The following is a 129,340-nucleotide window of genomic DNA, read 5'->3' on the forward strand; positions in this document are numbered from 1 at the left end:
GTTTCTTTAGCTCATATCCATAGGCTAAGTCTTGGAAGTATTTTTGTTGGATTATTAGTGGCATAGCAGTGTATTTTTTTCAATTGATTACAAACACACCCAGTTGTAAATCTGCACCAGGTCCCTTTTACAGTAAAGCTCCCAGCACAGCTCATGGAGCTGTACTGTGGGCTCCTCTCTCTCTCTCTCTCTCTCTCTCTGTTTTCTGCTTTTCTTCTTTTCTTCTTTCCACCTCCCTCTCTTCTCTTTACTACCAGACAGGATAAATGTAGGAATAAAAGGAGAGAGAGGTGGTAAGGGAATAAATGTGGAAAATGGAGAGCGAGTGAGAAAATTTGGTAAAAATCTAAGAAAGGCAGCGAGTGGGAAAGAGATAGTGGTAGAAGAGGGTGAGGCAAAAGAGAGAGAAAGGGGGTGAGTGAAACCGCTCTTTAATCAGTGAGGGGATATATGGAGGCGGGCAGAGGTGCCTACTGTAATCCGATACACGTGCGCGCGCGGCGTGCATGCGCGCCGAGACAGGGGACTGAGTGAGCAGTCCAACACGCTGCCACTAACCCGGCGGAGATCGGAGAGGAAGGAGCGGAGCGCACTGCCGGAGCGGCTGGAAGAGAGAGGGGGACAGAGGGAGAGAGACATTTGTTTAGCACAGAGAGAGAAAGAGAGAGAGGGAGACAGAGACGCGTGTTTGAGCAGAGAAAAGCTCAGTTTGGATGAGGAGCAGAGCGGAGAGGCTGCACGTTTATTTTCTCCCGATCAGCTTTTACGCACGCACACCGGTGCTGCCTCTTCCGAGAGATCTCCGCCTGCGTCCCTGGCGCAGGAAACGGAACCGTTCATTATCCGGACTTTATCATCACAGAACAACCGATGGGACAACATTTGCGTTTCTTTAATCGCAGGTGTTTTCACCAAGTAGACTCGCCACTTGGAGAGTGAGCCACGGGAGAAGATCTGGGAATATTTGATCGAAACGAACAGGGAAAGACGCGTGGGACTTTTGTCTTTATTTACCAAACTTATTTTAGTAGATTATTTTCATGGTTCCTGGTGTCTTCAAACAAGTGATTTTTTACTTTGTTTGAATTTTATAATATCAGTCTCAGCTGTGTCAGGTCTGTATTCCCACGCGCGTTTTGCCTGACACATGGACCCGGTGCTGTCGACATGGATTTCGCGACTTTAAAGATGTGTTTACCGGACGAACTGCGCTGACTCCAGGCCAGTTTCCCCGACAGAAGAAGTAGTGCCATACAAACTGACACAACCTACAAGAACATTGCAGTTTTAACCACTTTGATATTGTTGGAGAGCACAGCCCGGCATTTGGAGAGGAGTTTGGGCACCGGTCGTGTTGCGCGATAAATAGAAAACTGTGGGAAAGGAGACTGTAGGATCACAAACTTCTCCCACATTAAAACCACAGAAGAAGATAAGAAGTGACTTTTTTCCGCATTAGAGGAGAGAAGATGGATGTACTCATATGGCTCTGTGGATGTTTACTGGCTTTTCTTTCGCCTCCAGTCAGAGCAGAAGAAGGAGGTAGGTTTGACACTTTCCCTGCATGCCCGCTTTAATCCTTGTCACTTGTAGGTGCTAAATGGAAGTTAAACCGCTTCTTTTTCGAAAGAGGCACCTCTCACACCCAAGAAAATCTATTTCCCCTTCAAACCAAAATGCGTAATCAGCGTAAAAATTACATCCTGGAGAAATAACCATTACACATTTTCTTATTACATGCGCTTCCCTAACATATATTTCCCTTTTAAATAAAACAATAATAAATAAAGTGCGGAGGGACACTATTATTCAAGCTTTAAGACAATCAGGAGAAAGACCCCGGCTATAAGGGCCATTCTCAGAATTCCCCTATCTCGCTCGATTGGCTTTCACACTAGAGGTGACGGAGTAAAATAGAAAAAGTAATCAACCTCTAATGATTAAACTAAATATGCTAATTTTCTCACAACAACGAGTTTTAAAGTAATTTCTCTGATTGGCTCGAGGCCCGGTGCCACATGTTTCTTTACGCAGCAAACTTTCTAACAGTGCGATCTTTTCAAATAAAGTATCAGTGTCCCACCCTGCTGCCGGTGGTGGTGTCAGGACTCGTTCTCTGGAACATCTTTATCATATTCTTTGGATTTTAATCTGCAGCTTGATCAACTACTGGTCTCCGGAGAGCTATTCAATAATGATAAAATCACTATAATGTTCCTGTTATGTTCCTACCGGGACTAACTACCGGTGTTAGCTGGTGCGTAAGGTTCAGACTCGGGAGGTCATATGTCACCTTATCGCGCTTGTTTTATCTCAATATGTCTCACTATATGATTTACTCTTATAACAGAGTTTTTATTGAAAGCCTGGCAGTTACATGTATTTGGTCGGTTATCGGCAGACCTGGTGGCGGGGACTCTGACAGAGTCCCCGGCTACCGGGGGCTGCAGCAGCGGCGCTGCAGTCTCACGGAGGTCCGATTCCAGCGACTGCATGCGGAGCTCTGTCACTCCGCGAGTCCGCGAGAGCGATGTGGGGCAGGCCATCAGATGCATTAACACCTATCAGCGGTTTACCTCTGCGCACATGATGTGAGAGACGATCTGCTTTTTACACTCTATTAACAGTGGCACGACAAAAACGGCAAACCGTAATCCCTCACCGGTCTAATGCGTCTGTGTGCGTATCCAAACAATCTTTACGCACAGGGACTGAACTGATCGAGCTTCTCCGTGCAGCACAGAAGCGTTCTTAGTTTGTTCGGTTAAACACACACGTCTGTGGTGGCCGTGGCATCACTACTTTAATCCACTGTTATGTTACAGGTGGGCATGTATATACTTGTCTCAACCAATTTGATCTGAGAACTTGGAATAGCCTTAACCAAATAGTTTTTTATTAAATACAAATTACAACTAATTTTACTGAGGAACTCCCTTTAATGCGTTTTCAAAGAGGCTGACTGACACCCTGGTTCACTACAAGTAGTAATAATCTACATAATCTCACTGCTGCTGTTGGTTCGTCATCAAAAACAGACTTGGCAAAACCCTTTTTTATTTCCCCCCAAGGGCCACATTCTGCTTTGAGATACATCTGTGTGTGTTAAGGTGCAAAAAGAGGGGACTGAGAAAGTGCATGTCTGTGGAGAAGTTTGTTTTTGTATTGATTTAAGGCTTATTCTGGAGGCTAGCCGGGGGCTTTTGCAGATCTCATGACTTGGATTGAGTGGCCCGTCTGCCAAATGTTGTTTTGGAGAAACACAGCGTGCAGAGAGCACAGTGGAGGCATATACTCTGCATCACATTTCACCTTGAATGTGAGAAGATATGTACCATGGAACAGATTGGTCTGTGTGGATATTTCCATGTCAACTGAGACTTGGAAGTCAGAGCAGGCCTGTGTGAATAACCCACTGGAGCCATACCACCTCTGTGAATGTGAAGGTTTTCTCTAATAACTGATAGCTGCTGGCACTGTATGTACAATTTACAGTACTTCTGAGCCTGGTACTTTGTCATATGATCAACAGACAAAGCTGAGAGTCTTGTAACAGTGAAATTCATATGGAAACTGGTGTTCAGGGGGAAATGACAAAGTGTATAAATTCGGTTTCTGTTCCGTCTCCATTAGTCACCATTGTTTTTTTGAGCACAATCTTAATTTAACCTGAACAAAGTAGTTCTTCTTCTCATCATGATGTCACCAGTTCCATGACAATCTAGTAAAACCTTCAATAATGTGTTCAAGTATGACAACCTGTTGCTATGTTTTTTTCCTTGCCAAAAAAAAAGGATTAACCATAGATTAACCTTAATTCTACCAGGGGGGACTCGATCAACTCTCCTCGACATCTCCCCCTGGTACACTGAGATCTACTGGAACACACACACATACAGACACACACATGCTCAGCAGCAGGCTATACACAGGATTGAAGCTTCCTCAGCAGTAAACTTTTAGCAGATGCCTCTGCTCTGGTTGTCTCTGGAGAGATGAGCAAGGAAAGCATCGTCAGACTTAAAAAAAAAGTGTGTATATATATATATATATATATATATATATAGCAAGAGACAGGAGGGAGGGATGGAAGTACAGTGGGGAGGAAGTGGAGGGGACAGGCGGAGGGAAAGCTGCGAAGAAGAAGAAGAAGAAGTGAAGCAAACGGAAGACTGGTTTTTTAGCCTCGCTGTTTGATCCTGTTTCTTCATTCTGTTTGATCACAGCTGTGCCTGGAAGGGAGATAAACGGACGTAATTGGCCACTCAAGACCAGCTGTCTGCCTCCATAGTGTCTCCTCTGAAATATGCAGCTTGATGAAACAGGCTCACTGTGATGCTCGCTGAAGTAGGAAGCCAGCAGTAGGATAAATTGCCCCACAGGTATTCACCAAGGGCTGCTTTATGGGACTGTTTTTATTCATGGCTCCCACCAGCCTGGTTTAAAAAGTCCGAGACAGAAGGAAGGAAATTTCTCCTCCATGTTTTGGGGTGAAAAAGTCCCCGACCACTTATCGTACAGGTTCATCAATTCTGCACGTGATTGCATTTCAGTTATATGTGCTTCAGGCTACAGCATTTTTGCACAAAAATGGTCATTGTTGTGCAGAATTTAAAGACTTTTACGAACATACCAGTGTGAGCGTGATTGGGTTTTTAATGAATTTGAGATTTTCTAGCCTGCAGCCCCCACAGAACCAGGGGCTGTGCTGCCCCGTGGGGGTCAGCGCCTTGTAATAATTAAATATTACATTGGACCGGTTCATGGTGGCATTAATAAAGCAAACCATCCATGTCCTTATTTCACACAAAGAAGACTATACACACACCCAGCTTCAGCTCACTACATAATCAACTGACACAATTGCACAACATAATCACTTTGTGTCAGGAAAAGAAAATCAATTGTGAGCGTCATTAAATCCTAGAAACATGCTTTGAGCTGCATTTCTTTCTGTCACTGTAATTTTGTGTTTCCATGTATAATTTCTCAGTGCATATGGAGAAAGAAAAAGGGTAAACATACAGCAGTATATATTGGCAAGTCAAATAACAGTAAAAAAGAGTGAGTGAGTAAATGTTCAATATTAGCAGCAAAGTATATGAGCTGCCTATAAAAAGAAAGGACAATTAGTGAGTCTGGAATCAGCTTAGTCTTGTATGTTATCCTGTGCATTTCCCCATAATTTCATTCTAATTGTTTTAATTCCCATTTTCCCTTCTCTCTTCCTTCTGCGTTCGGATAATGACGACAGGAAATTATAATGTAAAGTCTGTTTGTGATGCTTCAACACGACCTGTAAACTCCCCTCCCGGCAGCAAAAGCACCTCGAGAAACAACAAAGCAATAAAGAGAGAAAAATGGAGCCGAGACCAAGGATGGAGGGCGAGAAAAAAAAAAGATGGAGGGAGTAAAGAATCTTAAATGAGTTTTGGAGCACAAAAGAAAGAAAGGAAAGAAACAGAGAGAGCTTGAGAGGGCAATAGTGAAATAAGAGGAACGCAGCAGAGTGTGAAGCAGTTGAGTGGAGCCACCTGCAGTAAAGTAACCCAGATGTATTCCTCTGCTCTGTCAAGCACAGAAGGTCTTCTGGCTAATATATAGTATATTATCAATATGGACACTGATCATATACACAAAAATGGTTTTATATGTCACCATATTGGAATCATGGATGGCGAGGACAAACAGTTCTTCACAAAGAAAAAGATACTCTCCATCTCACATTAAAACTCTTTTGCTGTCACAATTAGACTGAAATCTCCGTGCATTAGACAGCTGAGTGTGTGAGTCTGACAGGTGACACGCTGCCGCAGACTTTCTACTAAACTGATTTCTTTTTAATCATCTCACAGGCAGCAGGTGCTTTCCAGCAGGTTTCAGAATTAAGGCTCATTCTTTCTCATCTCATGACTCAGATGGCTGCCATCTTTTTCTTTTGACCTTTTCTTATTCTTAAAACCCACCTGAGTAGAAATAAAGTCCCAGAAAATACAGTTAAAATAGCAATGTAACTTAAAAAAACCCCAAAAAATAAATTTGTGCATCAAATGGGAGGACATTGTTTGTTTTTTTTCAATTATACCAGTAATGGTGGCCTAACAGCGGGGCCGCTCCACTGATATCAACAACCTACATTAGACAATTAACCCTCTGCGCACTCTCTCTCTCTCTCTCCCCTTCCTTCTCTTTATGTCTCTTTCTCATCTGTAAAAGGGAAAGGACAATTACTGGGTCCAGCAGGATGTTCTAATTACAGTTATCATGTCATTAGTAAACTGCTAGTATTCTAGTGTCTTCACTGGCCATTGGTAATGACTGGAGTAATTAGGGAGGATGGGGAGATGTGAGGTGTGTGTGTGTGTGTGTGTGTTTGTGTGTGTTAGTGTGTGTGTGTGTGTGTGCGTACAGAACAAACGTCCTCAGAGGAAAGGGGAGATCATGAAAATCCTTCGAATTAGAGTATTTGCCTGTCCACACTTCTCTTAAAACCTGTGTGTGTGTACGTACCAGCTAAGCCTTCTGTGTCCTCTGTAGTCCCTCCAGAGCAGTGCCGTGCGAGGCCACAGTTTGTTTTCCCTTTTCTCTCTCCCTTCACGCTGAATCACCCTGTTGTTTCTCTCTTTTCATGGCGCCTCACCTCTCCTTTATTGGCGCACTCTGTCTCTTTCTCCACACCTCCCCGTGTCAGTGTTTTCCCTCGCTCCGATTAAGAAACCTTGCTCACCTTCTTTTTCGTCTCACTTCGCAGTGGTGGGAAATCTCTTCTACTGTTTCACTCCCTTGTTGTTGTTTTTTTCACTCCGACTCTGTCAGTCTATGTTTCCCCCATCCTTGCTTTTTCTGCCTGCTAGAGAATAAAGCTCAATTGTGGAAGTCTAGACAAAAGATGAATAACCTACTTTGTGTTTATTGAACCTTTATCTCTATAGAATTGATTGGCCGAAGGAACAGACAGTTGTAAACTACACTCAACAAGAATGCCTGGGTGTGTCATCTGAATTATCTCCAGGTTTAAATAAAACTTTAGCTTGGATAGAAATGCATTAATAACACAGTATTTACAGAAGTTAATTGTGCCAGATAGTATCATGCAGCCCTTCTGATGTAGACAATCAAAAACAGGCAGTAATAGAGGGTTCTTTATAGGCTGGTTTATACCAGCCATTCCCATCCTTGTGCATGACAATCCGTTCTTTCGGCTGGCCGTGCAACTTTTTTAACTAGTCGTCCGGCTAACCCATACAGAAACATGGATACTCTGCTGAGTATGCCTCGAAAAAATAGTTTTTGTCAGGGCAAAGAAGTGCGCACAATCCTGAAGCAGTGCTCCGAGAGGAACCAGCTGCTGCCAAAACTGTTTTGTTTTTCTTTGGTCATCATATTGATGTATTTTTACTCAACGGTGACACCTGGTAAAGACGCCACCAAGTCTTTGGCACCTCAAGTGCAAGCATAAGGGAAAGTTGTTTACGGTTGATGATCCCCATGACCAGTCCGTCAAGAATAAATGCAACTTGAGTGGTTCAACAAAAGAGGTCAGGCAGCATTGTTAGAGATTGATTGTCTGTGTGGAGAGGCTGAGTTCACCTGTTGGCACATTATCAAACTGTTTTTTCAATGGTGATTTGTAACAGATTCAGAAGATGCAGACAAATGATGTCAGGGGCGTTGCGTCAGAAAACCCTGATATGTGTTGTTCCAGACGGAATGGACTCGAAATTCTATTAAATATTTTATGTTTAAGACTTGTTGAATATGATAGAGAAACAAACTGGACATCTAGGCTGCTGGTTGAGAGGAAATTGTTTTAATGCTTTTTAACATAGTTAGAAAATCAGACGTGTTTATGGGACTGGTATTAATGAGTGTGTTAGTTTGGTGCAGATCTAGAATAATAATTTGGATCTAGTCATTTTAAATGTAGTTTCCTAAGGGGACTTTTGACGGAGGTATGGAAGGTGTCTTTTTAGTTTTACCTGAAACTCTCACCAGTCATTTCCGAACATCATTTCTACCTCCTTCCTGTACGCTCTGTTGCTCGTCCTCTCACACACACCGTTCTGCTTCAGTTATCTTTTCAGTTTATCCACTGCTGCTCGCTCTGTCAAAGATCTTAAGTTTTTCTCTCTACCTTCCTGTACTCCGTCCTATTATCTCTCTCTCCTTTCTAAATCTCTGTAGGTCACCTAAGGTCTCTGCTCTCGAGCGGAGCAGCTTGTTCTCCTGTCAGTTCTTTTTCTGTATCACATACTCATCCTTTATTTTCTTTTTTTTTCCTAGTCCTCATCTCTCTTCTCTCCAGTTTCCCATCATTCTTTGTGTTTCTCAGAGCCTTTGTAGTCCTCCGCCATCCCTTTCTGTTTTAACACACACTCCAACACACACACACCATTTGTTCTGTTATTTTCCACTGTGGCTTAATGCAGGTCACCTGGAGAAAAGCACAACCCCACCTGTTTGTGTGTGTGTGTGTGTGTAAGTGTGTGTGTGTGAGTGTGTGTTGTATTTTTTGTCCAGTGAGCTGTTCTGAGCTGCTGACTTTCTCTTTTCAGATGATGAGAGACAGATGTTCTGGCATTGCTCTCTCCCCTTTCGCCCTGCTCTGTCTCCTTCTCCCTTTCTTTCTCTCCCTCTTTCTGTCCATTCCTGAGGTTTGTCAATTCTCAGTGACCAAAAGCTCCTTGGTTTTGATCCAAAGAAGACATTACGGGTCGTTATTTTCAGTGTTTCTCGGAGTCATACAAAAGCTTTTTAACTCCAAATGTGTGTGTATTTCCTCCGATTAAGGTAACGGTGCCTGAAGCATTTTGTGAGTGCTTCGTGATGCCAGAGCCAAAAACCTTCCTCCTGAAAATGCACCGTAAATAGTAAAAATCAATGGAAAAATTAGCATTTTTTCCCCCTCAGGCTTTAATGCAGATGTTCAGAGTCTATTGATTGGATTGTTGGATTCAGGAACCTGTTTCCAACGAGGTCAAAATGATGAGACTCACTGTTCTGTTTTGAGTATTGGGACCAGTGTTGATGGAAAATGAGCTCTCTGGTTAGCTGGGCAGCTTCCTCACTTTCATACACAAACACTAAAAACACTAATACTTTTATTACTGGCCCACACCAATTGAAATGAACAAGGGTTATGCGAAGTTCCCCCAGCTGAGGGAATCGATTTCGAAAGTGTCTCTTTAGAGTCAAATTAGACTCGGAGGGAACATGAATATGAAAGAGAGCTTAGAAACAAGGTCAGAGAACTTGCATTGAGGAATTATAGTTGAATTTTGCAAAGCAACTCTATGCGTAAACATGTAATACGTGTGACTTAGCCCGATTGTTTTGTGTGCCCCCTCTGCTGGGCATGCATTTCTGTAAAGGTTTGATTACCACTGTATGGGTGGATCTGTGCATGTCTGTGTTGAGGGATGTGCATGTGGGGGAAAAAGTTGCTGAATAGGTGTTATCAGGAGGCAACACTGAACATGCCGGAGAGCCATAAATAATGCAGCGACCTGTCTCATATCCCTGCTTGACTGCTTAGCATCGTTTACTGTTGCTTATCCTGGGTGTGTGTCTCTACGTGTGTATGTGTGTGAGGTCTGAACTCATTGATGCGTCAGCCAGAGGCGGATAAGCGATGTTCAGCGGTTTGTGTTTGTGCATTTTGTTGTGAAAATGTGGTCTAAATACAACCTCTCCCTGAAGATCACACACGCTGATGTGGTTGAGAGAGAAGCTGCGTTGTGTGAAGTCTGGGGTCAAGAGGAGGGAAGGGTTGTCGTCAGTGAGCGACAGACAAACAGAGAAGGAGTAAAGAAAATTGTGGTGTTTTGGATGTGGTGCTTTTTGTTTCAGCTCATAATAAATGATAAAGGCACCAACTCACCACAGATTTTAACGCAGTCTGTGGTGGACTGTACCAAGAACCTCAGCTGAGCTTGGCTATTGTGCTTCAGTGCAGATTTACTTGTTCTTAACTTGAGTCATTCCATGTTGTGTTGTTCATACCTATTCATTTGTCAGAATTACTGTATAGTGTCTCATGCTTTTAAGATACGTTTGGGCAGAGATGCAACCAAGGGTCAGAACAGAGCCTGCAGCCATATGAAGATACAAGCTTCCATCCATGAACCCTATATTATATCTGTAATCACTTTTACATAATAATAATAACAATGTGTATGTATACTACATTTTTGATTATAATAATGTGTATGTGTAATAACTCAAACAACTTGCCATCATATAACATTTTTACAAATAAAACCACCCAAAATTTCATAAAGTAGGTAATAGTTGACATAACATGAATACAAATATAATATGAGACATTTACACTCACGTCTAAGTATTTTTGCTGATACTACTATAGAACTTATAGTCATCAGTGTATTTTCACATTGTAGTGCTTCTGCTTTTACTTGAGTAAATGGTTTGAATAATTTATTCACTATGAAGTGGGCAGCCACCTACGTATGAAGCTGCTTGAAGCAGGGTATAGCACAACTCAACTAAATCATATTTTATTAGCTTTTGTCATAATTCTAGTACATTGTTAGGACATTTTACTCACAGGGGATTTATTCAGGCCTGGGTTCAATGCAACATTGCTAAAAAGAAAAAAAAATGAAGTGGGGTAAACTATCCTTAAAGGCTTGAGGCAACTGCAATACCTTTATTCTCTCCTTCTTTCTCTTATCTCGACCCTGCCATTGTCTTTTTTTAAGGCTTCTTCAGTTCCTCTTCTTTCACTCTCTGTCTCTCTTAGGTTTACCTGTTTGATAATTCTTGACATGAATTCAGGCATTTTCCCAACTCAGCATCTCCACTGTCCTCCCACTCGCCCACTGCACCTTCTCCGCAGCATACAGGTCAGGGTGCCGGAGAGTGGAATACAAATTAGCAGCTATAGATTCACTTTTGGATGGATGTTGCATTCAGACAGTTTCTTTGTTTTAGATATAAAGGTAGCAGTTAGCTGTTCTACCCAAAAGGAAAATGTTTGGTTTATTTTTGCAGGAACTCAGTGTCAGCATCATATTATTGTATGTGTACATTTATACGTGTGTGTGTATGCACCAATTGTACAAACAATATCACATTTACTTAAAATTATCGTCCCTGGAACAGGAAGTGATAAATTAATTGTTTTGTGTGTGTGTGAAGAGTGAAGAGAATGTCAAACCAACATATTAATTTTAAGCTTGGAGGTGCTGTCTTCATTGGCTGTATGCCAGAGGTGAGAGAAGAGGAGGAGGAGGAGAAGATGAGGGGAGTCTGAAAAAATAAGAAAAGTGGAAGAAAAGATGAGAATGATCCCCACACAAACTTGCCCATATAAAAAGTTGAAGAGTGACGATAGATAAATGGACAAACATCTCGGACATAGTCTGAAAAACTAAAATAAAACAGAAAGTGCTAGAAAGTGAATTGGATTGTGCTGTATCTTGTTATTTTATCCAGCCACTGTATAGCCGCCAGTGGGTTGTTGGCTGGAGTCAGGTATAGGCAGAAGTGAAGTAGAAAAAAAAGATCAAACCTCCTATACCAGAGTCTTGTGCAGGGACTGAATCTTATAAAATCATGTTTTAACTCTTATAGCTCTCAACCCACTCGGATAACAACCAAGCATGCACTAGAACTGCAAAGCATTAGGGTATGAGTCAGGTAGATTTATCGAACAATCTTTAGTTTTTCCCTCTTGCGCTGCCTCTCTGCATATCCCAGATTTTTCGTTGGATACAGTTTGCAAAGCGCTGTGCTAAAAGTGGTGTTTGGCTGATGCTGCTGTGAGATTCCAGAGTGGTTAAGCACTAATCCAGGTGGTGCTGAGATGAAATGCGTCTGGCCGGGTTACATAGGCCCTGTAACTCTATTCCTGTATTACTGAATGTCACCAAGGAGATTGGAAACAGATAGGGGGAGACAGACAGGACTAGTTGGCTCACAGCATGAGGGGGGAGACAGTTGGAGATAGAGAGATAGAGATAGATAGAGATATAGAGGGGTGATCACTAATTGTTTGCAGATAGGGTCAGGTAGGTAACAGATAAAGCTGCCCCAGTGTCAGACTGACCCACACTTTCATCATCTCCAGCTGACTCTGGAGTGCATGAGTAAATATCAATCAGTCTATGTGCATTCATACAGTAGCTGCAGACATGACACAGCACAATGTGATCGTCAGCGTTTCCTTGTGTATTTGTTTGTCTCACTATTTGAATTTATTGTGAAGACTGCGTCTGATAAAGTGTTTATGCTGTGCATGTGTGTGTGTGTTAATGTTGAATGTGTACAGTTACTCCTCTCGGAGGATAGGTTTACAGTAGCCACTCTATTAATAGCATTCAAACATGTTGTATTCTGCTGAGTAGTTTGACTTGGCTATGTCACCCCACTCAGCACAGTGGCAATAAATAATAAACACAGTGTTTTTTTATCAGGTTGGTGTTCCTAGACACCCACTGAGTCTGAACTGACAGAGGAATGATTGTTCAAATGCAGAAGGGGGACAAATAGAACAAAAAGCTGCAGATTGAGTGAGGGAAACAGGATGACAACAGGAAGGAGAGATCATTGAACAGTTTGATAAAACGAATCATGGCCTTCGCACTCACCACATCTCAAACCATTAACGCAAACAGGGAGGTTTCGGTCAAGACGAGTTGGGCAGCTCTTTCCTCCACCACCATCGTTTGTTTTTATCTCGGCAGTAGATTTCAGAGAATTGTAGAATCAATATCAAGGTGTGGTGAAACTGTTTTGGCGGCTCACTGGGGCCCAACACCTTACAAAGATATTTTGTTGTTTCTCATATGTTTTATCCTCGGTCTGTACTTCCCAGTGAGCAGCAGACAAACACAGATGCTGCTTTTATTAGAGTGATCATCATGTCTGCCTCCGAGACTCCATATAAAGATGGACAACATTACTGCTCCTTAAAAGTGAAGCCAAAGTGTCTCGATTTCCCCCCGATGGTTGTAGTATAAGTCATTAACCTCTTGTTAGTGGATGGAAGTACTCATCATATACTGTATATTTTTGTATATATATTCTGTCATTTTGGGTGGTTCTTATCAGACGGCTGTGCATTCAAGTGGAAAGTTTGGTTCTAATAAGTGATTTGATGTAATTAAAACTGAGTGAAATGTCATGATTTACAGCCGAGAGTGACCCGTGATTGGTCGGAGTGTTATTTTGAGCATGTTAAATGAGCAAAGTTAAAACAGTTCTTCAGTGTCCTCTAGCAGATAGAAGCTCAGATGGTGTCATTATGTTAGAAGTGCTTGACCTTAACAAAGATGGGTGTCATCATATATCCACCAGTATGGTTTAGGTTAAGGTTTTCCGGATCTTAAACAAAGACAGAAGTCCAGCTCATGAAATTGGCTGTATAGTCAATCAAACAGGCCAGCCAGCCTGGTGCACAATAGATGCCATAGATGTAATACAGTGGGGTTGTGTGTGTTATGTTGGTGGGTGTCAAAGTAATATATGAGTTACCCATCTATGTCAGGCTGCATCTGCACCACTGAATGAGTGGCATTGTTGATGACATGACACAGACGTATGACCGCTGACAAGTGGATCCGCTCACAGACAGTAACGGTGGCATCTGGTCAGCTATGTGTGTGTGTGTATGTGTGTGTGTGTGTGTGTGTGTGTGTGTGTGTGTGTGTCTGTATGCGTATGCGTCAGTCTTGGGTCAGAATGGAGTCATTGTACCTCATGATGCTGCATTGACCTTGCCTCCAAATGCACAGAGACATCTACACACACACGCGCCTTTGTTCCTCACATCCTGTCTCTGCAAACACAACTCTTATCTGCATTTTATCTGTTTTGCCTCTTTTCCCATGTGTCACATCATGAATAATGAACAAATATGTATTAGATTTGATTTGAATGACTTCATAGAGCATGTTGACGTCCACCTGGTTAGTCTTGATAAGAAAACAACATTGACCCTGATGATACTCTCGACTTTTATCTGCTGTTGTGAGGGAAGTTATTACTGGTGGCTTATCTGATTGGTCCTCCTCCGCTTCTGAATTTATATTTGTCAGAAAGTTTTCTCTTTGAATGGTCACTTCTTGCCCTTTGACCTCCGCCCTTCGATGTTCCCAACCTCTCCTGTCTTAGTTGTTTTCCATCACATTTTTAAACACTAATCAATGAGTTCACTCAGTGTGTAAACCTATGTATTAAAATGGAATTTTATCAATTTTACCCAAGGTGATGTAGTGGAAAAAAGTCAAGGAAAAACAAACATGTTTGTGCATCCACTTGACTTTTTCAAACTTCTAATGCCTTCCTCCTCCTCTTTCCCCTTGTGCAGCGTCTGAGCCATGTGGCGGCTACTTAGACGCCAGCGATGCCGGATACATCACCACACCTGGCTACCCGCTCGAGTACCCGCCCCACCAGAATTGCCGCTGGGTCATCACAGCCCCTGAGCCTTCGCAACGCATTGTCCTCAACTTCAACCCGCACTTTGAGATAGAGAAGCTGGACTGCAGGTAAGGAGACATGCGCATGAATGGATGGATCGATTTTAGATGAAGATATGAAGATATGAATGGAAAACAAAGAAAAATGAAGTATGGATTAAAAGATGTGAAGTTGCTTGGGTCGAGGAAGTGTTCTTTTCCTTCATTCTCTGTGGCATTTTCTGTCTCCACCAGCTTGTCTCTGCATGTGTGAGAGTTGTTGGGTGCATTAAGTGAACTTCAGCCCACTCTCCTCCTGTTTTTCTGGCTTTTGCTATCCCATAATAATCACTCTGGGACCTCCCTCGGTCCCTTGCCTCTAATTATCAAAGTCTAATTACAACACATTTACTGTTCCGGGATGGTTTTCACACTTCGAAAAGAATTAAACACAGATAAGAGGATTTGTTGTCCAGCATTGTTTTTTGGCTGTTTGGCTTTTGTTGCATGGTGAGACTGAAAGAGAGGCAGGAGATGAGGCAGCATGAAGCGGAGATAGAGGCAGACAGAAACACAAACAGCCACACTTAGAGAAGGTTACACAGGAAACATGCAGTCAGAAAACAACATACATCTTAATAATAGTACAGCACCATTGAAAACTTTACTATATGATGGTTTTTGGAGTATCCAATTTTAACGTCATATCCCGATTTCAGTATCCTGTCCCAGCACAACACTGGCTAAAGTGCAGGGCATGTTGAATATTTACTGTTGCTCTTTTCTCCCAATGATGGCAATAAGCTGGAGAAGCCAAATGTGCAATGCACTGTTGGCATTTAATAAAGTCTGCTATGAGCCAAAGTGGCCTCATTTTCAATAGCCGTCATATAGGAATCAAAATTGCCAGTTATAAGTAACCAAGATGCTTGTATTTGTCCTGAATACAGAGATGTGAATAACCATATCCTGAATATGATCAATACCAGGTTAAGTCTCATAACTGGGATACTAGTGCCCCAATCACTAACCCACTCTGAGGGACTGTCAATCCATCCTTCACATCAGAGACACCACTATATCTCTGGAATCTAACGGGCACCATGAATGTATGAGGCTACAGACGCAAACCCCCAGTCACAGACAGGAGGGTAAACACTCAAAGCTCACACACACGCACATTTTTAACTCATCTCCTGAAAGGTCTCTGTTCCAGTGCCTCCCCATCAAGTTATTAACATTTCAGCCGTATCAATTATAGATCAGCAGATTCCCCCACTCAGATGTACCGAAATCATTCGGACATTGCTTTGTTGGAATCTAAGCATCAATATTTCACCGTCTGGCTGTTTGTTGAAAGGCTGTTGAAAAGACCCACTGTGCTTTGCTCTGTTTTCCTTTACATCTGCGCAGCGCTGCATGGGGGGGAAACACACCGCTCCTTCTGTCTCCATGTCCTTGTCATGTACGTTTTACAGCTCTAATGCATGAATCAGTTTGATGCATGAGATCCTCTCTCTCTCTCTTTCTCTCTTCCTGGCTACATCTTTCTCCCTCACTTGTCCATGTTTTGTTGTTACATCTATTTAAAGTCCAGTGGGTTCCCAGGGGGAGAGAATCTGGTTGAACCTCGAGAAACAACTGGCTCTGATTTATTAATTATGCACATACAGCATTTGTGCCTTCATACTTGTTTCTATATTGTAAGAATTTTGGTTTGTGTCTCAGTGGTCTCTTACTTTTTCTTAGTTTTTATTCCAGTAATGACGATTTAAATTCTTTTAAGAAGCGATTCTCCAAACTTGTGTCTGTGAGATATTCTCAGTGTTGTTGGCAACATCTCCAGCCTAATAGACTGTTATTTACAAGCGACCCACAGCACAGAGCTATTTAGGTCTACAGGCGCCCAACGTGTGTTAGTGTGTGTGTGTGCTAGGGGTATGCTGAAATTGAGCTGTTAGGTTCGGAGGGCAGAGAGTCCGGTGAGAAGACGCCGACTGAGTGTGTGTGTGTGTGTGGGGGGGGGGGGGGCAGCAGACATACATACAGTATGTGCTCACCCAGTGATTGTCAGCAACAACCCTGACACATGCGTGGGAAAGGCACACACATATACACCAGCGTCTACGTCTCCTGCTGTCAAATATCATTTTTCTCTGACACACTCTCTGTCTATCTGTCTCTAATTGTTAATCCCTGCATATCTGGCCTTTTCTCAGGCCTCTACTCAAAAATGACACGCCCAAAATGAATAGTGTATACCTCTTCAACTACAAGGTCTATATGAATAATCATATCGACAGTATAAAAATTTAACACCTGTGAGATTTCTGCAGAGGTGTAAGCATCAATGTAGATGTTACAACATCAGAGTAAATGAAGATGGAACACAAAATGACGTGTCCGCCGAAGAAATTCAACATTTTAAAGTGAATATCTGCTATGAAATTATGCAGTTGTAGCTCATGTGAGCATTTATACTAATAAAGTGAAGCAGAGCAGAGTTACAGAGGTTTCAATCAACATCATTTTGAATCATCAAATCTATTTAATGTGGTCATTTGTTCACATGCTCATTTTTAAAGCTACACACGGACACACACTCATTTTATTGGGATGAATGAGTCATACAGTGACTATATTGTGAACTTCTGCTTCTGCTCTGTCTCTCATCACATAAAAAACTCATGAAACATTTTAACACAAACATCATATCACCACATCAGCTCACGCACTCGCACTTGCACAAACACCACTGCCCATCAGACAAGATTTGTTTTATTACTGCAGGTCTCTATAGTTGAGGCCATCTAATCTATTATGGTCCTGATTGGAATTTAAGATGGTAATCTGTAATCTATAACGCATCACATTTTGTCAAGCACTCCTCTGGCTCTGCGGGCGAAATCGATGGAGAGGTGGTCACAGCAAGAGAGATGTTTTCATTAAGATTCATATACAGTTGCCATTAAAGAGCAGGGAGACAGCTGGAGGGACGGAGGGCATGTTGGTGCCCCTGCTGAAATGAATATCTCCATGGCTAATCATTAGTCACCATGACTTCCCTTTTCCCATCACATGTCACAGCTCCACATCCATCCATCACTGGAGACAGGGCTCACTTATCAGCTGCATCCGCAGTTTTTGTGTGTCTTAGAAAAGACTGTATTCATCAAAACCACATGATGGACAGTTAAAGAGGAAGAATAACATTTCTGTGGATATGCTCAACTTTGTATGTGTGTGTTTGGTCTTATGGGATAGATGCAAGTGCATGATTGCACAGAACAAGGCCTGTGCACTTGTCTCAATTTCGTACAGCGTTCCGGGTGAAAAGATTCAGGGCTGGTGTTTAAAGACAGAAATGGACTGACTTGAAAAATCCCAAACTTGTCCTTCAAAGGAATAGTTTGGCATATTTGGGCAATAAACACTAGATGGCAGGATCCATAGCACTTACAAGCTTTTGGTTTTTGCAGTGTTTCTACTTAATTGTAGTCTTCATGCTAAACGTAGCTAACGTCCTGCATGCATCCATTTTTGCAAACCCGCCAGCAAAGCCCGTTACTGGACCTGACTCACTATTAAAAAGTCATATCTGGACTGGCTCAGTTAACATGCTAAATACACAGTCACTCACAATTAATGGGTTCTGGCCTCATCATCCTCTTGTTTTGGTGGTCGTGTTGAGTTCTTGGAAATGTATCTGTTAATTGTCACAGCACCTCTGCTCCTGCAGAATTCAATGTATCTCCTGACGACGTGCCGAGATTGCGGAGATCAAATGCTCATACCTTTTGGTGCTTTGTACCAAAACATATTCACCACTGGCCACATTTGTCTTGTGATCTATTCTGATCTTATGGACAGAGTGAGAACAACTTTTGGAGATCCTTTCTGATGGATGGCGATGTGATCCTACCAGGAGGAAGAGATCCATCGAATATTCCCTGTGGTGCTAGTCACCAGGACTACTACACTCACTCATAAAGGGTGCATGCTATTTTAAGGAACTGTCACAGGAGCAGTCACTGATATTAACAAACAAAAGACAGCGGATTGACAAACACACACACGAGACTGATCACAGGAAACAGACTTTAGAGACGACTGACAAGTAAAACGTTTATTCATTCAAGTTCATTTATTTTAAAGGACCCAATTTTTATTTTCATACAATTGATTTTTCAAATGCTTGTGAAGTATCACCTGTCAATTTTGCCATTTAACTTGTTGTGTAACTTGTGTACTTTCATTTATGGTTATTACAGTCTATGTCACTTAGCTCCTCACAGAAGTGGGTTACTATATTTTTTACCCATTGGCCTACACATCTGTTTTGCAGATTACCTCACCTGGTGCAGGACTGTGACATACAGTACATGACAGTTTCTCTAACTTTAGACAAGAAAATGAATAAGCCTTTTCCCCATAGCCTTTTGGTATCTCAGTTCAGTTAAGTTCATTTCACTAGGGACTCCTCTTATGCACAGAGTCACTCATTCGTAACCAGTGTGACAAAAGCACGAGTACTCCAGTGCAGGGTAAACATGATCAGTGGTCTTCATGTCTTGGTGTTTAGAAGCCCAGGTATTCAGCCAGAAACACAGCCATGATCTTGGTCAGGTTCTCGATGGTGGGCCGGTGCATGTTCTGCTCATTGTCGTCCAACGTGTCTTTTTGTGTATTCATACTCACAGAAAAGAAGTAAGGCAATGCTCTTCGTTGATTTGAATCTTTTTTATGCAGAGTCATCAAATAGAAAGTGATGTCAAATGCTCCATGTGGTAAATTCTAACATGGTCAGGATCAAAGAACTATGACAGAATAGCATTTTAAGTGTGTGAAGCCTTTTAAGGCTGTGGTTGGTTGTCTACTTCACATTTTCCTCTTAGCTCACTGCCCTGCTCTGTCTCTGAGAGCAAGATCTCTATTTGGAGTGTCTGGAAAGAACGTGTGTGTGTGAGAGTGTATACACACACACACACACACACACACACACACACGGCGGCTCAGGGAAAACTGCAGCGTCAGGGTCCGTTGAGGGCAGGCTCAAATCATCCTGACAGCTACCTCCCCTCTCTCCTCTCCTCTTTCCTTCTGGCTCTCTCCCACTCCTCACCCTCTCTCGCCTTTATTCCTCTCCTCCAATCCTCACCCATCTTCTCCAATCCTCACCCCTCTCCTCCAATCCTCACCCCTCCCGTCTCCCTCACTACTGCCCAACGGAGCCCATCTATCATCTTTCATCTGCTCTTGCAGCCCCCCCCCGTCCCACCCTCTGTTCCCTCCTCCTCCCTTCTTCATCACCTCAACTCTCTTTCCGTCTTTCCTCCTCTCTCTGCTTCTCTCCTTTCCTCCCCTCCTAGCCCTCTTTGCTCCGCAGTGTGCCAGTCTCTGACAACCTAGGCCAAATCATTATTCAGCATTGCATATGAGAATTCACCGGCAGTGAGCCAAATGCCACACTCCCCTCCCTGTTTGCCCTCTCCCTCTTTAAAATGCACCTATTCTTCTCTCTTCACCATTTATAGACATTTCCTCCACCTCCATCCATCTTCATCTTCTTTTATCCCCCAGTCTGTGTGCATCCATCACTTAAATTCCTTTTTCTATATGTCTATCACTTTTTCTCATCCCCTCTTCATTCCCCACCCTCTCCAGTTCAAAGTCAAGTCAGATGCTTTCTGTAATAGCGATATGAGGAACAGGTGTAGAAATGCATACACAGGTGCCAGTGTTTTTCTGAGCTCTAAAATAAACTCATATGCAGCAGCTACGTGACTGTGTAGGCAGACAGGCACGCAGGCAGTTTCACGGTGATGTGGCTCACACAATAAGTGGAGTAAAGCAGTGAGTTAAGAAGTGATTTATATGACAGAGAAACTGCAGTCAACGATAATGGTTTCACTAATGATTTAGACCTTGTCTTTGTATTCTGCCTCAATCAATCACTTGACTTCACGCTATAATCTTCTCTCCTCTTCTCTTCTCTCTTCTTTCCTCCTCTCTCTTCTCTCCTCTTCTCCTCTCCTCCTTGCACACCTGACCAGCAGGTGAGTGTCCTGTGAGGACACGACCAACAGAAGAGCTGCGGGGAAAAGTGATGTGATGTGACACTGGCCTGAGGGCAGGAGGGAGAAAATAAAAAGATGGAGGTAGAGATGAGGAGACTATATGACAGAGTGACGAGCAGCATGTGGAGTGGCAGTGGATGTTCAGTTACCGCTGTGGGCATTTAGCAGCTGCCTGCATGTTTGAATTAGCATCGTAGTGACTCTACCAGCAGGGGAGTCATACGTCCAGACAAGCTTTTTCTGATGCTGTTGCCATTAGAAAGCTACACAGAGAGAGAGAGTGCAGTTTGAGTTGTATTTACCTACTTTTGATTTATTAGATGTGTTTCATTGCCTACACTTCACAGTGGTTACACTAGAATGCAAACGTTGCCATTGTTAGGAAATAATTAGTTGTGTGTCAGCAAAAAACAAAACAGCACAGGAGCCACATTCAAGCCATCAGCTGAATAAATGTATCTCGTAAAAACATATACCTTAGATGACTAACTTATGTTCCCCCAATTTTTAATTTCTAAGTAATACCTCTTTTACCAAAATTAGAAGGTATACACAGTTTTAACACATAACCTGTTAACCTGCTGAAAATGTGGTCGACTCCTTTCCCATCATGGTGCGTCATGTTCGACACCACAAGCCGACCAACAACTTAGGCCCCCACTGTTACTCTCAGCCAAATGGACCCACTGACCCAGGTGACACGTTTCACTGCTGATCAGAGCCGGAGCCGATAAAAACCAGTGTCTACTGCAGAGTCAGACATAAGCCAGGTGTTGGTGGGTGTCAGAGGGTTTTTGACCTGTGGAAAAGGGGGGTTAGGTCAAAAGCTGTTGGCTGGATTAAAAAAATTTAAAAAGTATTTCAGAGTTGCTTGCTTTTTTTAACTCGGGCTGTAGATTGTTCTTCAAATGTTAGAAAAGGTCTGGATAACATCAAGACATTAACAATATATTGGAAGATTCATTATCCTCAGCTTATTAAGAGATCTGTGTTCACAAGAAATGTGAAATTTAGAAAAGTGTTCAATGCCAAGATAGTTTAAGCCCCCCCCCCCGTCCCGTCCTGCCCTCATTTTAAACACAGACACACTCATGTCATAATGATAATATCAGTGTTCTGATTTACAGACACTTCCTGAGGGCCTGAACGTCTGTCTGATCAATGTTTGTAACTGTAATGACAGTTAGTGTGTGTGTGTGCGTGTGTATGTGTGTGTGTGGTGGCTGGGGTGGGGGGTGGATGGCTGGCTGGCTGTGTTTGTCTGTGAAGGACTGACCCTGATCAATGTGTGTTAAAGCCATAATGAGGAATCGATTGGTTGTCCTGGAGACTGCTGCCTCACACACACACACACACACACACACACACACACACACACTGTCCGGCAGTAATAGGCCTATTACTTGATAACGGTGAAGTCAGTCATCCTCCTCTCTGCACTCTTTATTAACTACTTCAGTGACAGACTGACCGTCGCTGCTCAGTGTGAATGTTGGTATTTTGTAATGTCAGGTACTATTGAGAGTGAGCACATATTTTCAATCCAAGGAAACCAATTTCAAGACTGAAGCTATAACTATAATACATATAGTGACTCCTGCTTCAACTGCTTTTACATCATTAGACAAATCACACTGAGGTGCTGTAAAGTCACCTTCAGTTGTATCTGATATAAATGGTCTCCTGTATTAATTTAATAAAAATGTGACAGAGGCTTTTTAAGTCATTGATTAGGTGTTGATGTAAACATAAAGAATACTGTTTAAGACATTAGCTTTCTTATATTGTGCAATAGCTACTCATGAGGGAAGCCAGCCAAGAAGGTTCTTTTTTATGTCTCCAATTGTTTGTTACATAGGCTTCATAAAAAACTACTCAACCGACTCCCATGATATTTTGTGGAGCGATTACCCAAGGAGGACATGACTTTTTTTTCTCTTTCTTCAACATTGCAAGATGGGTTGTTACACATTTTCACTGATCAACCATGTTTAGGGGATTGATTTCTATGAGTGTGTGCAGATCCACATCAAAATTTAAATGTTGTTTCACAAGGGGACCGGCACCATTCTACTTCTAAACTCCTGTATCTCCAGGGACATGTACAGGATATGAGAATAAGAAGTAGGAGTAAGTGAGAAAGACAAGAAACAATCCCTGATCTGCAGCCTGTCGTGCCTTATGGGAATTATCAGTTCTGCTAGAAGCATCTTAGTCAGAGGGCTTGGCTCAATCCACCACCTCTATAATTGTTCTTGTCCTGAGAGACCAACTGTACTTCTTTGGAAACCACCATAAATACCTTTTATAGGAATTTAGCTTGATAGCATTGTGTCATTAGTTGACTGGAGCAGGAGAGGGTGTGCATGTGTAATTTTGAATAAACGGTTTCAGTTCCTATAAAAATGTTTGTGTGGGGCCACCCATGAGTTCACTTCCCTTGCAGCGAAATGTACACGAGATGATGGCATGGTGGGAGGAAAGAAAAGCAATTAAATACAGGGAATGTTTTCCCTATAAATAAATTAAAAAAACACTGATTGAGAGTGGTATAGTTTAAATTCAGTTCAGCTCAAATTATTAGACTTTACCTGCTTTTGCCACACAAACTTGCTTATTGATAGAGACACATCTAAGAAATTCAAATTTAGATGAATGAACAACTTTTGTCCTTTATGTTTACAGAGACCATAATTCTCTTTATCTATTTTTCACATTGTGCAAAACACTTACACATTACTGTGAGTCTGGCCTGCTGTCAGCTTTTTTTAGTGTGTGTTTGTGTTTCCACGTGTGTGTCTACAGTGCAGACGCTCTGTCTGCGGCTCAGGGCACCCCCGATGTTTGAAAGAAATGTGCAGGTGTAAGAAGACAACTCCTCTCTGACCTAAAGAGAGAGAGAACGTGTGAAAGGCAATTAAGAACCAGGCAGAGAGGAGGAGGAGGAGGAGTGTGTGTATCTCAACCTTCTCCGTGGTTCACATCAGAAAAGACTTTGGAGAGCCGTCTCGCTCCTGAAACCTACCTACCCCCAAAAGACACAACCATAAATCTCATGTCAGATCTTTGACTTCCACATGTCTGCTTGGCTACTGGTCCACTTCCACTACTCAACACAAACCCATGACTGCAATCCACCATGAACGCTTGTCCTTCTGTATGTCCTTAACCTTCTATGTTGCAGGCTTTGGAACAACCATTTTATTTGATCATCATTTCCCTTAATGCAAGCAAGGAAAAATAAAATCCTGTACACAGCTTGTTAACAGGCGTATTTTGGGGGAAAGTGTGGGAGAAACAAGTTCAGGGTTTTTGTACCTCCCCGTGGCAAGCCAGGGCAGATCACTGATTGGCTGCAGTGAAATATATTGGGGGAGAGGAGAGAGAGACAGATGATGGGATTAAACAGTTTGTTAGAAGCTGTGTTCTTCCTACACAGCGACAGATTGGGAGCCTCAAACCCTCCTATACATCCATCTGAGTCCATGGCCGCAGGCCCCGAGTGTGCATCAGTGTAGTTTACGTGAGAGACAGATAGTGTGTGTGTGTTTGTGCAGGTGTCTTGTGTGTGTGAGTGTGTGAGATGACTTAGAGCAAGCTGCAGGGCTGTGGGGAGAGATGGAGGGACACCTGTCTCTGTCTGTCTGAGGGGAGGTGTTGGCAGAGCGAGTGCAGTGTCATGTTCTCTCTGTGACGGCGTCAACGCTGCGACCGATTTTGGCTTCGTTTTGTCTTCACCTGACGAAAGAGCGCTTTTCTCAAACGCTCTCCAAAGTGGATAAAAGCTGCCAGGTCTGGGTTTTTTACAGTGACCGTGTCAGGCTGCACTGACACAGTCAAGAGGTGTGTAACTGTGTAAAGTACAGCAGCCAAATTTCTCTTGGCTCTAACCCGCTCTATGATCAGTCACTTTTAATGCTAACAAGGCCAGTCACACTGCACAGCTGCTGCTGTTAGCCTGTCTTTATATTTATTGTGTTTGTTTATTTGGGATCATAAAATGATGATATGATTGATACTGTCGAGCAGCACCCTGAGAATAAGGCTACAGCCGTACTGCTTTGTTTTAGTGTGAAAATAGTGTTCAGTCCACTCAAGCGTTTTGGCTTTTTATCAGTTTCATTCCTCGTCCATACTAACAAGCCTGAAAATGCATATCACGTGACTTTTTGAATACACTGGGCAGGAGTGTGCTGTGTAAAATCATGTACGTCCTGCTGGACACAATTGTGTGTCAGCCGCTCCTAATAAAACCACACCGCTGGCCAGAAACCAAAAGTAAACAAGTTTTCCTCCTCTCCCTGTGAACACCCTCATGAAGTTCTTTGTCCAGTGTTGGTGGAAATAAGGCTATTGAGTCAGTTCTCTCTTCTCAACTAACGTTTCAGTGGCTCGCGCACTCAAAACGTGACTCGTGAGAGATTTCACCGCGCTGCACACACACAAATGACTTGACTCGCGAGAGGCAGGACACCATAGTTAGATATCGTTGTTTTTACAATTCTTACAGTTATGATATCGTGACGTTATCAAACTGCGGTTAACGTAAAACCGGTTAATCCCGACATTCCCTAGTATGGATGTAGCCTAACTACCTGCCTGCTTAACAGGTAGCAGTGTGAGCTCTGATCAAATCACAAAAGGAAATACAGCAAACACTATGATTAGAGCTGGAAGTGTTTTCAAATGTATTAAGAATGGATCTATCATCTGTCTGTCTTTCTCACTCTCTCCTTCTCAGTTTTAAACTCAAATGTTCAAAAACTCTCTCTCCCCCAACCTCCTCCTCTGTGTCTCCCACACACTGGCTCCTGGCCACTGGTTATGTGCCCGACAGCACATTAGAGAGAGCTACAGATGGAAAGCGGGCAGAGGGAGAGAGAGAGAGAGAGAGAGAGAAAGGGAGGAAGACAAAGAATGATAGAAAAAAAGGGAAAGTGATGAGAAGTGAAACACAGAAATAATTATAGGAGGAGTGAGCCAGGAGGAGAAAGATCTTGTCCGGATACCAAAAGCCGTTAAACAAAGTTGTCATTTCGGAAAGGAGGAGGAATCTGTTGCTGGGACGAGGTGTTCTCTTGGGAAAATATGACAAGAACTGTGGCACGTACACGCGCACACACACACACACACACACACACACACACACACACATGCTTGCAGCGCTGTGACAGCTTGGGTCATAATTGTGGTGATAGTTTCCACGCAAAGCAGACAGAAAACATGATGGGAGAGTTGGTGTCGTACAACCCTCATTATGTTGGGAGCATTCTCACCTGTCAGAGTAAAACACACTCGCTGATATGAAGACACTAACAGGCTCATCTGTGTACTTGGCAGCAGTTTGTAAAGCTACTACTGGGCTCAGTAGTCAGCGAATACACTCCTGTTGTCTGTGTTTTATGTCACACAAGACAAGAGGTGTAAGATCTGGGCCAAACGTTATTTAACCCCCAACAATCTGATCGCAGCTGACATGATTGTCGCATTTGTGGCCAACATTTCCATGGTAACACCAACACCGCAAATCAGATATATAACTATCACACAGGTTTCGGGCCGGTGTAGAACCTCTCCTTGACATTGCAACTAAACACATTTCCTTAAAATACAGTTGATATCATTTGGATTTTTGGCAAATAGCTGGTCCCCACTTGTCAAACCACTAACTATAGGGTTCAGACTTGTTTGTTTGTGTCAAGATTAACGGCTGGGGTTGAGATCCTCTCCATGACATGATTATAAGTCAATGTGATTTCCTCGTAAGTGAAAAAAAAAACAGTGCATCGCGCACGCGTGTGTGTGCGTGTGTGTGTATTTTGGCTTCTGGGTTCGGCATAACTCTGGATGCATGCTTACAAATAGTGAAAAGATTAACACCCCTTTTATATGTTCATGTATCTTTAATGTGTGCAATAGCAGCAAAATACCATGTGCTTCACTTTTATCACCTCGCGGTACATGATACCTTCATCTGTTGAAGCACAGGGTGGTCCTCTTTCACTGGCTTATGTATGATACATTTTTAAAAAGTAAATTAATGTTGCACCCAAAGCACACTTCTGTATGGAAGAGACAAATAGTTATTTTAAAGAAATGTAGAAAGCTCAGTATCAGAGCAATTCACAGTTCTGTGACAAGAAGGGATTGATTCAGAGTCCGTCCGTGGTTTTCGCCTTGCCCCCTAGTTGAAATTGAACTAATTTAACTTGGAATCAAACGTCACGTCCTCCTTGCTGCTCAAGGAATTTATTTCTAGGAAGCTATTTTAGAGGCAGGCAGGTGGGTCTTTGGTATCCAGACACAGAGGCAACACTCCTGCTGTGGCTCTGGAGATAGGTCCAAACATTTGGGGTCAGAAAACATGAAAGAAACAGGAATAAAAATAGACTGAAGACTTTACCTTCCTTTTAAAGAAAGAACAGTCACTGGTTCACTTTTTTTTTTACTGAGGTTTGATGTTCAGCAAGTGTAATATATGTGCGATGACATATATATATAGGCAAGCAAATGTATTTGTATAATGCATTATCATACACAGAGGTCATTCAATGTGCTTTATAGAAAAGTTAAAACATTAAAAACTTTAAAAAAATGTTTCAAAACAAGATTAAAGATACTGTTTTATTAAAGTGCAGTGATATATTTATATATATGGACAAGCGACGTATATGATCATTTAGATTGGACCTGCTGAGGTCTATTCCATCATTTAATGATCATTTTCATCATGAATTATGGATTATGGATGAACATAGTTTCTTTCTAAGAAACATGGAACCAGGAAAAGGCTGAACCATCCTAAATCCATTTTAAAATGTGTGAAGATGTGAATCCCAGGCTGAGTTCCAACCATTGTTGATATAGACCAGAGCAGACATGTAAACTAAAATAATTTGTTCCACATCACAAGTTTTAGGGTTCATAACTAGTTCAAACAGCTCCACCACTAGATACACTCTTGACTTTGACCTTGTAGTAAAGGATATACAACATTTTTTGTTTCTACATTTACATTTATAAGACTTGTTACGCTAATCTTTTTTAAGCACTGCATTCTGTTGCCTTACAGATATGACCCAACTTGTGATTTTCTTTTAGAACAGCAGGTAGATAATGAGGAAGCGAAGTTGTGTGAGATTAGTAATCGGTTTTCTTTGGCTCTTTTACACTGCTGCACATGTGACACCACTTTTTTCTCATGCAAGCTGAAAGGGAGCGTGCCATTTTACATTTGCAGCAGTGTAATCCATAAAATAGTGTTCTGTATGCCATGAAAGCTTATTGCAGCTCGAGTATATAATCTCTCAATTACAGTGCATTTACAGAACTTTACAAAAGAGGGTTTCACTTTCTATGCTGCCTTCTGCAGGTGGTTCTTGTCCTCCTACGCCATCTGTACACTGTCGATGTCTGCTGCGGCAACTCATTTGAATTGTAATGACACCCATGCCTCTGCTGATAAGAACTCTGCTTTCAGAAGTCCCTCGAGACACTGATAGATGCAAACAATTTGCTCATTGCTTCCCTTTTTGTAGCCAAATCCAGTGCAATGCCTGCCAGATGAAAAAGAAAACGAATAAAGAAAAAGACAAATAACATCAGAATCAAAGCAGCTGGAGAGGATTTAACAATTTCAAAAACTCAAATTAGAATTTCCTCTCGTTCATTCATTTAATGTTGGTTCATGAAGACTGTATAAAGTGTAGGTGTTGAATTTCAGTCAGATTTATATAATCGTTCTAGATATGTAGCTAAGAAAGACATTATTCTTAAATATTTGTTTTTCTTCTGCAGGTATGACTACGTAGAGATCCACGATGGAAACTCAGAGTCAGCAGACCTACTGGGGAAGCACTGCAGCAACATCGCCCCCGCACCAATCATATCCTCAGGCCCCTCGCTCCACATCAAGTTCGTATCGGACTATGCCCACCAGGGGGCAGGCTTCTCGCTGCGCTACGAAATCTTCAAAACTGGTAAATGGATTTTAATCAATGTTGCTGCTAAAGATGTGCATTTCGGCTTTGAATTTGAATATTTCACCTGACAACAAGAGAGGCACTGAAACACTGGGTGTCTTTGGTGATTTTGCCTTCATGCGATAGTTAGCAGTTAAGACTCAGACAGGAAACTTGGAGAGAGTAAATGCAACAAAGGTGCACAATCAGAGTCAAACCGTGCACGTTGCAGTTATGTAGCACACACTATTCAGCCACCAGTGGGCTCTGTGCCATTGTTTTCACTCAGTGTGATACTCCACTACAGAGTCTATATTTTCCATGACTCTCAAGAGGCACATTATCTCTGTAAATGACCCTTACACATGGACAGATTTAAAAATGAACAGGACAAGATTTTAGCAGGGTTTCACCTTTACAAATGGGTTATTAGTAACTGTATTACAAGCTACTCATAGACAAGTCAGCATGCTTCATTAGGTGACCAAGCCCCATTTATTTCCCTGGTGTCATGGGAGACGCAGAGAGAGCGACACGAGACGCAGCTGAGGACCCTTGAGAGCCCCTTAGACTGTCCAGGCGAGACATCTCTCCCCTTCATGGCACTTTGTGTGTGTGTAGATGTGTGTGTGGCTGACATGGCTCCCCTTCACGCCGCCATGGGTCAGCCAAAGCGAGACCAATTGAGATCAAGGGCGAGTGAGACAGAGGGGCGCACAGTGTTGGCCCCACAGCCATCTTGTCCCGTTCCCCCTGAAAGCATTCCACACATGCCTGCTTAATTGAGTCCTGAGCCCTGTTCCCCTGTGAGAGACACACACTCTTACTAACACACACACATAGGGCTGAGGTTACTAACACAACACGTGCGGTTGTCAGTGTTTCTCACTTGCTGGCACAGGCCTTTTGGGATTTCGTGTGTATGTGTGTGTGAGTGTCCTTCCTTTGCGCTTAACACCCGCTGGACCCTAAAACAACAACAGTGTCAGTGTTCACACCCTGGTAGTCTAGGAAAGAGGGAGACATTTGTAAATTGATGAATTGATTTTGTATTTGTGACACTTGAAAACCCACCAAACATAAAACATGAAACTCTGTGAGTCATTTAATATGTCATAGTTCCATGTGCTTCCAGTTGTCATTATAGGAGCAGAACCTTTCCCATTTCATTGTAAACATTCGGTACATTGATGCTAAATGAAATTTTTTTTCACAATTTAGAATTTGTAGCCTCCATCAAGTTACCAGCAACCTTCTGCAGAGGGGTGTGTGAGGTAATGATGATGGAGCCATTTAGAACATTTAAGTTGTAGCTACATCGCTAACAAAATATTGTCATCCTATCAAGTGCAACTCAACGTCTAGTTTCATGGCTGACTACATTTGTGCGTGTGTGGGGGTGTGTATGTTTTTGCTTGACATACAGTATAGACTGATGGCAGACTAACTAAAAATGTCTCTCTCTGTGCTAATCCTCCACATTCTGTTCTGTTCAACCCTAAACGGAGATAAAAAAAGAAATGCAATCAGATATTGGCTTTATTTTGTGTCATGTAGCTCTTTTATTTTTCATTTTCAGCTTCCTTTGGTCTCTTGATAGGTTCGATATAATTTAAAGTTATTATTAATCATTATTATCTATCAGAAGATTTTAATTGTTTTCCCTTTTGAGGGAAAATTTAGATACATTTTTTTTAAAAGTCACTTGTCTTTTCCTTTTCTCTTCACTAACTGTGATAGGGAGCTGCTTCAGGAAAACCTTGGTAAATGGAGTAAGAGCAATGTTGTGGGACAGGAAACATCTATGTGTGTAGACGAAATCTTAATCCGTCTTTATTTTTTCTTCTTTTTATTATATTATTCTTAAAAAATATAAATACGGACTCTATTTGATAGTGATGTATATAAGTCAGTTTCGGTGTCCAGTGTTGCTGGTGTTTTCATATTGATGATGCTTTTTCTTTTCTTGTCTCGGCTCTTTTTTCCCCTTGACTGAATATTTTGGGGGCGGTCCCTGACCCATTCCCGCCTGTTACTTGGGTCTGTGTTTTCGAGAAGAGAGAAGGTTTGTGTGTGTGTGTGTGTGTGTGTGTGTGTGTGTGTGTGTGTGTGTGTGTGTGTGTGTGCATGTCGGAGGAGACTGCCCCCCACTCACTTGGTGTCCTAATTACTGGACCCCTCAAAGATTAACAGTCTAATCAGTCTGGAAGCAAGCGCACATAAAGATACAGAAACACATATTTATCATGGAATACAAACCTAAAACACAGAACTATGTACATATCTTCTTTATATTTTACACAAAAACATGTACAACTATATGAAGAATATCAAATACTGAATATAGTAAAAGTAGAATTTATCTGCACGCATGAACAAAAACTCATGTGTATGTATTACACCCACCAAAATTTGTGGGCTTGGCCACACAAACAAACAAACCCTAATTCAAAAAAAAAACAAAAACACATGCAAAGCTTGTTTCTGTTTCCAGCTCTATTACTATGGATACTGTAGTAATATCTCAGCCAATATGAACACAGCCGCTAGAAAAAAACGGCCAATCACATTTGACTGTCTGGGCAGTGAGCCCCCAGCTGTTATTGTGACCCAGAACTCACCACACATACACACACACACAAACGCACTGATGCAGGCTGATTGTTAACTCATAAATGCAGGGGAGCTGGCATGTCTGCTCAGAAACATTAACTCACACGCACACACGCACACTCACTTGCATTGACTTGAATTAATTCCCTGGAGACCTTTCTGACTTCTCCTTAGCCAAACCTAAAATAAAATGGTATCCCCAAATTTGACGTTTTTTGTGCCTTGTGAGGACCAGTTTTTAAATTAAATGGGAAGTGAGTCCCATAGTGAAGGTGTGTGAACAAATTTTATTAAGTAGCATACACACACACACACATTACTCAGGCAGAGTAATGTGGAAGTTATTGTGACAATTTCTCTAATAACTGCTGTTGTTTACATTCTACCCAGCGCCTGCAGGCACTTCCTCTCTGCCTCTGTTCGACTGCACATCAAGTCAGTTTATTAAACAGTCTAACCAATCACAGCGCTCACTCCTCCCTCTTCTGGCTTTCATTGAGCTAAGAGGATCCAGATCTGGCCCAGTGATGAGTGAAAGGTTCACTGTGGGATGATGTAATGTCACAAATACTGGTGGAATGATGAACTTGAAAATGCACAATAAACCTAAGCATGAAGCGGAATTTTAATGGATTCCTTCTTCTGCAGTGCAGCATGTTGAGCCCTTTTGAAACATCTTCACTCAAATAGTGCTTTGTTTACATTGTGGTTTATAGGACTGAAAGTTATTTTCACTCTGCCACCTACTGAAAGGCAGAAGTGATTAGTGTAGTTCTTTTACTCCTTGCATTGAGTTTTCTATATATGTGACTTGATGTGCTTGTGATATAACCTTGATGACTTGGATCAGAATGAGACTGGAGGAAATCGTTTCATTATTTATTTAATTTATTGAAAAGTTAATTTACAAAAGGTATCAAAGGAGCACAGCTGAGATGATTCTCACTCCCTGGAGAGTTCAAATCGCTAACTTTTCAGCCGTGCTCAGGCACTTCCTGCGTATCCTCCTCCTTTTTTTGCCCTGTACACAAAGAAAATCATGTCAGACTGCCCATATGATATCAGCTGCAGTGAACGTGTTGCATCACTGAGTGTAAAATGATATGAACATGTATGAGCTGTATGTGAGCATAGTGCACAGTACATACGTAATTGTCACTGTTTGACCACTCAGGGAAGAGCTGATTGTGAAGCTGCCTCTCAAAATCTGCACGTTCATAATATTTTGTCTGCTCCTCTTTGGACAGCGACTTCCACTGTGGACACACAACAACACAAACATAAGCATAAGTGCACACAGATCCACATCAACAGGTGTAGGCTCTGCAATGAAACCACCCACAAAATGCTGAAAATGCTCTTTTCAAATTTAGATTTGTTTACTGGTCATGTCACAGTAAATAAAAATCATTCACAAACACAAACGTTACTGTTAAGATGTCAAGAATTATAGTTAGAGGAACAATTGAAAATGTGCGAAGTGTTGTCTTCGACAGTGCCTGGTGGCAGAAAGATTTTTAATCTTTTCTCAAACTGGTGGAGTTTCAAACATACAGAGCAAAGACACTTACTCTCTGTCCAATGACTTTGTTGACAGTCGCACATTCAGAGGTCTGGAGCTCTGCCACAACATTTGGCCTCAGTTCCATGCGGAATAACATGAAAGCGTTTGGGGGCTTCTTGATGTACGGCTTGCTTTCGTCGTGTGACTTTGTGTAACACCGTTTCTTTCTGTTGGAAATCAGCAAAGCAGAGGGAGAGCATGAATTTTCACTGGGTAAAAAAGAAGGATAAACGTACATAGATAATAAATAGACATATTAGGTGACTGTGATTTTATTTTGGGTCACAACCAAAGATAATGAAGCAGTGGTCTTACTTTGAAGCTTGGGCCTTTACTACAGGTACATCAGAAGCAACAGGAGGAGCTGTAAAGGTTGGTGCCCCATAAACCATCACTCCATTTCTATATAGAAACAATCAGGCAGACACATTAGATGACAGAAGAAGTGGGTTTGAAGATACAAACAGAGGCTCACAGTTGTGTGTTTGTTTGCATTTATGTTTGAAATACACACTTGAATCCAACAGGAGCCGGGTTCATTCCCAGGCCCTGGGGGTGACTCACAACTGGCCCGTTGTTGACCTGGAGACACAAACACAAAGTTCCAGTAACTGCTTGAAGGAGCTGCTGTGAATTAAAAACCGCCCTGTACATACTTAGAGCTAGCCCAGACTTAGTAATCCCTGTCCTGATGCTAATATTGTCATCCCAACAATGACAAACCAATGATTGATAATATGTCATAGTAGCTCTGTGGTATATCCCAGAACTCAGTCAGGATCACTACTCTCCATGAATTATTAGTAAATAAGTGAATAAGAAGTATCTTTTTTGCCATACAGGTATCAATAAAGTTCTTTTGAATCAATATCTAACCTGTTAATACCTTACCTGGCTGTGGATGAAAGGAGCTGCCTGGGGGAACATGTAGTTAGGCAAGATAGTTGGTGGCTGGTACATTGGAGGAGCCAGTCCAGGTGCAGGCATGACTGGCTGCTGCAGACTGAATGGTGCTGCTCCCAGAGGCATGTAGCATTCTCCATTAGCAGGCGCATCATGAGGAGGAGGATGAAGCAAGCCCGTCTGTGCAGCATGAAATCCAGGTGTAGGCAGGACTTGCTGCTGTAGCCTGAGTGGTGCTACTCCCAGAGGCATGTAGAACTCTGTCTGAGGCTGCTGGGGGCCAAACCCTCCATTAGCAGGCGCACCATGAGGAGGAAAATGAGGCAAGCCTGTCTGTGCAGCATGAAATCCAGGTGTAGGCAGGACTTGCTGCTGTAACCTGAGTGGTGCTACTCCCATAGGCATGTAGAACTCTGTCTGAGGCTGCTGGGGACCAAAGTTTTCCTTAGCTGGGGCATTATAAGGAGGAAGAAATGGAAAGCCGGTCTGTGCAGCATGAAATCCAGGTGCAGGCATGACTCCCTGCAGCAGGCTCAGCGGTGCTGCTCCCAGAGGCATGTGGCAGTCTGTCTGAGGCTGCTGGGGGCCTAACCCTCCATTAGCAGGTGCATCATGAGGAGGAGGATGAGGCAAGCCGGTCTGTGCAGTATGAAATCCAGGTGCAGGCAGGACTGGTTGCTGCAGGCTGAGCAATGCTGCTCCCGGAGGCATGTGGCAGTCTGTCTGAGGCTGCTGGGGGCCAAACCCTCCGTTAGCAGGCGCATCATGAGGAGGAAAATGAGGCAAGCCTGTCTGTGCAGCATGGAATCCAGGTGTAGGCAGGACTTGCTGCTGTAGCCTGAGTGGTGCTACTCCCAGAGGCATGTAGCACTCTGTCTGAGGCTGCTGGGGACCAAAGTTTTTCTGAGCTGGGGCATTATAAGGAGGAAGAAATGGAAAGCCGGTCTGTGCAGCATGAAATCCAGGGGCAGGCATGACTCCCTGCAACAGGCTCAGCGGTGCTGCTCCCAGAGGCATGTGGCAGTCTGTCTGAGGCTGCTGGGGGCCAAACCCTCCATTAGCAGGTGCATCATGAGGAGGAGGATGAGGCAAGCCGGTCTGTGCAGTATGAAATCCAGGTGTAGGCAGGACTTGCTGCTGAAGGCTGAGTGGTGCTACTCCCAGAGGCATGCAGCACCCTGTCTGAGGCTGCTGGGGGCCACAGTCCTCAACAGGGTTATCAATAGGAGGAAGAGAAGAGTCTTTTGTTTCTGACTCAAACATTTGCAATAGCAAGTCTAAGTCTACAGTACTGAAGATCATCTCCTCCATCTCCTCTTGGTCAATCTGTGGGGTTTGGTCCATCGTCTTTGCAGACAATAATAAAAATACTTGCAAAGCAAAATGAAGTCAAAATGTCGAAGTTCCTCTTACGTGTACCTCTTAGGTGTACAGGTAAGGGAATGAGCAAATATTTTAATTGTGTGATATGTCTGATTTGAACATTCTAAATAGCCTTTGAAGAAATAGATCAATGCCACTTTGATCAAAGAACCTTTTATTTTTTTATAGTATATTATTTTCAATTGAATACAATCAAAAATCACATGATTCATAAGATACATCTGTATTTATACAGACAGAGAATACATATCAGCATGTGTGAGGGATTAAAACATGAAAACTGTGTGGTTGACTTTGATGAAAAACATGAATACATCTAATTTTATCAGCAATCAAATAATCCAAGCAAAAACAATAAGGTCCTTGCACTTTCAGTGCTCGGGCCCTAATAAAGGGGTGGTTAGTCATTTAAAAAGATAAGTGTAGGATTGCATCAAACTGAGTGCTCCTTACTCCCCCTCCCTTTCTGTACGAGAGGAGAGCTAGGGTGTCCCTCATGTGTGAAAGCGCTGGACGACCTCACGAGCTGTCTTCTTCTCTACAGTGATATGGAGGCTCTAGATCGATATATCTACATATGGAAGCTGTGTATTTCATATGTAAACAGTAGTTTATAGTTTACATGTAGAAAATATGTTACCGCCCACTCTGAATTAGCTGAATGGTAATGCGGGCTATAATTAAACAAACACTTCTCTGCTCACTACTTAATCACTTACTATTGAAGTGTAACTGTTTATTCCTATTGACAGTATATCATCAAGTCAGAAGAAAAGAATAGGATATGACACAGTGGGAGGGAAATGGAATGATGGAGTCATGAAAGAGGAAAAGATGTATGGGAGGATGGTAAAGAAAGAACAGCAGGAGAGAAAGGAGAGCAAGAAATGAAGTGAAGTCGGGGGTCACCCATAACTTTAAAAGGGAGGACGAAATTAGTTTAGTACTGGTGAGGTACATAAGAGACAGATGTACAGTGTGTATGTGGAACACATTTCAAGCAGTTTGGAATATTTCTAGGACATTTTCAGAAAATATTTTTTATTTTTTGAAACAATATTAGGACAGGGTCAAGATGGGCTTGGCTTTGAGGGAGGAGACATGGGAGATGGGACGGAGGAGCCGAAAAGAGGGCACGAGTGTTTTTGTGATGTTCATGAACATGAAGTAATGAGAAGGGAATAAAAACGCTGCCGGCGACAGAACTGGTCAGGCATGCACTCCACACAGACACATACACACACACATGCTCATAGTCACACAGATCCACACAATCTAGCAACACACTCCGCAGGGGGGCCAGACGCAAGGGGAACCCCATGAGAGACAATGTGTGTCTGCGTCTGAGGTCATGATAGTGAGGGAGAAGGTTATGATAACAAGTAAATCAGATTAGAAGTGGGACATAAAAACAGACCAAAGGGGAGATCAAGAAAGACAGACAGAACCTAAATATAAGCCAAATTTGATGTAGGGGAAGACGGTGGCATTCATATTGATCAAACAAATGGTGGAAATACTACAATTCAATAGAATCGGTGGTGTAGCATTGTTTCCTATTGTTTCAGTAAAATGAGCAGATTCAGACAAGTAGTCAGCGTATTACTGCAGGGTGCGTTTACTGAAATTCCAGAAGTAAGAGAAAAGGAAGGGGTGGAGACAGGAAAAAATAAAATCCCTATCCTCAGATTCCCCTGGAGAAGTTTTCTTATTTTATCAGATTCGTAGAAACATAAAAGGTACATACTGTGCATATGCATCTGTTAGTTTGCATTCTGACTGCTCATTTTTGTTTTTTATATATACAGAATATCAGGTATAGTGATGACAAATTAAATTGTCGTTATTTTTCCTTCAAGTACATCAATGGGAAGCCAGCGTAGTAACAAAGCTGGGGAGGGTCCGAATGCATGAACGCAGATAAAGTGCGGGAAGATGTAAATCTAACACAACTAGAGCAGGACTGTTTTATTTGTGTGAGCCTGAGGAGAAGAGCTGAATTTGGAGGGCTGGAAATCTGTCCAAGAAACTAAAGTGTCTGAGTGCAATCACACAGTTTGAGCAAAGCAGAACAAATCTAACCACAAGCAGGGGCTCTTACAAAATCTGAACGTGAAATCAAGAAGTCCTGCTTGAATAAAGACAGGGAAAAACACCATGCCTTTTGTGTGACAAGCTACTTTCCATTGAGAACGCCAATGAAAGTTACCAGTAAGTGTAAGCTGCAGAGCTACTGATGGATGATATCAACTCTATTGATTGAAACTGATGTGTCTTTGTTCTGTCAGTTGCACACACTGAAAAACGCAGCTGAAAGATGTGGACAGGTTGTTACATGGATGCAAACACACACATTCTTACTTTGTCTTCATTTACTCATGCAAGCAGCGAGCACAATAGCAGACACCCAAACAGACTGTAGAGAAATGGGTTATCATAAGAGGCTTAGACGGTGTGTGTGTGTGTGTGTGTGCGTGTGTCTGCTGTGTTGTCATACATGGTTCGCTGGACTGGAATAATGGCACAGTCGGTGCAACCACATTCACTACATAATGTGTGTGAGTATTAGTGAAGAGGGTATTACAGTCATTTAGAAATGAAGATCCCCAGATTACCCCCAGATCACTGTGTGCGCATATGTGTGTGTTCTAGTGTGTGTGCGTGTGTGTATGTGCGTGTGCACTTATGATATCTAAAGCTCATCATAACAGCCAGACCGCAATCTGTCAACAGTCTGCGTCTGTCTTTCTCCCTCTATTTTTCTTCTCACCTATGTCTGTGAATTCATTTTAAAGCTTGGAGTTGGGATTGAGGCCTTTATTATCACAGTTGGTATTGGTATTGGTTGGGATTCAGCCTTTTGCTCTTAATATAAATGCTTATGTACATGGAAACTCAAACTTAATCTTTCTTTGTCTTTGTTCTTTAATTTTTTTTAATGTCTGTCTCATATTTGCTGAATCTTTGACTTTACACTGTGTGAATTATGTGTCTTAATAGTTGTTGTTTATCAGCTATTCTTATTTCCAATCTTTTTGAATGCTAACACTAAAGATTAAGTAGAACTAGCTGTGCATGTCTCAACTTTTGCTAAAAACAGCTAGACCTAATTGTTGTTGACTTGTGTACTTACATTATCCGATATGTTTTACAAAAATGTGTTACCACATCAAAAGCAGAGCAAATCCACAAAATTATTTTTGTCACTTTTATATTGCGTCTGCGGTAAATGACTTATGTTTTAAAAACACTGTGAAATTAGTCACTCAGCTGTTTTTTCCTTCCACTGTTTGTAATGGATGACGATCATTCATTGCGATTTGTTGTGTCACATGTAGAAAAATAGATATAACGTGACCTCATTCATGAATATGATTTGCGCCTGTGTTGTGTTAGTAAGATTTTTATCAGCAATGTTGGTGAGGAAAACAACTCCCATGATCCCACGCTGCTTCAAGAGCCAAAGTTACATATTGTATGTTTGAAGTACACAGTGCGGAGTGGGTTCATCTGTCCAATCCATAAAACTGACATAACAGAATAATACCATTAGTTTGAGTTATAATGATAGTCAGAGGTGTCTACATCCTTTTCTAAACAAAGTGTGTGCTTAAAGTTTACATGCTTTGAGTCAAGGTCACAACCTCAAACTGCTTTGAATTAACATTTACATTCTCTCACGTATGTTGTGTTAAATGCGTTGTGTCTCTGTGTTTTCATCCCAGGTTCAGACTGTTCCCGTAATTTCACCAGCCCCTCGGGTCTCATCGAGTCACCAGGCTTCCCCGACAAATACCCCCACAACCTGGAGTGCTCCTTCATCATTGTTGTCCCTCCCAGCATGGACGTCACCCTCAGCTTCCTCACCTTTGACCTGGAGAACGACCCCCTGCCAGGTGGAGAGGGGGACTGCAAATACGACTGGCTTGAGGTCTGGGATGGGCTCCCTGGAGGTGAGACGTTGATCAAATGCGCTTGTGTGAAAATGTCGGTGTTGGTGATGTGAACCTCGATAAAACTGTTGATAGTGAGGATCTCCATGGAGATGTTAAACAACATTTCAGCCATTTCATGAGTCAATATACAGAGCCAAGTGAAAATGGTGCGTATTCTGCCCCGCCTACATCATTATTGACTGAGGTGGAGCGGCAACTATTTTAGTAGCTGTGCGTTGGTAGATGAAAGCTAAGCTCACAGGCAGTATGTTGGCACCTACTCTGGAGAAACAGCATAACTTTTCAAGGGGAAAATAGCTGAGAGCAGGGAGAAGTGAGGGGTGGTGAGAGGAGGAATGGTAGAGGGCTCGGGATATTTCTGGTCATGATGCTTGGGAGGACTGGATGAGTTTAGAAGGACACATCTGAAGGCACAAAGACCTTGGATCTAGTTTCAAGAAATGGAAGAGGTAGAGAGAAAGAGAAGAGCATGTGGAAAGGGCAGTGAAAAGTCCTCCACTGCTGGGAAGACTGGAACAAAGAGAGGCAATGCTGAGATGAATAAATGAAAGCCAGGAGAGTTTTGGTCTGCCTCCGAGAATAGGACTGGAAAACAGAGTGCAAATGGAAGGTGGTACTGGAGAAAAGAAACAGTCTTGGTCTTCATTATTGTATTTGTTACATGATAACAAAAAACAGCATTGGCAGTAAAGTAGAGAAAGCAATGATGCTTTTCTGTCTATGAATAACTTTACAATAAATATGAGTTAAGCCTGAGGGGTTAAGAAAGGTCTAAAGTGGTTAAAGGAAAATGTGATATAAAGAAGAATAGAAAAAAGCCATGGCATCTTCACTCTTTTCTTTTTCTGAGGATTTAAAAGTAGACAAGGGAGGTTAAGCAAAGTTGAAAGCAGAAAATATGACAAGGAGAAAGAGAGGATAATAGGTCCTCTGCTCTGAGTGATGGAGAGGGAAAGATGGCAGGATGAAAGCAGAGGAAGGAAAGTGAAATGAAGTGGGAGGAGGGTTGAAAGGTGAGGGAATATACAGACTGAGAGGCAGAGGTGAAGGACTTGCGTTGGGGGTGCAGGAAGAGAAACAGGAAGAGAAGACAAGGAGGAAGTAAAGCAGGAAAGAGAAGGAGCATGTGCGTATCTCGTAGGGTTGAAGGTGTGGGAGGAAGGGCGGAGATGTTGAAAGGCTAGCTTGCCTCAAGATCTATTATTCAGAGGAGAAGGGAAAAGAGAATCAGATGATAAATAGTCAGTTTTGAGTTGATTAGAGAGAGAAACACACAACAAGAAGATTTTGTGGTTGTCTCGTATGAGCCTGTGGTTTAGCCCTTACCTCTTTGATTGTACATGAATATGTTTGTGATGTGGCAGGGCTTAAATTGTTGTAATTGTGTGTGCGTACCTTTTCAGGAACAGTAGAGGTACAATTGCTGAGGTCCTGGTTAAGATTAGGGGTGCGATGTGAATTGAGGTTAGGTTAAAGGCAGGTTTATACTTGCTGTTCATCGCACTTGACGTTACGCACTAGAACTGACGTCATTTCTGCTGGTCTTGCATGTCCCAACTAGCTCATGCACAAACATGGATCAGCTGGAGACAAGAGACAGTGAACAGGTCCATCTCTACAGACATCTCTATGAACCATCATTATTGAGAGAGCATAGAAATTATTATATGGCTCCTGGAGGGAGATTACAGATACTGTTGGAACAGTTGAAAATTACCTCCACACTCCCATTATATCTATGTGATCGTATCGGGGGGAATGACTAAGTCGGAGCCTAGACGCCAAACACTAACCTGTTCTACTTTTGCAATAAATGTTTGAATGTGAGTTGTCTGACTGAACCCTGATAGATTGTCAGCTGTTTGCTTGTCTTCTACCTGCTCCTCCTCATGTGTGTATGTGTCAAAGGGGAACCAGGGAGCAGCAGGATGGATCTACTGCGCTCCCACCCTTACACACACACACACACACACACACACACACACATACACAAGCATATGAGCACACCCCCTAGAGCTCCAAAGCACGCTCATCGGTTTGTGTTGACATGTATAAGTAGTGGTATTAGGTATTTACATACACATACACACACATACACACTCACACACTGTAAAACCATGTCCAGTCCTGAGATAGAGTTGATAGATGGTGATGATAGGGAAGAGGGCTGCTGATATCAGTAGGCGGGGCAATGAGCAAATGTCAGTGGCTAGGAGTGACAGAGGTAATGGAGGAGAATGTAAGTAATAAATAATATAGACAAAGGAGAGGACTTAGAGATGAAGGGATTGATAAAGTTTTGAAAGATCCTAAATGGTGACATGTGCCGTAGAAGTTGCAGGCGGAGTTTGAACAGATCATTCTTGTTTGAATCGGCAGTGGGCCCTCTGATTGGCCGTTACTGTGGGACCAGGGTGCCTCCCGAGATCCAATCATCTACTGGGATTCTCTCACTGTCCTTCCACACTGACATGGCTGTGGCTAAAGATGGCTTCTCGGCCCGATACAACATGACGCACAAGGAAGTCAGTGAGAGTAAGTATAAGACGCAACACACTGTGTTTTTTTAAACCTGAAGTGGTAGAATAATAATTTGAATCCCTTCTCCCTGCAGCTTTCCACTGTAGTAATGCCTTCGGTATGGAGTCAGGAAAGATCACCGACGACCAGATCACGGCCTCGTCAAGTTTCTATGATGAACAGTGGCTGCCACGACAGGCCCGCCTCAACTACAACGACAATGGATGGACACCCAATGAAGACAGCAACAGGGAGTACATTCAGGTATGTTTTTTATCCTCAACTGTACTTTGAAACAGGAAGCTGCTTATCAGTGGGAATCAGTTGTACCTTTTACTTTACTAGATTGAATTTCTGGAATGACTGAATCACAGTCCAGGCACATGGTTCCAGTCTTAAACCACCAACAAGCCCCCTTATTAGTTCACATGCTATATGGTCACATTTGAAACTCTACATTGAAAGATAAAGGCTAGGGAGTTTTGTACCTCCCTTTATCTAACAAGAAAAACGTCATTTGAATGTCTTTATGATTAATGAAATCTGTGTAGAATATCCAGCTATGAGAGCCAGAGCATCAAAGACTATTCTCTCTTATATTCTTTATTTTTAAATTATTTTAAGAGTTTTCTAAGATGGAGTAATAGGACTGTTTAAAGAGATTTCAAGAATAAAATCATGGTGTTACTAGAATACAGTTGTAAATTTAAAAGAAAAAAGTTGTGATATAACAAGAAAAAACTATGTTATGAGAATATCTGCTTCTACTTAACATGCAACAACATGCAATAGTACAACTTTATCTTTGTAAATGTATGACTTTTTTCTAAATTTGCCCTAATACTCTGACTGCAACCCCTCAGTGGGTTCCTACCATGCAGATTGAGGCCTAATGTTCCAAGCTATTAGTAGCTCATTGACTCGTCTGGCTTTCAGAAGCAAGACTAAGTAGTTTCTTGGTTAACAAAATTTACAGTTAAACTGCAGAATAATAACCCAGCTAGATTCAGGTTTTCTTCGCAGGGCTGAGGTCTTTGTCCCCTTGAAGGGCTCAGATAGATCATGACACCTGTGAGATATTTGCAGAAATGAACAAGCATTCAGCTCTAGCTGCAGAGATGAAAACGGACTTTCTTGTCAGAGGCAGATTCTCTCATTTTGATTCGTGCACGGACAGCACCTCCTCTGTCAGTGCGAAGGAACAATGTCACAATCACAGTTAGTTATAGATGTCAAGTAAATGCAGTTGTACTGGTTGTCAGAGCTCCACTGTAGCCAGACTCTGGGCCAGAATAATAAATTAGTGGACTGTGGCCAAGAGACAGCACAAGGTCAAGAAAAAGGTCCATCAGTCTCACCCTTCCCTCCTGTCTTACTTCCACTGCGGCTGAATACTCTCTCTCTTCAACACGCCCAAATTCATGTGAGGAACTTGTTCAACATTAATCATTTACAAGAAGAATCATTTTTTCATGAATGTTATTTTTTCCGACTTTGGGATGTCCCATAAAATCATGTGGTGCCCTGGAAGAGCCCCTGCTTTAGATTTTATTGTTTATGACACATACAAACTTTGCATGAAATCGGTTTGACAGTTTACTGGACATGCAGCTTCTGTCTCTCCTGTGCTGACTCTGTGGTCACCGGTGTTGTGGTCTGGTCTCTGCGTTCCATAGAGGCCCTCAGCTGTTCCCCTGCGTTAACACGTAGCAGAGACCAAAGCCTCTGCATGTGTGTGTGTGTGTGTTTGTGTGTGTGCAACAGCTCCTGTCTTGACAAGCAGCTGTCATAAATGCCAATGTGCCTCACCTTCTTGCATCTTGCACCCCATGATCTGTGTGTGTGTGTGTGTGTGTGTGTCCATGAGGCTTTGGCATGCATGTGTTTCCATCATGTTGGCTCAAGATCCACTTGTTGGTTTACATTTCTCTGTACGCCACTTTCTCTTCTGTTTTTGATCTATTCTATTCCATTCAATTCTATTCTAGCCTTGTCCAGTGAGGTGTGCTGCAGATTGATGATGTGAGCTCTCGTGGCTCCATTATTCTAACAGCTCTGTGATTGATGAGGAACCTTTCCTGGGAAGCCTCACAATGCATCTCTCTCCCTCTGCCTTCCTCTCTCTCTCCCTCGTTCGTTCTTCACCTTCTCTTTCTCTTCTTTCTTTCCCTCCCTTTCTCACTTACTCCTCTCCCCTCCTTCTCTACTCATCTGTTTTTCTCCTTGGTTTTCGGACTATCGATTAGTTGTCTTGGTGGATCTCTGTCTGGCCCTAAGCATGTGGCCCTGTGTGTGTGTGTGTGTGTGTGTGTATGTGTGTGTGTGTGTGTGTGTGTGTGTGTGTGTGTGTTGGATGTAATCTAAAACACCTGTCTCTCTGACAGATAACAAACGCAGCATTTTACCTCCCCTAGTGTTTTGTACTACACCCCAGTGGGACACACAGCACACACACGCACATGCACACAGACAACAGGCTCTGATTAATCTACAGGTTTCAACAGCCACAACAGAGGAGAATAAATGTTATAACCCAGAGTAGATTCTTTCTCATTTTCTCCTCTTTATATGTCTGCAGCCTGGCTCTGTCTTAAAATCTTGTTTTGTTAAGTACCGGCAAAGATCACAGTCCCAACCTGCTAATAATGTAATTCATTTGACAACTTAAAGATATGAAATACAAATGTTTAACAGTTACAGGGGGGCTATGTGCCTGGTAAGGAACCATTGTAACTATAATAAAAATAACAATAATTGATATTTATATCCCGTCTTGATGGGTTTACAATCTGTGTATCATTCATTCAGTCCATATTGAGAATCAAAACATAAAAAAATAAACATTTTCCTTATTTGTTTATTAGTCTAATACTGATACCGATTTATACTTTTGATTATATAATTAATCCAAAAATAGAAAATGAATAAAGGACCATGGGCTGAACTTGATTTTGACAATTTATGTGTCTGATTGTTTGAATTGGAAGTCACTGTCCCATTAACTATTTTTTAGCATAATTTAATTAAGCCAATGGAACCAATAGAACAATGGAGTATATATATTTATATATATAATGTTTATTTCAAAGTATTTTTAAACCAGCAGGTTTTAATTTCTTGTTGAAAAAACTTTTAGTTGCTTTATGCTTCTTTACAAGCTCATCGTCTATCTACTTAAGGGGGCCCTGAAATAAAAGGGGTATGAAGCCCATGTCTGGCACACAGCGCTGTGCACGTTTATTGCAACACAGCGAGCAGCATGCTAGACACGTAGAATAGCTCAGGATGGGGAGGTGATTATTGCTATTGTATGGGAGGAAATTAAAATGAGCCCTGGGTCATTACTATCGATCTGCCAAGAGGAAGACACAGGGGAAAGGAACACAGAGAGGGGGAGATGAGGAGGAGAGGAAAAGAGGGGTGAAGGTGAGAGGTGGAGGCTGATAGGTCCTGATGTATCTTTTATGAGTTTATGTGGGTTTTTAACCCGTTGAATGTTTTAGGTGTTTCATCCTGGGGTGTGTGACCTAAATCAGAATGGATTTCTTCTGTGTTTCCCCTCATTTATATTATTATTAGGATGTTAGGCTTTTATTTAGAAATGTAATACACTAGCTGACTGATCACTTTTCACCCTGTTTCTGTTCTTTAATGTTTTGTTTTATGATTTATTTTACATTTTGATTAAAACGTACTTGCTCTTACTGGTCAACAGGTGGATCTCCACACTCTGAAGGTGCTGACTGGTATCGCCACACAGGGCGCCATTTCGAAGGAAACTGATAAGGCGTACCATGTCACCACCTTCAAGCTCGAGGTTAGCACCAACGGAGAGGACTGGATGGTCTACAGACATGGCAAGAATCACAAGGTATGTTCAGTACACATGCAAGAACACACATTGCCTTCAGAGGGCTTGAAAAGAACTCAGGGCAATGAAAGAGGGTCTGGATGCTCTTAGGTGACACGCATGCCTCAACATGTACCCACATGGAAGTGGAGCAGCGAAATATGAGATGGAATATATGCAGCAAGAGTTGACCACATGCCCGAAATTCAACCAGTGTCTGCAATTACAGCCTTTCCACCGCTACTCAGCTGGCTTCATTTAATGCTTTACGACCAAGCGAGAATCGGCACACGTCTCAGAGTGATCCCTTACATCATTGTACGCAACTGCATCTACACCGCAGCCTGCTTTTCACATCCCATCTGGTTTCTGTTACTTACACTGGTCAGAGCTCTGCCGAATGCTGACCCGGTTGGACGGGTTTCCGAGCTGTTTGTCCCAGAGGTGTTAAGGCATGATGTGTCATCGCTGCAGTCCAGGGTGCAGGGTCGAAATGAAGCAGACGGTTCTGAGAGTCTTTGAAAATGGTTGCAGCTGCAATTAAAGTAAAGGAGCATTCCAGTGGCTGAGGTTGAGGGTTTTTTTCCATCTTAGTCGTCCCCCCCCTTGCTGCAGTGGTCGCATATGTTTGTCCTGCGGTCTAATGCCACGTCTAGCTACGTGCTATAAACTCTTATTCCATCATGCACATGCTCACAGATGCACATTCTAATATGCCTGTTGCTGCAAGAGGGAAACAGGAGATGAAGGCTAACCATCTGGGGTTCCTCTGTGGACTGCAGATCCCATAAGGCTTATAACCGAGGTTAACTCCCACAGAAATGATTGATGGATGAAAAATTGGGACCTGTGGAGAAAAATGGTCAGGATAATTAAGTAGAGGTATGATAGCAAACACAGGCCAACAAAAATCATTTAATTACAATGGTTAAATTCACTTGAATAATTGATAATCTGGGCCATTTAATTGGTGCAGTAAAGTAGCATTTGTGAGTTCTGATTGCTGCGAACCAATAAAAATCCAACATGCAGAATGGATAAGTGATTATGTTTTAGGTTGGTCGTTTGTGTCAGCCCCCCATAATCCCCCTTGATTCCCCCATTGCCCCTGGAAAGCTGCTTCACAGCCATATGCCCTGCCATACATATATAGGGGTGTGCGTGCATGTGCATATCAATGTGTGTCTTTTAGGAGGAGGGGTTTAGATAAAATAAACACACATGCACACACAACCTCGATCCAATGGCAACTGTCTTATGAGCCATTTGGCCTCAAGGTTTAATAATATGATGATTCAGCACGGGGTCATCAGTCTTTTAATCCACTACTTTGTCTAGTTGTTGTATGATGGATATTAAAAAAATAGCGAAAGAGAAAAAAAGACATATTGCCATTTATCTGATGATATAACAATGGTTCTCTGCGTTTATTGTCACTTCTCAGCTGACACACCTCCAGTATGCGTCAACCTTGCCACCTTAGCTGTCTATATCATCTTTAGGTGTGTGTGTGTGTGTTTTATGTCAGAAAGACACATAAATCACTCAGCAGCTCCAGCCAAGAGGAACTTTTGGCAGTGCTTTATAGGTCAGGTGTGTGAAATGCTGTGTCAGCATTTACAAGATAATTCACCGAAATAGTTTTTATAATTGGGAGCACATGGTGGATCGCTAGCAGGGATGTGCAAGACAGCCTTATATTAAAACCATATATAAAATATTATATATATATTAATGGTAAATGGACTGTATTTATATATCACTTTTCCAATCTTGTTGACCACTCAAAGCAATTTGCAGTACAAACCACATTTACTCATTTAAACACACATTCATACAGTGCTACTTTATAACTGCCCTACTATAAACTATAATATATATATATAGACTATACATATATACACTAAAATATATCATATATATATACACACACAAACACACACACACACAAACATGAAGGGTAAATGGTGTGTATTTATATAGTGCATTTGTAGTCTTATTAATCACTCAAAGTGATTTACAATACAAGTCACATTCACTCATTCATACAGTGCCACTATATGCTTTTTGGGGGGTTTAGTATCTTGCCCAAGGAAACTTTAGCATGCAGTCTGGAGATCCAGAGATTGAACTACCGACCTTCTGTTTGGTGGACAAACCACCTGTATAACCATACATGCAGGTGCTCCACTCCACGTGTTGAACCTGCTCTGAACGGTCCATTTATCCATCTATCTCTCTGGCATTTTCATCCACTCAGTCTTTTGCATCTTCCAGTCACTCTCTCTCTCCTCATCTTCATTCATCTTACTCTTCACATCTTGCTCTGCTCTGCTATCCATCTATCCTCCTCATCATTTGTCCTCCCTCATCCCATATGTTGCTGAGAAAGTAATCATGAAATAGATTAATTTTTTTTAGCTTTTTGAACAAACTATTTTCTTTTTTTGGCTCGTCCACCTTTATGTGTGTGTGTGTGTGTGTGTGTGTGTGTGTGTTCGTGCGTGTGTTCTTTATGTGCTTGTTAATGTAGAAGAATTGCTTAAAATATTATTTTATGACCAAGAGGCATTATAGGACAAAAATGAATGGGAGCCACATGGACTTAAAGAAAAGAGGTATGAGCACAGCATATACAGTAACTGTCCATGCTCATGCAAACTCACAACACAGTTATGTGTGTACACAAAAGCACACACACACACACACATACACTTGACAATGTTGTGTTTAAATGTTTGTCACAGATGAGTAACTCTTAATAAAGCATGTGGCTGCTTTACAAACACACACACACACACAGTGGTTTTTAACATCTGGCAGCGAGCCCATAGGGGCGGCGCCTCTGTCACAGCGCCCTGATGATTTGTGTGATCTGTAATGTATTTGATAATGTCATTAAAGGCCTGTGGTGAACCAGATGGGACATATGGAATACATGTTAACTTGCAGATACTTTTCAGAGCAAGAGAAAGTAATATTCACTGACAGGCTCACAAATGACACTGACTCGAGACATATGCACCAGAGTAAGTGGTTGAGTCTTCGCCAACTTTTACTTTCTTTCTCTTACTTCTTTTTATCCGTGAATAATTCTGCATTTCTTTATCAGCGTCTCCTCTTTTTTTTCACTGTGAAGCAGACGTTTTTTACATCCTCTCTTGATGATCGGGTCATGTCGGATCACTTTTACTGCGAATGTTCTAGGGAGAAAGGATAAAAAGATAATGGCACTATCTGTATAACTCACACAGTCCTACGACTCAGTGAGTGAAATTGGCTGTGGACCGGGTTAGGGGAGGTTACCCACATGACAAGCAAAAAATGAGCGATTTTCAGTGACCTGAGGCCTTGGGTGGAGAAATGATGTTGTCTCAGTTTGAGTCGCTGTCGGGAGGAGTTTGAGACCTTCTGCTAGTTGTGGTGCATTTAAGCTTGATGTGCTACAAATGTAATTACGCAGCCCTACTGAATAGCTGCAGGCGGAACTGTCTACGGCCATTACAATGCTGGACCTCAGCCAAGACCAAAACCTCCTATTCCCACCTTAATCTGTGGGAGGAAGGATGGATGGGTAGAGAGAGGAGGAGGGAGGCGTGGGTGGAAGGAGAGGGAGGCAGAGGGATCGTGATGAGAGGAAAGTGTAGGAAAGTTTGGGGAAAAAATTGTAAAGAAAGAGAGGCAGAAAAACAAAAGCAAAAGGTCAAGCAGTCAAGCATTGAGCTGATGGAGAGAAGAGGAAGTGAGCGCTGCAAAGGGAGGACGAGAGGTGGGAACCAGAGGGAGAGAAGTGAGGTTCATAGGGGAAAAAGTGAGTGAAGGAAGGAGGCAGGAGGGGAGGGAAAGAAGGGTTCACAGGGGAACCGCGGTGCGAGAGAAAGGGATGGACGGGTGAACGAAGTCGAGGAGGAGAGGGAGAATAATGAGAAAAGCAGACAAGGGTGTTGACCAGAAGTCCCTGTGGACAGATCAGAGGTCTAAGCAACACAGCCTGAAGAGGATGTCAGGAGAGGGGGAATGAAAAGAAAATGACAGAGGAGAGGGAGGAAGGCTGGGAGGTGAAGGGAAGGCAGGAGGCAGGGGGAGGTCAGAGGAGAGTGGGAGGAAAGAGTTTGTGACAAATGAAGAAAGAAGAAGTGGGAGAGAAAGAGAGGAAAGGGACAAAGGGGGATATTACCGTGGTGTCATGTGTCGTTTGGTTTGTGAGATTTGTTCACTACTGTCTCACACACACACACACACACACACACACACACAGATTTAGCTGTCAAAGACACATTACTTGAAATGATGAAATGAGAGGAGATGGCTCTTGTTTTACTATTTTATAACGGTCTACACACATACACACACACTCAAAACACACACAGCACGGACATTTAAATAATTCAGCAAGTCTGTGCTGGTCCTTGCTGACTGACTGTGGCCCTGCAGGCTAACGTCACGACCACACACAGACACACACCTCACACACCTGTTCTTTTCTTTCCCTTGGGGTGAACATATCCCTCGTCCTGCTCTTTTTTCCTGTCCTGTAGTTACACGCTAGACCTGGTAAGTCGCCTCTAGTCGACTGCTCACTATTGTTATTCAGTACAGTCGTGCAGTTTGTGTAAGTGAAGGTGAAAACATCACTTCCTTCATGTCTGTGACCTTTGAACTTAAGTGAAAGGACTTATAATTTGAAAGAAAATAAATATCCCTCCTGTGTGTCTGTGTGTGAGAGAGAGGTGGAGGGGGTGACAGCAGAATGGGATGAAAAGTCAAGCGTCTGTTCAACCTGGTGTCATCTTCCTGTGTCTCTTAACACAGGTGGAAACCTCAGACCATGAACCAACATGCACAGAACAACAAACACACTATAACATGAGCTGGTGTGCAGGTGAAGTCCAGATTGTTGCTGGAGCCTTTTTAGACTGAGACTGTTCAGGGTGAATTTTGACCTCAGGGATGCCACGTATCATCTGTCACCTCCTCACTGTGGATCCTCACTGCACAGACACAACATGGAGGGGGCGTTTGTTCAATCTGTTGGAACAGAAGGAAAAATAGTTGTGTTAACACATGCACAAGGATGTTGCACATTACTCTCTGACCTGAGTTTAGAGGAGAAGTTACTCAACCCGACTCTAACTCGACTGGCTAGTAGCGGTTCAACGTTGAGGTCAGGCATTTTGCATATACATCTGTTGTGTATATCTATTGTCATTGTTTATGTGTTTGTTGAGATTATAAAATCATTATTTTTGTATAACAGAGCAGCAGTGGTTTGGATGTGACTGCTGGTTAAGTAGTCTCAATGGGCTGTGTTTCAGCCACCTGCAGCTTTGGTCTGAAAGTGACGGAAACAAAACCGTACATTTAATTTGATGAGGGAACTGCTGCTGTTAAAATATTGTACATGTGAGCACAGAGAGTAGCAGAGAAGCAATGAGATAAAGGACATAAACTCCCTGACACCAGGCAAAATGCATGTATTACATGACAGATATCAAATTATAATTTTCACACATCGGTGGTTAGCACTGTTGCCTCACAGCAAGACGGTTCTTGGTTCGAATCCTGATCTGGTTGACATCTTCTCCCCGTGTGCGTGTGGGGTTTTTCCCTGTCCACCTCCCACAGTCCAAAGACATGCAGGATGGACTAACTGGAGACTCCAAATTGACTATAGGTGTGAATGTGAATGGTTATTGGTCTTGTGATGCTGCGATTGACTCCAGCTCCTCCTGCGACCCTCAAGAGGATAAGTGGTAAAGATAATCGATGGAAAGATGGATTCTCACGCATTAACTGTTAATGTAAGCCGATGTAAGCAGAAGCACCAAGTTCGTCTCACTCTGTCGCACGGTTGTTGTTACCATGGTGACAGCTTGTCTGTCAACATTGATTACACATGTGTGGGCACCTTATGAATGGCTGTCAAAAGCCATTGTTTTATACAGGCTTTAGGTAGAATGGTTTAAAGTCAAAATGATTGTTGCCTTTTGTTCCGCTGATGTGACTAAAATCAAAACCAAGCACAAATACAATTCCCTCCATTGAGAACAAATTTTTGGTTGTAAGATTATTTGGTTAATTATGATAAGTGGATCAATTAAACAACTCAATCTGCTTTTGTGAATTTAAACTCGATGGTTGACATTATTGTGACATTACACAAATACTCAAATCATCCTCATACTAAGAAAATTATGAATTACAAAAAGAGTTATCACTCACAACATTGAATCTCCTGTTAAAGTCAATGTGCTGTGTAGAAAAGAGACATGTTTTAATTTTGACAGTGAAGTTTACTTATAGCATCGAGACAGAATATTATATTCATTTTTTGCTAGTGCTTATGACGATAATGTTCGTGTGTGGTCGCGTGGGACGACTGAACAGCAGTTATAACAGTACATCAAGAAGCAGCTGAAACAGAGTCTGTTTTGTGACTCTAAACAAAACAAAGGACGCCAGATTTATGTCCATAGTCAGTATGTAAACAGTTCTCAGACGTCCCAGCTACACACAAACACACACACACACACACACACACACACACACACACATATATATACACAGACACAAATAGAAACAGTCCACTGCAAATTTAAAAATACGTCAACAGCAGCAACAAGATTAGACTTTCACACACTCTTATATAGGCGACACATACAGTGCATAAAATCACTGTGTGTGTTTGTGTGCGTGTGTGTACATGTGCTGAAGGAATGTTTCAGTGTTCACCAAGGGAAATCAGAAAATACCCGCCAGCTCCCAAATCCAGAGAGTGAGACTGCATAATTATACTTTTACACACAGACACACATGCTCACACACACTTGTAATTACACTCTGATACCACTATCCCATTAAGTCTTTTGGGGCCTTTGGGCATTTCCCCATCATTTAACTGGTCACAGTTTCTGGTATTAAGGCCATTGTGAGGGCATGAGTTCACTGGTAGTAGTGAATTTACACACACAGACACACATACACACCAAAGCAAAGCTAACATCTATAAACGAGTACCCAAGCAAGTAATTGCAAGGCCTTTTGGCTCTGGTGAATGAGGTTTACTGCTCTCTGTAAGACACACTATGTGGTGTTTGCAGCACTGACGTAACATAATAGAAAGAGTGTTAGAGGCACAGAGGGAAAACAGCCTTTGAGGTCCTGTAATGGATTTTTTTTCCCTTAAATTTATAGCAGTATATCATCATGGCAGGGAGAGAGAGACGGACAGAGTGAGAGAGAGAGAGAAAAAAGAGATGTCGAAGAGAAAGACAGAACAGAAGGAAGAAAGTGAAATGCTAGGGGAAAGGGCAGGAAGCCTAGCTGCATTTTTCCTGCGGTGAGCCTGACAGAGATGACACTGTGACTGATAGACAGAGATATGAAGTCTTGTTGTCAGGAGACAAAAACAGTTATTCTGGCCATGTGCGCTCGCATTCAATTTCCTTTCATCTGGATTTGTGTGTGTCCTCAGAGAAAATCATTGTGTGTGTGTGTGTGTAACTACACACACAGTGGGGAAGCTGACAGGGCACTGTGTAAGGTGGTGAAAGGTAGATTGTGTGTGTGTGTGTTTGTGTGTGTGTGTATAGTAGCAGTGTATTTGTGAACATAGTCCAATGTGCATGTTCGGTTAGGGGCGACTGTGTGTGTCTCTATGTCATAAAGGGAAACGGAAAGAGGATGCACTGAGAAAACAGCTCTCCACGTACGATTTATTACACAGCGCGCACATTGTGGTGCGCTCAGACTTTGTATTTGTGTGTGTGTGTGTGTGTGTGTTAGCACATAAATGAACCTTAACACTCCTTCCTTCTGTTGTGCACAGGCACATTGTTTACATTGTGTGTGCACATGTACAGTGTGTGTGCACTTAAAGTCTCCTGGCCTCTTCGACCTGTGTTAAATTATTATTGTTGTCTAAACTTTCTAAACTGTTGTTGGAGTTCTTCATGTTACTCCTCCTGAATTCCCCCACTGGTGTTTTACATTTCTGTGTATATAAGGGTTAAATAAACAGGACACCCTGTGTGAGTAAGTCAGCTTCAGAGACGAGAACACGGTAGCCGCTTAGCCCCATGACACGTCACCTCTGTAGGCTAAACACAAACCGACTCCAGCTCCATATTTAACCTGCAGACATGAGACTGATGGACTAGCAAAACAAAATGATAATGATGTATGACCCAGTGATATCAGGGCTGATCCTTTGTCGTATCGAGGATGTGTGTTCAATCTCCTGTGTCGTTAATAAGATGACCCTGAAACTGAGCTTCTGTCGCTCCCCCCTCTGCTCAGGAAAACAGTGTTTTAATAAATGTCCTCCTATTTCTCTCTGTCTCTCTCTCTCTCTCTCTTTCCCGCTTCATAGGTTTTCCATGCCAACGTGGATGCCACAGAGGTGGTCCTCAATCGGATCCCGCAGCCGGTCCTGGCCCGCTTCGTACGAATCCGACCTCAGACATGGAACAACGGCATAGCACTGCGCTTCGAGCTTTACGGCTGTCAGATTACGGGTAAGGAAGATGAAATATCTTTTTTTTTTTCCCTGCCTCCTCGTGGGACTCGCTTCTGTGAAAACACATATATTCGTCTTGCCAAGTTTCATACCAGTGATATACTGACTTTTACAGCAGGTCAGAAGGTGGGTCAGAGCAAAAAATAACTCCCTTAGAAAACATTTCCTGAAAAAGAAGAGGCAAACTTGAAAGGGTCTTTTTACCAGTCTTTATTTAAAAATTATCTAAATATATATTAATCTAAATAAATCAGTAATTTGTCCTCCTATTCAAACTTTAATCTACTTTCTCCGATCTGTTTCTCTCCCTTCACACACACATCACAAGTGCACTCACACTCTTGCCCTCGCTCTTTCATGTACATATCCTCCCTCTATGTCTCCCACTCGCACATCGCACACTAAAACACATACACACACAAAAAGAAACACTCACAGTCCTAATAGAATAATACTAGAGTGTGATGTGTGGGTGATAACATCAGAGAGTAACAGGCTCTCAGCTTTCATCTGCAGCCCTGGCAAACAAACACGATTTCAACCAGCATAATCAGCTCAATACTATAAATAGATAAAACTTAATTAGACTGTCTCTGTGTGTGTGAGTGTGTGTGTGTGCGTGTGCGTGTGTATTCTTGTATTGCTATCTTTGTGAGGACAACATTACGACTTTGGGACTGAGGACATTTTGGGAGAGTGGGAACGATTTGTCTCCAAAACTTGAAACAGCGGTTCAAGGGTTATAGGTTTAGGTAACGTTGGGTTAGGATTGAGATTAGGCATTTAGTTGTAACTCTTGAGGATATAGGGTAAGGGGCAGTGGGAAATGTATTATGTGTCCTCTCAAAGATAGAAGTACACGTGTCTCTGTGTGTGTGTGTGTGTGTGTGTGTGTGTGTGTGTGTGTGTCATTATTGGGTTAGAGCCTCTCTCTGCTGCCATCGTGGTGGCCATTGAGAGCGACAGATATGCTCTTATCTAGGTGGGCTATTTCAGCACCCACACAAATCACAATCACACCATAACAATATGATACCTTGCGTTTGTGTGTGTGTGTGTGTGTGTGTGAGAGCAAGAGAGGCAGAGTGATATAGCAGGTAAAGTAGACAGACGTGGCATATATCAGGTATCCTAACCTGTGTTCTTTTCCACAAATTGCCCATTTTTTTTACCCCATTTTAACACCTGAAATTGCATTATACATCACCCTACTTTCCTCACTACTCTCAGCCCTGAGAATCCATTCAACACATCTTTTGGCCAACTCTGTTCCCCTGGATATTGCCCATTTCTGCCACCCCGTAATGTCAGCAATCCATCATGAGCCCAGAGGAAAACACTGACTTTTTATGCATACTCTTGACACTTTCAGACTAGTTTGTCCTCTGTTGAAGGGGAGGACTGAGTCAGTTACTTTAGAGCAAAACAAACAAAAATTTCTCTGAAATATGTTTATAACCTGCAGAGAGAACCTCATGAGGAAACATATCTGCTATTAGCCATGCGGTCTCTTTTCATTTCTTGCCCTGCACACAGACGTACTGACGAGCACACACATTCACACACTGCCAGGGGGGGTGTGATAATGCCCTACACAGGCCTATAAAGGCAGACATAAAGCAGTCAGTCAGTGACATGTCATTAACTTAAATCACACTTTTATGTCCCTCACTCGACTTTTTCCTCACTTTCCCCCTATCGCTCTTCACTGTCGCTCTGTTTTTTCTTCCTTCTCGTTCTGCCCTTTTCCTCTGTCCTTCCATCACCTTTGTGAGGAGCTTCCATTCCCAATCTTCCTCCCTCAATCCCCTCCCTTAAATTTCCCCTATATAACCCTGCCTCATTCAGCGCTGCCTCCCTCCATCCCTCCTTCTCTCCCTCTGTAATCTTTTTTTATTCTGCCCTGTGGCACCTATCAATCATTTATTTTTAGCTTTTTTTATTTATTTTTCTCACTGGTTTTATGTAGTTTGTTAATTTGTAACAAGATTAAAGGTATATCAGCCAGGCGGGGGCATCGGTGGTGTACTGTGTAGGGTCTTTAGTGAGACCCTGTTATCAGGAAAAGCACAGTGGGAGTGTGTGTGCGAACATGCGTGGGCTGGACTTGGGAGCATGAGTGAGAAAAAGTGTGTTTCAACCTGTGTGTTTCTTCTCTCCTCTCCAACCACTATGTGCTGGTGGATGTATTGCTTTGTGCAAGTGCATGTGTGTGTGTGTGTGTGTGTGTGTGTGTGTGTGTGTGTGTGTGTGTGTGTGTGTGTGTGTGTGTGTGTGTGAGAGAGCTTTAAGGGCTCTCCTGCTGTCATGTCATATCTGGCTATTTCTGTTACTGCGATCTCCAGAGATGATATTCTCATCGACTCCCACTGCACTCCTGCATTAAAACGCCTGCTGGTGTCCAGTTGCCACTGAAACAACCAGATGCGGTTAAAAAGAACCGTTGAATAAACGACACAATAACAGTTTTCATAATCAGTTTTGATCAGCTTGCGTTGGCTCATCTTGCATGGCCACTGCTGCTGTTGTTGTTGTTTATTGTTCATCCATTATTCACCAAAGTGAGGCGCAGATGCAAACGTCACAACATTAAACTTTCATCTCCTCGAAGACCCGTAGAATGTCACCATCAATCACCGTCACCTTTCACTGTCAGTCCGCTCTCCTCCTCTTCCTCCTCCTCTCTTTATCTTTCACACCCCTTCCTCTCCACAAGCTCTCTTTTCAGTCCATCTCTGCTTGACCTTTTGCCTCTCTCTTTATCTCCCCCTTGTCCTTTAACTCCTCATCCTCACCCTTTATCTCACTGTTTTATTCCTCCTTCTGTTTCCTTTCCTCACATCTTCATCCCTTCATCTCTATTTCAATGCCATAATGTTTGGGTCTCCTCCATTTTTAAATACAAATGGTCACTTTGTTTGGTTCCCTTTGGGCTTTTTTGTGGCTTTCTTCATGGCAACACCATATTTGAATTCTTGTAAGAGTAAAGCACATTAAACAGTATCACTTTGATCTGCAGCTTGCTTTCATTTAGTTCTTCTGTTTGGGAGTTTTCAGGCTCAATTCCCTGTGAAGAATCCCCTTTGGTGGCTCAGTTAAAGTTATGCATCAACTTTGTAGCAGCATGAAGAAAAAATAATGAAATGGGTTGATAGAAAGCAGCTCAGAGGGGCTATGGAGCATAACACACCCATTGTGGTTGTTTTTGTCACAACCACATATACCAACCTGATCTCAAATGGTAACACCAAATTATTCTTGACCTATACAAGTCACTAACAATCAGGAAGATCTTTTAGAAAACAAGCAATTTCATGAAACCAGACAGGGTGTAGCAAAATTCAATAGTCATTAGAGAATAATGACAATAGTGTGTACCAACCTTCAAATTACCTTAAATCATCACTCTAACAATTTCCAAAACTTTTCAATCTCACATTCTGGCAGCTTCTAATTTAACTTCCAATTTTATTTAACAAACTTTCGATGTAGAATTTATCACAATAATCTATGTTTGATTGTCGTATTTGTTGGATTTTGAATAAACAATTTTGCACTGATTTAGGAATTGCCCAGTGGAGATGTTAAAATGAAGCTTGTTTTATTTTTTCTCTGTGTGCTGTGTTAGATGCTCCGTGCTCAGAACTACAAGGCATGTTGTCTGGGCTACTGCCTGACCCCCAGATCTCTGCATCCTCCATGAGGGACATCCACGGCTCCATGGGTGCAGCCCGACTAGTAGCCAGTCGGTCTGGCTGGTTCCCCAACCCAACACAACCCATAGCTGGAGAAGAGTGGCTACAGGTGAGTGACTTATATCATAGCACTACTGGTTCTACTGAGATAGAATACCCTAAGTATTAAGATGTTCAATAACGATTGAAACAAATTTGGAAAATTGAAGATAGATTTAAATGTTGAAAATATATAATGTTTAAAGATTAAAAACTAAACAAGTAATGCTAAGTAATCTCTTTAAAAAATGTAAAAAAAAAAAAAAGATTATTAAAACATCCCTAAAGAATGTTTACAAATAATTGCTTTAATTAAATTTTTTGTTCATAAAAAAGGTCTGCCCAAAATGTTTAAAAAAGTGATCAAATATTTTGAAAGACTGATTAAAAGTTTGTAAAAAGAAACACATTTAATTTTTTTTAGAAAAATTTTAAATTATGACAAAAACTTTCAAAAAGACGATAAGAATAAGAGATTATTTTTTTTATTTCCATTCGTCTCCACACAGCAATGACAATGTGTGCAGGAAAAACACTGAGCTTAAAGTCTACGTGGGAAGAAAGGGATGCTGGAATCAGTTGTAAGAACTGAGCATAGTGTTATTAGAGCACGGAACCATATGATAACAATGAGGAGACGTGATTAAGAAAATGAATCAAAAATTACAATGCATCCAGGAAAATAAAAAGAAGGGATTCTCACTCCATGACACACTATAGATGCATAAAGAACCAACTTCCATTCAGGTAATTCTTAATGGAAAACAAACATTGACCATATGGGAAAGTCAGAGTAGGCTTGGGATCTGGAAATTGATCGACTTCTATGTTGAAAACAGGGCGCTACCAAACATAACTGTTCTCTCTGTGTTATAGGTGGACCTGGGTGTGCCCAAGATGGTGCGAGGCATTATTACCCAGGGTGCAAGAGGGCTGCAGGGCAGCACCAGCGCTGAGAACAGAGCATTTGTCAGGAAGTACAAACTGGCACACAGCTTGACGGGCAAAGACTGGACTTACATCACTGACAGCAAGACTGGGTTTGCCAAGGTAAACACACACACACACACACACACACACACTGACATGTACTCTCATCTCTCTGATTGTCACTGTCAGTTCTTCCTCATTTGTAGTTTATTTATAGCTGTCTTTCAAAGAAATCCCTCTTCACTCTCTTTCTTTCCCCTCCCCTTTTGTCTCTTTCTCTAACTCAGCCTCGTCATTTTCAGTAAAAAAAAAGAAAAAAAAGAAATCCATTTTATTACAGCCAAAGCTCTGATAATAATTCAATTTAATTACCTCACTCTTCTTTCTCTCAGCCTCTTCCTTTGTGTCCCTCTAACTCCTCTGTACTCTCCCTCTCTGCTTCTCTCCTTCTCTCCATCCTCTCTTTCGCTCACCCTCTATTTGTCTCTCATGGGTGTTAATTAAAAATGTCTTTCCTGCATCACCACCCAACACTGCCGGCAGTCTTAACACACAGTGAGACAGGGCACTTTAAACTCTGTTCTCCTCTCTGAGACTCAGTCTTAAAACGCTTTAATAGCACTACTGAGTGCCTGGCTTTTCCTCCTGCTGCTTAAAATCCTGCTCCCTCTCATCTGCCTGTCTTTTTAAATGGGCATCCTGGGAAATCCATCATATGTTTTTTTTATATTCCTAGAATGTGGGGAGACAGAAGATCCAATTCAATTAATGAAACCAATATTATAACTTTCACCACCCCAGTTTTTTTAAATGTGTGGTGCAGTCTAGTCGTTTTCAGCTTGTAATAAATCTTTTCCTTTTTGCCAGAGGCTGTTGCAAGCTGGCTCGAAAACTGATTTGGAAATCAAAAGAAACACACTCTCTGTTGTTATTTATATGGCACATGTCACACTGTGTTGGGAAACAATGCTGATTAGTACGGTTGTATGACAAGCTTTTCATTTTTTCTATTGTCTCACAATGAGACTTAAACAGTGGAGAAATTAAATAACTCATCTTTATTGAGTCCCTCTGGGTTATACAAGTTTCTGTGTTGAGAAAACGCTGCTGTTTCTATCACATTCTGACATATGTCTCATAGGTCAATGCTTGTCACTCACATTTTTGTGTCTCACCATTTAAAGCTCCTACCTTGAAAAAAAAAAGATCCTGTCTGCCACTGTAGCAGGCACAGACAGATTTTCCTTGTGAGTGCATGAACTGAGCTCACATATGTGAAAACTGGCAGGAAAACATGCTTTATACTGGAGAAGAGGAATGTTTTATTCTCATATATCTCTCTTTACTACTTGTAACATCCACCATCAACATGGCTTTTCTTCCCTCCTCTTAGATTTTCGAAGGGAACGGCCACTACGATACTCCAGAGGTGCGGAGGTTTGATGAGATAGTGGCCCAGTACATCAGAGTCTTTCCGGAGAGGTGGTCGCCCGCTGGGATCGGCATGAGGATGGAGGTCCTCGGCTGTGACCTGCTAGGTAAGAGCACTCTCTTGCTAATGTGAGATAACAGGACGTTACACATTTCAAATCATTGTGCACACAGATGGACTCACAACTTTGAGCTCGCAGGAATGTGCACTTGTGCAAGGACATGGCAATCCACACAGATAAACAGACTAATACACAGTGTCAATGCCCACGCATAAAACAAATGCTCTGTTAAAACACATCACCCACCTACTGTGATCAATCTTTTCCAAATCTTATACAGTATATCATCATAGTTATACATTTATGTATGAAATGTCACAAACTAAACATTAGTTACTTAAATATACTGTGCAAATCATGCAATTAATCCTCATCATCTGCCATAAGTGCGTGTTTGGTTGCGTTCTTGTGAACGTTAAAAATGTGTGTGTGCTTTTATCTGCCACACTGCTCTGTGTCTCTGTATACAAGTTTATTTACAGTATAAATAAATATAAGTGTGTATGCATATACTTATATAAAGTATAGGCTCACGTGCATTGTGTGGGTAAAGCGGTGGGTTAAGTAATCATGTTGCTCTATAGGAGATTTGGTAACATGTCTGGACAGGGATTAACATGTCTAGGTCATGGGACTTTTACTAATAGTGCCCAGCTGTGTAGTTGTTCTGTATTGTGCTCACAGCCTATCTTGTTAATAACATGTTGTCTAGCTAGCGTGTAGTAAACGGTCATGTGCAGTGCATGTTAAGCTTTGATTTTGGTTTCCATCGTCAATCATGATTTGGTTTTCGCACTGTCCCATTTGTGACAGACACCTACCTGTTCCCAGCTGACATGAAGCAGGCTGGTGTGTGTGTGTGTGTGTGTGTGTGTGTGTGTGTGTGTGTGTGTGTGTGTGTTTCCTTGATGTGTCAGGAGCAGGTGGGAGACTGGGGATAATTGGGAGACACACACAGGTTTTAACAGGTTACGTTGCAGTTTCAAACTTAGCTCAAACTGTACCTCTCTCCCAGCTGATGAGTAAACATGAAAGGTGGCCTGTTACAACCAGAAGAATGATCTAACATACATTCAATGCAAAGTGTTCTGCAGAGTCCAGTATATGTTGAGGATTAGGTAAGAAAGACACACTGGTTCAGGAGAGGGACAGAGCTAGCTTTGGTTTAATGTTAATAATCAAGTTGTAAGTAAAGACACTGTTTTTCTGTATTAAACCAGAAGAGGATTTCGTCTAACCTCCATGTTCCATGAGAGTCTAATGATGGGATCTTTTGTTAGAAAACATACAACTTATAACATAAACTGCTTAATAGTCTAAATAACTTTACACCATATATCTAAATAAGGTCAGTGAAGAACATTATCTGACTGCAATTCTACATAACATTTTGAGAATCATAATACAAAATATGAATAAATGTGTAATATTACAAGGGTAAAGCCTTAATATTACAAGAAGAATTTTGTAAATAGTCACAATAATAGTTTTTTTTATGTCATAAGGAGAACTTCCTTTTTCATTTTGAGTTTAATGTGACTGGCAGCACAGAGAATCTAAAATATCAACTCATTGATGTGAAACCCTGCTGGCACAATAAAGTAATAGTGAAACATTGACCTTGTCGGTCGTATTCCAAGAATGAAGCCAAATCATTTCCCTTTAATGGAGATACATTTTTCATCATATGCCCAATCATGCTGACAGTAACCTCTGTGACTGCACTGCCAGTGGTGTATTCTGTCTGTTGCTCGTTATTGAACAGAATAGCATCATTCACATCGTATCTGCAGCCATCACGATCGCAGCACTGATCAACCTCTTGGCTATCAGCGTTGCATGATTGTCTGCCGGTCGGCCTGTCTGTGTCTGCGTGCCAGATGTTTGCCCTCTGGATGTAATCCGTGCATTAGACATGATAACAGTTCATTCCCACTTCACATGATCAGCGCAGCGACTGCCCCGGCTACCACCCTTAACACCACCGCACACAGCCACACACAGAGATAATTCTGCATCTCAGTGGCTTAGAGCAGTTTGATTTTGTTCAATTTCACTGTGTCTGGTTTTTAATTGTCTCCACACAAGGGGAAGTGAGGATAACAACAGTGAATAAACGCATGATCTCACTAGATATGCAGTCACAATCCTTCTGTTAGAGCTATAACGGAAAACTATAAAACAGGAAAGCACATTAAACAACTACTGAGCGTGCTGTGCATATTGTTTGTGTGTAGGTGTGTGCGCGCGTGTGTGTGTAGGTGTGTGCATACATGTGTGTTTGTGAGCAAGTGTTGAGTTGCAACAGAAGATAAAATATTCAACAGAGTGCATCAGCTTCAGTCCACTGAACAAAGCTGTTTGCACATAAGTCACATGCACAAGAAAACGCGGACACATTTAACTCCTATAACACACACACACACACACACACACACACACACAGACAAAAGATACAAAGTCATTCAGGAAAAAAAACAACTAAACAGCACCTTTCCACCTCTCTTCAAATGAAATCCTATGAGGTTGTTTTTCCCTCCTCTACCTAAAACTTTCCATTTGTGTCAACAGGCAGCTTTTAAAACAGCTCGAGCCCTGATTACTATTATTTATTTTACCAAGGAGGATATGAGGCTACCCCACATTTACGAGGCACCCTTGATCCTCTATAAAACCGTGGAAGTTCCCTTTTTCCCCCAGCGCCTCGAGCTACATCCCCACCTGTCTCAGCAGCCCTCGCGAACTGAAGGAGAGAATAAATGAACTGATGAATAAATGAGAAGAGACATCAGCACTGTGAGGCAATCACATGGTCACTGACACACACACACACACTCATTCACACACACACAGTGCAGTGGATGCAGCAATCAGAGCAGCCCTTCTATTATTCAGTGGTTTGTTTCTCTACCTATTTTTCTTTAGACTCAGAAAGAACATGGACCTCTACTGGTGACCAAAGTCCAGATACCTTCGTTTCCTATTAAAATTCCATCATAATCTGAGCTGAGACTATGTAAGAACATTTTATTTTCAACAAAAAAACTGGATCATAATAAGTTTATGGATTTTTTGGGGCATAGAGTGAAATTCTGCTCCAACCACACACCTGGTCTACGTCTACCTGTGTTTAATGACACTGTTGTACATAAATAATTTACGTAAAGGTAGATACCCCTTGGTCATGTAATGTGTAGGACAGCTTTCATATTTTTCCGTCATTGTTAAAAATGGAACAGAGTAAAGAACCTCAACCAAGAGCCAAGAGTCTGCTTAATATCAGTCAAGCTGCACCAAACTGCACACACTCATAGAAATCAGTCCTCTACAGGTTTCCAATATTTTACATTAAGATCCATTTATTATTCCTTCAGAAACTGTTGAAAATTTAAAAAAAAATGCTTTATCAAAAGAAAGTTTGACAAATCCTTGGATGCGTCCTTTTGTCTGGATCCTCCCCAAAAGTAAAGGGCTTCTGTCTTGCCATCCTTCCATTAACTTTCAATAAAACCGGTTCTATAGTTTTTGTGTAATCCTGCAAATAGACAGACACACAGCAATGAATATGTAACCTCCTTGTCAGAAATAATGGAAATGTTCCGTTAACTCGTCCCCTGCTGGTGACAGCCATGGTCATGCTTATGTCACTGTTGCATTTTATTAGTCCTCCGACTATAAATTTTGCATCTGAAGAAAAATGCTTGTTCTGAAGTTGGCTTCCTGTCAGCTGTTGTCCTATATAACAACTTGTATCATCTGAAATGTTTGACATCATAACATGATTGGTATCATATCATTTCCATTAGCATCAACAGTCATAACTTAGTTACTGGGATAAGAATACAAGCATCCTCTTCTTTTCATTCGTGTCTGCAAACCAGTGCCTCAGTATTTATATTAAGCAGCATTTTGTGTTGGTTATTCGTCATTCAAAAGTACATAGAGACAAAGACAATATAATACGGTGTCAGTCAAAAACCTTATATCCCTTAAACTCCAGCTTTCACAAACTTGCAGAGACATTGCTTTTCCATTTCCACTCCTGTATTGTTTTCATATTTCACAATGAAGCGCACTGACCTGGCCTTGGGGCTGTAAAACAATTTCCCCACATGGAAGAGACAATCTCTGCACCCAATTACAATAAAGAAATCCGAAATTATGGATACGGGGGTTCTCAGAGGGGGCAGACAATAATATAGTTTAGCATCTCATTACCGTGCCAAACCCTCGGTGCGAAAACAGACACAAATCCAGGCTATTATTGCGGGACTCATTCTAATCATTCATGCCAGCTATGGAGGCAACGTGTAATTTAGGTCTTGACTTTTGGATGTGAGCAGAGAGCTGCTAGCTGGCAGATTTGTTCATGTTTTAAATGACTGAGTTATCAGAACATCTGCTATGCACTCATCTCTTTCACTCATCACCTAGTGTTTGGCAGGCAGACATACAAACAGCAGGCATACACACACACACACACACACACACACACACTAGGGCTGCAACTAACGATTATTTTGATAATTGATTATTCCATTCATTCTTTCTGATTAATTGATTAATCAGATAAAAAGCCAAAATGCTACAATTATTAACCTTTCCAGCAGTTCTTCTAAAACATGTATTATAGACATCTTCAACATAATTATGACTACAATTGCAGTTTCAGATAGCTACAATTTAATTCTGACTTGTCATAATCCAAGTTCAAGATACCTTAAATTAAGTTTGAACAAGCCAGAATTAAATTGTGTTTTTCGGAAACTGGAATGAAAGATTATTGTATATTATAATTCTACTAAATTGTAGATTTCTTTATTGAAAAGACACACATACATGAATTACAAAAGTAGTTTGAATCTTACTTTATAATTACCTAAGTTGAAAACTTGAGTTTTGAGTAGTTGAAACAAAATGAAAGATATTATATTGAATATTTAGAATGTTGTATGAATCCTATATAAAAATTCTTACTCGTCACAGTGAAAGTATAACTAGGCAAAATTATATCTGTTGAGTTAATTATGGACAATCACACTTGTTAAACTGATGTTAAAACTACTTGTCCTGCAGAATGTGCCTGACACAGAGAGCTGTCTGTGTGACTCACAGCAGACAAGCTGCACTAAATTGAATTCATGTCTGTATTTATATAAAACCTGCAACATCTTCAGCTGGTTGTTGTTGTGCGTTAAAACATAACCGCTGTGAAACAATCAGAAAATTACATTCAGTATCTTTCTTTCACTGCTTTGTTTTTGTTTTCAGCGCTCCCTATCTTCATTCAGCCTATAGGTCTCTCGACCACCGCAGCTCTCTCTCTCTGTTTCTCCTTGTTGAGTCGGGGAAGGGGACAGTCATGTATGAACATTTTATGTTAAAAAATAAAACCTGTGTAAAGCTGACTTCACATGAAGCAGCACCACAACATCACTGTGGCGTGAACCTTTAGTTGTTAACAATTCTCCAGTTAACCGAGAGAAGAAGACGAGGATGAAGCAGAAGCCTCCAACATGTTTTTTCCTGATATTGTGGTTCTCTTCATTGTGAAATCAGCTTGACACAGTTTGCAGCTAACAGTCTTCTTAGAAGTCTTCTTGTCACTTTTTTAATGACTCGTCTCCTCTGCATCATTAGCGGCGTTCGTCTCCGCCATTTTTTAGTTTGCGTTTCCTCCTGAGAGGAGACGCTGTCGTCACGGGAGCTACGCAAGGCACAGGATTGGCTGGTTTTCTGCCCCCACCTCAGGAGACGCTGCCACAGTCTGGGCCGAGTATTATAACAGACCAGACTAGATTGATGACTAAATTAGTTTTTAATATCAATTAATTTGATTAGTTATTGCAGCCCGAACACACACACACACACCAACTGTTTGGCATGAACACAAGGGTTTGTTATCAGTTAGTACACGGTTAGCTCCTCATCTCCATTGAAAACTACAGTGTTGGGTGGGGAACTTGAGGAAAATAACAGCCACTGACAAACAGCTTTATTCTTGTTCATCTGCTGCTGCTCTTTGAATCAGGGATCTTCACTCCAAGCAGATTCTGACACTGATACATTTCTTACCCTTGATTTCCAACAATGGCTTTTTTCTGCAGCCTTTCAATAAAGGATTTGATGTTAGAAGTTGAGGATTCATCAACAAGAAATCTGCGCAGCCTAGTCATGGCTCCAGAAAAGGTTACATTTCCAGCACAGGCCCAGTTTGTTGAAGTCTCAACTGGTGTGTGGACATTTCTTCTTTCTTTCTCCACCTTCGTTTCTTCTGTCCTTTGGATGTAATTTTTGATTTATAGACATTAGCCAGTGACTGGATGAGGGTCCGATTGGACCTCTGGACAACCTGGGGAAATACCAGCTACTTTCAAGGAATCTTTTAGTAAAAAACAAAGGAGGCGACACTTGAGAAAGGAAAATCATTCAGCGTCATATTTTCATGTAACATGTGACAAGTAAGTTAACAAGGTTGCATCAATCACATGTAATGTTGGAAAACACGCACACCTATACACTCAAAAACACCTCCATGGTAACAGCGACTCCCTGCAGGGAATGTTGTTGTTTAGAGGTCTCGTTCAAGAGGTGTTCTGCTGTTGTTCTAGGTTTCCAGCCAATAATTCAGGTTTAGCCGTGTGTGTGTGTGTGTGTGTGTGTGTGTGTGTGTGTGTTTGCGATGACTTTCACATATGTACCGTGGCTCCTGTCCAGGTGGTTCCATGTGATTGGTATCATATGTCCTCCTCAGTCCCACCTCTCTCTCTCTCTCTCTCTCTCTCTCTCCTCTGCTGCTCTATCTCTTGTCTTCTCTATCTCCTCCTTAGAGATCAATGTGATTATCTAAACACAACATTCACCAACAGTGACAACAACCAGATTGCAAGATATTTTTTAAAGTAATGAATGCATAATGAATTCATCCTGACAAATAGCTATAGAGAAAGCAATTAGTAGACATACAACCTTATTAAATCATTATTATTAATTGCTTAACTTTTGATCAATGCTGCAGCCAGACTGAAAGAAACTAGTAAATAGCTGTGTAGTAATAGGGCAGATTGCTATAAGAAAAAATCAGACTTGAGAATACAAAAGGCTGCCTGCAGCTGCTTCTGTTATTTAATCTAACAAAGTTACAGATCTGACCCAGCTCTTTTATACCAAAGGGTGTAAACACATTAGCAGGAATAGAAAATAATGTTAGACAGGGTGGCAGAGTGTGGCGTTGCTTGTGGCTACCCCTCTCTGCCCATTTGACTCCCCTCCCATCAGAGGAATGTAATCACTCCCCTCTTTTCTACATTTCAACAAACACAATAGGCCTGAAAATCAAGCACGAGTCATTTTAAACCATATACAATCATGTTGGTTTCACTTCAGTAGGACAGTTCCGTTTATCTTTTCCTTCTCTTTCTCTTTGAGTTATCACACATTGAAACACTTAGGACTGGGCGCAGGTTCAGTGCTGGTGCCGGAGTGTTTATATATGTGTCTGTGTGCAAAAACGCTCGAGTTTAAATATTTGGGTCTGACTCGCCTTGTCTTTGCAGACGTGCCTGCCCCTGTTTTTCTCTCCTTTATCGGTCATTCATCCATCCATCCATCCATTATCACAAGGCACTTTGAATAGTAAAGTCGAGACCTTACAATATTATAGATAAACCCAAAAGTTCCCACGTTGAGCAACACTTGGCGACTGTGAAGAGACAAAAAACTCCTTTTTGACAGAGAAACCATCCTAATTAAGGTCTGTCAGTGGTTGTTCAAAATAATTATTGTATAACTTATAACTAACTATATGTGATTAATGATAGAAGCAGTTAATCAATCCATCAGACCACCCATTCATTCATCTGTCCATCCGTTCATCCATCCCATACAGTTTATATAGAAAAAGTCAACTGTAGGGTCATAGAATTACTTTTGGTTGTAGTCTACCAGCCAAAACCCAACCTACCACCATTCTCAAGATTAGTCTATTTTTCACAAGTAAATTAACAATAATTTGTATAATTTTTTGTTTTAATGCTCACACCTGCTGTAAATTCTGTTACGTGGCAAACCACTGGGATGAGACTTTTATATTTTCAGGGATGTTCAGAGAAAAATAAGTGTAAATTTTTAATACATGACCCAAAATGCAATATCCCTACAGTTGAATATTGCCAAAAACTACTGATTGGACCATGGAAGTTGTTAAAAATGAATCCTTGTTAACATTATTTTGTGATCTAGAGAATTATCCCTCTCTTCTCCAGAGAATTTAATGGCACAATCGCCTAATGGTTCTTGCTTCCCTTCAACGCATGTCCTTTGTAGCTGACTGCGGTTCAATGATGTAGTCAGCTGCTCGATGCCGGCAGCCTCTTTTTATCATCTCAGTTGTTGTCGTACTCAGCTTGACACTTAAGGCTGTAATTACAATCACATACCTTGCAGAGCTTTGTTGCACAGTGAACTAATGAGCAATTTACTGTCAGTAGTTTCCTGACATAAAGACCGACTTCGCTTCTACCGTCTCAGCTGTTGAGCTCATGGCTCTGCCTTGTAGCTACGCTCTCTAATGGGGCGGCCTTTTTAACCACAGTCATGCGCTTCAGTCGTCTACCTCCAATACATTTTGCCAGGTTCCCTAAACTGGCCTTCCCCCGTCTACTAGACATTAAAACTTGTGGTCCAGTGCTGCACTTAACCATAAAACCAGATATTAGCTGGCTGTACAATGGGCTAATTAGGTATTTAGTCTGGAATGGGTTTCCTGCTGTAAAGAACTCATTTTCCCTCCCACTCATCTTCAGAAGAGGGAGCCATAATTAGTCCAGCACTTTAAGCGACATACAAATCAATCCAGCACTTTTGGTTTTTAAGTACAGTTTGTCTGATTTGCCATTTAGATCTGTGGCAGGATTTCCATCCAAAAACACTCATGTTTTCCACCAGTACTTCTCATTTGATGTCATACTTAATGTTTTACTTCATAGTCTCTGCATTTAACACTATTATCCAAGTTTCCTTTCACTAGGAACTTGGTCTCTCTCAGCTAGCTTTTTGATGCATTGCAGACAGCGAGCAATGCACAAACATGTGCTAGTTGTGGTCTCCTAAATGTGTGTTTCTTGTTTTTCAGAGTACTTAATACAGCATCGGAGTTAGATACGTTGTGTTTTCAGCAGGAAATTCTACTTACAGTAAATAAATACCTGCAGTAAGCTACTTAGCCAGTGGTAACACAGCTAGTCAAAGTCATTAAATATCAGTGGAGTCCTTGTTACAGTGCACAGTAAAGAGGAGGGTGTCTCATATATGCACCGTCTGCCACTCAGTCTGCCAGTCAATCACATGGTCATTATGTAAAAGACCCCCCACCACACACACACACGCACACACACACACCATGTCACCAATAATTTGAGTAGTGATGGCATTCCCCTTCTCTCTCTCTCTCCCACACACACACACACACACACACACAGACACACACTCTCACACACTGTGTCAGTAGTCATTATTTAGGCTGACAGAGGTAGATTTATACCCAGAGCTCTTTCCATAATTGAACAGTTTTCGTCTCTCTGTTTCCGCCTCACCCTGCTCAGTCAGCAGATTTCCAATGGGTGTGTGTGTGCACACGCACTTCTGCACAAAACAAACTAAACACCTCCTGTTTCTCCATTTGAGGTGTGTGTGTGTGTGTATACTGTAACTCAGTGGTGACCGACTGCAGTATACAGATGTAATGATTATTATATCTCTTACATTCCAGCTTGATTCCCCTTGTTTTGAACTGACAAATATATATTATATATATCAAACAATCCTTATTAGGGCATTTGTAGAAATTATTTTACTGACCTTTTCATGCTACAGAGATCAACCTCATGTATGGAAAAAGAAGTGGGATGAGGGTGAGGAGGAGGATAAGGAAGAGGGGAGGACAGGCAGAAAGCAAAATTGGATTAGATGAGTGTAGAGGAGATGGAGATCGACTCTGGAGGCTGACAGGAGCTGTGTGTGGTCACTAATTAGGAAAACGGTGGTGAGAGGTGGAAAGGGTTGGGTTCCCTGCTTTGTGCCTCTCTCCCTCTGTCACTCTCTCATATCCCTCTCCCCCCTCCATATAGGGGGCTAATTACATTGGTAAAGGGCACCAAATTAAAACAGCTTAATGTCAGCAGCTGGGAGCTACTCCATTGTTAATATCTAATTCTGTGTGTGTGTGTGTGTGTGTGTGTGTGTGTGTGTGTGTGTGTGTGTGTTGGGACAGCAATATGAGGCCACTCTGTTTGGGCTTATATAATAATCCTGCATACTTTCATTGTAAGCAGACTGTGTAAACAACTCAATAATGTTATGCACACACACACATAACAAACATTAGAGGAATGGAGGAACCTAGACACTTGCAATGAACTCAACGCTATTAGTAAAGGTGAAGAGTTCATGCTAAACACATGAGACACACACAAATACAGAGAGAGAGATGGAGAGCGATCAGTGAGTGAGTCATGGAAACAACTTGAACAACCAAACAAGCAGTAAATCTACAACGGTGGTCCCACGTTCACTGAAATGGTGGTTAGGACAGATATAATATGACACCAGACACAGGGAATCCTGAGAAGGTTGAGAGGAAAGCGAAGGACTGCATGGAAAGAGCAAAAGAAAGAGACACAATCACAACAAAGAGAGAGAGAGAGAAAGAGCTGCGGGCGGACAAAAGCAAGGGACGGGTGGAAATCAAAATACGCCTCTGGGGGAGATGACAGAAAGAGAACGAGAGAAAGAGTTATGGAGAAGAAAATTGCGGTTGTGGTAAAAAGAGAAACAACACTAGATAGGGTTTCACTTCTATGCCGGAGAGGCATAGTGTGTGTGTGTTAGTGTGTGTGTGTATGTGTGTGTGTGGAAAGAGTGGGGAGCTCTCTGGTAGTGATGGTGGTTTGCAAAGCAGAACAGAACTTGGCCAGATTTATTGTGACAAATGCAGGGAGAAGATAGAAAGATGGAGGGGATTTACAGAGCAGGGGTGGATGAAAAAAAAGAAAGAGACTTTTAAATGACTGGTAGAAAATCAGAGAAAGGACCAAGTGGCTTCCGAGAATCATTTGGTGAAAAGTTTGTGGTGTCAGCCTTGTGCCACGCAAGCCATTCTACTGTTCCCTTACGTCAATATATAGACCCGCACGTGCTTATACCACTGTGTGTGTGTGTGTGTGTGTGTGTGTGTGTGTGTGTGTGTGTGTGTAGCTAAAGCAGTCAGGGACATTTAAGGAATCTTAACTAACTGTAGAAAACTGCTTATTAAGACCAGAAGGTCTTGAGGTTACACTGACATACCCCTCTGCTGACTAATGCTTGTGTGTGTGTGTGTGTGTGTGTGTGTGTGTGTGTGTGTGCGCACCTCTGATTTATCTATCATACACTGGTTGCTGCTGTGCACCAAGGTCAGTTTAAGTCCAGCATCTATCATCATAGCGTTGTTTGTGGGTGTGTGTGTGCGTGCACGTGTGCACGTGCGCGTGTGTACGTGCCTGCCAACCTGCAGTGAATGAACGGAGTGGTGAGGCACGGTGTTGAGTGCCAGCTCACTGCCTCTGCTCACTCTGTCACTGCCCGGATCGTGACAAACTTCAGCTTTAATTCACAGTCTGTACAAACATCATTAGTTACTGTGTAATATCTCAATCTCCCTTTGCTCCAAAGTCACAGCTGCTCAGTTAAGATATTACCACTTTCAGTGCTCGCTGAAGCAGCGAAGTAACAAACTGAAAGTTTCAAAAGGAGAGTTCAGATCGGATTAGTCCAAGTCCAGTGTTGTCTTTGCTTACCAGGCTGTGTTGGAAATTAAAAATGAATAAATAAGATGAGCTCATGGTAATTGTACTAAATATAGACTGTTCTGATGATGTGATGATGATATGTGTGACTCTTCTCCCTATTGACATCTCATTCTATTCTATGGTATTCTAACTGTTACTCTAACCTCTTCTGTTGACAGAAACCACCACTGTATCTGACACAATGACCCCCACTGTGCCCAGAGTGGAAATGACAACCGCTGCAATGAGACCTGGTAAACACACACACAAACACACACACACACACACACTTGTGCAGGTTTCTTGGAGGTGCACATGCAGATATATTTTTTCTCGTTCACACACACACTTACACACACTCTCACACTCTCGAGGTCAAACTCATGATGTCACTGTGCACCTCAGGGCCTCTGGTCTTTGAAGTCTGTTGGATTCAAGAGCCCCACAGGAGTCTGTGTTTGAGTGAAAAATAAGCTCTCACAGTCGGAGGATTCTGCCTCCTCATACACACACACATGCACACACACACACACTCTGGGAACATCATTTCACAGCTATAGGTCAGCGACTGTCAGACAAGCAGCCTCACTGCTGCACCTTTGTAGTTTAAAAGGGCTCTATGTGGGTTTATGCTTTTGTGGCATATTCAACGTGAGCATCAGATTTCCTTCCTGTAATTGTGGGGAGCTGTCAGTGGAAAGCAACACCAATGTTCATGCTTGCTTTGCTTCTGTTTCTACCACTTTTTTTGCAACTGAAGTTAGAATGTTGACCAGCTAGTCACCACATTCTGAAACTGAGTAGCCCTGAAGAAATAACAATGTTCAAAGGGTACATATTTTTATAACCTTTTGTCTTGTAACAAACGACTGAAGCTCTTGGCAAGTGACCATCAATACCACATGTTCCCAACAAGAAACCATGTTCAGCAGCAGAGAAACCTTAAAAATACTGCAGCATCTTTAATGAAGTCTGATGATCATGATGATTAGCTGAGGTGCTAAAGGACTAAAAACAAAACACGTGACCTTAAGTCAGAACACCAAAACTATAAAATGTCTTTAATCACAATCTGTGCTTGTCAATTTCTCGTCCCACAGCAACTACTCCATCCCTGTCGGCTGTCTGTGACTTTGAGCAGAGCTTGTGCGGCTGGTCAGCTGATCCTCAGTCAGGTGTGAGCTGGTCCCTGCACACAGCCAGCAGCAGTTCAATGGGACACGGCACACACGAGACCAGGCAGGATCTGGCACTGGGATCAGACAGTGAGTATACAATAATACATGTATATATATTATACAGTACATCCAGCGTTATATACCACCTGTCACACTGTCACTCTGGTAATGCTGGTTGCAGTTCTTTTTCTCTGAAACTGTGAAAGCGACCTGCAGTAATTGAGTAAATACTGACTGCAGGACTCAGTCCACAGAACCCTGAAGCTTCACCACTGCTGCTGCACAAAGAGCCATTAACCTGTTCATTCAAATTACTGTGAAACTCCCGTCACTTTTGTTGTTGACTCCTCGCTGCTACAGAGCAGTGGTTGTCTGTTTTTTCAAGGTTTATTCATCAACGTATTAAATATTAAACATATCGCATGTCCAAATCGCACCATATTCAACACTGCACTTCCTCGGCCGCTTAACAATATACAAGCAGATAAGATGAACGAGTCAGAGTCTGTTCCACATACATACAGACAGATGGCACAGATTTCTAGAATTATTTTATAGACATAAAACCTCCTTTTAAGTCTTTGATTTGTTATTTTTCATCTAGAATCCCAGGTCAGTCCGCTCCTTTACTTTAGATTCTAACAACATCAAGCAGTTTGATGTACCAACTTGACGGTCCTTACCCACACACGGTGACTGCTCCACTCCCAAAACAGTGTGTCATTATTAACACAATTGAAGCAGTGTGGTCCTAAAAGTCTGTTTGGGAAAGTAGTCTCTGACCAGAGCCTGTATGTAGCTAATTAAGAGCAGAGCAGATCCCAGCGCTGCGAGGAACCACTGACAGCAACTATGATGCAAGGATTTCACTCTGATCTGCTCACAGGCTGTACGGCGACTTAATTGGACTTTTTTTCTAAATATTAGCTTTAACAGTTTCCCTTCCCCTAACCTAGTTTGTTACTTTATTATCTCCTCCTTTTTCTCTTTTCCGGTCTCCTCTATCCTTTTTTTGTTTTTTGTATTACAACTTTTTTGTCTGTTCTTGGAGTTTTCTCCTCATTTCTCTTCACTTCATCTCTGTTTTGTCTTCATTCCTGTATACTGTGATCACTTTACTTCATCCTGCTTGTCTGCTGCTTTTCTTTCTTCTTTTCCTCTACTCTATCCGACATTGTATTTAACTCTATTGCACTACAGTCGTCTTTCTGTTGTCAGTCTTCATCTTCTCATCTCTCCCTGTAGAGAAAGTTTGTACTTTAAAGGGTTTAACATTCCATCTTTCCTCCTAAGTCATGGCCATTTCTTTCCCACATCAGTAAATTATTTCTGTGTTTTCACGTCCTTGTCCTCCTCCATCCTCTCACCTCATCAGCGTGATCACCTCTTTCTCTCCTCGTTGACCTCTCATATCCTTCAGAGGTACTTGGCTTTTTCCACATCTGTCTATCTTTAATAAGACAGCGGAAGACTGTTTTATCCATCACACACACCTTCCTATGCTCTCTCTCTCTCTCTCTCTCTCTCACACACACACATACACACACACACACACTCTCTTACTGTATTCAAGTTACACACACGTAGCCCAGAGCGGTCAGATATGTCAGATGATGGCTTTGACAGAAGTGCTGCCTTAGCTCTTAAGCTCTCCCCTAGGCTCCACACTCACACACGCACACACACACACACACACACACACACACCTACCTACGCACATCACTCAAGGTGGGACTACCCATGTATTAAACACACACACACATACACATATTTGACCTTGCCATGCACCAAGGTTTTCTCTGTATCTCTTGAAGCCAGTTTATGGTTGACTGAGCAGCTCCTTCATAGACACACAGGGCTGTGACATAAGGCGAGGCTCTCCATCACACTGCTGCACGAGTGTATGGTGTGTGTGTATGCGTGGCTGTGTGCATGCCTGCAAACACATTCACATATGCAAGTGCTTGTCTGAGTGTGTGTAATTGACTTAGCAGCGTTCCTGTCTGAGCGTTAGACAGCAACATGACGTTAAGTCTTGTTCTACAGCAACATTAGTGCGGCACCCTGTCAGCTGTCTCAAAATGCAAATCAAATCCCCAGCCCTCATTACTGAAAGCCCCCTGTTTTCAGAAGAGAAAATAAGACCCAAACACAGCTCATAAGTTATTCTTTTGATCTCAGAGAGGGCAGGACTGGAATTCTCTACCCTGTGGAGATTTTTTCATCGAAGGAAACTCTAGTCTAGTCTACTTAATAGTTGTTGTTCGAAATAGTTTAGTGATTGATAAGCAATGGAAAGATGATTGAACATTAAAGTAGCCGACATAATATCATTTTATACAGTTGCTTTCATCTGTCTTGATGTGATCAATGAGGTGTCACAAAAGGAACAAAGGAACAAAATGAACAAATCAAATTGTATCATTATACAATCGTTTTGCTCTTTTTCATTCCTGAATCAAAACTTCTCAAATGTCCAAGAAATGTTTTATTATATTTAAAGTTAACATTTAATCATGTAAACTGTATTAACAGTGTGGTTGTGAATGCTGTCATTCACTATGTTGAAACATCTTTTAAAGCTTTGTCTCTTCGTCCAACTTCCAAGTCAACTTTTACATGTGAATCAAAATTGGTCCAGGACAATGTTCGGGACAATAACACAGTAGATATTTTAATTTAGCAATTTATAAGAAAGTATAGTAACATATCTGTGCTTTGATTGTGGGAAGTGACACTGCATATTATTATCGCACGGTCATGTGGTATAATGCCAACATGTATGCATGTGAGTGTAGGTATTTTTATCCCCAGCAGTAGCCTGGAGATTTATTGATAAATAACCACCTCTGTCTCCTATAGACATTATATATATATATATATATATATATATATATATATATATATATATATATATATATATATATATATATATATACACAACAATCTATGCATCCATCCATTCTCTATTCTGCTTATCCTTTGAGGGTAGCAGGGGGGGCTGGAGCCAATTCCAGCTGCCATTGAGCAAGGGTTGGAGTTCATCCTGGTGATGTCACCAGCGAATCAGACAAACAAACATTCATGCTCACATTCTTCAATTTAGAGTCTCCAATTAACTTAACCTCAGTTTGTATGTCCGTTTGTATATATATATGCTGAACATACAATATCTGCATAGTATTGTTTAACTAATGATATAATGTGTTTATAGCAGCCTAAGCACAACAACTGACAGAACTGAGGATACAAAGAGTACTGTGCAGTGAACATAAAAATTATAAAAGTTAAGAATGAAGACTTTCAGGAATCAGTGTGACACATGACAAACAAAGACTGTTGATTGCATAAAGACACAGTGTTTACCTCTATAATCAAAATTGGAAAGAATGCACGCACACAAATGAAGGAACAAAAAAAATTTTTGAATTTGTACATGCACACAAAGTGTACTCACACAGAATGACTGACAGCTAAATTCAGACACTCATGCGGATATAAACATAAACAAAGATGCCTACAAACGAATTAACACTCATGCAAACAGACTGTAACACACACACACTCATACACAGACATATACACACTTTCCCTCCCTCCCTCAGAGTCAATTCTCCATCCCTGCCTTTCCCTCCCATGGAGAGTTGTTAATTAATTCCCTCCCTTTGTACATTCGCCAAGATCAAACGCAGAGAGACAGAAAAACACTGCAACTTTCTCTAACTGTACTTAATGAGCAACGGTAATTTAGGTCCCCGTTTGCATTGCCTCCCAGTGAAGAAACAGAGCTACCTCAACCCAAATCCATTATTCATTAAGTATGATGTGCTGCAAAATCTATCCAAGGGTTTTCTGTCTTATTGCACAGGGAGGATAGATAGATAGATAAATAGATAGATAAAGAGAGAGAGAGGTTATAGAGAGAGAGAGCAAAACAAACGGATAGCTAAAAGAATGGATGGACGGAGTGACAGACAAACAGGACAGGCAAATATTGATAGATTAGTAGCTATATGGATCTCTTCGTTTTCTCCTGTTTCTTTTAGTCTTTACCCTTTGTCCACATTTGCTATCTTTCATGTTTGCCTCTTCTCTTCTCCTCTTCCCTCCATCCTTCCTCTTATTTCGCTCTCTCGCCTTATGAGGTGTCACACACAGTGTCTGTCTGTCGATAAAAAGACTATTTGCAGCTCCAGCGAAGCTTTTACTCTCGGGCCGTAATAGACAAACTAGACAAACAGCCAAACACAGCAGCAAGCTAATGATTATGGTCCTGTTTGGGGTGGGGGGGTGGTACATTATAGTGCTGCCCTTCATTCTCCCTCAACTGTCTCGCTCTCTCTTTCTCTTTTAAGTTATGTTCGCCACTTTTTCACTCACTTCTCTTTACCTCCTTTGCTCTCTGTCCATCTTTCTATCCATTCTTTAGAGTGAGGGTAGGATTTGTGCACACACATACACAAACACCTACTCAGATACTCAATACATGCACAGGCATTGGGACTGTATGTTCATTTGTATCCACAGCCATTAGCGGCCATGATGAAATGGCAGTCACGTTTGTGGTTAAGCTAATGCCTTAAACTCTAAAGAACCACATCCTGCATTACTACATCATCCTGTAGGCCGGGCCTGTGTGGGGTGAATCTTCTTTCTGCAGCAGCACAGTCACAAATCATAGAATTAATCAAAATGGAAATGATTAACTGAATAAAAATTAAATAGCACCTAGAAAACCACGTGCCTCATATTTTAGCTCCCAGGGCTAATAAGACGAGTGATGTATCAGTTTAAAGGCCACCAATCTATATTTTGGGGTTTATGCTGTAGACAGCAGATGTTCTAAATCATGTTTCTGTTTACTGTACACTTTTTATAATCCAACTATTTTCTTTTATAACAGGAGTTTCATCAGACAAAACACAAATTGTGATACTTTGTGTAGGTGTTTTATTCTCAGGTCTCAAAATCTTGTCCCTCACCTTCAAATTCTTTATATCCACTTATAGAATCTGCTAATTGAGATTAAAAGGCCACTGATTAGTTTATTGCAACGGATAGTATTGAAATATATCACTGATCTTACAGTAGCAATGCAATGACACTATCTCTCTGTCTCTTCTTCTCTGCTCCAGATTTTTCAGGGAACTACCTCCACATGGATGCCGGCGCCCACACCCAGCGCAAGCGAGGGCGGCTGCTTAGCCCCGAGGTGGGCCCAGAGCGAGGCCAGCTCTGCCTCCTCTTCTACTACCAACTCCAGGGGGAGGCGCAGGGGAGCCTGAGGGTCCTGCTGAGGGACAGCGACCAGGAGGAGACGCTGCTGTGGGCACTTAAGGGAGACCAGGGGCCACACTGGAGGGAGGGCCGCACCGTCCTGCCCCAGAGCCCCAAAGAGTATCAAGTAAGTGTTTTCGTAGATTGACTGTATAGTCTGTAGTAAACATTTGGGTAAAGTATGTATTTTAAATGTTAAAATGGTGTTCAGAATCTTTTGGTTCATCAACCAAACCTGTGGTTTAAAGATAGAAGTTAAGTTAATATGTCCATGTGTCTCTCCTTCTCTCAAGGTGGTGTTTGAAGGTTTTTTCGATCACCCGACCAGAGGCCACATCAGAATAGACAACATCCACATGAGCAGCAGCATTGAGGAGGAGCATTGCACACGTAAGTCCCACAACCCTCGTGCTTACCTGTCCGACCATTTATTAATATGTCAGCCAGTCTCTCTCTCCTCTATGATCCTCTTCTTAACACCAGGCTATTTATGCCCTATTTTCACCAGAGACCGGATAAGAGAGAGAAGGGGGGGGGACTGCCTCTCGTTTACGCACTAAAAAAAAAAGAAAAAATATATTAAAAAAGAAAGTAGGCCACAAACGGCCTTTGGGCATGGATTCTAATCTATCTTTCATTATATCTCCATCTCTCTCTCTCCTTCAGCTTTTTTCCCCTACACTAACCACCCCATCCTACAGTTACTTGAATCCTTGCATTTTTTCGCTGTGTCCCTCTCTCTCATTCTCTCTCACTTACCTCTCAGTCCTTTCTGGATGATCGAGCAGAGAAAAAAAAAGGGTCATTCTGTGATTAGTTGCTCGACACACTGTCCCTCTCTCTCGCATTCACATACACACAGATACAAACTGACCAAAGAGGAAGAAACCAATAGCTTTCCACTTGTAACCATAATGGTTGTTTTTTTAATTAACATGAAAATGCAGATTAAGCACTGGATTACGTTTTAAATCTTTTACATTCCATGTCTGAACATCATTCGGATTCTGTTTCAGTAGCATAGGTAGATATGCAGCATAACTGAAGGGACATGGAGCAAAATCAATTCGTCTCAAAGATGGTTTATATCATCATGGAGTGTTATTTATTGTGTTAAGTTAGGTTTTAATTGTGCTGATGGGTCAAACGCCATGATTAACAACTGAAAATGATTTGGTCAAGCTTGTGTATTAGAGAGACCTCGCCACCACGGCTCCATCCTCCAACCACTACTGTGTAGACTGCATCTTTGTATACTGTCTTTGGTCAATAGCTATAACTAATGACTGTGTTTTGTAGAAAAGTATATCTACATGTGACACATCACTGTGACATGTGACTTTGTGTACAGTGGGTTCTCACTTTTTCTGTGTGCTTCCCACTATTGCAATGTTGGAGAGGAGCTACAGTCACACCCCTCTCTTCTGATTGGCAGTGAGGGTTTTTATGTGGGAGGACATGTCTTTCATTTTTCATACCACCATGTGTCCACCATTCTCTTTTCATTGTGTTTTGATTCCACCATGCACATCATCAATTTCCTCCATCTTTTCTCAACTCACTCACTCAACTGACTCACTGCAACTTTATTTCTTGTGCTGCCATTCTCTCTCTTTTTTAATCTCCCGCACTTCATAATAGATGTCCCATCCTCCGGCACATAATAAACAGCAGTAAATTTCAATTCCTGCTCCCACGACCCTTCAACTTAACTCCACTTTTACTTTCTATTCAGTCCACCTGTTTTCACCCTGCCCCTCACTCTTGTCACCCCATCTTCCATCAGTCCCCATCCTCCCTTTTCTTCTTCAGCATGTCTGCTGCTACTAATACCTTGTGTCTAAACTTACGTGAGGTGACAACAGAAAGACAATAAGACAAAGAGCAATCACAGGATAGAGATGAAGCAGATGAAGCAGAAAGTAAAGAGAAAAGGAGAAATAACAGACTGAGAGAGAGAGAGAGAGAGATATTCACGAACAACACTCTGCCTCTCTTCAAAACCTGCAGCCTCCTTTTGTCTTCCCAATAACTGTCATCCAGGAAGATTTATGCACCATCAGACTCAACAACCCAGAACTCGACAAATCTTTATCGACTCTCACAGAAAGGACTAACAGGTGCCTTTGAAGAAAGTGCACTGTGCTGCAATTTTGAAATTGATCAGTATTCCAATGTGGTTCTATTCACACTAATTACAAATAAAGTTGCATCATGACATTTAATAATAGAATCATGTCACAGTATACTGAGATCCTTTTGATTTGATTCAGAGGTCAGTCTGCAAGTGATTGAAACTCGTTCTTTAACACTGATTCATCTCAACATTTATCACAGCATGAGGCAATATCATAGTGGTTGTGTTAGCGGCCGATAGTGGTTGTGTTAGCGCTCCTCACATAAACTATCTTTTCATTTTTGACTGATATGTCATGGCTTTACCATATGAACCAGTCAGTAGCCATCATCAATAACATTCCTCCTTTTTCTCTCTGTTTTCCAGAGCCTTTCCCTGCCTTAACTCCTGGAATAAACAGTAAGTTCCAATTCCTGTTCCATTTGTATCTTCTAGATGTCTGTGCTTCCTGCCTGTTGCTAAGCTCAGCTCGCAGCACTGCACTGGCCCTGAGTAACCTTGTTAGTACACAACACTTTATCATCCAATCCTAAATTCTACAAACCGCTACAACTACATTTATTCTACTTTTTTATACAATTTCCACAAAACAAATCTTGATATGGTTTCTTATATATATACACATAACACACTTATTTCTGAATTTGTAAAGAGTTAGGGTGTATACTTAAAAAAAAGAAGAAAACTATAAGTGACAACACTGCAACTTGATGGAATGAGTCCTTTGCATTGTTCCAGCATGATACCTTGCATGCTGGGCTTGGTTATATAGTATGATCTTCTATCATGTAGTGCGCCTATTGTGTGCAAAGACCCACAGCAAATGAATCAAACAGTTTTCATTTCAACACAAGGCGACGTAGGTGACGTCATCAAAAAGGAATGAAGGGGCAACACGTGAGGTCGGGGTTGATTGTTTGGAATGAAACGGTCTCCATCTGGTCGTTGTCTCTGGTCCTCAGTGAAATAAATGTAGTCTAATCGTCATGACCGTCTCAGTGTAGAGAGCAGGACACTTGCTTCCATCCTGATTTGTTGACAGCATGTGGTGTAAGCTCTCCCTCTCTGTCACCATATAAGGAGCTTCTCTACTTCTGTCTCTTTACTTTTTCCTGTTCTTCTTCCCTTTCTCTATTTATCTCTATTTCACTAAACAGGGTAGTAAATAGGAGTAGTGAATCAGTTTGTTTCTTATTTTCAGTTGCTTTTTTCTATTTTGGAATATTTTGTATTCGGTCATTTGTGCCCATGTCGATGTCAATCACATTTAGTGATTGTTTAAGGTTGAATATGGTTACTGCACGTACGTTTGTATATAAGGTATGGTATATAAAGTTTACAAAAGGTGTGCTTAAAATTGTTTAAAAGTGTATTTGTGTTTGTGTGGATGTGTACCTATTGTGTAAATGAATGAAAGACAATCAGAGCAGCACACACATGTACACACACACTGGAATAGGGGAAAAAAAGGCTAATTCAGTGATTCAAAAAGTCAGACTTTCTTGAAAACCACACTTTTTTTTAATATCATTTTAGGAATGGCCCTCAAGTATTCCTCCTTTCCTCTCCAGAAAAGCAAAGTGCTTTCTGCAGCCCTGAAAATCATCTGTTTTAATCCACTGGAAGTCTCTCTGTACTCTGAGTGCAGCTTCATAATCAAAGCTCATTTTAAACCCTGAAAGAGTACGTCTTTACTTTAAAAAAGACCCGACAAAATTAAGCTGCTTTCTTTGAGGTCTGTATCTCTCCCTGCACCTCTCCATCCTCTGTTCTTTCATTATTCTTCTCCTCTCTCTCAGTCTCCATTTCCTCTTTCTTTCTTCCTTTCTTTCTTCCTCACATTCTTTATTTCATTCCCTCCCTTCTTTCTCTCTGTCTCCGCGTCTTCCGCAACCTGTCTCTCATCGGGTTTCTTTCACAGTGAGTTGACAGAGTATTGAAGTTTCAGACAAACCCTTTAATGCAGGATTAAAGATATCATGGCAGGATTAGCTCTCTCCCTTCACTCCCCCTCCTACACACCCTCTCCCCTCTCTCTTTCCAACACCCCTCTCTGTTTCGCTTCATTCTTTCTTCCAATAATGCCTCCTCTCTTATCCCTTCTCTACCCCTGTAATTTCCCCCCTTCTCTTTCTCTCTCTCCATTTCTTTTTCCTTGCCACTCGACTCCTTTCAATGCGATCTCGCCCTGATAAAATGTAGCTGTGTTCTGCTGAATACAACCACTTAACACTCCCCACCCTTTGTTGAAATCAGCTAGACACTGCATTCAAGGCTTTGCATTTCTCTGGTCGAATGTGGACGCATGGCATGAGCCTTTGCGTGTCGGTGTGCAGCTAATGCTTGTTATGTCTGCATCAACCAAGAATACTATGAGTAGAAAAGTGCTGTAGAATATGTTTCGAGACATTTACATAAATCTGAAAGCTGTTTTTTTTTTTGCTTAATGTTAATACAAAATGTTATAGCAGTTGATGATTCTGATACGAGCTAGGAGATAATTTCATTTCACTGCTCGAGTAATTTATTGCACCGTAGTGTTGCTAAGCCTGTCAAGCTTTTCAATTCCCGCACATCAAGTGTGTCCCTAGACAGTCCATCAGATTTGCACCAACCTTTGCAGGCAGATCTTTCAATAAGGTACATGTTAGCCAGCAACAATAATTATATGCATATACATTGTTTACTACTGTATAGGTTTTATAGCCAGTCATGCTAACTGTTACTAACAATTTTAAACTATGCCCTCCACACCCATGTTCAGTATCAGTCTCACTACAGACTCACACACAATTTACCATGTGCAGAAATCTGAAGCTTGACAGACCTGCTGTGCCTAGTTCTGGTCATGATGTGACAATAGCTGCCCGAGGGAAGGGTTTAGTGACGGTTAGACAGTCGACAGCACTGCTGTGGTCTGCATGCCTGCTTCGCTCTTCCACAGAGCCAACCAGTAATGTGTCCTCCTGCCCTCCAGGGGGTGCCATATCTGGGATGGAGCCCACAGTAGACACTGTGGTGGCACAGCCTGTCCCCGCCTACTGGTACTATGTGCTGGCGGGAGTCGGCGCCATCCTGCTGCTGGTCACCGTTACCGTGGTGGTGATTCTGTGCTGCCATCGGTACCACTGGGCAACCAAGAAGACCAGCAGCAGCGGTCATCACCATTCAGTGATGTACCACAGCAGCCAACATTCAAATCAGCAAGCTCCCCAAAACTGCTACCAGAACCAAAACCTCAGCTATAATCTGATCCACAGCCCCGACCAAAACCACCTGTACCCGGGAACCGGGCCGAGTCCCGACCCCATGCTCACCATCAGACTGGAGAAGGATGACACCTATGATTCCCAGTGTTGAGACAACTGGACAGTGTGAATGATACAGATTTATCAGAGAGCTTTTCTCAAATAAAGTGATGGACGGGTGTGAACACTCCCTGAAATGAATGACAACAGCAGTAATTCACCACTTTTCATTGATGTGAAGTTACACTGAGCAGACACTAGTTCCTGTTGCATATTACTGGTCTAACTGACGGACCAGGATGCACTGTTGCTAAACTTCCTCGTTGGCTGGAACTGGTAGAATAAGAAAAGTGCAACTTCTGATGCTAAACTTGGGGAGATTGGATGAAATTACTGACTCTGATGAGGGCCTCTTGACAACAACAACAACAACACCACAGCGCAACTTTTCTTTTTGCTTCTTCAGCGGCACAACAACCTGAAAGTGAGCTGGAATCTGAACAGAACAACAAAGTCACATGCAGACTGATACATAGACCGTGGACAATATGCAGTGTTCTGTAACAGTTTATTTTTCCTCTCTACACCGCTCGGGTCTGCAGCTTGGACACTTGCCTGTCTCCAAATACCTTGTCTGACAGTGAAGGGATTTACACACAGGTACAGGGTGAGAGAAGACACAGTGTGTGCTGCATCAAAAGAGAAGGCTATTTCTTTGGGACTGAATGAAGCTGCAGTTTATTTGTTCGCTGGCCTTTGAGGGACTGCGAGTGACACAGATTAAGGAGAGAAAAGGGAGAGGTAAAGGGAGAATTAGTTCCGCCTGTCCAGCTGTGACTGATAGACAGCTACACGCATCCAGCGTGTGTGCAGCTTCTTTGGTGTGTGAGCGAGGAGTCGGTGTTGTGCCTGCGTTTACGCAAAGGAAAGATAGGATGAGACAAACACTCACACACTGCATCCAAACATGCAACACACACACTTACTGTATGCACGGACACCTCAATACTTCTCAAATCCTGCGTGTCAGAGTGTGTCAGTGTGTTTGTCATAACATCCTGATATGCCTTTTTTTTTTAAACGTGCTTTAAAACAATTACCTCCTCACCTCCAGAACGAGGTTGTGCCTCAGTGTGAGATTTGTTGCCTGGTTGATTATCACATGGATAATCTGATTCCTGTTTCTGTTGATGATCAAATTAAACATTTTAGTAACTCCTGCACATACGTTAGACTGAGTGAAGGAAACTAAACAAAACACAATGATAAATGATATTGAGTATCTAAAGGCGCAGGTATGTTTTCTACAACGGAGTATTAGGGCCATGTTAGTGAAAAAAAAATTTCAAGAAATAAAAATAAAGTCACAACATTACAAGAAAAACTCTGTTAAACATTACGAGGATTTTTAGGAAATAAGATGGCATGAGAACTGGAACTAATCTGAGATTCCCTCCTCCAAAACAACTAAACCTCTTTGAATCGCGCAGATGTAACGATAAACCAAATATTTTCCCCTTTATAAAAACTCCCTGTTGGTGTTTTTTCCCCGAAATAGACATTGTCTTTAAAAATCTTTTCTAAGTCCTGGTGCTGATGAGCCAAAATATGATGTATTTTGTTTAGTGAGACTTATTCTATAAGTATAAGTGAACAAGATGCTCCAGATTCCTCATGTAAACGCAGTGTCAGGCTGATCCTCTGATGTTCCCCCTGTGAAATGACACATAGCCTAAAATCATGACTTTATTAACCCAAAAATTCTTAGATTTTAAGAGTAAAGTCAGAATATACTTTATTGTCGAACCCTAAGGTTTTTTGTTTGGCCATAAAACTCTGTTGTAGTTTTTCTCGTCTCTGCATGTGAGAAAAACATTTTTATGCTGTGCTCAATCATTACATTTTGAGTGTTATTCTGACAGATCCATACTTTTAAGCAGATTGGTCTGGTAACGTAAAAAAAAAAAGTTACCAAATTGCCAGTTTTGCTTCTATTCAACAGGTGAGACCAAACATGCTGTGACAAAGAGTATCTTACTAATGAAGCTTTTTCAGGAAATAACTTATTCACAGCTCGGTTTATTATTGATCCTTTTATTCACCATAGTCTGTTAAATTAGACATGGTTCCATTTCACCGATACTGTCAGACAACTATTCTAAACTATGTGTTTTTATTTATAAATCACGTGTTCTTGTTCACTCAGATGTTTATATCTTGGCATGAGCTGCATATTGCTCTGCAGAAAGTGAGTTTACCTGAAAGATTTCAGTCCAGTGTAACCTGATGCACTTCTGTTAAGTTGTTTTACAAATGATTTTGCAATGTTGAATTTAACATTAGCACTTTTCTTCATAATGTTGACTTATTGAAGGTTGATTGGTTGACTTATTCTTACGTCATTGAGTAATGTACCAGTGGTGAGTTAAACACCATTGTTTTTCTTTCTAATCTCAATCATAGTAGGTCAACGTGTATTTTTGATGTTTAATAGTTCAACTATGTTTATTTTTATACTTACTGACTTTTGTTGTAAGGCTACAGTTTTGTTGATTGTGCTCACTGAGATGATCTTAACAAGTTTTTTGACTTTCGTTTGGGATGAGATCCTCAAGTTTAAACCATTTTGCAATAGCAAATGTGTGCTTGTTATCTAAAGCATCATGTTGAATCCATATAGGCCACAAAAGTAAATCAATATGTAAAATATTGATTATATTGAAAACATTTTTTTACTTTTCTTTGTTTTGGATTGAGATGACCTGAAACTTTTATTCAGATCCACTCCTGTGAAATAGTCTGTATAGTTCTTGTTTTCTTGACAAATCACCATCTTGGGTTTTATACTCTCGTATATATATATCATTTTGGTTCATGCCCGAATCCCACAGCCTTTTTTTCTTTTCATATTGTTCAATCCAAACCCATTGTTTCTATTCTACTCATACCCGCCATCGCAAATCTTCGTAGTAAAAAACACGAGAGAAAAGGAGAGGCAGAGAAGGAGAGAGCAAAATCCCTTGGAGGAAAAGGGCCTATTAAGCAAGCCCCCTTTTACCTCCAAACAATGCGTCCAGAGATGGAGTGAGATGAAAGAAAAAGGAGGGAAAAAAATGCTCTCTATATACTTTCTAAAGATAGATTTTTTTTCCCCTTTACTGGGAAGGCAAACAGGGAGGCAGGTTGCAAGGTTTTCGAGTGATGGAAGGAGGAGGGCAGGTTGTTTCAAACACAAAAGCAGATGAAAGAGGTCTTTTGGCAGAACAGACCGGATAATGGAGACACACATAACATGCACTGCACACATATTTTACACACACACACAAACCTGCGTAAGCAGAGAATCTAGATTTCCAATGCAGAGTCAAATCTTTGCACACTGTACACATTCACTTACTTTATTATATTGTTTCTCATAATATTCTGTTTTGTGCTTTAGTCAACAGGCACTTTACTTTTTTGTGCTTGCATATCCATTTTCTGCCTCCCTGGCACCCTCTCCCTCCCATTTCAATCGACTTGCGTATGATTTACACATTATGTGACTCATTCTAACAGCCCGCTGCTGTAACCCAATCAATGTGGGTCTGAAAATTCAAATACAGGAATGATATATGACAGTATTTATGTTGTGCTGCCCATGCACTTTTTCTTTTCCATCCACTCTCTCTCTCTATCAAACTTTTTGCAAGATTTGGAAAATGTGCTGGCATCTCCTCATGCGGCACTTTTAAATCAAGCTTCCCTCCCTTCCCTCTCCCTTCCCCATCATAGACTACTTTGAAGCCTTTTAATATTTCTAATTAGTTAATGGAGCTGATTGCGTTCATAAAACCCTGCAGTAAGCATTTCTAGCCCACAGGCCATCTCTACTTTTTTTCTCTTTCCTCCTCCTCCTCCTGTTTCCTTGAGAAATATTACAAGTGAAAGCACTAACAGGTCCTTGGGCCCCAACTGGCGCTGCATATGGTGCCAAAGAGCCATCCATGTCTATGCCTGAATAAAAGAGCCCCCTTTTTATACTCTCCTCTTTACTAATTGGAGAGTGGAGATAAAATGGGGCTACGGGGAGTTTTAATCTCCTCTCAGATCCACATGATGATTCTTCTCAGGATCCTCGCCTGAGGGTTTCAAGTCAGGATCATTAGAAAGTGGTCGTCCAAAAGAGTGTCCGAGCTTCTCTCTTTCTCTCTTCTTTTTAGAATGCTGCTTCTTCTGCTACCTCTCCGCCTGTAATTGAATGTTTAGTCAAGACCTGCAGTGATTTCAGTTGACTATGTATAAAGAGAATTTAGAGGGCCTGCAGTGAGACTGTACAGAGATCAGAGGAGAAGAAGACAGAATAGATGCTTCAAGTCTTACATGCAGATCATGTTTAGTATAGGACCTCTATCCAGTCATATTATTAACAGTGAGACTACAGGGATCAGCTTTATGAAGTTGAGCAGGTTTTTAATTAGATACAAGATAATCAGCTTGAACAGTAAATTCAGAATAACTGCATTTTTATCACAAAACAACATGACAAGATCATCTTATGTCGTAAAACTGTTAGTTAAAAACAACTGCCCATTTTATTAAAAAACATGGTCAACATCTGCAGGCCGCTCTGGAGTTCTATTGCATGCTTTGATATGCCTGCCTGTCTGTCAGTCTGTCTGTCATAGTGGGTAGCTCTGTCACCTCAGAGCAAGAAGTGCGCTGGGTTCGAATCCCGGCCAATTTAAATTGTCTGTATGTGTGAATGTGAGGGTGAATGGTTGTTTGTCTCTGCATGTTGGCCCTGTGAAACGCTGGTGACCCGTCCAGGGTGAACTCCGTCTCTCAGCCCCTACCTGGCAACCCTCAATAATATAGATTAGTTGGTATAATGGATGGATGTTTTGGTTCTTGTCTCTCATTTTTTCATTTTTCTCAGTTTGGTTGATGTGAAATCACAGATCTTATAACTTCATACTGAATTTTAGGAAAATCTACCTTGATGATGTCATTTTTTAAATCAATTGAATGAACTGTTTTGCTGTTTTTCTTTGATTTCCTTTTCTTATAATGAAGGTTTTTTGAATTAATCAGAAAGATTATTTCTTGTTATAAATATGTTAAAAGCAAGAAAAGACTGATCATTCTGAAATGTGGCCTCAGTGAGGGATGAACTTGAGTCGGATTTCATTCAAACTCTGACTATTTTAGCCTCACTCAAACTGAATGAAAACCAGAGTGGAATGTTTATCTGCTTAAGCCTTTATCCCTGGCTTCAGCCACATCACTGTTACATTTAATGTTGTGCACTTTCTCTGCCTGTGTGAAGGAGACCCCTCGACTTAATGATTGTCTTTTTGACTTGCGCTGGATTATACTACTATGCACTTAAAGTAAAAATAAACAAATGGAGAGAAATTATATCAATCAAGGAATCATACATACAATCAAATAATAAGACTTTAATAAAAGTAAATGTTCAACAACCACTTATTGAATATATTGCAGTTGGTATAGGGATTTGTTGGTTTTTAATTGAAATAAAATTGAGTCCGTTTGTTTCTTTTATCCTTTATGATTCACTGAATCACTTCTTTGATTTCAAGGAAATTAGATAATTTAAATTTTTAATCAGCAAATATATTTATTTCAGCGACAGCAGGTGTTATTTAAAAGTATTAATCTGTTATATTATTTACAGTCTGAAGAGTACTGGAAGTCTGTAAAGTCTCTTTATTCATGGTATAATGCGGTGATGTTAAAATTGTCTCATAGAAAAATGACCTTACCGTACTGAGGAAATGAGTCTCTGTATCTTTCTTTCATATCTACCAAATTAGTTTTTCACCTCTTATCTTTTGAATATGGTTTCACTTTATAATGTGTTTTTGGTAACGTTGCCCCTGCAATAAATGGTTATCAGCTGCCCAGATATTGCTCAGTTTTTTTTTTCTTTTTTTCTGGGGACTGTAATAGCAATTTCCTTGAATAAAACTGAATTGAAGCAGAATTGAGCCTCCCAACCCTTCACAGCCTTGCACCGTGGCCTGCCTCAGAGATATTAAGAGGTGATTTAGCTTGTTGAATTCCATTGACTTGGGATAAAAAAGAAAATGTTGTGGGGGAATGTGAAGGTAATAAAGGTGATATTTTTCTATGAAACTGTTTTTGTGTGATTTTGCTTTTCTCTGTGGCTCAGGAGGTAGAGCGGGTTATTCACTAATCGGATTCCTGATTCCTCCGGTCCATGTGTTGAACACCCAAATTGCCCCCAATATAGCATCTGTGTTTGAGTGTGTGTCTAATAGAGAAGTGCTGTATGAATGTGTGTGTGTAAAGCACTTAAAGTGGTGAAAAGCTCTGTAAAAACGCAGCTATTCTCGCTCCTCCCTACATTGCAGCTCATTCTCTTGACTCTTTTCATTTTCAAGCAAATAAAAAAAGAGCATTGATGCTTATCACATAATGAAACTTGCCGGTTTTATGCAGGTGTAGTGTGGCTGAAATGTTTGGTTATTTCCCCTTGATAGACTGAGCACAGAACAAAATGGCTTAGTGGAAATCTTTGGCCTGATCTCTTTTAAAAGCTTCAACCAGATCACTCCCTCTTTGAGCTGTTTGTGTAGTTTGATTTCCATCTACAAATGCAGCTTGTGTGCTGACAACAGAAGAGATGGAGAGATGTTATCACGGTGTGCGGACTCTAAAAAAGCTCTGGCTTGACTGGATGGTTGAGATTAATACTGTTGCTCTGTCTTTTAAACAGACCCCAGGCCCATGGATTTCGGAAAGGATCCTGTTTACAACGGCAAGCACCCAATCGATGGCGGTGAGCTTTTCCTCTTCTCTCTCCTCTCCTCTAGTCTCCTCTCTGCCTAAAGCTATACTGGCTGTTGTTCAAGTCTCACCCGGAGTACAGTGAAAATTGCTCTTTAAGCTGAGGCATGCCTATGGCGCTTCGTTTTACTTGTGATTTTGCAGGAAAAAAGCCTGTGGCAACAGTGGCAATCTCTGGTGTGTGTGTGTCTGTGAGCAGAGAGAGGTGAAGAGTGTGTTAGTGAGCATGCAAAAGTGTGTGTCTGTCTGTGTGTGCATGTTGGTGTGCATTTCCTCTCCTCCTCTTTCATGTTCCCTGGCAGACAAAGTGAGACAGACAGCTTCCTCCTGGGCACCTAGAAAAACATCTGTCTGTAACAATCACAGTTTACTTCCTGGGTGTGGGTGTGTATCTGTGTCTAAGCATGTGTTACTATCCCTTGTTTCTCCCAACCCCCTGACAGGTACAAGAAAAGTACTCAGCCTTTACCTCACTAAACAAGACTATTTACCGTCTGTTCACTGCTGTGTGTGTGTGTGTGTGTGTGTGTGTGTGTGTGTGTGTGCGTGCGTGTGCGTGTGTTCCCCTATAAAGCAGTCTGAAATGCACCACTTAATTGTTAATTGCCTTGTTCATGTATATACATTAATTAAGTGGATTAACACAACTGCTTATACCAAGTAGATACACACTCATGGCACACACCAGAGAGGACCTCTGCAGTAATTCATTTGATTATGCTTTCAAATTTAATGAAGTCAGGTGTAGTCAAAGAGTTAACTGTTCTTGAATGCATCAACCATGACAGACAATTTCCCTCTAATACAGCTTAGAGGGAGACTGTGACTTTTGAAATAAGACCACATTCTTTTTATTATGTATGAAATATTATATAAGAGTGAGAAAACACACAGTTACTCACTTAAAGGGATTGTTCACCGAAAAATGAAAAAGTACTCGTTAGCTACTCACCACTACACTGATGGACGGGTGGGTGAAGTATTTGAGTCCACAAAACACTGTCGGATATCAGGGTTAAACAGCGTTGCAGCCCAATCCAATACAATTGAAGTAACTAGGGATCGATTCTTGGTGTCATCCAATGTCCGTAAGCCCTGACATTTAAATTTGCCTTGAAACAGCATCATTTACACCATGTTTCAAGCCTTAATGTTAGTTAACTACATTATATCATAACTTTACATGAGCATTTCTCATGTACAAACATGTTTTCTGAAGTTTGCTGTTTTCCCTCCAGACTACCTCTTCCCAGGGTGGCCATCCTCCTTTTCCACCCCCTCCTCCTCTGACATGGACCCTCCCTCCGTCACCCTGGTGTCGGAGAAGGATAAGGACAATGCCTGGCTGTACACACTGGACCCCATCCTTCTTACCATCATCGTGATGAGCTCCCTAGGCGTCCTGCTGGGTGCCATTTGTGCTGGGCTGCTCCTCTACTGTACGTGCTCCTACAGCGGGCTCTCCTCGCGCTCCTCTACGACACTGGAGAACTACAACTTTGAGCTGTACGACGGTATCAAGCATAAAGTAAAAATAAACCAGCAGAGGTGCTGCTCAGAGGCATGAATAGAGGGAGGACAACTTCGGAGAAAGATGGGGAAAGACGTGTTCCATGATCCCCTGCAAAAATCATTTAGTTCGCAGTTTGGACTAAGAAAACACAAAAAAGAAGCACTACCTGCTATTTCAATCCCCAGAGTCCCCCTCTTGATACCTCCTCTCTCTGATGTCTAAAGGGGTAACGTTCAACCCAGAATTTCCCCACCTTCTTGTGTGCCGGGGGAACTTGTGATGTTGATTTCCCCTACATACTATGAGGCCTCAACTATGGGAACATCTGACCCCACTCCTCCTCTACTTACAGCACCATATCTCCTACGCCTGCAGGAGAGAGCCTGCTTGATTCTAAAAGCCTGTGAATGAATGAAGGAATGAATAAATGAATATGAATGAATATAACCCACAAGCCACTGGAATTAAGCTGAGAAAGGAGAAGGACCAGAGCACCCATGACAATCTGGACATTTGGACCACAGATGACAGCACAGTCAAGGGTGAAAATATTGGTGACGAGATTCTTCGTGAATTTGACCTTCGGCTGGTACTCTGCTCAGATTCCGAGCTTTTGAATGTGTCGAATAAAGACTCAATCAAAAAATGTAAAAGTTCCAGCCTCTGACTGTTGGCAAAGACTTTCAGCACCAGTGGACCGTTTAACATGGGTACTTTTGACTGAAATCAACACATATCAAGTGAATGCCTACCCCCCCCTAAAGAAGTATAAAAAGATATCAAAACACAACTGTAATGAATCTAGATTTCTAACGTTGAAGAAGGAAAAGAGGATAAAAAGGACATTTTCTTTTTTTTAAATTTTGTTTCTGAAAGTTTTCTATATATGAGTTCTGTGAGTTTCAAACGTCCATTAGCCTGCTGTACGGCACACGCTCGCTCCTTTGTCTGCCCTCGGTCTGCGCTTTGTGAAACCAGTGGCATAGAAGAGTAATGGTGACTGTTTTGTTTTAGACTTGTGTCTGTTTTGGGAGATAAAAGGTTAAGAAAAGTCAGCTTCAGTTCGTAACCGCCCTGTAGAGCTCTTATGTCATTTTTAGACTTACTTTATCGTTGTGTTGGACTTCATGGTCTTAACTGTTTCTTCAGTCCTTTTCTATTTTGGCACATTTTCCATTACAGATTATGAGTCTTTAAGAATAGAGAAAAGGTCAAATAAGAAGGAGGACAGTAACTTAGAGGTTTATCTAAATCTAACATGCTGTTATGGAGTTGTGCTTTAGATTCAGTATTCAGTCTTTGGTATATATCTATATTTTTTGCTTTCCAGACTGTATGATGCCCAAATGATGGACAGACACTGTGTGAACAAAATGTCAGTGATTGTTTTACTGCAACCTATGGATTGCCAAAGAGCTTGTATGTGCACATGGGGTCTGAACAAGTGTTAGAAAGAGGCTGGGTGGAAAACAGACTGATCAATGACCCTGCCTTTTATCCACCTCTCTTAATGTCACCCCGTGAATGAAGGACGTCCAAAAATGGGAGGAAGGAAGGAAAGAAACAGTGACTAAAGGAGGAGAATGGAAATTGTACCGTCGACTTTCTTGGACACACAATTGAGCCTTAAGCTAACTACAGTATACGCTGTATCGGAGGACAGCCATTGAGGAGGGCCAGTGCTGCTGGAGAGACTGATGAACAGCAGGAGAATCACACACAAACACACACACACACACACACTCACACAGAAAGATAGACAGTCAGAAAGAAAGAGAGAGAGACAGAAAGGGGACTAAAAGAAAAGTCAACTAAAACTTCTGGAAAGATCATGGTTCTAATTAAAAAGGAAAAGTCTATATAGCCTACTGATTTAAAGTGAAAACTTCTGGCAATATACTTGATTGCTTTGTGCATCGAGCCATCCATCCTGACCTGTAGAGTATTTATGCCACACTATTTGTTGCTAGTTGAATGACAGTTGCAAATTAGCTCTAGTTGAATTAATGGGAGACTTTTGCACTACGGGCCACATGGCAACACAAAACATAGCAAGAAAAGAGTCAAACATTTCAAACTTGTTCCTTTGCCTGGAGCCCCCACTATTTCTTTTTGTCTTTCTCTCATCTTTCCTCTCTTTTCCTGTCAAGGGCATGTATGGATATGGAGGAAGTTGAAAGGTGTTCAGAGGAGAGATGGAGGGAGGGAAACAGTGGAGAGAGAGAGAGATGGAAGGTTTTCTGTCCATCTAACTGTGTTTTCATTGGACTTTTTTCCAAGTGCCTTGGAGCTCTCTTAATATGTCTCTCTATCTCTCTCTCACTATTTCTCTCTCTTTTTTAATCTGTCCCCAAACACACACACACACGAAACAGTCAATGCAGATCAGTGAGTACATTGTGAGACACACAATCATCCACAAGGAAAAACACTGCACACAACACACCTCACTAACTCTCTCTCTCTCTCGATTTTAACTTTTTCCCTCTGGACGTCCAGTTAGTATTACCTCTTCTGTCTCGATGGATTCTCACACACTCATACACACACATGCACCCTACATTAAGACATAACTGCGGCACTGGCCAGATAACTCAAACTGTTGTTTGTAGACTTTGTACAGAAGAATTTCTTTTTTAATGTTATTATTATTATTTAATAAAGGCTAAATAACAAATGATTTGTGGTTGTGGGTGTTAATTTCATCTAAAACTTAAAATGCTAATGTAAAATTTCACCTCATACTGTAACGGTAGATTGTTTTAGTTGTAAAGCCAAAGCTTAGGATTTATGTGCTCACACTGTATGGTGCAACTGTCTGAATCAACCTGACTGCTCACAGTGTACATGGGGTCCTGCAGACCAGCTCTGGTCCATTCATTTTTTCTAAGAAGAAGAAGAAGTGGAAGTTTGTTTGATTACAATGCTAAAAAGGCCTGCCTTTTTCATATGTGTCATTCTGTGCCAAAATGACCAAAAACAAAGGTATCATCGTAAATCAACAGGTGGGTCAGAAGGTGGCTGTGCAATGGCTTCACCCATAAATTACATTTCCTTCTTCCTCTCCTATTGTGTTTTACCTTTTTGGGCAGATGCACAGAGGGAAAATGTGCTGATTTTGGGGAATCATCTCTTAGCTATTCCTCAACTGTGCGAGAGCCTGACGATGGCCAACCAGAATGTATATATGTAAAGATGCATCTGGAGGGGAAGGGCAGATGGAGTAGACGTGTTGCCGAGAGCTCCCGTGAATGCTGAACTTTTCAAACTAGGGACGTCCCACCGACTTTTTTTCGAAGCTGCTTTGTGAGGTATTTGGGAGCGAGTTTCTGCCATCTCCACCAGAAATTGAAGGGGCTCATCACTCTCTAGCATCGAAACCGGCCCCTGGACAGCAGCCGCGACGAGTCATCCTCCGTCTACACTGGTACCAGGCGAAGGATCTCCTCATCAGAGAGGCACGGCGACGAGGGAAACTCGAATATTGCGGCCAGCCGATTCGGATTGTTGAAGACTACAGCCCTGAAGTTGTTAACCAGCGAGCGGAGTATAAAGGGGTAATGACTGAACTCTACAAACTGGGTTTGAAGCCTGCTCTGCTCTTCCCCGCCCAGCTCCGTCTGACGCTGCCCAGTGGAGCCAGAAAGTGGATCAGATCTGCGGACGAGGCGCGCAAGTACATCCAGAGTCTCCCCAAGTCCTCCACAACTTTGTAAAGGGACTATTTAATGACTTTGAACCCAGCAAAGCAAAGGTACCGACACTTTCTGTCCTGCCTTTCTACATGGTCAATAACAAGCTGGACGGCACACTTTGTTTATACTGGTGAATATGTTCAGTCCAGTGGTTCATAAGTGAGTATTTTAACGCTGTTCCTTTTGACGGCTTCCACAGTCTGTTACTAATATTACAAGCAAATCTCACGGTGTTGGATTTTAACTCTACGTTACCTGGAACTAGACGCTTTAAGTTATTTGTAATCATATCTTAGAGCTCACGTTTTTATTTTTTTTATTCTTTCTGTTTTGTTTCGTAAAAACCTTCTAGATTAGGTCTACATATTTTCTTTAGGAGGTGCACAGCTGAAAACAGAAATAGTTTTCCTTCAAGAAACCCATATTCGCAGCTCAGATAATGTCTGTCTGTTGTCACGATGGTTGGGGCAGGGATTTCTCTCCTCTTTTCAAACCAAAGCCCGGGGAGTTTCAATTCTCATCAGTCAAGATATTCCCTTTGTGCAACATAATGTGATCTCTGACAGGTTTGGTCGGTATGTGATTGTCTCAGGTAAACTATATAACACGCTTGTAGTATTCCTAAACATTTATGTTTTTTTTTGAATGACTGTTTTCATTGCTTCCAGATCTTAATACATACTCTCTTATCTTTGGATGTGATTTTAATTGTTGGTTGGACCCGGTTTTGGACCGATCTTCTACTAACCCCAGCCCGGCGTGTAGGTCAGCCCGTTCTATTCAAGATTTTCTCTCCAACTATGGTGATTGTGATATATGGCGTTCTTTGCATCCTTATGACAGAGAATACTCTTTTTTTTTCACACTTACTCAAGGATCGATTATTTCTTTATCGATAACAATCTTATTCCACTGGTTCACTTGTGTGCCTATCAGAGTATTGTCATCTCTGATCACACCCCTGTTGTCCTGACCATGTCTTTCCCTGGCCTCCCTCAGAGGAACAGACAGTGGTGATTCAATTCAACTTTGCTGTCGGATGATAACTTTGTCAAATTCATGCAGGAGGAAATAGCCTTTTTTCTTACCAATTGTGTGGGATGTTCTTAAGGCCTACCTTCGGGGGCAGATTATAGCCTACACCGCTCAAGTGAAGCATAAATCCCACCAAAAGCAATCAGACCTTGCCCACCAAATCAGAGAGATTGACAAACAATAAGCCCAGACTAACTGTCCAGATTTATATAAAAAACGGTTGGAACTTAGACCAAATTCGATCTGCTCACCGCCTACTCAATTGAACAGTCACTTTTAAAGAGTAAAACCATTTTTTATCAGACAAATCTGACAAATTATTAGCCAATAAACTCAAAGGTCATAAAGCAAAAGAAAATATCTCTATGATCCGGTTACCAACTGACCTTATAACTGAAGGCCACCTACAAATTAATGAAGTATTCAGGGACTTCTACACCCAGCTTTATACCTCAGATTGTCAGAGTGATTCCAATGCAATTTCTGACTTCCTGAGTGGTCTTAATATCCCTAGACTTTCATCAGACATAAAGAAGAGATTGGAAGAATCTATATCCCAGGCAGAAATAGCTTCAGCCATCTCTTCAATGCAGTCAGGCAAGTGTCCGGGCCCCGATGGCTTCCCGGCAGAATTCTTTAAGAAATTCTCTCTGCTGCTTTCCCCACTGCTACGCTCAGTCCTCTCTGAATCTTGCAGGCAAGTTTCATTCCCTCCATCATTTACTGAAGCCTGTATTACCCTTATTGCTAAGAAAGGTAAAGATCCGACTGAATGTGCCTCCTACAGGCCTATTTCCCTCATTAACACGGATGCTAAAATTGTAGCCAAGGTCCTAGCCCATAGATTGGAGACTGCCCTCCTTACAATCATATCCAAAGACCAAACTGGCTTTGTTAAAGGCAAGCAATCCTATTTCAATATAAGATGACTGCTTGACATTATCTACTCTTCCTCTGAAGATATCCCAGAAGGCATTGTCTCTCTTGACGCAGAGAAAGCTTTCGACCGGATTGAGTGGGTGTACTTGTTCGCTGTGTTGGACAAATTTGGCTTTGGCCCAGAATTTACTTCATGGATTAAATTACTCTATTCACAACTCACAGCGGTCAAGACCGTTTAGCTTGCATCGCGGAAGCCGCCAGGGGTGTCCCTTGAGCCCCATGCTTTTTGATATGGCCATGAGCCACTTGCTACAGCACTCCGTACTTGCAAGGACATATCTGGCATATAGAGAGGTAACATGGAGCATAGAGTTTCGCTCTATGCTGATGATCTTTTGCTTTTTATCTCTTATCCAACCACCTCATTACCTCTTTCACTGCTTAGTCAATTTGGTGAATTCTCAGGCTATAAATTAAACCTCAACAAAAGCGAGCTGTTCCCTATCAACAATAAGGCACAAGCCTTAGACTTTGCCAGTTTGCCTTTTAAAATTGAGAATAATAAGTTTTCCTATCTAGGCATCTCAGTTACAAGAAAGCACAAAGATTTATTCCAAGAGAACTTTATCACGTTATTAAATCAAACTAAACAAATATTAGCACAGTGGTCACCCTCGTCATTATCTCTTGTTTGATGTTTTAATTCAGTCAAAATGACCATTCTACCAACATTTCTGTACCTCTTTCAGGCCCTATCCTCTATGTACCCTGATATCAGCCCACATTGTATCAAATGTGGTTTCGCTGGGGCTTCGCTCATCCACATGTACTGGACCTGTTCAAGCCTCACCAACTATTGGAGGGAAATTTTCCATACACTCTCTCGGGTGTTAGGCACCAGGTTGGAACCAAGCCCGTTGATTGCTCTTTTTGGTCTCACAAAGGCATATCCTTTGTCTCCCTGCTCGCTAGATGACTGATCCTGCTCAGGTGGAGGGATGCCTCCTCTCCCACTCATGCACAATGGATAGAAGAAATCATGTCCTGCTTAAAATTGGAGGAGGTTAGATACTCTCTCAAGCATTCAAATGGGAGATTTCAGAAAGCATGGGGTTTTTTAAAGACATTTTGAAATAAATAGCTTATTGTTTGTGTGTGTGTGTGCATGTGTGTGCGTGCGTGTGTGTGTGTGTGTGTAAATTCATACACTGAAGTGGGTTTAGTTGGCAGCTTATGTGAAATCACAGTCATTTTTATTCCATGGTGCAAATAACTGCAGTATAGACGATACTACTTGCTTTAACCTCTGCTCTACTTTACAGTGTGTCCTAATTGGCTGCAACAGTAAAAAGTAAAATGCAAAAGTTTGGTTCTAGCCCTCTAATTAGCTTAGAGTCAGTGATCTCTCAACATCAGCATTTCTTCACCTCTTTCTTCTTCATTTTCTCATCTCTCCTGCCCTCGTTTATTCTTTGCTTCATCGTCTCACCGTTACACCTCTCCTCAGGAGACTGACCCGGTTCTCACGCTTCCTTTGACACAACAACACCCAGTTATACATGATGGGTGTGCACACTAGTACAGAGGCATCATTTCTGCATGGGCAAACACACACACACACACACACTTCAAGCAGGTCTCTTGTGGTTGGCCTTTGCTGAGAGTGTAACCTACTAACACAGATTTTATCTGCTTAGTAGCCTAAATCACTGATCATATAAAATCACACACAAACACAGGGGTGAAGACATTACGGTTATGAAGCATAGATGAGTACCGTTTAGAATCAACATCACCAGCTCTTGATACTTCCTGTCATGTTGACTCTCACTGACTCTTAGTGACTTCCTCTGTTTTACTGTTTTACAAAGTTTTACAAAGTAAATCAGCTCTCTGATGTTGAGAATACACCACCAATGTTTTGCAAAGTTAAGTTTTCTCAGTTTTAAAGTTATTTATTTAGATTTTAAGGGTTTTCTATGTAGAGACAGTTGATTAAATATAATGGGTAATGTTGCCCATCTTTATTTACAGTCAATATGTCAAAGTGGTACAGATGTGGAAATTTCAAATGGTAGAATTCAATGGCAATCCTGTTTATCTTATTTAACTTATTAAAAAGATGTCAAGAAAAAAGTGGTGAAATCACATCTGCCCAATTTGATAGGAAATAGTAACTTAAGAATTTATTTTATTTATTTTGTGCTCACTCATTTATTCTGACCCAGTAACCTCTATACTTATGCTTTTACCTCTACAGAAATCCCACAAGTGTTACTTTATAGACACCAAGAAATGCAGAAATACACTGTTAATTTGAGGCATGCAATTTTAGAGCAGGGGACTGAGAAAATGGCCTATAGGTGAGATTTTAAGGTCTTGCTTCTATGTAAAGTGCCTTGACATAATGTATATAATGATTTGGCACTATACAAATAAAACTGAATTGAACTGAATAGATAAGAAGAGTTTTGAATCAGCTCTTTGACTGCAGGCTGTAAAACCAATTGAAACTCAACTGTGTTTTCCCCACAGTGGATCAAAGAAATCAAACTGTTGGTGTGATCACTCTCCTGAGTCTAAATGATCCTTTATCAGTGACTTTATGAGACGGGACCTTGTCAATTCACCCTATACACTTAGCATGGAAGGTTTGGCTGTTAAAACCGTGTCTACTTGCAAACTTCCTGTGTTCAGCTGTCAAAGGTCAAAAGGCCTCAGGGGAACTTGTGTGGTCACAAAATAATAATTACATTTATGTTTATGACAAAAGATTAGTTTTTTTATTCTACAGACAACCAGGGGTGCTCCCGTATCTGCTCCAGTGTTGCACGTTTGTCCGATTGTAGAGCCAGACACATGCGCAACAGATCCTGGCACTCTGAGAAGAGAGACGACAGAAGAGAAAGGAAAGATTAGTCTGGAATCTGCATTGATATACTGCGACATGGAAGGAACACTTTAACTGCATACTATTAATACGAAAAACAAAGCTACTCTGATTTTACCATGGGACAGCTCATTGTTGATTTTCATCCCACTGTGGATGAAGTCACAGGTGTCCAATCGTGTGCTTCCATCCACCAAATCAAACAGCAGCACACCCAATTGCCAGACTGTGGTGGGGAGGGCCTCGTACCTTTTTGTTTTAAAAAACTCTGGAGGAGCACATGAATAGGTTCCTGTATGCAAAATAGACAGAAAGAAACAAAAGATAAGGGAAGAGGTGGGGACTTCAGTGAAAGTCATCAATACAAAGATCAACAGCTGAATGAAGAGCAGCAACAGAACCGTACCAAAGAAAGAGTGGTAAGGGGTATCTTGTGCATAGCAGCAACATCCAAAGTCTATGATCCGCACTCGAGGACCATCAGAGGTGGTTTGGATCAGGATGTTCTCCAATTTGAGGTCCCGATGGAACATATTCATGGAGTGCATCTCTATGGCTGCCTCCACCAGCTGCTTCATGATGATCTGAAACAGAAATACAGAGACACAGATGAGTTAGAGTGGTGAAGAAGGGACTGAAGTTACACTGATTATTGTCAAAGAAGCAGCTTTTCATCAAACAGGTTTGATGTAGTAACTGTCCTGGAGCTTCCCACCAGAAATCAATGCTCAAGAAACTATAGGTGTTTAAAGAACTTATGTTGAAAATGATTTTTGATCTAGTTTTGGTTGGAGTCAAATGAAATGTTTTCAAAATGATGACAGGTTCAGAAGTTCTGAACCTGACAGCAGCAGCTTAAAAAATGTCTGACAACTCAACCAGCTTCAGTACCTTTGCCTTGTGCTCGTCCAGTTGACCACGGTTACCCTTTAGGTAGTCGCACAGGTCGACACAGGGGGCCGGTCTCTCCATGACCAGGAAAATCTCAACGCCCAGATCGTACCAATCTAATAACTGTATCACTGCAGATTTGCCCGCCAAGCCTGCTGGACCTGCCGCTGCCGTCATGAAGAGCACCTCCAAGGGGACTTGAAGTTTCTCCCCATCGATGTCCTGATGGAAAACAATACACAATATTAGTGTTTCTGCAACTGTGGCAGTGTATGTGTGATTTCCTCATCAACAAAAGAAATACAAAAACAACAAAAATATAAAATTATTAATCTGATGAAGTTACTCACAAATGTTCCAATCTTTACAGTTTCTTTTGGCATGCATTTGATTGCCACCTGTAAGACAGAATCATATATCAGTACATTTGGTCAGCACAGTATGGTGAAAGTATGGATGGTGACTGTGGCCCAATCACATTTGACCCCTTCTCCCTACCACTTTCTTTCGAGGGTTATCTTATTAAAATCTTACCCTACAAAGTGGGACAGCCCTTCTAGAAGCCATAGATCATCAGTAGTAGTGGTGAAAACACGTCATCAATAGTCATCGATGTAAACAGACACGACAAAAGGTTTTCCAGTGATGTCATTGTAATAACATTGTTGAGATCTTAAATAAACCAATACTATCGCTAGCTGTTGCTAAAGTGACAAACCTACACTATCTAAATAAGATCTATGCCAAAGGCAAAGGGTTGGGGAGAAGGGGGAAATGGGATTGGACCTGTATGTATATTTGATGTGAAAATGAATACGATTCCACTTACCGGTAGAGAATCAGAATGTCTCTGACCAGCGTAGACTGTTCCGTAGCCTCCATCACCAATCTCGTGAAGCAACTGGTACTCGTTATCAAAGTCAGCTACACACAAATATACACACGTTTACAGTTGTGATAAACATGAAAAAATCTTGAATCTGTGACAGATTATGTTTAATTCATCTAATTTGAGTGAGTGCATTTTTTAAAACACAAGATCATATCACAATTAGATGCTGCTGAATGTGGATACAGAGGAATATTGAAAAGCAAAACCATAGTTGAATGCACTAATCCTAACTTTAACCCTAAAATCCAGAATTCAAACCAAACTACACAGTGTTATCTGTTGGGATCTTGCTTCATGCAAACAGAATCACAGATATTTTCTTTCTCACACAACTTACCTCTGCTGTAGTGGCCACTGAGGAAACAGATTCCGGTCTCTTCTTCGGAGGATGATTGGCCTCTGGAACTTAGGGAAGGGTCAGTGTCATTGTCGTCACCCCTCTTCTTCTTGCTGGGCGTCTCAACCTTTCTCTCTGTGGCCCTTGCAGTGCTACGTGCCACCTCAGGAGAATTGTTGTCACCCCTCTTGCTCTTGTTGGGCATCTCAACCTTTCTCTTTGTGGCGTTTGCAAAGCTCTGTGCCACCTCAGGAGGATTGCTGGAACTCCTTATGCTGGGAGACACCTGTTTCATGCAGGCCATTATTTTGCGTGTCACCAATCGATTCTTGAAAATGGTTTCGGTGGAATTTCAATTTTTAGAGACCAGAAAGCGTAGTAAGCTAGTTTGAGATCTGTAAAATGTTGTGGTTGTTGATCTTAATCGATACAATTTGAGAAAATATCCAACTGACGATATCCACAAACTGTGGATACAATATGGGCTGTGGATATTGTCCACAGTTTGGATATTGTGGATACTGTCTGAGGTTGACTTTGATTACATTGCCTCTAATGTTGTCTCTGATGTTGACTCTGATCACAGATTAAAGGTAAACACAACTGAATGTTTTTTGTTTAGTTTTGAATGTCGGATATTGTTGTTTTTCAAAGTTAAACATTTCACTTACATTTAATCATATTCATATTCTCGGTGTTAACTCAAATGAAGCATTTATTCAAATCAACATGTAAAAATGTTCATAAAACATACCGCAGTCACACTGGCTCTCTTTCTAACACACACACACACACACACACACACACACACACACACACACACACACACACACGCACACACACACAGGTTATTGCAGCTATTCTTATTAGGTCTTTACATTGACTTCCATTCATTCAGTCAGGAACACTTTGTCGTGATTTACCCATTTATTGCACAATGGGAACACAACATAACCAAAACCCTTTGCCTCATTATGACCAGGCTTTAGACCCCATGAGGCCCACTGGTCCTGACATGGTCTGTGCTTGTATTGGAAAGCACACACACAGGCACATGTGTGTGTATTATGAACAATAAACAAAGCCTCCCATGCAAACTCATTTGTCCATAATGTACAATGAGAAACACAACTTAGGCATTATGTATATATACTCGGCCAATCAAATCGACAATTTGTCCAGGAACAGACTGTATGATAGAACTAAAATATGTGATGCTGTTAGTCATATTATACCTGTCCACAATCAGTCTAAGAAACCAAGAAGGTCCAGTCTTTAGGTCCAATAATTGAAACTGAAAAAGTATGAGTCAGGAGATGTCAGTTTTTTGGATTGCTGCTCTGATTGTCTTTGATACTTTTACACAATAGGAACACATCCACACACACACACGTGATAGTCGGTAATTGGTTATAAATGTTTTTATTTTATTTTTATTTTGATAAGGTTCTAGTAGCCTAATATCTGTGGATGCTTTGCAATCGTTATCCAGCTGTTCTATCACTCCTCTCTCTCAGCGTCCCCTCCAATTATAGCTTTTCCATTCCTGCCTCTCTGTCTTCTAGAATACACAAAACCAAATGCACACTGCTCCCACATAAACCAACAGGCAGCCCCTTGTAAATGTGGTGGGTCTGGTATTTATTGGATGCAGTAATACCCAGCAGCAGTGTCGACAGTGAGGTGAACAAAATCTGTGCAGTACAAAGCTCTTCCAGCTTTACAGGCTTGGGTTGTTTTTTGTCTGTGTGTGTGTGTGCATGTGTGTGCGTGTGTGTGAGTAAGAATCCATGTGTGCATCCATTTTAAACATCTGCCCAGAGATGAGGCTGAGCCAACGATTCACACTGGACAACTCAAACGGCTGGTGTCTTAAGATCCAGCATCTGTCCACCGAGGCACTCCACTATTCCTAATATCCACAAATATTCACTTTGCATAATGGGTGTCTCCACGCCAATAGCAATCACAGTAAAAAAAAATTAGCATTAAACTTTTCCAACATCTGCAATCATGTTCTCCCATAAATAAAAACAACGTAATGGGTCATTTGTGCAAACAGCTTATTACAACGCACTGTTACATTTTATTGTTAAGTTACCACCGGGAGTCATGTGACACAGCATCAGTTGTTTTAGGAAAACAACAAGCTCACATTGCACTTCTGTCCATCCTGGGAGAGGGATCCCTCACATGTGGCTCTCTCTGAGGTTTCCACTTGTTTTTCCCCTGTTAACAGGGTTTTTTTCGTAATGGCTCCTTACTCTTGTTGAGGGTTGAAAACAGAGGATGTCGCACCTTGTTAAACTCTATATGGGACAAATTGTGATTTATGAATATGGGCTTTACAAATAAAATGTGATTGATTGATTAATGCATATTGCACAAGTTCCTCTTTCCCTCTTCAACAATTCTTTTCCTCTTTGCAATGTTTTCCTTCCCACCTCCAGCCCTCCAAATTATTATTTCTGTTCATAGCAATTTGGTCAATTAGTTGTTTGCACCTGTTCCCCTTTTATTTCTTTGCTTTCTCTTCCAGCTAATTCCATCAAATTGATATATTTTAATTATCTGAATATCAGAGACGACGGGCCTGGAAAGCACTTTTAAAATAATGAGCAGCAAATTGAATTTGCATGCTACGCAGTCTCTTACTGAATCTTATTTTCCCATTTGTAAAAACAAAACAAATAAAAAACATAAAGTAAGATAAGTGCAAAATGTCTCGTCTTTTACAGACTATATAAAATCCATTATGTGTGTTTTTCTTTTTTTTTTAATCTTCCCCCACTTGTGTGGGCATCAGGGAGAGAGAGTATTCATGGTTTTGGTTGCTTCCAGCACCCTGCTCTCCTAATGTCTCAAACTCACTGGCTGCATGCTGCTAAATCAAATTACATTTCATCAGACAAAAGCTTTTTTCTCACTACACAAGTACAAATAAGATTGTTGTAAATCTAATCACAGCATAAGGTTTATTGCTTTATGGTTTCTGGGTTTTCATTTGTTTGGCTGTTTGCCAGGTGCTACAAACTGTGCCTGAATATTTCGCCAAACCTAAAAGTTACACTAAAGCTGAGAGGACCATCTGAGAAACAATAGCCATGGAACCTTTCTTTGTTTTCTCTTAGTTTGTTTATTTCTTTCCTCCATCCATGACTCCTTTCGTTCAACAGTACAACTGCGCCCTGCTTCTCTTTTCAAACACCACCTCTCTTCTCTCTCTCCCTTCATGAAACATTTTATCACTAGTGACTTCTTTGACTGCTACTTTATTCTTTTACTTTTAATCCCTCATGATTCATTTGTAAAACATTTCATCCACATTCTGTTATGATGAGATCAGTCTCTCTGTCCAGTAGCCTCTGGCTTATCTTTAATGGCTGCTCAGCCACAAACACTTGTGCTTTTAGAGGAGGTTGTTGACATTAAGAATCTTAAACTATCCAAGGCTGTGGTTTTCCCCTTCAGTGATTGTGAGTTGTGTGTGTGTGTGTGTGTGTGCGTATGAAGATCCAGTCACAGTTTCAATGTAAGACATTTTATTAGAAATGCACAAGTACACATCACATACACATACTCTCTTCAGATGTGGAAACACTTGCAACGCACGCACACACACACACACACAAACACACAAACACACACACACAACTTACTGTACAGTACACACTGGCATTCCTCCTGATGACTCCTTATCCCATAAATAGCAACAATAGTCCTCAACAGGGCCCCAAAGGGAACCACAGAGTCATCTGCCACAGAGCCAATGCTTTCATCTATGTAGGTGGCACAGACTATGTGTGTGTATGTGTGTGCGCGTGTGTGTTTGTGTGTGTTGCAAGGGGTTCTTGCTGGCACCAGTAAAAGTGCTTATGTGTTGTACTCCCTGTCCTCACCACCACAGACAACCTCACTATGCTGCAGAAGAACCCACACCTGTCAATGTGTGTTGGATCGAACCTGATCTGACCAAAGAGCAGCCTCTCCCTTCTTCTTGTTCGTCTTGCTGTTCATCATACATACTTAGCCTTTTTTCGCCAAATTGGCCGACAGTATCGACTGTGTGTTTTGGGCCAGAATGAAACGTACTTCCTTAAAAACCAACGGCCTCACCTGAATGAGAGACAAATTAAATGCAATGCTAATTGAAGCATGTCTGTTTGGAAGTGGCTGTTTGATTGGACTGTGGTGATGCTGGTTAAAGCTTTCTTTCTGAAACCGAAAAATAATTTACCCACAGGACGTACAGTCCAGCTCAGTCATCAGATCCATAAAGCTGCACGGTGGCTGCTGCATAAAGAGCGGTTCACCTGTTAGTTGATAATATGATGTTATTAATGACTGTTTGGAGTAAAGGGTTGACATGTTGGTGCGTTGGTTAGCTTGGTCCAAAGACATGCAGATTGTGGTTAAGTTAAAAGTGAGTATGAATGGTTGTTTATTTCTGTATGTTGGCCCTTTAATATGCTGGTGACCTGACCAAGATGTCCCCCGTCTCCCACCTAATGTCAGCTGAGATTGACTCCAGCTCCTTATATGAGCCTCAGCAGGATAAGAGGTATAGATAATGGATAAATGGATAAATGTAAGTATAAATGAATGCTTGTGTTCATTGAAGTAGACTTCAGGGGACTGAGTCAGGTCAGCCATAGTTCTTCCAGCCTGTATGATGATCAATTTAAGGCAACAAGAAACATTTTAAAACTTGTTCCTGATGAACTGTAAAACACAGCGTGGTCAATCTGCATAGACGCTCGATGGTCTTGGAATTACTGTCCCCACCTGACGACCACAATTTGCTGTGATGGTCGTCTTTGTTCTCTTTGTTGCACCATTACACATTCTCCAGAATAACAAACAACCTTCTGGCCCTCTGTGATATTTTGTATTGAAAAATGTCTCATAATGAAACCAAAGGAAAAAATAAGTAATGATGCAAGTCAGTTCCTTCATCATGAGGTTTCTAATAATGCCTTGCTTTTCCAGTTTGTGTGTGTGTGCCCTCTTTACCTCTCCAAGGGATGAAAGTCCACAATCATTAATTTTCTAATAATGTCCCCATGGCTTCACATATGAACAGAGCTCCAATACATCAATCACACTTTGGAGTGTGCAAGTGTGTGTGTGTGTGTGTGTGTGTGTGTGTGTGTGTGTGTGTGTGTGTGTGCGTGTGTGTGTGTGTGTGTGTGTGTGTGTGTTATTTGCAGTTATATATGTAGCTTTCTTGTGTGTATCTGGGGGTATTTTTTGTTTGTGTGTGTGTGTTTCTCCATGTTGTGCATCTACCAGCGGCTCGGGGCAGTGTGTGCTTATTGGACTGGTGACAGACTGGTGTATTATTCATCAGCTGATGGAGAGTGACAGATGACTCCCTCTACAACTGCATACATGTGTATCTACGTGTTCATTTTAACAAGTAGTAAAGAGAAGGTGTGTTTTAGTTGTACTTGTTGTACTCTGTGTACCTTTTGTGTGTTTAATAAGTATAATATAATAAGTATAAATCAATCAATCAAATCATCATCAGTGCAACATCATCTTCTTAAAAGAAAAATTACCAATGAAACCTTATTAACAGGGGGGAAATGTAGAAACTTGGACAGAAGTGCAAAATATTCTATATGTAACTGAACAACATGTTATGGTTGCTGGTATGCACCTATTTGAAAACTTTTATTTAACAGAAAAAGAATGCAGACTTTTTTAGTCTTAATTACCACTAATAGTGCTTTAAAGTACAGTTGTGCCATTCTCCCATTCACACACACATTGTGCTGCACTTTTTTCATCAAAAATCATTCATACACAACATAATGGTTTGTGGACAACCCGTTCATTGGCCTCCATAAGTGTTTTCAGTGTCAAAATCGTACACTAACGACTGCTTAGTATCAATTGTTTTGATCATTTTGCTGATGATACCATTTTGGAGTCATTTTAATGTGTGGCGTTCTTAAAGTGAAAGATCTCAATGATTGTTTCCACTTCTTGATGTTGATGGCGACTAACATTCAGGGACAGAAAGACAAATGACAAGATGCATCAACACATTGTAAATCATGCTTTGACAGATTCTACAGTGTGCACCTACCTGACTACATCCTCAAAGTCCCTGACATATTTATAATACGATCCCCTCTCTGCAGGTTGTACGCTGCACAATGCTGGTCTGAAGCATTCAATCTGCCAAAATGGAGCAAGAGAGGCATACAAGGGGAAGGTCATCCATTTCCTGCTGAGTTAAGAGAAGGTTACCAGACCCCGAACACCTTTTACACAGCGTGGTGTGTGCGTGTGTGTGTTTGTCAGACACACAGTACATTCTGTGTGCCTTCAAGTGTGTTTTTATGTGTGTGTTTTCCTGTGTTCTGCTTTAATCTCCTCTCAGCATGTAGCTGTGAGTGGCAGCTGGTGATTTTGAGCAGCAACTGTTCAGACCTGAGGAGGCCCACTGTGCAGCTGTAAATAAAAGCTCCATCTGATTTAAACAGTGGCTCCCAACCAATCTGGCCCCCGTACTTTGTGCCTCGCCTTCTCTGGGCAGATGTTTGCAGTGAGAGTGCTTTGATAAACCCACTGCTCACTACCTGCAGTACACTGCAGCAGTTAGCGTGTAGTTGGTGAACATGGTGGAACATTTTGCATTTTTAAAAAGTTAAAATAATTTATGTCAGGAGTTGGTGGAGGCAAAAGCAGAGCTGACTTTTGGATTCATCACATGACTCATGAATTATATGGTAGATCAACTGTTTTTATGAAGTACTTTTCCACGGTTTGCCTATTCCCTTCCTAAAAAGAGGAGAGGACTACTACTGGCTGAGTTACTACTATTGCTGTGTTGTACCTGTTGTGAAAATGCCAGAGAAGCCACCGCGGTCGTATGTGGATCCAAAAGAACACCTGGAGGTGCATGCAGCTGGATGAATTTCACAGTCGGGAGCTGCATCTGGATGAATGCCTGACTGAGGTTGACCGGAGGCCAGTTTGATGACCTGCTATCTCGGGTCAGTGGCAGGAGCTTTGACCAAATGATGATGCAAATATTTTCCTGAAAATCAACTATTTCAACCCAAGTGGCGATGATTTGAACAAACCATTACTCAAAGTGCTTTACACTACAACATTCACACACTGCTGGCAGACCCAACAGCACAACTTGGGGTTCAGCGTCTCGCCCAAGGACACTTGTCACAGGGACCAGAGGAGCCAGGGGTCAACTGCTCTTGTCTACTTCCTAAGCCACAGCTGCCATGATATTCAGTGTCCGCTGGGTGTGCAGTCTAAATATTCAACTGTCTGCTCAATGAATACAGCTTTAAAATGTTGTGTAAGATCTTACGTGACTTGATTTTTGTGGGTCTTTTATTCCATAATTTCATTTAAAACACATTCATTCTAATTAATTCTTGATTCTAATTTTGAGATAATTGCAGCAATAACAAAACAGTAAAGTTATCTTCCACATATATGGACTTAATCAATCATCAGTGAAACCAACAAGGAAGCAGATATGTCTTCAATGTACAATCTCCAAGCTTGTTGCTGAGCTATCCACTGTTCACTAATAACCAGTGATGCAGGCAGGTCGATGAGAGTATAACAGTGCATATCACAGTAGACAAACAGACTCAATAAGTCCTCCTGATCTCATGACATAAGACTTTTATAGAAAACAGCAGTAGCTTGTTTTCTCTCTCCAGTGTACGGCCATTGTGTGAAAAGACACACACAGCTGGAAGTCGACACAGTGTTCCTCTGCCTCCCCTGCTGCTCCTCTGTTCACACAGCCAACACATTTTACCAATCTCAGCAGTCATTAGGCCCCCTGTGCTGCCGCTTCCTTGTGCCTGACGTCCTGCGGAAGCTTGTGTGCTCTACCCTTAAGATAATCTTTTAAGTTATAGACTTACTCAACAAAAAAGAAACAGCTAATAACAGATCTAAGTGCACACGTAAATGATTCCATGCTATCTAAACAGCTTAAAAGATTCTCTATCCATTGCTCACCTGGGTAGACTTATTTTAAAGTATGTGTGTGTGTGGGGGGGGACCTAATGCCTCACAACAGCATTAAGATTGTTTGTGACAAAAGAAAATAAAGTAAATGGTCGACAAAAGGCAAATTTATGCTCATCATTAAATACGTACAGCGAAACAGGCTGATCATTCTGCTGTACTATTATTTATGCATGTCATCTGAAAGCAAACATTACGGAACAGCAAGTGGGCAGTGTACCCAACAGATAGAGTGTGTGAGATGAGTTACAGTCTTTTGAAAGCTGGAGATTTGTTTCAGAGTCTGAAAAAGAATCATCACTATCTGACATCAGACGCCTCATCAAACAGATGCAGTTCCAGTCAACGCAGCTGGAGAGAGAACTTAGTGTGATATATGTGTTCAATACTTTACTATGGCCCCGGATGCTATAAAAGCTTAAAAGGCCCTTGATAGGAAAAAGATTCCCCACCTCTGTTTTAAAGAAATAATATTGATACATTATAAAAACACAAATACACACACAGTGTAATTACAATATGGAGGCTGTAGTCCAAACATGCAGCAGTGGACCAGGAGAGATGTTGGCTGATTATGTTGCACCTGACTTCAATTAGAGTGAATACATCCAACACATGTACCACCTGAGGCGCACACACACACACACACACACACACACACACACAAATTTGGATGAAAGTGATTGTCTGTGTGTGTGTGTGTGTGTGTGTGTGTGTGATTATCCCTAAACAAGAACCACAGGTGGCTCTGTGTGTGTGTGTGTGTGTGTGTGTGTGTGTGTGTTGGGAGGACATAAATAGAGTACCATGTCCCTCAGCTCTCACTGTCATGGTTGTAGTTTACAAGCTGTGCCTCACTCTCTTTTTCTTTAGACTCTATGTCCATGATGAAAATTGTCAGATTGGAAACATTTGTTTTTGATGACCTGGGTCTTATTATTCTTATTCTTCAGAACATGTGACACTGAAAGAGTCCACAGAGCATCTTACACACAATGAACCTTCTTTTGATTTTCTTGATTCGACCCCAAATATGAGCAGTGTCACAACCAACTCATTTAAACTAAGATAAACATGAGAGGTGAACACAGTAATGATCATAAATAAGCAAGTGATGACTCAAATAAGACGAAGGCATGGGGTGCGTTAGCCTAAAGCATAAAGTCAACACAGAGGGAAAATAACAATAATTTAAAAGGTTGTGTTTATTTTATTGAAAGATTGTAATTATGGCTACACCATTTTTCTTAGTCACTGATTATTACACTTTCATTGTAAATCTTGAGAGGGTTTTCTGACTTCACTTCTGCCACTGAGACAAATCACTAGGTATTCTTTCTTTGTGTGGTCCATTTAATGTTCTTGAGCAGAAGTAAGGTGATGTCATGCAGGCCTTCACAATCAGACAAATCCTTGTTGCTTACTAGGTTTCATTTAGGTTGATTTTGATGTTAAAAATACTGCAATCATTTAAATTTCTCATCCTTTCAGAAAAGACTTTCATCCTCCTCTGTACCCGTGAATTCATATAAATAGATTTTTTTCTTATGTTTTCTTACTGCTTTTCTACCCTTATGTCGAAAACCACAGACTGTATATGCTTAAGTAATATTGTTTTTATATTGTAGTAGAGTTCATTTATTTCTTTTTTACCTATTTTCTTTTCCTTGATTTTCCTCTTCCTCCAGCTCTAAATAAATTCTGTATTTCTCGTCTCTTCCTCATTTCCACTCCTTCCCTTTTGCTCTCACACACTTCTGTCTTTCTCTCCCTACAGGCTACGAAGGCCCCTTTTTTTATGAGAACCCTAGATCTCAGTCGCAACTTTACAGTGGCTCAATATTGTATCATCTATCACTCTGCATAGAGCTGCAGGCAGCATCAGCCTCAACGGACGGGAAACAAGATTTACGGCGGAGGACGACGCCCTGCGTGTGTGGTGGGAGGAGAGACGGAGGGAGACAGAGATGCAGATGGACAGAAATGAAGACTGAAATATGGCAGATAGAGAAAGACATACAGAGAGACTGAGTGAGGGAACCAGAAAAGTTGTATTTGGCAAGAGATTTTGTAAAGAAGAGATGGAAGCACAAAGAATTGAAGGAAGGAGGAAGAGACATAGGCAAAGAAAGATGAATGAAGTGAAATAGGGCTAATGAGGTTGAATGATTGAGTCACAGGATAATGTGTGTGTGTGTATATGATAGACATAGGGCTTAAAGGGCAATGGCTAGCTGTGTGTCCATTAGGTGTTTAGTAATGACTGACGTGTGTGTGTGTGTGTGTGTGTGTGTGTGTGTGTGTGTGTGTGTGTGTGTGTGTTCCCTCAGTAATCATCTGTGTCAGTGTGATTGATGACTGACCGCAGTCGCTGATTAAACATTTAAAATCTTTCAGGACAGAGGAGCGTGAGGAGTGACTGATGTAGAGACGGTGTGAAAAGAAAGATGGAGCGACTCCAAATGATCAAATGTAATCTTACAGAAACAGAAAATAATTCTCTGTTAGCATTAGCACTCATGATGTGAGACGTCTCACACAAGAGCATTAGCTCAAGGGAAACACAGTCACAACAAAACCCAGTCAAGCCGGTCGATTGCCTGTCTTTTTGGGGTATTACGGTACAGGTGAGTTTTTTTCTTTTTCTTTCAAGCACCTGCACCTCAAATAGATCAAGATATCTAGAGGATAGAGAAGTAAACCAACTGTCAACTGCAAAAGTCGTTGTGAAAGGTTGTGTCTCCATATTTGGCTGGCGACCTGTCCAAGGTGCACCCACTGTCAGCTGTTGATAATGGATGGAGGGATGTTACTAATTATTCAAGTAGCAAGTTAAAGTGAATTTATTGTTAAAACATTTAGAGAATCTGATTAAATTAACTTCTTATAATAAACATTTGATTCAGTAGAACGTAATTGTAATCCACTGTTGAGGGGCAACATCAAGTCCATGATCATTTTTGGCTTAAATCTGAATCTTTTTCACTTGGCTGTGAAAAAGATTCAGAAATAGATAGTGGCTAAATTGAGCTCATATTTTCATTTGAGAATCAGTTTTACCGTCAGACATTGAAGATGTATGAAGGGATTTTTTTGCCTTTGAGAAATGAAAACTCTTGCATTTGTACATTGTATGAACTGCCTGGGTCTGAAATAGCACATAAACGGAATAAGTGGACTTATGGTAAGTATTGAAACACGGGTTCATTCTTCAGTATTTCATAAATCTCTTGCCAAGTCAGTTTTATTTTTATATCCTGAAATCACACAACGCAGGAGGGATCACTCTTCCAGCACAAACTCACCTGTGATAGAAGTCATGTTTACAGAACAGAGCAAAAGAAGAAGAGTAAAACTTCCAAAATGGAAAATCCAGGTGTTGCTGGTTCCTCCTGACTGTTGCAGCTGGACAGACACAAACTGTTAAAACCCACAAGAGGCTAAATCTTCTACAAGCTGAAAGAGATTTGCAGGTAAATGAGCCTGTGGAGCCTAAAGGGGCAATTCGCCTATAAGAAATTCTCCACTAACTCAAAGTACAGCCACAAGAGTTTGGTAGCGAGATCTCTGTCTCTGACATTTTCACTGCACACACTACAATCAAGGTGGACATTTGTGTCAAATATTTAATTCTCTACAGTTTATATTGGGACTTCTTGCTCTTTCGGGTGCAATTACTTGCTCTACAGCAGAGCACAATGAGACGTTGCTGCATTATTTATTTATTTATTTTTTAAATGTGGACTTTTGGATCGCCTGTTGGACATGAGACACTTAAAACTGTATTTTACACACAGTGAGGGAGGTGTAACAGTCACTGCAGGAGAAACCTGATCATTAGATGTTTAGCCAATACTGATAAAAAAAAAAAAAACTGGACGTCGCAGAGAGCTAACAGGTGTGAGCCACAGAGGTGGAGTGTGGGTGGAGCAGAGGGAGAAAAGAAAAATCACATTTAAAGAAAGAATAAAGGAGGTAAAAGTTGCCGTGGATGACAGATGGGTTACAAGAAGTAAGTGTTTTCAAGAGAAAAGGCATGAAGGACAGAGGCGTGGAGAGGGGGAAACGGAAAGAGGGAAAGGAGATAGACAAGCAGATTGTGTGTGTGTGTGTGTGTGTGTGTGTGTAGTCAGCCTCCAGACAGACAGACAGTGACTCCACTCCAACAGTCTGGATGCTTGAGTGTTCTCAGGCTTTCCAATATAATTCAGCCGTTCCGCCATGTCAAGTTCTCCATCGCGGGCCTGGAGGGTCCGCCACGCCTCCCTTTCTCCTCGCTTCCATATATGGGCGTCCTGTCCCCCAGCAGCACTCAAAGGGATTATTATGTTTATGCCCGCGCTGCTCCACTGACCCTGTGACAGAGAAGAAGAAAGATTGTTCGTGCTATTTTCACCCTGAGCTCAGCAACGGCAAACGACTCCACGACTTCAGTGTCAGACAGAAATGTGATTGTGAGAGTGTGTGAGCAAGAGTGTGTGTGGGGGGGGGGGGGTCGACAAGGAGATAATGGAAAGATTAAAACATCAAACACACATAAACACAGGCTTAAATCCTAGAAATATGTTCATTCTCTTTCTTGTTGAGAGTTTCGATCTTTGCACACCATGCCTGTACCTTTTGAATATCTCTTTTAAAAATGTCATCAAATAAAAATCTTGCACAGGAACTTTGCCCACTGAGTTCGATAGTGTTTTATTTTTCTATTTGTTGCAGTAGGAGATAAAATGGAGTCGAACAGTGATCTTGATTTTGGGTCCATCCAATCCTGAGAAGCCATTAGGAGGATTTCATTATCTGATCAAGAAACACTTCAACTCCTGAAAAGAATTCTCATTTATTTTTACATTTTGCCAAGAAGGTTGTGTTTTCATCTGTGTTCCTTTGTTCGTAAACAGGAAACTACTTAAAATATTTCAAGGAAATTGTATCCAGAGGTGGGACCATATACAGTCTATGGGGACATGACCCAATGAATTCAAATTATCATGCCGATCTGGATCAGGGGGAGGATCCAGCTAATTTTCAAATTGTGAGATTTGGCATACTGAAACATTTCTCAAGATTAATTCATAGACCTTGATGAAAAAAATCTGGCATATTTAGGTGACTGATATTTATGAGTGTGTGTAATTTGCTGCAGATCCTCTCAAAAATCTGGTCCTAAAGTGATTTTAAACATTTCATAAGTATTTATGTAGTATTTCATAAAATACTCTACTGACAAGATAATTCATTATTAGTCCCACAGTGGGGACATTTGCAGTGTTACAGCAGCAGGAGGGTAGTCAAACATCAGTAAAGTTATAATAAGTAACAAGCAGTACTTATACTAATTTTAAATATAAAAAATATAAATGGAATAAAAAACGAATATGGCTGCCATTCTATTTAATAATGTATTTAATAACTATACTAATGTGGCTTGATTGTTTTTCCCAGAGAGATGATATCTATTTTTGTTGAAAAGCTAAAGAGTTAAGTGTTTTTTTGAGATGTGCAGTCACATCAGTGTGAACTGAATCAGCAAAACAAAAAAACAAGAAACTGAGAGAGAGCGAGTGATGAAAGAGGAAGCTGGGAAAAGCAAAAAGAGAAAAAAGCCAAACGGGTCTTTAAATGAGTGTGTAGAAAAGCGTCCCTGGCGTTGGAACAGACACGCCCCATCACACAACAGTCGAGACATTAACTTCTCCACTCTCTCTGTTCTCCCCCCCACCATCACTCTTCCTCTCCCTCCCTCTTTTCCTTCTCTCCATCTGCTCTGCCGCTGCACCTGGCCTCTTCACATTCTCTCACTTCGTTTCCCTCTTTTACTTTTTTGCTCACATAATTTCCTCCTTTCTTTCACATCTTTTCTGTTCATCTTCTTTCTCTTGTCTTCCTCAATCTGTTTCTTCTCTTCATGTGACAGCATCTCCATCTCTTCGGTTGGCACTTAGACATCTCCGTTACCTCCCTCTCTTTCCTTTTGCAAATTCAGCATAATAGATTATTTTATAGCTCCCGTTCCTTGTCTCTTTCAATGTTCAAATTTCATTTTCTTTCAGCCATTCCATTCCCACCCTCCCCCTCTCCCAGTGTCTCTCCGCTTTGGCCCAGTATGAGTGGGCCTCGTTTGGCCACAGTAAGTCAGGGCCACTGGGTGACTCTACAAAACAATCCTGGAGGGCTCTGACACAGTGACCATATGGCAAAGCATTGAGCGAAGAGCTCCACGCACACTCAGCCAGGGAGACACAACACAGAGCTCGACAGACGGCCAGTGTGAAGGAATGGATTGTGTCCCCTGTGGCCAGTGGGCATGTCCACCACTCATTAGTTTTCCCGTGGAGAATCGGCATTATTCACAAAGCTGCCTGGCTCGCCTCAGATCCCCTCTCTGACCTGAATAGGTGGATGACATGTGCATGTGGGTAGGGGCGTGCTCCAAGAGTCAAGAGGATTTTGTGAACCATTGCTAATTTGATGTTTTGAAGATCTCAAAAAAACCCACATTTGTATACATCCACACACAATCCAGTCCCATCAAGGAAAAAAAACACGACTTTGGATCATCTGAAATGCATCTCGTGGGAAATATGTCCGAAGTTGGACGATTATGTCAATTGTGAAAGTGTAAAGTTATGTTTTTTGTACTGGATTGAATAGAATGGGTTGATTGGTATTATTATTAAATAAGTGAACCACAGATCTGACAAGAGTTGTGTTCATTTGCAAAGCTAACGAAAAAAGAATTTTTCAAGAAAGATCAAGAAGAAAACAACACTAAAGTCTCACTACTGCAGATATTTTTCCCTCAATCCAATAATAACCCCGACCTTTGTTTTACAAAATATCTCCGTCCAGATGAGAACACAAAAACAAACGTTCAAACAGGCATGATGGGATAGAAGGTGGCATAAAGTCTATGTCAACATCCTGTCAGATACCAAAGAGGAACGCTGTGGTCCAAATGATATTTAGTGGTGCATGCTCATAACACAGTGGGCAGGCATGAAGTAAACTGTGACATCATCCCAAACACTGTTTAACATGTGCAGATACACAGAATCCAGAGTTTTTCAAAATCTGCACTTTGGAAGACGTTGTGGAAATCTCAGTTTTAAACTTTAAAGACCGATGTTAACATGCTGGTATTCTACAGGTTACAATGGTTTGTTTGCTAAAATGAGTGAATTAGCACTAAAATCACAGAACAGCTGAGGCTCACAAACAAAAGTGCCATTGCTTTTACAGGTTTTTGTTCATGAACCAAATATTGGACAAATTATCATTTTGACCAGATGATAGAAAGTCAGTGGATCATTAAACGTCATTAGGATTCACCCACTGGGGACCAGAGATGTCAGCACAAAGTTTATGCTCGTCCATCTTATAGAGGTTGAGGCGTTTCACTCTGAACCACAAACGAATCCACAAGAGGAAAAGTGAGTAGCACTTGAACTTACTTTGTACAATGTTCATATCTTTACTTTAATGATGATTCCTGCAGGGACAAGGAACATAAACAGTACGTGTTACTTTTATAATCTCGTGTTTTTTTCTTAGTTAAAATTCTTTTTTTTGCATTTTGCAAGAATAAAATGGGGAGAGAGAATGAAGGAGGACATGCAGCAAACCACAGGGTTGGAATTAAAGCCTCGCAGGTCGCCCATGCTACCAGAATCTTGGTAAAAGATCAGGATAGTTAATGGCCTCATTTGTGTGTGTGTGTGTGTGTGTGTAACAGTAATAACTTTGAATGTCATGGAAGTATTAATCATTATGTTGTAGTAAGGAGTACTTACACTGGCTTTATTTTCTAATAAGAAAATCATTTTTATTCATGTCACTGACTCTGCCTTCTCAGTGTGTTCTTCACCATTACACACACACTGACTAAATTAAAAAGATTACTCACTTCTGACAATTTCACTGTTCCTTGTTCCTCCTCACAGCTACCACGTCACACTTCATGTAGATGATAGTGTCTGCCTCCAACACAAACTTGTCCATTTGTCGATGTTTTACTGCAACTGACAGCCGACTCGGCCCATTGATAAAACACGCTTCACAACACATTAAACTCATGTGACATCAGGGACATCCGAAATTGCACTTTTGTCACCCATGTAAATCTTCAGTACATTTACTGCTGTTTGTTACACTCGAAGATAATCACAGGTGTTGTAGGTGTTAAAGGACAATCTTCTTTTTTTCTAGGGCTACGTTCTACCATGCAGAACTTGCATCCATCCAACTTACTTCCATTTCACCAATAACTCAACAATGTAAGAAAAGATAAGATAGAGCTTTAATCGACCCATACACCGGGAAATTCAGTTGTTACAGAAGCAGACAAGTCAGAATGACAAGGGAATAAAAATATAAAAAGGCAATTGAATAAAAAAAAAATATAATACTATAATGCGGAATATGTACATAATATACACCTTTCACTGCAGAAGTAGTTTGTATATAAACGTTTCAGAGTAAAGTGCAGTAAACTTAGGATGATTGCATGAGCAAGTAAAAACTGTGTTTGTACATGAGTGTAAGGAGATATTGAGATATAATGTGTGCATATAGGAAGATATGGTATACAAAAAGAATGTGAGTATAGCATGCCATACATATATACAAATGTAGTACACTTAAAAACTGTATATTTTATATAGTACAACTGTAGAAAGTTGTGTATAAATGTATAGATATGAATTCACTGCCATTTAATTTTCACACATCATATTTACGTCAATTGACCCACAGTTGTTATCATATTTGTATTTTATGGCATTTTTAAAAAATATTTTAGAGCTGACAGCACAGACTGTATATAAAGATGGAAGATGCATCTCCGCTTCCTTCCATTGTACAAAAATGAAGTCAAAATATCCTGAATATGGTCACTGCACTGGTTTCTTCAGGTGGAGCCAGAGTCTGCACAGTCACTGCACAGCTGTGAATCCAGACGTTTCACCACGTTCCTATGATATCAAAGATGTCATTAACTTGAACACTTGAATGGACATGACAAATACCTTAAAGGAAAGAAAACTGAATTCAAAAGTGTAGTCAACATGTACTTGCGGGTTTAGGACCTTTACTGCATCCAGCAACCAGGTGGCGATAAAGACTCTTTGGCTTCACTTTAGCGGAGCTGTCATGTCGTCCATCTTTATCTACAGTCTGTAGCTGACTGCAGAGGTGACAGGAAACAAAATATCAAATTATGATTTTCACTGAATTCAATTTGACGTGTCAGCTTGTGTTGACTCATGTAAGATCATTAAAGAATCATGGGTACATCTGTGGTAGAAAATAATGGTAATGGTGAACAGTAATAATGAATGAGCCCACTGTAAAATATTATCCTTTACCATTACCTTTTACTTTTTCTTTTGACTTCACTTTCTTCACATCTTCATTCTATAACATTCCTTACAGAGCTGACAGGAGAGATAACCATAAGGAACTTTTTCAATACAATTAGGATGTGATGAATTAAACGTCTTAATATCTATCAAGAAACAGATTTAGCTTGTATGTATTAAAGTGTGGCAGGAGCCAGACGCTTTGAAAAGTTTTGACACACTCCATATCATGGGTTTGTACCACACTGAGGATAATAGTGAAAATACCAAAAGACTATTAAACAGCATGAGCTAATTTTCATCCAGCAGTTTGCAGCAGCTGCACAGCAAGGAATAAAGTTGTGTCACGTTGTGCAGAGGAAACGCTGTCGCTTATCCATGTCAGATTTATGGAGAGGTCTCTGGAGGGAAGTTATGCAACAGTAATAAAGAGTAAGTAATCGCATTACAATTTTATGAGACACTTTTCCAAATGAAGGTAGCCTGACACTGGATATATGTTTTACCATGATAACCATGCTGGGACAAGTATGTTCAGTATAATAGTCCAAAGGAAAACTTGCCTTTGTGCGTCAGTGGGAAATTTCTGCACCATCTCCGTGTCCTTTAGTCACTGAAGTAACTCCCTGAATAACTGTGTAAGGAAGCACATTTGCATATGTAAAATGTGTGTGCACGAGTGTTGTTTAGAGACGGGCGTGGACTCGTATTAGTTTGAGGAACAAAGCTTTGAGTTTTAACTGGGGCATCTGAACACAGAAACAAACACATGACAAGGACAACAACACTGTCTTCAAAAAAACAAGCAAACGCCACACTTCTACTTCCTCTTTTGTGCTGATCCATCAAAGCACAACGCCTCTATTTCCTGTGAGTGTTGATACACAAACACACAAACACACAACAATCAAACAAACTTCACACTGACTCATTCTGGGTTCTCTTTATGGATCTAATGATTAATATCCTCTGCTCCTCTTTTCCTTCCTCTCAGGTTTTTCATCGTCTCCCTTAAATTTCTCTCGCAAAAGTACATTTGTCAGCCACTTAAACTTACCTCACTTTCACACTAATGTTCTGTTGCCCTTGAAAAGAAATTGGTACATGGTGAAATTTCCTGCAAAGGAGTTTTCAGTTTGTGATGTTCTAGAAGTTCACATACAATTTATAATTTGTCCCTTCCTAACAGGTGCAGGGAAACTTAAAGTTGCCATGTTTTGTACATTTACAAGTTCATAATTTTAGTTTTTTGGGGTTACTAGAATATGCATAACATTTTTGAATTTCAAGTCTTCTTCGATACACCATGATGTTCATTTAGTAAATGATGGCTACATCTAGAGTCAAATACACGATAAAGCACTGTTTGGGTACCGTGGGATTCACAGCTGGTACAGTCCAAGAAGGCGCCAGACAAAACACAAACCAATGGGTGACGTCACGGTGGTTCCCATTCGAATTATCATGGTCCACTTTTGTGTGATGGGTCAACTGAGAGTTTGTGTCAGAAACATCACACCACTTACACAGAGACTTCGAAATCCGCAGTCTATTCACAAAATGTACCGAAGTAAAAATTCAATTAATGCATAACATGAATGTCTGCAGGTTGTTTGCAAAAAGTCCTTGAGGAAGACGCTGTAGGAATGAGCAGAACTTGTGGAGGTGTGTGTAAATCTTACACAACAAAGTGACCACGGAGCCACTAATGAACGAATGGTTGGATGGATTTAATGAGCTCTTACTTCACGTTGAACCCTTAAATAAATGTTTCAGTATCACTGTAACGTAAATATCTACTCTTTAAAATCTTTTTAGATCGAACTGAGTAAAAATATAAAGAATAAATGTTGCTTATGTCTCAGCAGATGGTGTCTCTGTGGCACATCCACTGAGAAACAGAGACCCTTCTGCATTTAGGCCCGCAGACTGACAGAATTACACTGCGCTAATTAACTTGAATGAGGCAGCTCGACAATCTGTCTGTGTGTGTGTGTGTGTGTGTGTGTTTACTTGTATTGCTCATGTTGTGGGGACTAATTTTCTGTTTGGTGCAGAAAAACAAGTCGCTGTGACACAGATCTTTAAATTTGGAGTGAAGACTTGGTTTAAGGTCAAGGGAAGGTTAGGTGTAAGTCTAGTTAAGTAGTGGTTACTGTTAGGAGAGGTCTTCAGTAAATGAATATCAGTTAATGTAAAGTCCAAGAAATTAAAGTAATGGAAATAACAAAATAATGAGTAACTAATCATTGTTTTCTTTTTCAATTTGTTCAATAAAAAAATCTTTAGTGAAGCTAATGTGACCCGTGCATGTTTATTTGTGTGAGTGTAATATCTGCATTGACAGTGCACACGTCCATGGGCTCGTGCATCTTTGCTGGTTTGAGTTAATCGACACACTGTGCAGACGGCAGTTGCCTGTGTCATTAATGGTTGTTATGGGAACGGTGTGCGGTGTGACAGATGCATTCCTGGCGATCGGCGTACGACACGCGTTGATCTGGAAATAGAAAGCTGAGCAATAACAAAAGAATAAAAACACAATATAAAACGCACAGTGGATGAGCACATTCACTGAATAAAATAGATCATCAAATGCCAACAGACTGGAACAAACATTTCAGTCCATATTATTCCACCTGATTACAGACATCAAGGTAAATATTATGTTCGTCAACTGCAGAGAAGGAATCATCCAGATGAATATGTAAATTTATCAGCTGCTCTAAACTGTGCTTCTGTAGGGAAATATAGCAATAAAGACAATTCATGGTCTTTTCCTGACTGACATTAAACTTTCTGTTAAACCATTAAGTTAAACAGAGAATATAAGCACTTGGTTATTAGTTTGAGAAGTGAATGGATAAATAGATGCTAAGGAGTTTCAAGTCTTCACACTGTAACCAGCAGGTCCCTTCCTACAGAGCTGAGTGACCAGGAGAAACTGGACGATGTGAAATATTGTGACGTCAACAAGTTATTTTGTGACATAAATCAGTGCTCTCTGGGTTAAAACAATGAAAAATAAAACAATAAAACCTTGTTAGTGCACACTAATGACTCATAGAAACAATGAACTCATAGTCTACAGGTACACGCTTGTCAGTCACATTAAACAGATTCTGGTCAGCAACTTCAAAAAGTGTTTTACAATCCTTCTCACCAAGGTTTTGCTTGAACTTGAAGTTTTGATTGTCGACATGGTAAACCCTCTGAATATGATGAGTCACTGATACCAATATAATCAGCCTTGGTTAGTGTGTAAGAGAGGCAACGCAAAAAATGACTTTCCCCTTATACATCAACAAATCTGACAAGAATCTCGAACATGGTCTCTTTAGAGTTTGACTAGTATGGGACAGTGACATGTACATGAGGTGGTATCAGCAGCAGCCGAGGGGGAGCGGAGTATCGACCGGATGGTTTTGTCGTATCTGAACAGTTTCAGCAACAAGCACAAAAACTACAGAAGGTCCAGAGGGAAAACTTGATTCATTTACCACCTGTGCTGCTTGAAGCTAAATGTACAGTTTGTACCAAGCTGGACTTGATCTATCTTGAACTCATGTTTTGGTCAGCTAGTGTGAAACCTGTTACAGGAGTGTGATTACCTTCTTATAAAAACACATTCAACATGTTTGATTGTTTAATGACAGTAAAAACTTGAAACCAGTGCAGAGAAGTTAGTTATTTTATTAACACAAACAGATGACACACTTGGGTCCTGACAATATAAAAGGCATTCATATATGAACAAACCCATCAGTGGAAAAAACTAAACAAAACAGATATTTAAAGTCATTGTGGAAGGTTTACTGACGCTCTAATGTGGGGCTGACATCAGCAATTGTGTTAAAATAAATAATCAATTAGTCGTATGTGTTGAGATAACATCACTTGTGTTCCTATGGTCACATTATGTTTTTAAATAGAAACACAGGCATAAAATATAGACACACACACTTTATTCCACTGGTTTGTCGTGCGTGTACAAGCTATGTACTGTCACACTGTCTTTTTGTTAGGCCGCCTGTCTGCAATGGAAAATCTGTTATAGAAATTGAAATTAATTAATAACAAAAAGTCAACCAACGAGTCAACAGGCATAAAACACATGAAATGTTTGAGTTGTTTAAATAATGAAGCTAATGTGAGAGATGTGATTTTCCAGATGTGCTGCTCTTCTGTTTTATTTCCCAGTGGACTGAACCTGCAGTCGAACAACACCCCCTCAGGCTGCGATGATGACGACTTGCTGTAATAGTGGATTTACACAGTTACCACAGTTTGTGGCCCACTGCAGAGCTCCATCTGAAAAAACCACACGTCCGTTCCTCTTAAGTTTCAAATCTTCTGTTATTACTGCCACCTTGTTAGTGCACACTAATGACTCGAAGATGTCAGCGCACCTCTGAGATCATTCATATACTGTACGCTCCAGCCTAACAAGGTAAAACACAGCAATCTAAACCTTATAATTTGATAGTGTGCGACATCAATCCAATACTTTCATCAGGTGCTAATGATCAGAGAGCGGCAGAGTGAGCGCTTATTGGTCTGTGCCTGAGGTAGAACTGAGGATTGTAAAGGAGGGGATGAGATGATGAGAATGAGTGTGCAGCATAATCTATTGTGTGTGTGTCTTCAAGTTTGTGCACATGCCAGGTGTGTGTGTGTGTGTGTGTGTGTGTGTGTTGGCTTGGTGATGTGCAGTCCCGTCGGCATGAGGGATGATTGGCAGCTCCTGTTTGGGCATTGTTGATAACACACAGGAGGGCAACTGCCACAGATGAGCTCTGTCAGGCTGTCTGCCAGTCAGACACCCACACACACTTTCCTCTCTCTCCTTTTCACATCAGCGCACACACACACACACACACACACACACACACACACACACACACACACACACACACACACACACACACACACACGTGCACGAACCTACAACTCTGTTTCTTTCCCATTCACTCTTGCACTGGCTCTTATTTGTGTTAAACACACAGAATGGATCAGTCCACTCTTAAACACACACTTCTCACAGGCGTAGAATCCCCCTCTGTATCCTCCACACACGCACACGTGCGCACACACACACGCTCACACACACACCCTGTCAGCCCTGCCCGTGGCGAGCCATTGAACCTGGTATCCTGATAAGAGCAACAACAGTCCTCTCCTCTGCAGGGAGAGTCTGTCTCATTCATATGCATTTCTTGATGTGTTGGAGAATCTCTGTCACTTGTTTGTCACTGTGGACGGCTTGAAAAGACCAGGCTGACATTTGAAGGGGCTACATTTCAATGCAGCAGTTGAAAATGGCACAGGGAAGTGCAGCCATATTTGTATTGTCTGTGGCATGCAGCTGGAGTTTCACTTTAAAGTGGAAAAATTACCTCAGGGAGACTCCCCAACCTTGTTAATGACATCTTTGGTCCTCACCTGAAACAGAGACGGGAGCTCAGAATACTAATCAGACTTTTTTGTGGAGTCATATTTGGTTTTGAAGGCTGGTGATTAACAATTTCCTCCTGCTGTCTGGGGCCGCCACCAAATGATGGAACAGCAAACCGTGATGAAGTGAAGTGGCAATTTGCCCACTAGGGTGTGGTTTCTAGAAAACTAGTAGTACATGGGTACCAGGGGCGTATCCAGAGGTGGGGCCACCCTTCTACCCCTGCATCTGGTTGGCCCCTGAATTGCCTCTGTGCTATGAGTAGTCTAAAAAAACCTAGTCACTTATTAAAAATACAAACAAAAAATGAATTAACTAAATATTTGTTAAGAACTTTTATTGAAGCTTTTTTGAAGTGATTTTCAAAAGATTTTCACTGATGTGTGGCTTTGAATCAAAGCTATAGAGCCACAGAAAACAAGGAATGACGGAGTGATACTATATAGTTAGCGTGTGTGTGTGTGTGTAAGTTCTTGAATGAATAATGAGTCTTTTTACTGAATCTGGCATATCTCTCTCACACACACATGCACACACACACGTACTGAAAGCCCTTTAGGGATCAATTACCATTCACTCATGTCTTTATATCAGCTTTAGCCTCCTTTATGCAGCCTGTTGAAAGTGGGAATGTTTCACCTATATTCTGCTGCTCTAGTAGTTGTTCCACCATCAGGCCAGCAGCAGAGGTGTGTTTTCTAAACTCAGACACAGGGGCAACAATATCCTGGCTTGGTTTGTTCCAGTGTAAACAAGCAGCACGGCCTTCTTCACATAAATTGAGCAGGATCATTGATAGAAGGGGGATTCTTCCTTATAAGGACCATGCAATGACTTCCATTCATTGTGGAGAGCCTAACCAAAACCTTAACCCTGAGCTTAACCTTACTGCAATTCACATTTTACCTCCCAACTTAACCAGGAGCTCAGAAATTAAAGAGGTAACAAAACACACACTCACGCTTTTCAATACAATTTTGGTTATATTGTTTTGTATTTGCTATTGAAGGAGATATCATCCACTGCCATAGTATTTGGAAAAGGAGTCAGTGTGTGTCAGTGAGAAAGAAAGGGATGTATTTTTCTATCCAGATGCTCCACCATTAGTTTGTCTTTTTTGGGATAAAACTTTTCATCATGGTCGGTTTATTGTGGAGAAATAGGAAACTTCACTATGCTCTGACAATCACAACAGAGGAAGTGATGGAGACAGATGTGAGGGCAGGAGTAGAGAACATTTCATCAGCCTCTGGATTTTAGCCAGACTGAGAACCTGTTTTAATTAGGAACAAAACCCCAACTCCACTAGATACAGATTTTGTTTTTTTCCTTACTCAGATTCAACAGATGAAAAAGCATTTGATTGTAGGTGTCCAAAAATAATCTTTTGATTTTCTATCTCCTGAGAAATCTCGATCCTTATCTTTCTTTGGACCACACGAAAGAACATTCACAAACAGGTTCACATGTTAATCATCCTTCCAGTGGAGGAAATCATGTGCTTGAGTAAGTGGTGGGAAAAACAATTTGTCGAATTTTTTAGAAAATGGTGCATGAATTTTGAAGTGAAAGACATTCAGATATAAATACATATGCTACGTTTTAAAATGAACATTCTATGAGCTATGACATTTTCAAAAAATACCACAAGTCACAACTGGGCAACTCAAAAGCTTTTAGAAAATTTGTTGTGAATTCATGAATAACATTAGAGAGTTTTTTTAATGGCCTCTCATGGCCTCCCTACAATGGTCCCACTTGAAGGCACCAAATAGCCCTGTCTTATGTAAATAACATACAAATAACCCGCCAACCTCTGGTGTGTTATTACTGGAAAACAGATGCACTTAGGTTGATAGATTACGGACTTTTTACTTTTTCTTTTTCACATTTCATGACGACTGAATTGTAGAAACCTTCAGTTGTGATTATTTGTTTCTTATTCATATCCTTTGCTGTTCTTTATAGAGTTAATACAGTAAATTGGGCAACTGGTCATCAAGTCTTAAAACAAGGGTGATGGTTTGTGTGGTTTTCACCCGGCAGTCCTGTTGAAATAAATATGAAAATGTAAGAGGGGACATGTAATATTTGCCTTTCTATAGATGTGAGCTGGTGACATCAGGGCACGGGCCCGGAGCCAAATCCCCATGAATCCACCCGGGGCTTTGAGCATGCTTAAGCAATCATGACCTGGCATAAGGTCCGTGTACGTAATCAATTATTCGTTTGGAAGGTGGAGGGAAAGTCAGACCATCTGCTGAGGGGAGCAGTCTTGGCTAAGTTATTGAGCTGTGGGCCCTTCTCTTGTTTAATAATGGTCCAACTAAGTATTGCTCTGTAACGTGGACCAGTCACATTCAATTTCACATGACAATTCAGAAATGCCAGCAGAGCCTTAGCTTTTACTGTGGTGCTGAGTGAAGATTGTGTGATGTGACCATGAAGCATCCTGACTGAATCAAGTCCGGTGCTTATGAGACAGAACCATCAGTTCTGAGGTCCTATGTTAAAAGTACGATGTGAATTGTGGTAAGGTAAAGGTTCCTCCAGCTCCTTGCTCTCCTCTTCCTCTAACAACATGAGCTCAACCAGACATGAGGAGCAACACAAATAAGTTTCAACATCATGATAGAATGACAGGATAATTAGACTTCCTGGTATGGAGCTGAAGAAAATTATAATAATAATAATAATATTTGTTTTATTGTACCACCACCAGTTGGTTTGTTCATGACTAGCTTTTTTAAATTACTTTCATAACATGTATGGAACTTTATTATATCATGAAATACTCAAAAGAAAGAATGTTACATGTTACAACACCTCTTGTTGAGTGGGAGTCTATAGAAACCTGCTCATTTTGAAATATATGCGGTTTGAGATGCATCATTCACAGTTTTTTTTTTTTCACTTTTAGGCTCTGGGTTCATAACTGGAGCTGGAGCCAGCAGCTTGAAATGATCTGGCTCAGGACCACCATGGTCCTCCACAACAATGTCCGCCTCAGGAGATTATGGAGAGGAAAAGACGACCATCTCAAAAGAGCCCTATAGCAAAGGTGGCTTGCTTTTCTGAGTGACTTCCCCTTTTCTCTGGCCTGGTCACTGTTAATAAATATAGAAAATAAAGAAAGACTGTTTTATGGCTGGTCTGACAAAAGAAGACAGTGTTGGACCAGAAGGCACATCAGCTTATCAACCTGAAAAAAGAGCAAACCATGTTATGAGTTTCACTTATCATTTGCACACTTCCTCTAATACCAACCCACTCTTGTGTCCCCAATTAACAGACTTTCCTGAGCTAATGAGACAAATCTCAGACCTGTGTGTGATTAATAGATGTGATGATTCAGTTTGTGTAGATTTCATATGTTTCATAGAAAAATCCACTTCAACTGTATATTTAAATTCAGCTCCAGAGAAGCCTTACAACTCTAATATCAGTAATTCTCATTATTATAAACTGAATTGTAACTGAGACAAGAGAAAAATCATTTGCTCAACTCTCCCCCCACTAAAGAGGTAAAACATGGTTGTGTGCTGCCATCATGTGGCCAACTGGGTAACACACAGTAATAAGGCTGTCAGCTGAGTGGTCGTGTGACATCTCACTGGGACGTTTGAAAAGAACAGGATTATAATTTTAACTCTAAATTAAATTGATCAAATTTTACTTGATATAAAAATCTTCTCTAAACAATTAACTGTTCTATGCATCTTAGTTCAGCTGATTGCTTAATTGATCCTTTATCCAGCCAGAATAGAAGGATACTCAGAGAGCGTATCCTTCCACCAAGGATAAAACTATTTTTTTATGCTCCTATAGGTAATGGGCTCTTCTTTGGATCATACCTCACCCTCCCACAAAGTTACAAGAAAGAGTTAAGTAGATTTTGTGTAATCCTGTTTACAGCAATGAAAACAGAAGGTAACTAACTCATGTACAACAGAATTGATAAAATTAATT

At 41.2% G+C, this 129,340-nt stretch overlaps 3 protein-coding genes across 5 annotated transcripts; 1 reads left to right on the forward strand and 2 right to left on the reverse strand.

Moving 5' to 3' along the window:
• Positions 1 to 534: 534 nt before the first annotated feature.
• On the forward strand, positions 535 to 94,599 carry LOC109631408 (neuropilin-2). Of its 3 annotated transcripts, XM_020090148.2 has the most exons (18): positions 536 to 1,542; positions 14,333 to 14,513; positions 28,298 to 28,479; positions 38,650 to 38,877; positions 41,260 to 41,415; positions 41,495 to 41,664; positions 45,116 to 45,271; positions 53,622 to 53,766; positions 57,397 to 57,572; positions 58,379 to 58,552; positions 59,826 to 59,970; positions 71,930 to 72,004; positions 72,851 to 73,015; positions 78,064 to 78,332; positions 78,499 to 78,595; positions 80,709 to 80,741; positions 90,336 to 90,398; positions 91,645 to 94,599. In XM_020090148.2, exons 1-18 carry the CDS (start codon positions 1,470 to 1,472, stop codon positions 91,971 to 91,973), a joined length of 2,817 nt encoding a protein of 938 aa, XP_019945707.2. In that variant the 5' UTR covers positions 536 to 1,469; the 3' UTR covers positions 91,974 to 94,599. The 3 variants fall into 3 exon arrangements, with proteins under 3 accessions (XP_019945708.2, XP_019945707.2, XP_019945709.2); XM_020090149.2 differs by lacking the exons at positions 90,336 to 90,398; positions 91,645 to 94,599 and adding an exon at positions 83,320 to 89,731 and having other exon boundaries at positions 535 to 1,542; XM_020090150.2 differs by lacking the exon at positions 80,709 to 80,741.
• Positions 31,938 to 34,998, reverse strand: LOC138411808 (protein capicua homolog). The gene is made up of 6 exons (XM_069532812.1): positions 33,530 to 34,998; positions 33,153 to 33,220; positions 32,954 to 33,040; positions 32,646 to 32,805; positions 32,223 to 32,330; positions 31,938 to 32,095 (listed from the first exon to the last, which is right to left on the reverse strand). Exons 1-6 carry the CDS (start codon positions 34,883 to 34,885, stop codon positions 32,033 to 32,035), a joined length of 1,842 nt encoding a protein of 613 aa, XP_069388913.1. The 5' UTR covers positions 34,886 to 34,998; the 3' UTR covers positions 31,938 to 32,032.
• Positions 94,600 to 100,285: 5,686 nt separating the features above from the next.
• On the reverse strand, positions 100,286 to 103,108 carry LOC109631121 (serine/threonine-protein kinase pim-2-like). The gene is made up of 7 exons (XM_020089719.2): positions 102,542 to 103,108; positions 102,142 to 102,236; positions 101,663 to 101,710; positions 101,313 to 101,534; positions 100,828 to 101,005; positions 100,540 to 100,713; positions 100,286 to 100,412 (listed from the first exon to the last, which is right to left on the reverse strand). The coding sequence occupies exons 1-7, from the start codon at positions 102,843 to 102,845 to the stop codon at positions 100,315 to 100,317; spliced, it is 1,119 nt and encodes a 372-aa protein (XP_019945278.2). The 5' UTR covers positions 102,846 to 103,108; the 3' UTR covers positions 100,286 to 100,314.
• Between the last annotated feature and the right edge of the window lie 26,232 nt (positions 103,109 to 129,340).

This window comes from Paralichthys olivaceus, chromosome 10 (assembly GCF_024713975.1).
Source record: "Paralichthys olivaceus isolate ysfri-2021 chromosome 10, ASM2471397v2, whole genome shotgun sequence".
In the NCBI taxonomy this organism is placed as follows: Eukaryota; Metazoa; Chordata; class Actinopteri; order Pleuronectiformes; family Paralichthyidae; genus Paralichthys; species Paralichthys olivaceus.

Coding starts and splice junctions, on each gene's coding strand:
- LOC109631408 (XM_020090148.2), top strand. CDS start 1,470: ATGGATGTACTCATATGGCTCTGTGGATGTTTACTGGCTTTTCTTTCG. Junction 1,543..14,332: donor AGTCAGAGCAGAAGAAGGAG/GTAGGTTTGACA, acceptor CCCCTTGTGCAG/CGTCTGAGCCATGTGGCGGC. Junction 57,573..58,378: donor CTGGAGAAGAGTGGCTACAG/GTGAGTGACTTA, acceptor TCTGTGTTATAG/GTGGACCTGGGTGTGCCCAA.
- LOC138411808 (XM_069532812.1), bottom strand. CDS start 34,885: ATGGACCAAACCCCACAGATTGACCAAGAGGAGATGGAGGAGATGATC. Junction 32,331..32,645: donor ACAAAGTCATTGGACAGAGA/GTAAGTGTCTTT, acceptor GTGTGTCCACAG/TGGAAGTCGCTGTCCAAAGA. Junction 32,096..32,222: donor GGTCAAACAGTGACAATTAC/GTATGTACTGTG, acceptor CTTTGTGTACAG/GGCAAAAAAAGGAGGAGGAT.
- LOC109631121 (XM_020089719.2), bottom strand. CDS start 102,845: ATGGCCTGCATGAAACAGGTGTCTCCCAGCATAAGGAGTTCCAGCAAT. Junction 102,237..102,541: donor CAGTGGCCACTACAGCAGAG/GTAAGTTGTGTG, acceptor ATTTGTGTGTAG/CTGACTTTGATAACGAGTAC. Junction 101,006..101,312: donor TGGACGAGCACAAGGCAAAG/GTACTGAAGCTG, acceptor TTTCTGTTTCAG/ATCATCATGAAGCAGCTGGT.